Source organism: Prinia subflava, chromosome 3 (assembly GCF_021018805.1).
Source record: "Prinia subflava isolate CZ2003 ecotype Zambia chromosome 3, Cam_Psub_1.2, whole genome shotgun sequence".
NCBI lineage: Eukaryota > Metazoa > Chordata > Aves > Passeriformes > Cisticolidae > Prinia > Prinia subflava.
In genome coordinates, this window is record NC_086249.1 from 21,336,634 (window position 1) to 21,468,552 (window position 131,919).

The following is a 131,919-nucleotide window of genomic DNA, read 5'->3' on the forward strand; positions in this document are numbered from 1 at the left end:
GGCTGTGACTCAGAACCATATCACTACTTCACTCTCCACTTTCAGCACCTTTTCCCTTCCCAGGCTCCTTTTTGCTCTCCTCCTTCAGAGATGCTGCTGCCTTGTGATGCAGCAGGCTACTGTGGCACTCCCTGAATTCCCTCAGCAACTGTGTAATTGAAGTTTTAACCTTTGCTTCATCCTACCCTTTGGACCAACTCTGTCTCTTTCCCACCTCTCACTGTAGACTCTGTTCTGGCAGCAAGTTTCTGTCCAGCTCCCATCTGTATTGCAGTTTTGTTGCTGTTGGCCATCCCCTGTCAAAGCTGGCAGCTGCTTCTCCAAGATCCCACCTTTGCCACCGTGAGACGTCATTTGCAACAAACTGTGAAATCCTACAGCATTCATATGCTCCACCCAGCTGGACTTATGACCCCAAAATACATTTACAGGCTCTATTGCAGCTAAGTAAGAAGCTATTAAAAAATCTTACCATTTTATGGGGGATAGGTGAGCAGATAATCAGTTCACCTTTATCAATTTTAACACTGAAGATGTGGTCTTTCACCAGACAAATGGACTAAGCTCTTAATTGGGAGTGGGCTTTGAACAAATATTATTCTTGGAAAGTGGTCAGAAGAAATTTTTTGCTGTGAGCCAAGAAGGGTGGGTTCTAAGAAAGGAAGCACCTCCTACAGACCATTGCAATCCTTTCGTGCACAGCACTCTGCTGCAAACGTGCCCTACTTACACCAAGCCGCAGCATTTTGAGACAGATAGATCAGTATACACTAACAGAGATCTCAGCTGAGAAAAGCCACACTTCTGTACACCTCACAATCCTGACCAGGCAACATTCTCACCACTCTTTCAAAACCAACCCCCTGTAAAGGGGCATCAAGTTGGCAACAAAACACTGCAGCAACTCCAGCTGCTTTGCAAAAGAGTGGCTTTTGTGCCGATGTGGTGTCTACCCACCAAACCTCTTCTCAAGCCTCAGCCAGATCGTTTAAGTCAAGTAAGTGTCTCCATGGAAACCTCCTTTCTCAAGGAGCCTCCTTGGCTGGAGAAATCCCTGCACCCCTTTTATTTAAAAGGGGAAGGCAGTTTGGTAGAAGCATAATGCCTGCCCTAAAGAAGTGCCTGTAGCAACAAACCAGTCAGATTTATGCTCTTTAAAAACACATCCATTCAGTGAAGACATTTCAGGGATGGCTAAAGGTGTGCTACTGCAATCAGCCACTTCTGCTGTGCCCTCCATTCCTGTCCTGGCTTTTCACTCTCAGCCTCGTAGAATCACAGAATATCCTGAGTTGGAAGGGATCTGAAAGGATCATTGAGTCCAACTCCTGGCCCTGAACAGGACAACACCAAGAAGCACACCATGTGCCTGACAGTGTTGTCCAAATAACCTGGCTTCTTCCCACATGGTCTCCATACCCCTCTCACACACAAACTCTTGGACCCAAGTCAAATTGTTTGTTTAAAAAACCTCTAAACCCTAAAAAACCCTAATAGCTAAAGTAATACAAATCAACGCCCTCTCTTGAAACATAGGAAAAGTCTTATTGAAGATACCAGTTGATACTTAAATATGACAATCTCTGCGTTTAAGAAAAGAATAGGTGTTTTAGCCTCTCCCTCCACCAAGCCCTTTGTAAACTGTAGGATATGAAATTATTTCTGGTATAAGATTGCTTGACATCTCTCAAAAAGGAAATCAATTTTCTGAAAAGACAGTCAAAACAATTGAATATTTAATGTTCTAATATGCGAGACAGAACTTTAATATTAGCAGGCAAATTAATAATTAAGGGCTGTGATTAAAAATGGTTTCAACTCAGGCAAATCAGTTCATAAGAGAAAGCTAGGGGGGAAAAAGGCACAAAAGAAACTGTCCTGTTGGAGTCACTTTCAAGTAACAGCAGGGACAAGATGTTCTAAGAAAAATAAGCCCTGGAGATTATTTCTTCAGTCAAAAAGTTGCTATTTAAGAGCCCTCTGTTGACAGGAGTGTGCTGTAGACAGGAAGGGTTCTTCAAAAGCTGACAGAGGTGCTGGTGCTGGGCGGCTCACACACAAAAGGAGAGGGGAGAAAAGGATGCATTTCAGAACAACTAGAACAAAATAAACCCATTATCCTAAGGTTAGGCTAATCACATTTTTTAAAAAAGATTTTCTGGGAACATAAAAACATGATGTACCTGGTAACTAGAAACTAGGTCCAGGCACACTGCAGCAATCAGCTCCTTTTCCCACCTACCCATCACAAGTGGGGACCAAACAGCCTGGGACAAGATGACACACAAGCTTGGGCACAGTCTTGCAGCTTTTCCCGGCAGAAAGAAAGGCTTTTGGCAACACCCCTCTCCAGCAGCCAACAGAAACCAGGCAGGACCGAGTCCACGGGGAAGTCCACGAGACAGAAGCACATTGTAAGAGGAGGGATACACAGTCACTGTTGATCCCTTTCCATTGCGCAATAGACGATCCAGAAGAGCAACTTAAAACACATAAAAATAACCTTTTCCATCTTGTTTGGGGAAGTTTAGCAGAAATCTTGCTGCAGAAAAATAAACTCCTGTACAAGCTCACAGATAGAACGCATCTACATTAAGGTTCTCATCTCAATGAGATGCAGAGAAGGGAGTGGGGAAAGGAATCAAAGAGAAGTCAGGGACATTAAACACATTGTGGATCAAATTGAACCCTGCGCTGTCTGAAAAATACTCAATTGCCAAATCTGTCAGTCAAATGAGATTTTACATCAAGAGAGATCTAGCCACTAATTCTATTCCTCCCACATATGCCATCCTGAGTCTTCCAGAGGGAATAAAAAGTCCTTTTCAGAGGGAATTATTCAAGCATAGTGGCCTTCCATTCCACAATCTCCATCTAAGCTCCAAGCAGATGAGCTCTTCAATAGATCATATCCCTTTCCGGGCTGGCAGCTGGAACGTTTTGCCCAAGGAATTCATCCTTGGATACAAGCTTTGTGAGAGGAAACTTAACAATACTGGGGAATGAAATACACATACACAGAGGGGGAGACACTGAGAATTTGGGCAATAGACTTCACCCCTCAGCCTTGTGTCAAACAGTGACCGCCCTGCAGCACAAAGGATGGGTGAAGGCCCCTCAGAAGCAAAAGAACTCACAAGATACCTACACCCAGTAACGTTGGTGTAATAGCTGTCATGGACTGTGGAGCCAATCAGAAAAATATATTTAATTAAAGTCCAGGTCCAGGGAGGAAAGGGCTGAGCCAGCAGTGGGTCTCAGCAGGAAGGAATGAATTTCTGTCCAGCAGAAAGAGAGAGGTTACTCCAGAATAGGTTTAAACTCACCCCATATGTGACCAAAGCAGTACAGAGAAAGGAGCTCCCACAGTTACAATACACATTTTTTTGTATCAATTTTCTCTATGGGTAGTTATGCCCTTGGGAGTCACTCACTATCCCAAAGGACTGCAGAAGAAGGGAAAAGAAACAAGGTTAAATTACTTCATCCAACACACTGAAGAAGCTGCTGACCATATGAGCAATGACAGACTTGCCTGGTGACAGTGAATTCTCCAGTTCTTCTCTAGCCCAAAGTTAAGAAATGCAGCAGACACTTTATTTAAAATCAGTATACAGTTATACATAAGCCCAGTGTTTACAACCAGTCCCTCTTCTAGTAGTTCCAGGTTTCCTGTTGTTTTACAGACTATTGGCAACCCAAAGAATCAGTAGCATAAAGAAACCATTGTTTCAAAAAACTTGTGTCCCCACATCTCCATGGAGAAAGCAGCATCTATTATCAGTTTGTTTTCCATTGGACTTCCACTAAGAAACATGAGTTGTCAAAATATTTTGCAGGCAAATCTTGTCTTTACGATAGCAATTGCTCTGCTTGTTAATCACACAGGGCAGCATCTCTAAAAAGCCTCACAGCGCTGATAAAATAACCCTAAAAGAGCTCTCTGTCATTTTCTTTCCTGTGACTTATTTCCTAGAACAACAAAAAAAAAAAATTTGAGATTTGTTTAACTAGTAAGAGTTGCCACTAAAGGGGGAAGGGGGGAGTAGGAGGCAGTTCACACAATTTGGTGAAGAGATCATCCATGAATGAAGTTCTTCAGCGGCTGCAGGAAGCACACAGAGGTGTTGTCCATGCTTCCTCAAAGCATCCAGCAGTGCTGCAGCAGGGATGCACCTTCACTCCCTCGTTCCCCTCTCAGCTGAGAGCTGTTCACAATGCTGCTGCCTGCTTCCTTCCCTCCTCGAGTCATCCAAAGCACAGAGCAGCCTCCGTGGTGCAATAGCAGCTTGGCAGAAGCAGGCAAAGTGCAGCCAGCAGAAGATTTAATTTATTAAGATGAACATGGTATAAGGCTCCACATTATTTTAAAAAATAAACACCATAAGAAATATGAGAACAAACTGGCTTCGCTACTTGTAGGTCAGGTTCAGACGCTCTCAGAAAGATCTCCTCACCCATACAAAATGTTCTTCCCCTCTCATCCCCATCAGGAGGATGGAAGGACAATTCACCATGTAAGATCGGCCACACCCCTTTGTGTGCCCTTCCACACACAGTGGACAATGCCTCCACCACCCTTCAGGGCAAGTCAAAGTTTTAAGTACACCCCTGTGAAGAAGGAGCACAAGGGGAGAAGGGCGAGTAATTCAGTCTCTGAAATGAACAGCTGAAAGTCTTGACATGATGGCTGTGTTGACTTCACCACTTTAATGGTTGTTCTTGGCTGCCTCCTTAGCTGCAATAATCAGAGGAGTGAGACTGGATAGAGGCTTTGCAATTTTCAAGAACTGGTGCTAGGACAAAACAAAAGGAAAAATGGTTAGGTTTTTCAGAACATGCCCAGAAGTGGCTAATCCAAGCATTCTCAATTAAATCCATATGAAAATGTAAGAACCTACTTTAGTCTCTGAACACATGAAACCAGAAGATCTGTTACTACCACAAAATTTTGGGGATTGCCTGAAGTGATGAAGAGATTTGCACCCAACACATGCTAAATTATCCAATGTTTACACATGTTCAAGATCAAGGTGTACTAAAATCAACCTGTGTGATTCAGACACAAGGCACGATTCCATGCAGGAATCACCTCTCATTTCCCTGTTCCCCGTTGTCCCAAGTCTGGAGAAAGCATTGCCTTGGTCTTCTACCAGATATCATAAATTTGCAAAGCAGCTGAAATTTAGGAGAGCAGCACAGATCTTGCAACACAGCACCATTCAGTCTCCTATAAAGGTGCTCTTCTTTAAATAAAACAATATTGATTATCAAAACAGCTCTCAGGTGAGAGTGAAGGGCAAGTCCACAAGCTGTTCTGAGAACAAAAAGCATCAATCATCTGCAAGAGTTCTGATCATCAAAAGGGATCAATCACCCAAGGCAACATGCTTCAGAGATGGAAAAAGATAAAAAGTAAGAATTCAGAAGCCACAAGGTAGTTAAGAACAGGCTGAACTATTACAATCGGAATGCTCTCCTGCTCCAAGGAACACGACATAACTTCTTTCCGATATTTCAGGAATGAAAAGTCCAGAAGAAAAAATGATCTTTCAGCTAACTAGCATACAAACATACTTTCAGCTACTGTCAGACATTTATGTTTCATTATAGTTCCAGAAGGCAGCAACACTTCCAAGTCTGAGCCCACTACACAAATTAGTAGAGAGAAAGGAAAACAAAAAATGGAAACTGTCTGATACATAAGGTCTGGGTATTCCTAATCACAGATCTATTTTACAAAGACTTACATATTCCACCCTCATGGAAAACTTGACAGAAAGAACACACAAACCACTCCTTTCATCCATGTTGATAAAAATCCTGGCAGCTTGGTCCTCAACTTTCGCTGTGAGTTCAGAGTAAGACACCAGGTTTTTAGGGAAATATCCAATTACAGGGTGGTGAGGCTGCCCAAAGAATCTGTGGATGCCCCATCCCTGGGACATTGGATGGGGCTTTGGGCAGCCTGGTCTAGTGCAAGGTGTTCCTGCCCATGGCAGGGGAAGTGGAACCAGAGGATCTTTAAGGTCCCTTCCAGTCCAAACCATTCTATAATTAAAATATCTCACAAGCTTTGTTCCACCATCTCTGTAAGGAGTAGTATCAGGCAAAATGTGGTAAAAGTGAAATGCTCCAGTTAATTGAAGCTATGAACATTTCAAAGAGCTTTGTAATCCCTCCTCCCAAAAGGAATATCTGATAACCAGATATATCTGATCGCTAGAAGCCTTCCTGCTGTCCAGATTGGAACAAGCATGACAAGACTGTGACAACACACACAGATGTCATGGCCAGCCATGTGAAGAAACCACAAGAATCGAGGAGCTCAGCATCTGGCAGGCCTGGGACACAGCTATTATTTGAGGCTGGACACAGAACACGCTGCACAGCTGCTGCCAGTAGCCAGTACTGGAAAGGGAGCAGTCTGTTATCACTTTATTATAGATTATGTTTGAAGGCTGTGGTTTTCAGTTGCCTTTTTCCCCTGAGAGGTTACCTTAGCTGTGCTTGTGCTTTCAGCTGATGCAGTATTTAAGACCTTAAACAAGAGCTTGCCCCTAAGCCTGGCCTCACTCAGGATTGTATGATTACCTTGTTGCATCTTGTTCCCCATCACCTACCTGTAGCAGCTCCTTTGCAGAACCTCTCTTTTCCACGTCCATTTCAAGACAGCGATTCAAGAAGTCTCGGAATATGGGTGAAAGTTTCTCTGGATTCTGCAGTTCTGGAGTCCCATTGGTAGCAATGAGATACAGGGCCTGAGACAAAAACAAGCACCCAGGAAACAGGAGGTTATGAAGATTAGAGTCCATCTCTGGATTAGACACACCCAGTTCTCCTCTCCCTCCCCACATTTCAATGGGGAGGAAAAAACCCCACCTTATCAGGATCACTAACCAATGCCTACATTTCAGCAAACAGAATAGCTGCCAGCCCTATTTTTTTGTGGATGAGATCCAATCCTTTATTGTTTTACCCTCGTAATCTGGGTTTGGATCCTGCAGCTCTCTCAAGGGACTACAAGGACAAAAACAACATTCCAGACCCTGTTTACATAGGGAAGTTAACTGGCACGACTCTACCATTACTCCTGTAATGATTAGATCCTCATGGGAAGGTAGCCCTGACTAAATAGATTATTTTTCTGTTGGTACTCTGCCTGAGTGCACAAGGCCTAAAACAGTAAAACGTTAAAGATGCAGCTGACTCCTTAAAAAAGATGTCCAGCAGACCCTTGGGCATCTTTTAACATCCTGCAGGGAAAAAAAAGCAGTTTTGCTGCTGCTTGGGAATAAAGCATTCACACACATCCTTCTCTGAGAAATAAGAGACTCAAAATTTGCCCATTTCAGGATTTCATGTGAGAAACTTCCTGGATGAATTTTCAAAAGAAACAGAAATCTGTCAGAGGCTTGTTAATATGCAGGCCTTTTGAGCACATCACTCAGCACGTCCCCATGGGAGCAGTCTGATAGCCTGGGATTGGCATAAATTGAGTTAAATGAGGCCAAAGCATTGTTTCTTTAACTCAACACTATTTTCTTCCTTATAATCTTCTTGGCTGCTGCACTTCTGTCCCCAAAATCACTTCCATTGCAAGAGATGGAAAAAAAAGTTAAACAGAATTTTTCTAGATCCCTCCAACTCATGTAATTGGGAAAAAAGCCATAAACCTAGCTTATATTAAGAGCAGTCATGTCCCTACATGCTGACAGCATATCTCCTTTTGTTAATAATTAAAGAAAGGAAAGACATCAGGAGGCTTAAGCCCTGTCTAAAGGCTTATTACACTTCTAATTTTACTTGGAGCGTGCACAATTTCCCCGTAGGGAAAAGCTCCTACTAGAATAGAATCACAGAAACATAGAATGCTTTGGGTTGAAAGGGACCTGAAAGATCACCTGTTCCAATACCCCTGCCATGGGCAGGGAACCTTCCACTACACCAGGTTGCTCAGAGGAGAATTCTCTCATTCACAGGGTAGAAAGTTTCAAGACATGACTGCTTTGCTGCCTTCTGCTTCTATTAGCATCCCAGAAAGTGGGAAATTATGAGTGTACATGATCTAACTCACAGAAGAACCCACACCTCTGCTACCCAGAGTGACCCATGGCTTTTAACTAAGACTATCTCAGTCTTCTCACTATGACATCTAAGGAGACCACAGAATCGTTTGAAGTAGATGGGGCTGGAGGTGATAGAACCACACCGGAGGATTCACATGAGCTCAGCTTGACCAGCAGCTTAGAGAAGACCTGAGGAGAAAAGCACTCTCTTACTCTCAGAGGGTTCTCATTGAGGTAGGGGGGCTCTCCTTCGATCATCTCGATGGCCATGATCCCCAAAGACCAGATATCCACTTTGGGCCCGTACGCTTTCCGTGTCACCACTTCAGGTGCCATCCAGTATGGCGTGCCCACCATGGTGCTGCGTTTGCTCTGCTCAGGAGTGATCTGGGCACAGAAGCCAAAGTCAGCTGGAAAATAAAAACAGGGTGGAGGGAAAAGACATAGGAATCAGCAAGTTTCTCCGAAAAAACACTTACTGACACCACAGCTACAGTACACTTTACCCTGCTGCACTGTCTGGTGGGCTGCTGCTGCAACTGTGACAGCAGGAGCGGTTTTGTGGCTAACACAGAGGATGGTGTTCAGAGCTAAGTTTCTAAACCTGGCTCTCTGAGGCCATGAGGATTCTAGAGCTGCTGACTTGTCTGTGTGAATGACGGGGATCAGGAAATAACCACACACAGAAGTTAAGACACTCAGCTGTGTTGCAGCATTACACAGATGCTACACACTATGTAATGCATGGTCTAAAGACCATTCCTGGGTATGTGAAAACAGGAACTAATGCAAGTCTGATCCAGATACACACCCCAAACCACATATTGTACTGTCTGGTGATATTTCCTGTCCAAGGGGTATTACTTCCCCTGTAGACATATCATGCCTCAAACAGCATTTATTTTATAGGGCAAAAAGTATTCAGAATAAATGTAAAGTACCTAGATTTACGTTGATTATATTCTTTGAACAGAGAGCAAGATGGAGAGCCTTCACACAAAGATTGCTGTGCCCTATGTCTTATTTGTATTTGGCTCACCAAAAGAAAACTAAATCTGTTCTTGTGAGCCCAGCAGAATCAACACAGCAAGATGCACCGCCCATCCTGACCCTCTATGGCATTACAGGTCTAATTTTAGGCAGAATGATGAAAATTAAACTGATTCCTAGCTGAGTTTTCATCAAGGGTAAATACCAGGAAAGGACATATGGTTCATAAACAGGGCAAATTTCCAGCAGAGCCAACAAGCAGCCAAAAAGATTCAGAAGGTTACTGCATCATATCCAGAGGGATTTCTCTAACTTTACACTATAGCCTGGTACCAGCACACCATGCTCAAAGAAGTTACCCTGTACGAACAGAGCACTTTGGCCCCCATGAGTTATTCATTGCTAACACTCCTGGGATCTGGCTCTACCAAACTGCAGATTTAGTTTAAAAAGAAATTACGTGCAAAAAAAACCCCACCTTCTGACTCAGCATATCTGTACTCTGAATTTTGAGTCATATCTGCTGTTGCTGCTGACAAAAATAGATTTATTTATGCCTGTTGGGTGCTAGCCAACAGAACTGAGAGGAAGAAAAAGGGAGCACCATTCTGTTAAAGCTATAGGTGGAAGATAATAATTCACTGGTTTCCAGGCTTATCTCTGCATGGACAATGACAAGCACAGCAGTAACCTTAGCACCCAAGGGGCAGAACAGTCTCAAGATTTTCATTACTAGTGATAGTAATGAAAGGAGGAAACAACATTTAGGGTCCAGTCTGGATTGGCATTGTAAGATTAAATGATTTCTACTTACAAAGTTTCCAATTCTTCCTCCATTTCCCCTGCCCCTTGAGTACCTGCAGTGTTTTCCAGACTGAAGAGGTTGTTCATAAAAATAAAGACTTCTAGCCTTACACCTTCCAACCCAGCTTTCTAGACTGGAGTAGCATTAAAATATTGTTATTTTAGTTCACATAAGCAGATGGCCCAAAGCTAAATGAAGCCCAAGCCTCACTTCAAGTCTGGTATCAGTTCTCAGGGATTTCTGTTTGCCAATCTCCATTAAAACAAATGCCACAGAAATATCTACAGTAGCATATCTACAGCCTGTTCATCATGACAGCATCAAGCACCTCAAACACTCATCTCCCAAAAAATGTCTGGCCCAGAGCAGATAACTGGCAAGGGTTGATAAGTCAAAGCAGTAATGTTCCCTGCATACTTAGTTTGACAGAGCCATCCATTCCCAGCAGGATGTTGTCACTCTTGATGTCTCTGTGAATAACTTGGTTTGAATGGAGGAATTCCAGGGCTTGGAGACACTGAAAAATAATTGAGATATTCTTACTGTGCATGAAATTATTCACCAGTCACAATTAGCCAATTAAAGGGCTCAAACAGACTGTGCATTTTTGGTAGTAAGGGCATGGTGTGTTAGGACCCTCCCATATATTCAGTATGTGCAGGAGAGATGTCACACTGGGATCAGAAGGTCCTAGGAGGACAAGTTAGCTCCAAAAGCCTTGAAGAACAGACAAAACCAAGAGGATCCCACCCCCATTTTCCACTCCAGTTCCTCTTTCAGGGGTGAAACATGAGGCTTGCATTAGAATTGTGTGCTGCAACCTCACAGGTGAAATCCATCCTCTAAAAGAATGACTGTAACACGCACACACACACAAAAAAAAAAAAAAAAAAAAAAAAAAAAAGGTGGAAATATTTCCATGGAGTCAGAGACAGGCTATGGACAGCCCGTGTCCCACTCCCAGCAGGAGCTCCCTCCGAGCATGAGCACTGTAGCACTGTTACCTCCCGGCACACGGCGGCGATCTGTCCCTCGTCCATGCAGGTCTCCGTCACGACATCGGTTAGGGAGCCTCCCGCCAGGTACTCCATCACCACCCAGAGCTCTTCTCCTACAAGGTAACTGAGGAGCCCAAGCCAGGTTTTAAAGTCAGAATGCACAGGGTTTTACAGCTCTCTTACAAGTGCAATAAAAACACGAGCTGCATTTAACAGTGCTGGGGAACCGCGTACTGCCAGCACTGTCTGTGCATGGGAGCATCCGATCACAACCTGAAGGACCAAAGGGAAGGGTGAGTGCAGAAAGTTGAGGACAGATGTAGTGGGAGAGCTGCCTACAAATTTCCTGTTCATAAAAGCAAGGCTGAATTTTTCTGCCATGGAAAGGATGCAGACTTAGATGGAGACCTGACCTTACAACTGCTCCTGCTGCAGGGAGAGAAGGCAAAGAGCTACTACTCAAGGAGCATGCAATCCAGATATTTGACACACAGCAATGGCTTCTGAGGGCTCTTGCACTGGAAGAGGTGGCTGGGGGGACAGTTCTGGGTGACACAAAAGATGGCTACCTACAATCAAACATGTAAGAGCACTTCTTTTTTAAGCATCATGGATTTGAAAATCACCTCAATCGTTTCGATGTTATCAAACTACTCCGTGATTTGGTCTGAGAATTTCAGAACCACTCATAAAGCCAAAGGAGTACACCTTACTGGATGAAACAGTGGTTCTAAAGACTTAAAATAAAAAAGGAAACCTCCAAAAGGCAGGTCTTTTCTAAAAAAGGCCCACAGGAGGATGGGGAGGAGACAGGTGAGATGACAGTGGCTTTTCTCAGCCATTTGGGATATTCCTCTCTGATGAGTGTGTGTGTACCCATGCCTAAAAGTAGAGGACAGGAGATGAAAACTTCAGCAATAACTCATTAAAAATAAACAAAAAAGAATTTAAAAAACCCAAGCAAACAAAACCCCCAAAACAAAACCACCAACCACTTCTGCCCCTTTTTGGACCCATCAACACAAACCTCCATGACAGATACATCAGTATGACACATTCCTGAAGGAAGGAATAATCAGTTTGAAAAATAACTTTTTCAGCCTGTCCTCTCATTTTTCAAGTGACTGGACAGATGAGTCAAAAGTGAGAGGGCAGAGAATCTAATTAAAAGCTTCATCTGGCATTAGAGTTCATCAAGGATACATTTACTTTGCTATGAAACTGACCCCACTGAGGAATGAATTTGCCAGGAGCTAAGTGCAAAAGCTGGGATATGTACTAGGGACCAATTAAGTAGAAAAAAATAGTAAAGGAGAAAGAAGCCATTAAACTTGGCATGGAAAGTAGACAGAGACGAGTGAGACATCACAGGAATGAGCAAGGTGCGGTATTTACCCCCTAAGGACACTGAGAACACTAAGCTGATGAAAAAAATCCCCCTAAGTAGTAGTAATGTTCTGAGCTACACCTGGATGACAGCAGTGTTACAGTTAGGGACAGCTTTTAATTCCAGAGACAAAGTGGCTGTCTTGGTTTGCTGATGCTGAAGTCTGTGTAGGGAGGTGCCATCTGCGGATTCTTCCAGGATACAAAGCCCAAGGGCCCAGGGCTGTGCTCCTGCAGCAGAGAGGTCTCAAACTCCACTATGGAACAGAAGCTGGTGCACTGGCATTTTGTTTTCCCAGCATTACAGACGCCATCAACAGCAGTACCACCTGCAGAGCAGCCCCTCTGAGAGAGAGGAGCAGCAAAACTGCTTTCAGAAGCACTCCTGCTAACTCTGCGGGTCATTTACCTTCTGTTGGGCTCTGAAAACACAACTCCATCCACACTCTTCCTTCCTGCCCCTATGCCATAGCTACTTCTTCACTTCTGCCAAATCAGGCCCTCTGCAGATTTTATCAGCACCCTCTCCACAAATCACCCACCACGGACATTGCAAGGATTCCCTTCATTGCCAGTAGCACTCTCTGCAGCCCAAATGCACTTGACTATAAGAATGAGGGCAGAATGGGCTCTTTGCATGACAATCTCAGGTTCCACATGCTGGAAACAAGCTGGTATCTCTCTGCAGCCAAAACAGATGGAGTGAGCCAAGAACCACACTGTGAAACCAAAGCCAAGCCCTGAGCAGCCACAAACATGTGCCAAGACCCTGGCAACTCAAGAGCTGACAGATTTGACATAACACACAGAGAGGTGAAATTAACAGGGGCTCCCTGCCAGCTGCCACCAAAGGAATGTCATTTCAGGGTGGTACTGTCTTGGGGATCTTTCCACTCTTCTGCCAGTTTTAGTCTCTGAGCTGCCCACTGAAGGCAGGACTCAAACCCACCCTCTCAGCAGTTCTAGAGACACCACCAGGATGTCCATATACCTACACACTGCTCTGATGTGACATCAGGCACAGCGTGGTGTCACATACTGTCACCCACAGCCACCTTCCAAAACAAGCTGGCAGTAAGAAAAACCTGATGAAAATCTTTGAGGAAGAAGGAGATGGTCTACAGCTTTCTCTTCATCCATCTGCAAGAGCAGGTAAAGTCTGATCCCGCAAGGTGTTCCTCAACCTCCACTTAGATACTTTAGGGAGTTGTTCACCAAACCCTCTCTATCACAAATACACATTCTTTATTGATAAAATTGATGGAATTTGGAGTTTCCCAGAAGTGCAGGTCCATCACTACAGAATTTTGCACCAGTAACATGCCTTGTACATGCAAACATGAATGTAGCCTGGAAACAAACTAGTGTGTTGTTGTAGCATGACTGTCTTACATCTTCAGCTTTATTCACTGACCACCCCAGTCTGGGGTTTGGGTAACAGAGGCTACCTCTTTGGGGGGTTTATTAAGTCACGGAGTTCTTCAGAACAAAACTAAAGGGCAGGAGTTTGCTTTGCCTAGTGCTGGGCACCTGATGCCTGTGTTTAGATGGCTGAGTTTAGAAGCTGGGCTCTGAGGGCCTCCTTCATGCAGCAGAAAGGAACTGGCACCTCCAGCAGGTAACTCAGCACAAGTGGCTGTTTGTCTGTACAGAAGACTAATGTCACTGTCTTCAGAGCCAGATGCTTCTAAATCCAGCTCCCAAGTACAGCTGAATTAGGCCATGTCACCATCTTAAATATCACAGCACACCTTTGTGCAACGCTGGCCACTACGACTGCAGCAGAAAAGCTGCTTAACCACAAGCAAGCAGGCCATGCAGTTAACAGAGGACAAAGCACAGGAAACCCTTGCACAAGGGCAGGAGCTGAGAGAGCTGGGTCATGCCAATGACTACCTTGCAGCCCCCATTACAGACTCAGAATGGGAGACACTGTAACAGAACCACAAAGCAGAAACCAGGCCCTGCAGGGATCAGCACACCCTTCCTCCACCTCCTTCAGCAGGAGGCAGAAGCCAGCAAGTGGCATCCAAACACCAGCTTAACTCAGCATTTGGGAAGCACAGGCACATGAGGCCGGGCAGGAGGGACACAGCTCCCCAGCAACAGGATCCTGCAGTGGCAGAGCTGAAGTGGCATAACAGGCACAAGAACCCCCATGTTCATCCCAGCTGCTGTTCTGTCCATGTGCAGCACTAAAACAAAAGCTAATCCCTCTGAAAAAGATTAGTGAAAGCGGAGGACAAAAGCAGCAGCTTTGTTGCTGAAGTTTGAACAAGACAGGAGGACATGGAGCTATCCTGCAGCTGAAATGCACTGGCTAGCCAAGGCAAGTGCTCTCATGGCAACACTTGTACACAGCAATGCTCTCTAAAGGGAAGAGCCTGTCTCTCAAACAGTTTTGTCAAAACAAAGCCTCTAATGAGCCAAAGGAAAATAGCAGTTCTATCCCAGATGCAATTCTTAACCCCTTGTTTCATTTTACACCGGTAACATTCTTCTCCTCTCTCTAGGAAGAGGGAGTGTGCCCAGCATCAGTTTCCTGCACACACATCTCTGTCATAAAAATTTCATGAGCAGACTTTCTGTCTCCACAACAAAGTAGCTCTTTACAGCCACACATGGGACACAGCACCACAAAAATTCAGCAAAACAACTGTTGCAGTTTATAAGTACCACCTTCTTTGGCTAAGACATTAAAAGCCTGCATAAAAAACCTATTAAAGAAAAAGCTGATTAGATTTTGACATATACGCAGAGCAAAAAAGTGTGCAAATCCTCTCTCAAATTTCCAGATATTCTAGGCCACATTTTGTTATTGTATCTTCCAAAAAACCCAAGCTGCCAAGATTAAAGTCTGCAACTCACCTTATCCAAGCAGTTTTTACCTTCAGGATAAGGCAAACCTGTGGTTCATCAGAACTGCTACTGAAAATCTTGCTGCAGCTCAAATGGAACTAGTGATAGTTTTAACAAGTGAGTGACCAGCTTGACACAGTGCAGCACTGTGATGTTGATGGTGAATTCAAGACACCATGAAATGCCTTTGCCTGCTGGGCTTTCAGCATCATGGAGTGATGGAATGCTTTGGGTTCAAAGGGACCTTAAGGACCATCCAGTTCCAAACCCTTGCCGTGGGCAGGGACACCTTCCACTGCACCAGGCTGCTCAAAGTCCCACCCAACCTGGCCTTGAACACTGCCAGGGCAGCTACATCGTCTCTGGGCAGCTTGTGCCAGTGCCTCACCAGCCCTCACAGTAAAGAATTTCTTCATTTTACCTAACCTAAATCTACCCTCTCTTATATGGAAACTATTCCCTCTTGTTCTACCATGATCTGCCTTAAAAGTCACTCTCTCTCTTTTTACAAGTCCCCTTAAAGTACTGCAAGGCTGCATTGAGGTCTCCCCAGATGTCATGTTGTGTGACACATGTCACCCTCATTGGTGTTATGCTACTGTGCAAAAACCTTAGTGGACAGCCACAGGGACAAGACTACATCTAACCCTGGAAGCAGTCTGCTCCTCTGGCAGCGGAACACCAGCACTGCTCAGTGGAAAAGAAAAGATGAGGAAAGCAAACAGAAATAACACATTTCAAACTGTTTCTATTTCTCCTTTAGTAACAGGAAGGAAATAAGCAAGAATGTTTGTTGTGTCAAGTTTGGCAAAGGAGAGAGATGAAAAATGAAGTCCTGACAGGACCTTAGTTGCCAGCACCTCTGAAGAGAGCCTAGACATCCCATTAACACTGGTTCAGACACTCGTTTCTTGTTTTGGAGAGAGACTGCCAGGCCACCACATCCCCATAATGGCATCTGCATTAAGCAATGCAAGGTTGTCCTACACTTGCATAAAGCTGAGCCAGAAACCCTTAATTCACTAACAAGGAAGTGTTTTCCAGTGTCCCTTTGTGAGCCCTTCAAACACTGACATACCTGTCCAAGTAGTTGACAATGTTGGAGTTTTTGTTTTCCCTCATCACAAGGATCTCATTAATAATCAGTTCTTTTTTGGGCTGCTGCTGCAAATTCATCTGTTTGATTGCAACCTGCAGTGAAAAGAAGTCAAGCAAAGCATTATTGCAGGAGTCCCCCAGAAACCTGCCAGTACCAGTTAATTTATTCCCACATCCACACGAGGGAGGAAAACGACACCTTTTCATCACAAGGTCAATTTTCTATCATTAGCTACTGAATTACCATTCCATAACTGCAAGTTCCTGCAGCCAGTCCATTTCCACACATGCTGGATGATGCTTAATGACAAAAAGAATGAGGGGAATTGCCATTTTCATACTTGACCTTCATGTCACAGTTGGATAGCCATCTCCGTCTACAGTTTCTTGGTAACAAAGAGATCCCCTTACTCTGGTATGGACTGGTATGTCAAAAACTTTTTGTTTCTGAAAGGATTCTTATTAATTTTATTTTTAATGGATGTTTCTGAAAATTTTTTGGTGTTTTTTTCCCTGCTCCCATGCAAATTTTGGCTTCTAGAAATCTAAAGTAGGGTGGGTAAATAACACAACCACACTTAGTACTTCAAGATAGTAACTCTGTTTCTTTTGTCACAACAAGACCTGGGGGGACAGAAGCACCAATGTTTAGATAAAAGGCTGAAAATAAATGGAGTCAGCTTTATGTCCAGTCATGCCTGAAGGGCAACAGGGACAGATTTGTCAGCTGCAGCCCTTTGGTTTAGCAGCTTTCTTCCTGTTTTAGGATACCTGCTCTGCATGTATGTGTGCAAAGAGCAGGAAGGTTACAACACGTTTTAAACTTTTGTATTCAAGTTTCCACACTACCAGTACTTCATGAGAACACCTGACCCTCAGAGGAGCCTTCAAATCAGTAAACCCACTCAGCACAGCTGGGGGCAGAGATAACTCAGAGGTTACAACTCAACTGTCTTTGGTACAATATTTAGGCATAGGGAATGAAGTGAAACTACACCTTTACAAAACTGCTACGTGCACAGAAAGGAGCCTGGGTGAATGGCTGGGAGCCAGCAACTACAGTAACTCACTGTTACTGTAGTTACAAAAGCAAGGATTTGAAAAAACAAGTCACAGAGTGCCAATATAGATGGATACAATTAGCATTTTGATAGTATAGCAGGGCAGACTATACAAAAAATCCAACACAAGAGAAGGCAAGAGCAGACAGACATGCTGGTTTTCCACAGTCCTCACGAGGGCTGCCAAACAGTACTCAAAGAAGACAAAAACAAAAACCCCATGCTGCTCTTTGTACAAGACCAGAGAGAAGAATGAAAGATGAAGAGAGGGAAGGCATTTTATGCAGATAAAGAAATTTCCAGTGCTCCCCTGCACTGAGCTCCTGAATTCAGTGCATTTCACAGAAAGGAATGAGCAACAGCCCAGCAAAGTTACAGCCATCCCAAATGCAGATTTAAAAGTGATCAGGGCCTGAACACACTAGTGCAATAGGAACGATTTAAAAGTCTGTTGTAATACAAGAGTTCAAATTTGCACATGGGAATCACCTCAAGGGGTCCAGAAAGGAAGCAGAAAGCCATCAAAGGACTTCCCCTCCTATAAAATTTCTCATTGCTTCAAAATAGATATAAGAACCCCTCCTTAAAGGCTGCAATTGAACTGTATTAATTCTTCATGAGCTGAAAAAGGAGGTGAAGGAATTTCAGCAAAAAGCACAATTATGAAATTTACTGGTGAATAACTCTTACACTGCACAAATGCAAAATAGACACACATTGTTGTCCATGAATATATCTGGAATAACACAAACTTTCATCTTTAAAAAAAAATCCACCACAAAGAAATAAAGGTTTGCACACATGCTGCATATACACCACTACTAGTTTATTATGCAGGCAATAAGCATGGCTCTTTTTAATATTTGTGAGGGGAAAAAAGAAAAGGCAGGCATTCCTTGTCTCACAAGTCAAGGGCAGAAGTGGACAAAGGGTGGGACAGGAACTATTTCTATGCAAGTTAAGTAGTATAAGTGTAGGAAGCAAAGGAGCAGAGAGCAAATAAAAAGAGTTTGTATGGAGACAGGCAGCACTCTTGGGGAAGAAGAGAGAAACTTTTACTGAGGAACAGCCTAGTCCAAACATTTGCTACTAGCCTTTTCAATCACAGAAAGAATCTTTATAAATATGAAATGATTCAGGAATCAAAACTTGGGAAGTAATTTTTTCCAGTTCTCAGCTCAGACCACTCAACCATGTCTCATTAGTAAGTAAACAAAGACCTCATTAAAAATAAGATGTCATGAATCCCTGAAAGACAGTCTTTATTTTGTAGCATCAGCTTGAATTTTCGGGACACAATCCAAAATCCACTGCTGTGGTACTCTGGCAGCACTTACCTCCTGTCCTGTAGCTACATCTATTGCTGTGTAAACTGTACCTGAGGCTCTAAAAAAAAAACAGAGAAAAGAAAAAAAAATCATTATTAGTGTCTCAAAGTAAAAGTGAGAGTTTAACACATGCCCCTTCCCACTTGTCTCTCTGGAGTGCTCTGAATCCCATTCCTCTACATGCAATAATTCAGATGCGGTAAACATCGTCTGAAATATTTCTGAGACAGAAATATTCTGTTGGGGCAGAAGCCAGAAGATTTATAGGGAGAAAAGCTCCTAATAAGGGACACTATGGTCATCCAAACCCTTGCTGCCAAACCAGCAAACTGTAGGACTGTGAGTTTATTCCATTTCAAGTGGCATGACCACACTACCCTGGCTTGCAGAATGCCCAATATGATAACACAGCAACAGTGCAAAAACAAATGGGGCATTTGTAGTGAGGAAAACAGGAATTTGGGTCTCAGCACATGGACCTGACTGCAGATCTGTGTTTTGCCTCAGTACAGTCTCTTCTAAAACCTGTACTTCCCCTCCCTACCTTGCTTAGAGGGGCACAGCACATGCCTTGGGGAGAGCTGATTCAGAAGCAAATCTGTAAACTGAAGATGGTCTTGCAGTTCTTTCCCTGCTTGTAGCTGTATTTGTCAACCTGATCATCTAATGGCATAATTTCACATATTACAACACAAAAGCCCACTCCCTGTGTCTTTGCTGGGAACAAGAGAAGATTTGGGGGGATGTGGGACCCAGCAAATCAACCAAAAACAAAACAAACAACCAACCAAACAAAATGAACTGTCTAAGTACCCCCAACAACATTTCTAGCAAGCTAACTTAGCCTGGTTTTGGTGAATTCTTCTTAGCATAAGGAAATGAAAGGTTTGGGACAGAGAAGAAGCACATACTAACCCCTGTCCAATCTTCTCAAAATTCGTGTACTTCTTTTTTGGGTCGCCGACACTCACGATACTTCCTACAAAAAACAAAATAGGATTTTTTTCAAGTCCTTTTTCATACAGCTACAAGAACCAGCTGTAAGAACAGCTCCATTGACCACAGCAGGTTCTGTCTCATGAACCACTCATCAGAAATCCAGAGGCACACAGACACCAAGGAAGTCCTTGGTTATTTATGCACATACAGCAGCAGCATTCCCCTGGATCAGGAACTTCCCTTCAGAAATGACAGGACACAGACATAAAGAGCATTTAACCTTCACTGGCAGTCATTACTAGGTGCAGGATGGAGATACACAGGCCTAACACATGGAAAAACAATTATTTGTTGGAAACCTGCTATTTAAAGTCAATCCCAGCTTCAACATCCTGGGTGATCTAAGATGCCCCTGTACTGCAATGTCTCAGAATTTGGAGGCTGGGCTCTCAATCATCTTAGAGGCAACAGTCTGTTATAAAACCAGTCAAAGATTTCCTTACACCATGACAATTTGTAGCAGAAAAAGAAGAAGTATTTATGATGTTTTTGTACCAGCACAACCACAACCATTTACTGTCCCAGTGACTGGGCTGCAAGACTCAGGAGAGAAGGCAGAGAGACCCTTCAGAGCCAAACCTCCCTTGGCCTGTCCTGGGCAATGCTCAGCTGCTCTTCCACGAACCTGACAGTCAGCACAGGTTTTAGCAGCAGTTACCAGCATCCCTCCAGTTTTGGAAAGCAACCTGAGACCACCTCAACTCATCCTCCCAAAACCAAAAGAAAGTGTCAGTGCCTTGCTCAAAGGGAAATTCACTTTGCCTGGTGTTCCACAGCACGGGGCTGCAAACTTTAACTGATATTGAGAACTCCCCTATGGCAGGCAAGAATTGCACCCTTTTTAGGGTGAAGGAACCAGAGCCAGCCATTTCTAGAGCTCAGCTGGGAGCCAGTCTCCTCTCTAACAGCACCAGGGGGGCTGACAGGATCCAGGGGTGCAGAGCTGCATCCGAGCTGGTGTCTGCAGTCACCAAGACTGCCGACACATGGTGCTGCTCTCACAGGGTCTGGGGCTGAGCCTCAGCAGATGTATGTTGGCAAAGAAACTGCTCATGGCCATTAAGCCAAGAAACCCAGTAGCAAGCAGAGCAAGATCAGGCTATTTTCAGACACCACTGGAGAGCAGCCAAACCCAGAGGGTTTAGGACAGACAGAGGTAGAAGTAGGGAACATCGCCCATGTTTGGAGAGGAGGGCAGGAAGAGAAATCTGGCTTTACAAAATCCTCTCTGCAATTACAGAAGCAATGCTGTCTGCCCTGAGGATTGGTATTTCTGGACAAATATTCAGAAGTTTTCCCTCCAAGCCTAACACAGGCTACAAGCTCAGATTGCAAATGTTTCCCCAAGGCAAAGACTGGACAGAATGCTGTGGTGACAAGTGGCAATTGCCAGTTTTGCCCTGTTTAATGCTGTTAACTCTAAAATGGGGGGGGGGGTGTTTCCTAACTTCCAAAGAGTTAGGTCAAGATTCATTAATGTTAGCACCAATGCTGTGTTTCTGCTGAGATGCAGAGATTGAGCAGCCTCCTTTTAACCTTTGCATGCATTTAGCACATCTGTAGTACATGTAAATATATTTTTGTTTTACAGTTTTAATCATTTCAGTTACATGTCAAACTAAAATGTCAAAAGGCTGCTTGTCTGCACAAGTAGAGCTCTGTTGCCCTCAGTGGAAAGATGTTTTTACTTAGATTAAGACTAAAGATTAGAACTTCATAACATTTTTCTGACTAGCCCACGTATAGAAGCTGACACCTGGAGCAAGCAAGGTGTCAGGAGGTACATCTGCTTCCCAACACTCCCCAAAGTAGAACTTGCACTTCTCTGCATGACTGAAGTGGGTGTATTTTTATTAGAATAACACTTTTTTTCCTGCCACAGTTGCTGCCCTCGCAAATTGCCTCGTGCCCTACCTGGTCACAAAAATGTCTTGAATCCTTAATGGTACAAAAATCCTGCTGTGTTCGAGAAGCTGGTGTTTGAAACAATGGGTGCAAGTTTTCCAATAGCAAGCAGTCCCAGTTAACGAGTCATCAAGTCAATTTAGGCTTTATTTAGAGAAATTAATTACTCAGATACTATTTTAATATTTAATGGTTTTTTAAAGTTACATCCTCACATTAAGTCTTCATCTAACAACTAGACTCTTATTCCCAAAATACAGACATATACCCTCAAACCAAAGGCCAGCCTTTACCATAGAGGTGCCAACACAATTTAAGTCAACTGAGAAGCAAGGCATGGACATAACTAATACAGGATTAGTAGTTCAAAGAATCAGAAATGCTCTACTCTAATAAAACCTGGCCCAGGCTGAGGATAGCAATCAATTCCATGAAAGAGCTGGTTCAGCTGTTGGATATGCCACAGCATAACCCAAAACCACCAGACAGCAGAGGAGCACTTGCACTGAAGGTAGGAACTGTTAAAGACATGAGGACACAACTGAGAGACTTGATGAATTTTTCTCAGAAAAAACCCACCAATTTGGCTACCCACAAAATGTTAAAGCACTTAAAAATAACCAAGTCACTTTACACCATGATACTGTGGAAGGCAAACTTGGGGACGCATTAATTTTCTCTCCATCTTTTAGACACCTTATGTCTAACATTGCAATATAATCATTCATACTTCAGAGCTACCGAATAAGATGTGGAACAACCTCAGACTTCATAGTTAAATAGATGGTTTTTATTCAGGGCTTGTTTTGCAGAGCCTGAGGATCTATAACTCCCTGGGGACTTCAGCCAGTGTCACAGGTGCTCAGCTTGAATTCAAGCTCACCCCTTACATCTGCCCCCAGTTGTGTCGTGAGTTTGTGCCCATGTCCTCGGTAAGGGATCGCAAAATGAGGAAACATTTCAGCTTCTTAACATTCTGAGAAACCAACGCAGCAGGACCTGGAATTTAATTATTTTAAAGAAGAAGGACATACTTAATTTTTCCAGTATCTCTTCATCTGACATTTTTGGCTTTTTCTTTTGCTTCTCCGTGTTCCTGACCAGCATGTCGGGCGCTGTTGTGCTGTTTTCCGACGGAGAAGAAATAGGAGAGGTGGCCACATCTCTGGTAGGCGGAGGAAGAGGGTCTATCACCGAGCGGGTGTATATCTAAATTTTGTTGAGAAAAATACACGAGTCAGGTGAAGATTTAAACACTTCTATTCATCTTATTGTTGTTGTCAGGGATGCATTTCTATAGCTGCTTTGTTAGAGGTCAACATCACTAATCAAGGACTCCACAGCTAGGCAGGTGACAACACTAAGGTACTCTGCCAGAAGGAATGGCTCCCTCTGCCTCCCTCCTGCCCCCAAGAAGGGTTCAGCATATCAAGCCATGCACAGGGACAAAGTCAGTCAAGGCCTGACTGTGATTGCAGCAGTGCAGGCTGAATTTTTGCTCACAGATTTGGTGTGTTCAGGTCGCGGAGCTATCACAGGGGGTGGAGCTGCATCATCTTCATCGTCCTCATCTTCAGACACTGAGGGCACTGCAGGGGTCTCAGAGACAGCCTTCACATTCTGCATGGAGTTGCACAAATGGCAAAAATCAAAACCCAATCACATGTTATAAACAAAATCACAAACACTGGATTAAGCTCCTAAAACAGATTGCACTGAAGCAAGGGAAGAAAAACAATAATCAGAACAGGTTGGTGGGTTACAGTGTCTGAAAAATTCAACCCCAAGGTTCCTAGGCCTTCATGGGAAATGGATGTGCAGTCCAGCCCTGCCTGACACAACCATTCAGACAGAGCTCCTCATCTGCCTGAGTGACAGCAATCCTCTTCTCAAGGACCTGAGGAGACCTGGGCTCTCTCACTGCTTTCCCAACACCCACACAGCTGACCAGCAAGTTTTGGGATACCTAAGTTTAGAAATATCTGTCCTTATTTATGCTGTCTGTTAGGGTTTTTTGCTTGCTTCAAACCCTGACCATTCAGTATTAAGATTTCAGACTTTAAATGCTAGAATTTGCATCAAATTCCTAATGTTTTCTCCAGAAGTCAGGAGGTCAAGTTAACATCACCTCTGGTATTGTGATTGGGAATTAATTAATGTGAGATTTTAGAAGCAGAATCTGGCAAAATTTTTTCATATATCTTTTAAAATTACTTCCTCACATTAAAATATTACAGAAAAATAGGAACAATTGTTTTGTTTTAAAACAGTTTTATAAGTGGTTAAAAAATTATCTGTAATTTTCTGCAGTACTGTGATTAGGAATGAAAGTAGCTTTTAAACTTAGATGTTTGCAACTGGATTTGAAGTTCATTACATTCTTTACACTATAAATATTCCAGAATAAACTTGGTGAGGTCTTCAACCCACTATACCAGTTCTGTTTGTGCATCATCACTTCCCTAAGAGCAGCAGGGGAAAAGTATTAAAGTCCTCAGAAAGAGGGGGATAGCAACACAGTATTTCACTGAGCCTAAAATATTTGAAGTCACCATCATCCTGACAAATAATTGTCAAAATGCACTTGACATAACACAAAAGCCTAGCTTGTTAAAAGCATCAAGGAAAACCTGTGTACGGGGAGTGTCCTGAATATCCCCAAAATTAAAGGTTACCCAATGCCCTCCCTCAGGCTATCTCAGAAGAACCTACTGCTTTTATCAGGATTTACTTAAAAATCCAACCTCAGATACTGAAACTTCCGAGGACTGACGTACAGTGACATGTAATAATGAACAATGGCAGAAACATTTTCCTTTTCTTTTTACAGAGAGTCCTAAATGATCAGATCTGAATAAGGTGCCTTTGGAAAGGAGCATAATAAGCATAATAGGTAATGACATAGCCATGAGAAAACAAGAGATGAGGGAATTATGGGGTTTTAAGAACCTTCTCAAACTGAGAGGTTTTCTTCTTCCATCTCACAGGCACACAGAGAAATGTATCATGTCTCCTAACAAAGCAAATAGGAGTGGTGCCTGCCCTGGCAAGGACTGAGTAAAGGTCAACCAGAGAGGAGGAGAACCTTTTATTTCCTGTTCTGCTAAAGATTAGTCTGGTTAATCAACATTGGCTTTGATAAATCAAACCTTGCAGATTAGCAAATAAACTTTGTTATGTCACAGATGTTTATAGAAGCATAAAACCTGACAGCAGTGTGGTTATTAAACTGTAGGTATAGGAAAAGACCAACTTCTATGAAAACAGAGCTATTTCTACTATTTAATCACTAATTTCCATTTATTAATTCACTCTTCACTAAAAATCCTACTTATGTCTGCTTTATTCCCCACCAGTTGGAAAAAAGTGAAAGGAGCATGCCTGTTTTTATAAACATGTACTCACTATAGAAATATATATAGTTTAGATTTTAAAACGCTAAGCAAACCACAAGTTTACATGTAATTAACTAGTTTTTGCAACTTTTTTAACCCCCAAATTCGAGACAGGCTTACCAATGTATTAGATGAATTGTAATCCTCTGCTGATTTATCTGAAAGACAGATATTAATGACATTATAAATGAGTTATAAATGCAGCAGCAGTGGGGAAAGGAGCAAGGAACAAGCTCTCCTTAGAAAAGGCAGGAAAAAAGGCTGCTCCCAAACTTAGCTCCCTAATTCCAGCTTTCCAGAACCAGCTGAACCCTGGAAGATACAGGAACAGAGGGTAAATAAATGCAGACAAATGCAGGGGTCACAAATCCCTGCAGCAGGAGGGTGGAATTGCCCAGAGGAAAATCTGAATGAATATTGTCCTCCCTCCATGTACACAAAATATTACCAATAAACTAAGTCCTCAGGAGAGGCACTGCAGCTGACTCCTGACTGTAAAATGTTCAGTCTCAGCCACCTAAACTTCCTGGAATGGCACAGAGGACCCCACAAGCCAACTGATGGGCTTCTCATTTGACTATCCAGGCACATATGGGGAATCTTTGTGTTTTTATCCCTGCTTGGAGCCTTCCTAATTAGTACCAGATCTGGTGACATGGTTCTATCCCCCTAAAAGAACCAAAGTAGTGGTTAATACTTAGAAAGGGAAGGAGTTGCAGTGGAAAGGAAAAGGAGTGGCAGTTGCAGATGTCCTTCAGAGGGCAGATAACCCAGAGAAAGAGGCACAAAACCCTGTCAGTTTTTAGAGGAAACCAGCCAGCAATTTTCAAGCACCCAGGCAGCTGAGGTGTATTCCTCAACCATGGCACATGGGAGCAGAGAGACTCTCACCCCAAGTACACAAAAAGCAACATCCACACCCACCCTGCAGACTGAAACTGGTGCAAAATGTGGCTGCCTGTTTTCTCCAGGGACTTTCATCAGGGGGAACCCAGACCCAGCAGTCTGGGATCTGCCTTCCAGATGCTGGCTGTGAGCATCAGAAAAAGTATGTGTTTGTAAGGCTCAGCCAGTTGACTGACCTCCTCTTTTGCAGCTATGCTGGGCATCCAGGTTAACAGAACAGCATTTTACAGGAAGAAGGGTGCTTGAGCAGCCAGAGAATCTCATTCACACTTTCCTTGAAAAGAGAGACCTACTTGTTGATTAAACCAAAAAAACCCCACATGCCCTGACCATGGAGAGCTGGACAAAGCAGCTGCATGAGACCATCACCATGTACCTGTGAAACTCATGTACTTCTGGCTGTTGGAGATCTTCTTGGAGTTGTAAAACTCCAACACATCCAGCACTGCCTGGGGGTTCTTCTTCTGCTCCGACTTGGTGATGTTGGAAGTCTGCAGCAGACGCGCCCATTGCTCCGGCATTCCCTGGGGAAGAGGCCCCTTGTTAACACACAGCTGGCCTAGTAAGCACAAAACATCAGCCCACAGCAGCAGCTCTGCCCCAGCTTTTGGAGTTACACAGTACTGTGAGGGAAACAGGGAGAAAAGAGGGCAGAACAGGAAACAAAAGAGGTGGTAAATGTTTGCCTCCCTAGCCACTGCCTGTGTGGCAAATCACACTTGGGCATGTAAATGTCACTCTGCTCTTGGGTCTCTGGTGACTCCCAGGTCCTTTGCAGACCAAAATTCAAAAACCAGAAAACACGCAATTGCTGCAGTTCAGGAAAAGTCTCAAGAAAAATAAAACAAAACAAAATCCTTTATGCACAGGTATTCACATACTTATATATACCAAAGAAAGACTACAGAGTGACATGCACTGCACAGCCTCCAGCACAATGCACACGCAACACTCATTTGGGTCTTCTGGTAGCACTAGAGTTCTTTGGTACCAGCAGTGTGGTGCCATTGTAACCAGAGCTGGGAAAGCAGAGACATTAACTTCGCATCTGAAGCTCAGAATTTCATTACAGGGACATCATTTCAGCTAGAAAATAAACACACCTGGAGAGCAGCCAGATTTGTGCCTTTCCTCACCAGCAGGGATAACCCTTTGTATGGACAAAGTGGCAGAGACTGGGATTCATGAGCAATGAAATTTTCCTGCCTGTTGAAAAGGATGGCTGGATACACCCCTCAGGTAGTGCCCCACTAGTACCTGTGGGGTAACCTGGGCAAGTTCTAGAGGCTGCCATGCAAAACACACACCATGTACACATGGTTCAGGATAGGGGAGTAAGGTCCCTGAAAAAGCAGCATATTACAGACAGGGAGAAATAACTTGTTCATCAACAACTTCTGCTGGTAGGAAATACCGTCTCAAAATCAAAATAAGAATGAAAATACGATGATGATGATGATGAAATACAACTCTGTCTTTACAGTATTTTGCATATCAATAAATGAAAAAAAGCCACCACACATAAAAGCATCTGACATTTAGCCTTAGGGCAGCACATACATGTTCTGTCCTAAGTAGTTGTACACAGCTGTGTGCCTCCCAAAGGAAAATTCTCAGAGCCTCACTTGGGAGACACAGACTATGCTACAGACTTCTTTCAGCTCTAGAGGAGGAAGGGAGGGGAAGAGAAGGGAAGGAAGGAGAGATATACCATGTTTAGCTGACCACAACAGCCAGAAAACCAAGAAAGGAAAAGCTTGCTGGCACTCTGAGCTCCTGGGATGTGCCAAGTTTGACAGTCTCTCAGCATGAATTAGTGGGTAACCTCTGCAGATGTGTTTCAAATGAGATCAAACTAGACGATGGTAATAGCCCTTCCAGCACTAATATATAAAAGATTAATGGCCCCTGGCTCCTCCTAGCAATAAGCCAAACCACACAGTTCTCTCTTCCTCCAGATTCACTTACTGTGAATTCTCCTGTGACTGCATCAAACCCCACATGAATCGTGTGTTCAAAGTCTGAAGGGAGGGAGATCTCCGGCCTCTCTTTCTCTTTCTTCTTGTTGGCTGTAAGAGATAAAAACAACAATAATAAAATCATCCATATATGCATCAAGGATTAAAATCTCCCCAATAGTTTCTAATTCACCTACAAAATTACCCCCCAGCTTTTGCTAGTCATGGGATCATTTTGTCATTTTGGGATGATGTCATGGGATCATGCTAGTCATTTTGATCTGAAGCAGACAAACAGCAAGTTTAAGAACTTTCTTTCCACACTTAAGAGCAGCCACAGTGAGTGGGCAACAGAAATAGAAGTCCTGCAACACAGGACAAGCATAAAAGAAGGAAACTGATATTTTCAGTATGTAAGATATCAACTAGTATATCTAGACTCAACAGCATGAGAGCTATTTACCTAAAATATCCACTCAAACAGATCAGAGTCAAAAATTCTACAGGGGCAGCATGTGGAAGCCAGTCAGTTTTGAACACATTTTTTTATTTGTAGTTTTAAGCAACATTTAAAAAAAAGGTGCTTTTAAATATACATTTGCCTGTCATACAAAGCCAGAGACAAAATTAACTACAAATACTGCTTAGAAATTGCTTCCTTCATCCTATTTCCTCAAAGGTTTATGAAGAAACCTAAATATAATGTGGGATTCTGCTATAAAATCTTATGAGCAAAAGCACTTTATTTTTTTCCTCATAAAATGAACTAAAGATGGTTTTAATAACCAGCTTTGAAGACATGAGCAAGATGATAGATCTGGCAGGTGAGGAGCAGAAGTCATAAAGAAAAAGGGAAGGAAATAAATCAAAGCAGATGCACCCTGCAAATTTTAAACTGAGGTCTTCAAACAAGATTATCATTATGCATTGGATTAAGTTCATCCATATTCATTATGTATTAATGATTCCACCTTCCTTTTAGTATTTATTGTATTCAAGAAATTGAGATTAGTTTAAGGAAGAACCACATTCTAGTAGGCTTTGCCGCTGCTTGCAGTTATAAAATCAGCACATCCAGGAGAAGGTGAGCAAACCATTTACATTTCCCAGCTGCTCCCTTTTTTTATCCAAGGCCAAACAGAATTTGTTTGTGGCTGACATTCCCCAGTGCACTCTTGGCAACACGAATGCCTAACCCCAGGTATTTGAGAAGCCTGCAAGGGTAACACTCGGTGTAGCAATTCTTCAAGACACTGCTGTGGTTGGTAGTGTAGAGAGGCTCAGGGCTGGCCCCAAAGGACCGAATCCCATTTCCTTCAGTGCCAGCTCTGGCACTGTTCTCTGTATCATTACAGAGCTACAGTTTTATAGAGCAATTTTGGAGAAAGAAAAGGATCAGATGCTCCATTTGGGACACGAAGACGGAACAGATTGGTTTTGATCCCTCTTTCAAACAAAGGGAATGGGAGAAGCTGAGTCACAGAGGAGCAGCAGAGTTGCCAAGGGGAAAAGAGCCATTCTGGAGGAGCCATCCCCGAGAAGGGAGCAGGGAGGAGACAGGAGCAGCTGCTGGTTAGCAGATGGTGAGCATCTGCAGCACAGGGGCTGCTGCTCGCGCTAGCGCTGGATGGAAAGAGAGAGGCAAAGAGGGGCAGGGAGTGCCATCAGAGCCACCACGTTCCACAGGCCTGCCTACAGGATCAGGCCACTCTTCCAAACCACAGACTGAGGTGCCATCTCAGCCTGCAAGCCCATTGCTCAGGTGAGGAGGAAAATGACACCTCCACCAGAGGTGCAAGAGTTCTGCGTGGACAATGAACACCCGCACACAGTCCAGAGGGGATACCACAGAACAATTGAACATATTCCTAAAAAAGCCTCAGGGCATTAGGTTGTTATCCAGAAATCTTAGGTGTTTTTTTATTCCTACATTCAGGTAGATCTGACAGATCTAGAAGCCTAAACATTATTAAACCATTAATAATACAATTGCCTTTGTAAGCAAATATTTATGTCATAGCTGGTGGTATAAGAGAAAAAGAACTCAAGAGGAAGGCACTCCCAGTCTTGCTGAACAATTCATGTCCCTTTAAAGTGATTGCATTATCCTTGCAATGATCTAAAAAGGCTTGAAGAATCTTAATTAAAATAAAATACAAAAGAGAAACAATATAATATATTTAAGACAACCTACCTACCACCATCCAAGGCTTTAGTCCCACAAACACCTCATCACCTTCTCATTCACAATCTGTCACGTTCAATGCTGCTACAAGAGCCTCCCATAAATTTCCCTTACAATGTTCTGGCAACTTGAGCTGCATCTGTGAACCACTATGTCTGACCACGCAGTGAGGCCATTCTGAAGCCCACTGAGATGAGAAAGGTCTTCACCACTGCTAACATGGAGTAAAGTGCTCCCAGTCACCATGGAAAGGGCTCCTGGTTGCTGCACACTGTCCCCTCGTGGGTAAAACCTTGCCTCTGTTTGAGGCTGCAGCTGAGCTCAACAAAGGTCAAAGGAGATAAATGTGCCCCATTCAAGTCAGACTGATGCCCTGTTAGGCACTGATGAGTCCCCCGAGCCCAGGAAAATTCAATATAGTCACAAGTCCTGCTGGGAGCAACAGGTCTGACAAGTTCTGCATCCCATTGGGCCAACAGGTTTTTTAAATATCAGCTGGGTGGTTTAGGCTTGGACAGAGGAAATCAGGACTACAAATTACATCCTAAATTTTGCAGGCAGAGCATGACACCTCCAGAGCTGCCTGGCAAGGGGTATAGCTCAATGCAAGTGGGCAAACATGCATGAGGCCCTGAATTTATGCCCCATGTGTCCTTTACACAACACCTCTGCTCATGTGCAGGAGTAGCACATATTTGCCCAAAATTATTTTCCTCTAACTGAATGGAAACCAACTTTCCTTTTAGTTCAGCAAACTAGCAAATAACATCCAAACTATTTCAGGCACAAACCAAAGAGAAGTGTCTGAACACTGAAAATTTTTTCCCTACATTTAAGCAGCATGACACACTAGGAATTTAGCTGCCATCATGAGACTAGAAGAAGTTTTCCTAAGATAGAGATCAACCAATTTGAAGTGAAAGTGACAGTGTTAAAGGAATTTTTTGCTCGACAGGAATTAGAGGACAGAAGCAATCATTCTCATTTGGGCAGGTGTATTGCAACAGAAGGCTCTGCTGGGCTTGGCTAAACAAAAATCTCTTATATCTTGAAGCATCTGCCACGTTGGCCAATCTTCAGTAAACACAGGCAGCTTCATATCAGTCGCAGTCTGTCTGCTAAATTTCCCCAAACCTTCGTTTTTCCCCTTGTTCGTGGTTCTCCTTCATAACAAACTTCAAACCAGCATTTCAGGTTCTACCTCTTTTACCCTTTTACATGTTTCAGGTGATTTCTTTGATCTCTGAAACAGTTGATTCTAGAGATTTAAAAACTCCTCTCCCTTAAGTAAGTCAACACAAAAATCCTGCAGCTTTTTTAGGATTCATACTCATAATGGCAAGTTCTAACTCAGACCTGGCAGACTTAACATTGAGTTCACAGGTTCCTGGATTGCAGGTTCAAAACCCCATATCTGTAAAACAATCCAAAGCTTCCAAAGTTATCAGAGAAGAAGAAGAATAATGAATGCCACATTCATTTTGTAGAAAATGACCCACCACCTTGCTTATTTAAGTTAGTGAAGCTATCATTTCAATTAGTCTTTCCACTAATAAAAATTAGGAGGCAGCCTCCCTCTTGAAGCCCAGGGAGTTGAAGATATTTAGTCTTGACTTTAGTTACCCAGTGCTTAGAAACCATTGCAATACAGAAAAAGCTGATGTATTATGAAGAACAACTCCAAAAAATAGGTCAGATATAAAAAGAAATCAGCACATATTAGGGAATGGAGATCTTTTTTTGCATCACTTCAAAAGATTCGTAAGAGAGGGGTTTTTTTAAATATCCTCATCCTAAAAATTAGAATTTCATGTACAGTTCACAGTTCCTATCTCTTTTTCCATCTGTTACAGTCCCTTGAACACGAAAAACTCCTTCAGTTCACAAGAAATATGCAAGAATTTTCAGTAACAGATTGTTCTTAAAAGCAAGTAGCCAATGCCTGACCCAGACATTAGAACAGAGTAAATGGCCATGAGGCAAAATACAACAGGTCTAGTAGGATACTGCATGTTAGTCTTGTATACCTCAAATTATTAGCTGTTTAAAACAACAAAACAAGCAAAAGGCCTCCCTCTGCTCTCCACCAATTGCCAATGCCAGCTTTATTGGCCAGCTTGTAATTGGCACAAAAACTTATGATTTTCAGGGCCATTATGAACAAGTCAGGCTGGGAAGTAACAGAGCTAGTCACAGAGTTAGCCCCAGTTTTCAGGGACACTGTTCTCATAATTTATCAGAAAGGTAAAATAAATTTAAAAAAAAACCTACAAGAAAGGGGGTCTAAAAGAGACCTGCAGAGGGATTTTGATGAGGGCATGGAGTGATAACACAAGAGTGATTGAATTAAAAACTGACAGGGGCCAGGTTTAGATTAGAAGATTGGAAGGAATTCCTCCATGTGAGAGTGGTGAGACAGTGGCACAGGTTGCCCATAGATGCTGTGGGTGCTCCATCCTTGGATATATTCAAGGCCAGCCTGGATGGGGCTCTGAGGAACCTGTTCTGATGGAAGATATCCTTGCCTATGACAGGAGAGCTGGAACAAGATGACCCTTAAGATCCAACACCTTTCAACACAAGTAATTCTAGTACTCTATGATCTTATGAAAAAAAGTGAGATGGATTAAATGTTACAGGATTAATCATTAGAAAAAACATATCTACAGACTGTATCTTAGGTACCCCGAAATGACCAAAACAGATGTGCAGGAAACACACAACAAACCTAAAACCTCAACCACCACTAAGCATCAAGTGCCTGCCTATGTTCAAGCAGAGCAACGTTCAGATAGAAGGTTTATTAAAAGAGATAAAATACTGTACTTTTATCTCCCGGCAAAATAGATCGGTAAAATCGATCCTTCCTCTTCTTTTCTTCTGGGTTGGGAGGCAGAGGTTTTGAGCCATGGTTTAAAGTCCCAGGGTCTTTGCTTCCCGATCCAATCATAGTGCTGGTATTTCTCATTGGAGGAGCAGGTGGTTTGTCTTCTGTTTCAACTCCATTGTTAGACATCTTCAGCTGGGGAGGCCGTTACTGGGAATTGGAAAAGAAAACAAGTTACAAGCTGTAATTATTTATTTATTGTGGACTAGAACCACAAACCGTCAAGTAAATCACATGCAGATATTTGCAGATGGACCTGCAACCTCAGTCCAGTCATTAACCATAAGCCCAAGTACCATCCACAGGGTTTTTGAACGCTTCCAGGGATAGTGATAGCAACACAAACCCAGCATAAAGATTTGTGTCAGCACAAAAAATTCTACTCAGGATCCAAATTGTTTTTGAGCATTTGAGCTATTGATCACTGAGAAAAGCCTGTTTTAGGATACAACCAGTTCTCAAACAAACCATGGAGCAGAAGTGCAGAGTGGGAACGTAAATATGAGGTAGCAAACAGTAAGGATGCCTGAGAGGAGCCAGCAAGTTGCTGAGTTTGTAATACCTCTCAGATGCATGCTAGTTCTCCTAAAAACTATGTCAAAAGGTTTGCATCAGTCTCCAGCACAGCACAATACAGAGACTGAAGTTTATATTCAGAGTTTTGATGCAGCTGCTCAGGCTCCTTTGCTAAAAAGCTGCTGAGCGTGTTCAGAGGCAGAGGTGGCTGGGAAGCCCTGAGCTGTACCCACGTCACCTCAGATGCAGTGCCACTGGCCTCAATCGTGCCAAGCCAGCCCTGGCCTTTCTGCAGGAACAGCAAACTTCAGGAGCAACTCCAATTGCCAGGAAGTCAACTGCATTTTTCTCTGTTGGGAGGGTCAAACAAAACTAGATCCCCAACACACACTTAAATCCATAAGTAAATAATCCCTGCTGTGCAGATTTAAGGACGGAAGCTTGGGAACAGGGTAATAGATTATTCAGCAACAACTAACTTGTTCCACCCAAATGAGATCAGCATTACTCCGGGCACAGCCTGGCTGCTGCAAGAGCCTTCTGGAAACTGGAATGCATCTGCAGTATGTTTTCTTTCAAAAGTAAGTTGGGAGTTAACTGCTGAATGAAGACCAAAGTGGGAACAGTTTCTGTTTGGGTGGAAAAAGCAATTCAACAGCTTTACCAATTTCATAGGCAGTAAGGGAAGATGTTTCATTCAAGGAGAATTACAGGGTGGCAGGAAGTCAGAAGGTGTTTGCTCTCTGCAAGTAAGAAGTCTGGTTACAAAGCTGTGATCACTGCTGACTGCCAGGGAGCTGCTTTCCACAGGCTGGCCTCGGTGTGACACTGAGTCACACTCCAAACAGATCCCACAGTCCTATGGCCACACAGCACCCAGCCAGCCTTCAAAGTCTTCTTCAGCCAAGCTACTGATCCTCAGTGTGACTGGCAAGATTTGGACCCAGAGCACACTGCTCTCGCTGCTGTGGGGAACTAAGACAAGAAACACTGCCCACAGAAGTCACCCAGCAGCAATGTGCCAGATTTTGCCAACAGCAGAGTTTCCCCATGCCCTGCCCAAGCCATGGCTGGCCTGCAGCTCCACCTTCGTTTCCACTTGATTGATTCCCAGTTTCCTCACAGTCACTCTTAAATGGGAGGGTTGGCAGGGTTGTACAGCCTGTAAGGCTTCAGGCAAGTCTTCACACACAGGAAATTTTGTAAAAGGTCTGACCCTAGCCCCATTTTCCTTCCAATACAGCTGTGCAATGGAATATTAAAGGACAGACTAGCATTTGGGGATTGATTTTAATGGTGGGACAGCTTTGGCATTTGGGAGGGGTAGGGGGGAATTATCTGTGCAGTTGTCTGGGCGTGTCCTCACATGTGCCCCGTGCACGTCCCACCATTCACGCTTCAGCCTCATGCCATTCTCGGGTATGGAACAGAACTAAGTGACAGCTGGAGTGCCAGCCATGAAGTGGTTGGTGTGAATGAGTACTCTCCCTGCCTAAGCAGTGGAAAAAAGCTAAAACCCAACTGATAATTTTGGCAGGCACTGCTGCACGTGTGTCTTGTGAAACATGAAGATACTGAGGCCTTCCTGGTGGGCCTTGTACATCACAGTGTCAGTGGCTGGAACTGAACTGGCACAACTAAACCATTTGAAACCACATGAGCAGCAGTGTCCCACAAGAGATGCATTCTCTGCTTTGATCTTATTTAACTACGAAAAAGCAAATTGCCAGGAAGCTGCTAGGAATATACTGCAAACAGGGAAGCAGAAGGAAAAGGAACGTTAGCAGCCCTGTGCCTGCCAAACAGACCTCCCCAGGAGCGGCACCACATTTGCTGCTCTAACACCCTGGTTTACCCCCATGGGGGGTTTGAATAAAGATGCATCCAAAGATTCCCCCATCAGCCAGACTTCCTGGAGCTGCAGGCACAGCTGGGATAGAGACTGACTCACTCCTGGATCCCTCTCCAGCTGAACAGGGAGGTCAGTATACGGGCTGTCAGAGGCACAAGACTAAGCAGGGGACAGAGTAAAGTTTACTGAGTTGGGGAATGGATGCAACATCAGACCAAAAGAGAGAAGTACGTGGCTCCAGGCTGGAGAAAAAGAAGTGAGAAGAAGAATTATAAAACCAACATTACAGGCAAAGGCTGGCCTAGTGTTAGGGGAAAGAAAAAGAACATAAGGAAAAACCTCAAAAAAAAGAGTATAGGAAATCTCTGGATGTCAAGCATCCTCCCTCTCAGTTCCACCAGTGCAAAACCCCAGGGACATCTGCTCTCAGTTTCTTCAGTACAAGAAAGATTTTCAAAATCCCTCATTCATAAAATGATCGTGCACAAGTGAATTACTGTTTTACTGCAGGGATAGAAACTGGCAGTACAAGCTCTTGTTTATCTTACATTATTCCCTGACAGAGCAAGTAAGTGCTGAGAAGTTACATGGTTTTACAAACAATATTGTTTCACCCCTATTTGATAACTGCACATTTGCTGCAGGCAAAGCCTATAGTACACCCTCTCATTTTCCCTCCATCACTCAAGCTCATAGTGCTTTCTCTTCACCAAAGTCTTATGTTTGGAGTTACATGAGCTGTTTGGAGATGGAGGGGTGAGGGAAATCCCTTGATCCACAGAACTAAGAGACTGATTCCAAAGAAGTTATCCCCTGTGTAATAGCAGTACTAGAGGGTTCCCAAAAGCCTTGTGCCACTATATATTTAAGGGGAAAACCAAAAAACCTGCTTAAGTGAATCCTGCCACTGCAATACAGAGGTCAAATACAACATCATTATACTTTCAACTTCTATTGGCACCAAAGTGGGCAGGTGAAACCTATACCCCCAAGTCAGAGCTGAGAGCCCAGAGCCATGCCAAGTGGTTACAGAGGTAGCCACCACCCTCACAGCAGCCCAGCTGGCTGTGCAAATCCTGCTCTTCCTAAAATAACCTCCTGCCAATTCACATGCAAGCAGGCTTCAAACAAACCCCCTCGTGTAGGCGCTGCTCAGATTCAGAGCACCAGGCAATCGCTTCCCCAGCTGGCAGAACATCAGTGCCAGGCCACTGAAATGAGTCACTGTGCTCGGCACAATCCATTCCTACAGCAATGCAAAGCATCGCTGCCCTGAGTTATTTCCCTCTTCATACCAGCACGACTCTGCCTTGAGAAATCCATCTTAGGTTTCCACGGTGTGATTAAGTGAACAGTGGAAGCAATGAAACAGCACATGAACTTTTCAACCAGAGTCAGATGAGGGAATACATTTTAGCTGCAGACACCATTATTCTCAACTATTATGTATATTAAAACACCAGCACTCAAACCAAACTCCGTAGACACCACGAGGAAGGCATAGCTGTAATGTAGGACTATTGTTTCTGCAGACATTTGGGAGTACTGAAAGTTTGAGTTGCTTCAGCACACAGTAACCATGAAAAGTTTTATTGCATACTGCAAACTGTGACTGCTGTAGTCAAGTTATGGTTTCCTTCAATGCACTCCTGTCCCTTCCCATCAACTTTTGCAGCCCATTAGCTACATATCATTGCCCCTGACTCAACAGAATCCAACAGCAAACCTGGCAAACTCTCCTTTTATACCTACAAAACACTTCTGCAGACAAGAAAGAGACAGACAGAAGACAGAACAAGCAGTACTGAACAGAAAACAGCACCCACAGGTGCATGCCAAGAGCGGCATCCAAGAGCTCAGAGTACATTCACACAGGCAAAGATCCATGCGGGTCTGCTGATCTTTGTTAAGAATATATAACACAAAAGTGTCACAGAATCATTAAGGCTGAAAAAGACATCTAAGATCATAAAGTCCAAGCATTAACTCAGCACCATTGTGTTAACCACTAAATCACACTCAAGTGCTACATCTACATGCCTTGAAAATCATGAAGTTTATGTCCAAACTACAGGCATAAATTGTAGTACAGGCACAGCCTCCTGAGACATTCACCTTGCAGAGTGGGACCCAGGGGTAGGTGGGACATTCTGACCCTACTGTAGCACACACACAAGCAGAAAAAAGAGAGAACAAAGACCCTCTATCTATGTCATTTTTCCTTCCACTTAAGTTAAGCACATCATTTCAAACCTGCTGCTCCACGCTGAACTCAAAGTTTCTATCAAGCTGCTTGTGCTCTCTTTGCATTCCTTAGCAAGACAGACAGATGACTGATTGCTAAAACAGAAAGCAATTAAAAAGTCAGAAAGGCTGAAACCTACGCTACAGTAGATGCCATACAGATAACTACGTCCAATGCATACTAATTGCAGGAGTCAACATGAAAACTCATAAAAGAGCCATCTATAATTCATGCAGTCTGGCAAGAGAGTAGCTGTAAGTTACTCACTACAACTTACAGATGAATAAACTATATTAAACAGGACGGGGAGGAGGAAGATGCTCAGCAACTGCTCTTTCCTCTCTGCCTACTACCAGAAGGAAATCTCACATTTTTCTAAGACATTAGTATTCTGTTGAGGTGAGGGTGAGGAAAGGGTGTCTTGCCCACAAAAAAAGAGAGAGAGAGACAGTCTTAACCTTTAATCGAGTTGATCCTGATCAGAACAAGTGTTTTACCTCTGCACCAGTATCCCTGCATCCTTCCACCCCATGGCTAGAAATTGCTTGTGCACACACACAGTTAAAATCTCCTCCTTCCCCCTCACACTGCCCTGGTGAGGAAGAGCACAGGCTGTGCCCTGCTCTGTTCAAACACATTGCAAGCAGCAGATTCCCTCCCTGTGTGTCACGCTTCCATGCAAATCTCAGCAGAAAAAGTAACATCAGAGTTTACCAGCTGGGTTTCCTCACAGGATGAAAAGACAGTCGTTGGTTTTTTATTACTTTACGTGGGACTAAGTCTCAAACACCAGTCTCACACTGAAGGAAAGGCACCCCACGCGTTCCACCTGAAAAAGAGGCAAGAGATGTCCTGTTCCTCCACCCAACAGCAGATGGGACCTGGAACACATGCTGTCACAAAAAAGGCAGCTGCAACACACACACCCCGAGGGAGGACAGACCGATCACCGCATTTAGAGGTGATTAAAAAAACCCTCAGAAACTGTAGCATGGAGTGTCTCCACAGCCAGTTACTGCACATCTGAGCTCTGTGCAAATGTGCCAATTAAACCCAAAAAGCCAAGGACCAGCAAAGCACCAGCCCAGACCCGGCATTTACATGTAAACTGCAAAAAAAAAACCAAAACAAGAACAAGCAAACAACAAAACCCCCCAACAAACTAAACAACAGGTTTGCAAAAAGTTCAAATAAATAATTATGAAACAGCTGATGTCTTTTTAGAGCTTACCTGTTAGACCCCTACAGGTGCAGCCAACACCTCAAGATGCAGATGAGATTGCTCAATTAAATGAAAGAATAATCACTCAAGATCAGTATACACGCAGAAGAGAATGCATCCACTGCTACATCACGGGTGGGTGGGTGTGATAAGGGGGAAGGGAGACACTCTCATGGCAGATGGCCAACTACCAGTTGCAGTCTTGCTCCACTGCCAGCATTATTTCCATAGTGCCAGTCAAAGAATGACTGACCAGTTACAACTCAACAGGAAAAGCTGGACAATTCCATGGCTTAGAATTTTAAAAGCCAAAAGTCTGGATGGTCCTTTAGTTCAACCCCAACAGTTTGGGCTAAATGCAAGAACTGCCAGGTGGGATTCCCTAGCCCAGATTTTGCAGGAGGACGTGGCCATCACTGCAGTGGGCAGAAGAGCTGCAAAATCTCTCCCTGGGCAGATATTCACGCTAACCCATCCTACCGCACAGATTTGCTTCTAAAGAAGAACAGACTAATTATAACCACTCGATTCCTAGCAACAGAGTTCTCCTCTCATTCAAGTTAAGGAAGCTTCTTTCTGTTTTGCTTGAAAGAGTCAAGGCCCAATGCTCACCAGCTTCCAAGTGTGGGCCCACACACGACCACTGTGACAGTAACCCAGGCACACTGAGGGTTTCAGAAGTGCTGAGGCAGGTCAAGCCCTTTTCACCACATTAGGCTTGAATCCAAAACCACAGAGAGGCAATGCCAGCCTAAATTGCTGTGTTTAGACTTGGCTTCAGCTGTTGCACAAATAAATGGCCGTGTCAAACAATAACCATTTCACAATCAATGCCAGCTACGCCCAAGTACCTGAAGCACATCATGAATTGCCCTTACTTGTGCTCCACTACTCAAGCTTGGAGAACTGCAGAGACCAGCTCTGGCTGATCCCATCCCTGGGCATTTTGATCAAGCATTTACCCACTTCTAACAGCACCTTTAAACAGCCCAAGAGAAATTAATTGCATCCATTTCCAAGGAGGAAAAAGAAATCCAAGTTGCGACAGAAAGAATGAAGAGTATCATTTTAAAAGCTCTCAGCCCACAAATCATCCTCCTTGTTTCCTCATCTCCAGAAGTGCTGCCTCCCCTCCTCCAGCTACATGCCTGAACAAGCAAGTTGGCTGTTGCAGATGTCAGGACAGGCTCCCTTTTCCAGCACAGCACAGCACAGAGCAGCCTTGGCTCTGGTTCCACTGGTGCTCACAGGAGGGCAGGGCTTCAACCACACAAGTCAAAGCAGTCGCTGGAGTTGGAGCTTTCTGAGCAGGGTGGGAAAAATAAAGGCCTCTTATGTTAAAGCATATCCAAAGCCCATATAAGCAGGCTTCCTGGAGGAAATCTGTGCTCCAGAGGAAATGACTAGATCCAGCATAAAAAGAATATATTAATGCACACAGTTAAAGCCACCCCCACTACTCTTGCCTAAGTTACTTGGCTCAGAGTCCTGACTACACATTAGCGGCAACAGCAACTGAGAGCAGGCGAGTCATTAATCATTCTTCCATTCAGAAGTTTCCAGTGCGGAAGATGGACATAGAGCACAGGGCTCAGAATTAAGCCCTGCTTTTTCCTAATGTGGAATAATTCCCAGTACAATGTATTCACATTTTAAAGACATATTAGCATTTGCAAAAACCGCACCTTTTAAAATGCAGAGATCTGTCATTTAGCAATAGGGGTGGGGGTAAGAAATATGTAAGAAAATGAGAACATTGTCAGATCAAGTCAACTACATCCCACAGGCACAGAAGATGCAATGCAGTGGTTAGCAAAAAGCCATAGTACGTAAATAGATGAAAGCTGTAAAAGCTGAGTTTTTTCTGAGGTGAAGAAACACTAATACACAGAGAGCTGCAAGGGGGAAACCAATGTTCTTAAGAGCAAAACTCTTTCAACTCCTTTGCTGCTGGGAAAGTAAAAAGCAAGAAGATAACCCAATTACAGTTAGTGAATGAAACCATCCAAGACCCTCAATTAGACTGAGGGGAAAGTGCCACAACAGTTTAGTGCTAATTGGAAATGCAAACATTTATCATCAGAGTAGTGCTTGCTCCTGTGTATAGCTCCATTGTGTTCACTGCAGCTAAAGACAGTAGGAAGCCCAGTGCTCCACAGCATTTATGTAATGACTGGCAAAGCTGTCACATTCCCTTAATTGCTACCCAGGATTCTCATACTGACAGTAGTTTTCAATTAAATAAAATCACAAAGATTGGTTCAGTTTCATGTTGCTTTGTTAAAAGTCTTGGTTCTTCAGAGCTGGAGAAAGAGGAAGAATGAATGGTTCTCTAAAGACAGGATAAGCTCTGCATCAAATATGAGGTTTTTGTACATAAACTGAATTTAGAGACAAGCATCATCAAATACTCAGTGCTGCAAGAGCTAATTTAATATCAGTAAAGACAAGCATTTTGAGAACTGCACATAAATCTGCTTCAGGTTTGCAATGATTACTCCTTCAAGTGTGATACATGAAATTCTCTATGAGCAGTTCACTTACAAGGCAAAATGAAAAAGCCTAAGGTGGTTTATGGTTTCTCCCCTAATTAAACTGTCACAGTAGTCTTCTTTGCAGCAAGAACATCACCTCTGTGTTGATAATTATGTGCTATCTAGCAAAACTCCCTATTCTACCTGCATTATGATTCCAGAATATACAGGAGGAGCCACAGTGCCAGAGTCTCACATCCCTAGACTTCCTTACTTGTACCAAATGCACTGCAGAGCACTAGCTAGTCCATTAAGAATCATCATCGTTTAATTTAACGAGCAGCAGTTTGTTTTTAGGAAGCACCATCAAGCCTTTTATCACATCATTCACTCAGATTCCAATCATACTTACTGTATGTCAGTAGAGAAAAGAGAGCTCTATAGGACTGGCACAAAGGAATTGCTGTTTCTGCAACATATTACAACCAAGGCTGCATTAGTGCTCAGTTAAATAAAGCCCATGAGCCAAGTGAACTATTTTTACTCCACTGAACAAAAGGAAATATAACAACATCATTTATTACGGTGGCAGGCCCATTTTAAGGCACTATGTAATTAGGAGTAGGAGTTAATTGCAAGGCTAGATATAGCAGGCGAGGTTTTCCTCAACATCTTTGAGCAAGTTCTTCTGGGGCACAGATCTTCTCACCCTCCCTTCTTGCTACAACGACCTAAGCAGCTCTCCGTAGGATGCACAGATCTTCACTGCTACCTACTTAAAACTCATTCTTAGGAAGCAGCAACACTGCAGCCATAAAACCCAACCCAGAGGAGACTGACTGAGCTCCCATTCACAGCCCTGTCAGCATCTGAAGCAAGTGACTTGCTTATTTCCATCCAATTCCCAGTGGGCAAGCATCTACATCATACAATTAGCGACAATGTGAACTGCAGATTCAGCAGAATTGGGATTTCACTGATGGATGGATTGCCAGTATGCATGATTTATTCATCTCAAGACTGCTTTGTCAGGTTTGTTTGTCCTCTGTGTACTTCAAATGCTAAAAATCCTTTAATGGTCATCACCGGGCAGACAAGAAGCTCTGTAGACAGTGTTGTACCTTTGCTAAGTGGTAGCTAAAACTCAACAGATTTCCAAAACAAAGACAACAACCAAAGACATAAGCTCCAGAAAGGTGTGTTAGTTAAGGTATTTTGTTCAGTATGATGTTCCCTCCCATTGCTTTAAGTCACTTTGCTCAAGTCCTGCAACTACTTCCTCCTGAGGCCACCAGCATTAGAATTAGGAGAGCACAGCATGCAGCAAGTCCAGGTGCAGTGTTCTCATCATCCTCCCCTAATTTCAGCAATTAAGAGTCAAGAGTGTTCACAGCACACTATCACAGAGATATGGTACCTACCCACAACCCAAAGCTTTCTCTGTGGTTTGGACACACAAACCCAGCACCCACCTCAGCTTACCTGACCACACTCCCTCTCTCCTATCCAAGGCAAGAGAGTATAAAATGGATACTTTAAATTCTGTAACTAGCACACCATTTCACCTCTCACCTTTACAGTAACAGTTCTGTTTGCTAAAAAACCCTCGATAGGAACAGGGCAGTCAGTTTTGGAAACAGCCATTGCACAGCTCTCAAGCACACCCTGAGCACAACCAGGAGCAATGCATGGGAATGCACTGCCCAAACCAATTTCCTCCCCTCACTTTACGCTATTTAAACTTGTCTCAGGTAAGTGCTGCCTTCCTCTTTATTAATGAGTCATACTCATATTGTGGCACAACCTGCACTAACTCTAACTTTCCTGTTCTTACACTCACTGCAGAGGGATTCAGTGAAGTAAAATCCACTTGCTGTGGGAAAGGAGATCCTTCAAATTGATCCACAACAGAGCATGACCACAACAGAGCTTAAGGGAACTGTCCCCTTTGCAAGTATGAGGTTGCTTCTTCCACTCTTCCCAGATGTTCCTTTTGGCCCAAGTTTTCACAGCATCATAGAAAAGGCTTGGGTTGGAAGGGACCTTGTAAATCAACTAAGTCCAGCCCCTCTGCCATGTGCAGCAATTCCTCCCAGCAGATCAGGTTGCTCAGGGCCCCATCCAACTTTTTGTTCCTTTCCTGGCTATTCTTGTACTGCTGGTATTTGCAGGTGCTGATTCACACCCTCCCAACATACACACGTTTGGCTGCTTTTATTTTTAAGGAAAATCTCTTGAGGCTGGAAATAACTCTTGTTCTCTTCAATGTACATCTAGTTTTATCTGAGGAGCTTAAATGTTCTACGTTGACAAAAGTTTTGTCAGTCTCTGCTACTCTATTAAAATGACATCTAAACCTGAGGCCTGCTGCTTTGTAAGGTTCCTTCTTGCTTTAAGAATAGAAGTTGGGTTTGAACCTTATATATATTCTTTAAACTTACAGCATGGTTTGAATTTAATCCTCCCCAGGTGAAATATCCCCAGAGGGTTTCAATGTGTAAAGATAATTAAAAATCTGCAAAAAGATAATGCTTTCTTTCTGACAAAATTTAACCAAGATTAATAAGATTAAACAGAAGTAGTCAAATCCCAAACCATGACTTTTCAAAATGGGCTCTCAAAAATCAGTCCTAAGCAAATAAGCCCATAATTCCCTCATTTTAGTATCTTGTGTTGCCAGCAGACAGCTTCCATCTTAGAACTGAGATGATGTATTGTCTCCAACCCCTGGTCCACTGGCTCCTAACCTTTTCTTCCCCATGGAGCATCTGTCCTCTGGGTATTTCCCTGGAGATTCATTAACTGCTTCTTCTCAAAGACTGAGATTATTGGCATTTTTCTAAGACTACATTTCTAACCATTAGAAAAACCTGTCAGGACACAGAAATAAATACATACAAAAATATAACAATTCATCAATCTCTCTGTCAAGACACCACAGTAAAAGGAAGACCTAACTTTTGGCTAATGACATTAAAGACAATTTTCTATCTTGCATGCCTGTAAATCATTTGCATAGCATTCCACACCCTCTTTTAATTCCAGTATCCCAAGGGAGAACAAGGATTAGAATATTAATATCTTTAATTTACAAGGCAATTAGACTAACAACAACAAACCAGAGCTGTATGTATGCTCAAAACAATCTAGTTAGAATTCTATTTTAATTAAAAATCAGTAAAATAATCCCATTATGCCGAGAATTGCTTTAGGCATGGTTCCAATCCAGCACATCTCTTTATTTAGTATTTTAGTTCCACACAGAAAAAGTGATTGAAATAACACTGTAGACTACCAAAATGGTCCTTTCTGTACAGCAAATTCCTCTTCCAGTTAGAGAGCTTGGGAAGATACAGAAATAAATGTTCCAATGTCAGTCAGCCACTTGGTAAGCCACTTAATAAAAGAAACACTAAGAAACCTGCTGAAATAAAAGCAGCCTGCATCTCAGGCCACTGTGACCAGCAGGTAGAAGAAGGGGATTCTCCACTTCTGCTGCACTCTGGTGAGACCCACCTGGAGTGCTGCATCCAGCTCTGGGGACCTCAGTGTAAGAGGGATGTGGACCTGCTGGAGCAAAACTGTAAGAGAACAGAAAGATGCACAGAGGGCCAGAGCACATCTGCTATGCAGACAGGCTAAGAGAGCTGGGATTGTTCAGCCTGGAGAACGGAAGGCTCCAAAGAGATTTTAGAGCACCTTCCAGTACCCAAAGGAGCTGGAGAGGGACTTTTGAGCAGGGCATGGAGTTACAGGACAAGGGGGAATGGATTACAGGGCAGGATTACATTAGATACTAGGAAGAAATTCTTTGCTGTGAGGATGATGAGGCACTGAAACAGGCTGCCCAAGAAGCTGTGGATATCACATCCTTGGAAGTCTTCTAGGCCAGGTTGGATGGGGCTTTGAGCAATTTGGCACAGTGGAAGGCAGTCCCCATGGCACAGGGTTGAAACTGAATGATCATCAGGGTCCCTCACAACACAAACCATTCTAGGAGTCTGCAAAATCCAGTTTTCTCAGTCTTCATCCCACTACCTCCAAGCCTCACCTCAAAGGGCACCTAATTCCTCGTATTTCACCCTTTTGCCTCTTTCGTGAAAAGTAACGTGCACCTCTGCTACAGCTGCACAATTTGCATTGTTTTGTTTTTAAAAACAAGGCAAAGAAATATTTCCTGTATCATCTTTCCTTTCTGTATTTGCTCTTACATGGTCTGTGGGGCCCTGCTGCATAACAAGCATTTTATCCACAGCAAAGACCAGCAGCACAGCTGCCAGAGCCAGGAACCTGCCTGCATCACTGACCTGGGGAAGGGGACAGAAGGAGCAGGGCACTGGTGTGTCTTACAGAAGTGAGCGTGGACATAAATAAATATATGTGTCCACATACACACACATTTATGTGTGCATGTAACTTGCACCACCCAAGTTCACTCACTTATTTTGTTTACTCCCAGACAGTGAGTATGCATCATGTGATATGACCATTTATCCTCAAGTGACAAAACACTAAAAAGAAACAGTTGTGGAAAGTCATAAAGTACCACAAAGAGCTCTAAATTAATATCATTTGGTATTGCACATTGCCCAATTACTTCTGTAAGCATTCACACATCGGATCTTGTTTCTATTAACTGGAATCTATATTAAATTATAAAATAAATAAACCTATTCCCCAGAGGCATGTAAACAAGGCTGTTGCCCAGATCCACGTTGCCCTAATGCACATCAACCACCACTACCCACAATATGGAAATATACTTGGGAATTAAATGAGAAAAAACACAAAGACACTTCTTGAGGCCATTTCCTCTTCCACGACACTTGTGGGAGGGAAGGCCCAGCAGCTTAGCAAAGGTTAACCTCACCAATTCCCTCCAGCTTGTGCTCAAGAAAGAAGAGATTCAAGGTTTGCAATTCCAGAAATAGAAATCCTCCTTTTCAGACATTTTATTCTACCAGATCAACACACAGAAGACAGTGGTGGATCCCAGACATCATCTTTGCCACTCCTTATCCTGCTGAGCCTTCCAGTCTGCCAAATTCAACTTTCCAATGCCTCTCGCTTTTTGGGAAGTAGAGATGTTGTCAATAGACATAAGTAATAAAGTTCCTGAGCCACCTGGACTATTGTCACATTATTTTCAGCATTTGAGTGTAGAAGTCCAAGGAACTGATGGGTAGAACCAGGTTTTGCTTATCTTGCTGTTTTGTACTAAAACTGAACTTCATTGTGAAGCCCTCTTCCCTCTCCAAATATCACTGGGAAATAAGACAGGATGGTTTCGGGGTGTGTACATGATTATGAAGAACTGGGAAGGTTTTCCTCATTATAGGCTTTCCACAGCCTTAAACTTTGAGAAAGTCTACCTGAAAAGACAAAATCCCACTTTTTGCTGCCAGGACAGGTGGGTAGACCCAGAGTAGTCTCTGTGAATGTGTTACAGTGGTGGGCAAATGACCCTTACACTCCAAAATGAAACTGTGACAGAGCAGCGAGGTCTTAGTCAGACCTGAGAAATTCTTACAGGACACAGTCAGGAAGGCAGAGGAGCTTGGCTTTGCATTCCTGCAGGATTAAGCACAGCCATCCAACACCATGCCAAGGTCCTGCAGGATCAGGATCACCACTGGGCTGCAGCCTGGTGGTCACTAGAGCCAAAGCCCATGCCACCTACACACACAAACCCAGCGCGGAACATCGCGTCACGAGTCCCCGGGACCATATGGCAAGAGCACCTCTGAAGGCAGAATCAGGCAGCCATGAGAGCAGCAAGCTGACAGAAGAGGTAATATTTGTTCTAAACCTTTTCTGTGTCATTAGTGCTTGCACTAATTACAATGACCAGAGGCAGCAGTCACTCTGATGGGAGGGCTGAACAGAAGTGACACAGCTGTCAACTCCATTCAGAGAACTAAAGCCTTAAAAGTTCGTCGTTTTGGGGGCAGAACAGAATCCATATAGCAAGATGCACAGGATTGCAGCTTTTTTAGGGCAGAGAGCTTCAGAGAGCAAGTACAGCTGACACAGACGTTAAAAAACCAAGCGAGTTTGCCTGTTTCTCAGGGGGATTTAAACAGCAGGTGAGTGGGGCTGGTCTGTAGGACATGACCCTTTTTTATTTCAGCTATTTAGATGCAAATTGTTCCCCCTCCCTCCCCCTCTCAACACCATCTGTTAGCCCAGAGGTTTAGACTGTGCCTAGGATGTAGCTTTTGGGGGAGGGGGATGTAGATAAAGCATTGAGAGAATTTTAGTTGATGCCTCCATTTCCTCTAGGGCAGTTTTGGGGAGAAAAAGAAAAATCACTTTGCAATACTATAAAATAACAATAGGATTTTTCCCTTATTCTACAGCACTTTTTTTTACTGATCTCATGGATTTCCTGCCCTAGAAAGCATTCCTTGTCCAGCTTTTGGCCAACAAGCCACATAATATAGTGACATTTATAGCAAGTTGCTATGGTGTTAGCAAAGGGCATGAGCTAGTATTGCATGAAGTATCAGAGATTCAAGGAATTAAAGTACTAAATAATAATAATGAAGTCCTTTATTACAAGGCACAGTATTTAATGTTCTGTTAGTGCTAGTGAAGATGCCTCACCCCTGTCTGACTTTCCCAAGTGAACAGCAATGTACTTTCAAGAACTGTTGAGAGATTTGATTCATTAAACACTTCACCCAGGGCTCTAAATTCTTTATAAAGGAAAGATTATGGGTGACAGCAGAGAGTCCACTCTCAGGAAGTTTGAAGATGATACAGCATTGGAAGTGGTGCCTAACAGACCAGGTAGGTGTGCTGCCACTCAGAGGGAGGTGGAGAGCCTGCAGAAATGGGCCAACACCAACCCTTGCAGTTCAACAAAGGAAAATGCCAAGCCCTGCTGCTCAGGAGCACAGACTGGGAGCCAACAAGCAGAAAGGAGGCAGAAACAGCAGAGGAAGGCCTGAGATTCCTGGTGGACATTCAAGTTGACCATGAGCCTCCCAACCACCTTTGTAGCAAACAAGGTCAACAGCATGTGGGCTGCATTAAGGAAAAACAACTTCCAGCAGGTCAAGGGAGGGGATCCTTCCCCTCTGCTCTGGGCTGGTGAGACAAATCTGGAGTGCTGGGACAAGTGCTTCCCTCCCCAGTATAACAGAGACATGGACATACTGCAGGGAGTCTAGCAAAGGTCCACAAAGATGATTAAGGGACTGGAGTATCTGGCATATAAGGAGAGGCTGAAGGAGCTAGGACTCTTCAGCCTACAGAAGAAAAAGTTCAGAGGGGTCTTATCAATGTGCATAAATACCTGATGGAGGTGTAAAGAAGATGGAACCAGGCTCCTCTTGGTGGTATCCAGCAACAGGACAAGAGTCAATGGGCACAAACTGAAATACAGGAAATCCCATTTAAATGTAAGAACAAACCCCACAGGAAGACCACACTTTTTTTCTGGGTGGGGATGAGGGGAGATTGACACAAAACCACAGAATCCAGGAAACCACAGATTGCTCAGGAAAACAATGGAAATTTCTGTCCTTGAGCATGTTCAAAACCCCACTGGACATGCCACTGAGCAGACTGTTTCAGCTGCCACCACATTAGGTGGGGAACTGGACTAGACTATCCACACAGAGGTTCCTGCCAACCTGCAATTCTGCAATTAGAACCCACACAAACTGACAGGGAAGCTTTAAAGGAGAGAGATACACAACATCATTCAAACTACTTGTCTCAAGCACATTTTTACTCCTCAGTATCCAAGGCTCCAGTTTAGTGATGAAGACAAAAGTGGTTGTGACAACCCTGAGCAGAAAATCAGCAGAAGAGTTTGGATCAGTACCATAACACCCTCATTATGAATTTTAGTGTGTGGAGCACAGTCCCAGTACTTGGGAGATGCCAGCTCTTATCCCAGTTCTCGCAGACCTTATTTGTGATCTTGGAGGCACAAGAGGGGAAAAGCCAAAGTACTTCCTATCTGCTCAGCTCTTCTATCAGTCAATCACCTCTCTAAAGGAAAGGAAATTCAGGTAGTTAAGAGGGCACACAGCATGAGAAGAATCCCTTCCAGGTGCTTCTGCAACCTCACTAAGCACATGAAACATGTTCTCTGAAGGAAAAAAAAAGAAAAGGAAAAGAGAGCTGTGTACGCAATCCTGATGGGAACTCAGAGGTAAAGGGGAGCATGGAAGGATTTGAAAACCCTTCTTCCCCCTTGGAGTCCCAGTGATAGGAAAGAAGAGCTCTCCTGAGCTTGAAATATGAATAGGCAGTGACCATCTAAAGGGAAATGGACAGGAAAAACAATACCATGTGGGCTTCAGAACCTCAGCTGCAACTGAGAAAGTTCTTGGGGTGTCCCTGCATAGCATTTGAGGCCAACACCAAGTTGGCTTCAGTCAGACTTTGATGGTCATGCTCCACTGAGGTGCAGGAAAGAAACTCTTCAGCTGGGAAGAGCTTCTGCCAGAGAAGGTTTGCACAGCAACATTTTCTGAAGGGATTTGGGCCTTTTTCTTTTCTTGCTGTTGAGATATTGTTTGATTTTCTTAAGTGTTGCCAACACAAACACAACATCTTCCCTCTTTCTTGCACAGAGACGAAGCCAGAGCAATGCATGATCTCAATTACATGGTGAGTCAGGAACTTCACGTACCTACTTTCAGACTATTGACTTCTAGAATATATTTAGTTCAATTTTGCTGGAAAGCAATACACTGACAAAAGTTGCAGGCATTTCATAGAAACATTCTCCTAAAAAAAGAAATCACCTACCTGAGCAAACAATTTCAGTAAACTTGTGCTGGTGTTTTGAAAGAATTTCAGTTTTTCAATTTAAAATAAATGGAGAATATATAACCCCATGTATGTAGAGTTTTCAGAACATCAGTGTTTCTCCTACAGAATGAGTGTCTTCTTCATGCACTGCTCTAAATCACCAACCAATTTCTGTTTCCAGATCTCTGGCATTTCACCAGCACTACTGAGAATCTAAAGAACAGTTACTGGAAATGTTTTTGGTAAACCAACTTCTTGTTCACAAATCTCAGCACATGTACAAACTTTAAGGGCTGCAATCCTGCAGTTTGATCTCTAGTACAAGACAGAGGCATCAAGTCTCAGTCTCCTCAACTTTTAAAGCACGGAAAGGTCATTTGTAATAGCTGAGGGGTGTTGGCCTTAATGCCAGCAAGCCACCCACTGAAAACAGTGGGAGGTTAGCCCAAATTAGGATTTCAGGATTTATCCCTGTAACACTTCCCACACAGTACTACCTGACAGCTTCTGAAAAATGGCAAAATGTAAGGGACATGCCAACACCATCCCAGATGAGGTTTCCAAGGGTGTGTTTTGTAACAATTGAATTCAACCAACACCAGTCCGCATATGCACATATTCTCACAACTCCAAGGGGGTTTAGCATGCTGATTTTCAAAGCACAGTGGCTAAGAACACCTCTCTGATAGCTACTCAGTGCCAAACAAACCACACTTTTAAAGGAGGAGAAAAACCCAACCACAAACCACAAAGCATTTGCATCCAGGATATCATTTAACTTGTGCAATAATACCCCCACCTTCAGAAGTTTTTTAGAACTTTTTTCCAGCACCCAAATCCCCATCTTTTCCCACCCAATACCTCTAGAACTGCCCTAAAATACCTGGGACAAGGTGGATGGGTTTACCACCAGGAGGCACCAAGGTCTGAGGCCAGTTTCTGCCCACAGAGTACCTTTGAACCCAAATCCAATAGTACTGATGCTCAGGAAACCAGTTTACCCCTGGCTGATGAACTTTCCCATCCCTGTCCCACTCTTCACTACGAAAATATTGACCAGGTAAGTATGTGCCAGAGCTGAGTGTTTCTCCTGAAGGAAACATGTCTGTGAGCCCTGTTCAACCCAATCTGGCCTTGATCCTGTGGGGAGCTGAGCAACAATGACCTCAAGTATTCCAGGGGCCAAAGACTCTGCAGCATTGCTGCTCTGAATGGGGGACCTGGCTCCTGCTCCAACTGAAGCCTCTGGTTTTACAGACAACAGCATAGGGTCTGTAGCATCTAATTCTTTAAAAGATCCTTTATTTGGATCCCTGGAGGCAGCAGGGGTTTGCACAAGACAGGGTCAATACCTATGGTAAAAGTCAGGTCGTATCCTTGTAAATAACCAGTGCAGCAACTGGGATACAGTAGGCAAGAGGAACAGCCTCTTTAGCTATCACAGCATCTCCCTGACAGCAACCAACAGAAAATAACCCAAACAAATGATATAAAAAAAATAGTTTAAAAGACAGTCAAGGACAGTGGGGCTTTCAGAGGCTGAAACATGACTCATTTTGGAGCAAGAGCACAGCTTAGTAGACACACCACTGAAGAAACAAGACAGGTTCCACTCTAAAAGCAGCAATTAGCTAGCAAATGACAGAAGACTTCCACAAGTTATTTGGTAAGCTTGCATTTTTCTCTGAAACTAGTCATTTTTAAGAGGATCCAAATGCAGAAGAAGAAAAGAAGCCTGACTCAATAAAAAAAAAAAAAAAACCAAACCACCCAACCAAATCATAAAAAAAAAAAAATCCCATCATTGTCATGCTTATGACTTACATTTTCTAGACAGGAAATCTTTGGAGCAGCAAAAGCCTCTCTGCCCTTCACTTCACAAACCCTTGATATCATAATCACATTTTTAAAATATTGCCTTCTTGAATGATGCAGATTAAAAGGCAGAGGTTATTCTCTGACATACTATTGAAAACCACACACACAAGGCCATTAAACTATTACTTAATAGTGCAATAAATTGTGTCCACACAGATACCACTGTCACAGCTGAGCACAGAACGGAGGAAATTCCTCATCCCTGGCCCCTGGGGTTTGAGTGAGAGAAGCTGAACTGCTCCTGCTTGGAGCAGGGTTTTGTCCTGCAGAAACACTGCAGTATCTCAGCTAGCACACCAACTGTCCTGTAATTATCATGCACACTTTATAGTCGGTGAAACAAAAGGGACCTTTCACTTCAAAAGTAGTTTTAAAGGCAAAAACAGAGGGAAGCTTTTCAAACAATGACTGTGAACAGACAAGGAGAGAAGATTGTGCATTTTTATGGGTCAGTAAAACACTGCAGAAACAACTATGGCAGGGGATGGTCATGGGAGAACAGGGTTCATTTGCCACACCAAAAGTGGGTTTATTTTCACAGAGTTAGTGCACTTGTCAACCACTCAGACACAGCCCCAAAAAGGCAGCAGCCTGACAAGACAGAACAAGCCACCCAGCTGGCTCCACAGTCTAGACGAAAACTTGCTTCTTTGAAGCTTTTATGTTTTCCCTTCCTCTTCCAGAGTTAAAATTGGAATGGTATCAGTTCCCTTCCCAAATGGAAAGCCCTCTGAGAGCAAACCAGATTTTGAAGCTTTCTAGCAGCTACACAGATCAGGCTGCCAGAGCTTGTTGCTTACGTGTCTGAGTTCAGGGCATCTGCAGGGTAGTCTTGGGATGAGAGCAGAGCTATAGTTGGAGGCTCTCCAGAGGTATTTTAGGAGAACAGAATCAAATTGCCACACAAACGTAATTGCCAAGTTTCCGTCTACTGTTTCAGTAATTTGCTTGACACGTTTAATTTCAGAGGACAGAGTGGTAGAGTAATATGTTGTTTTTATTAATATGTCCAAATTCTCCAATACAGCGTTCATACCTTTGGTATGGTGCAGGATTCTTTCAAGTTCTGCTTTTGATAACAGAAATCATTACAAATTCTTCATGTCGCCTGGAAAAGATATTTGCCCTAACTGAGTTTAGGGCAGTCATTGAGAAAGGTGCAAAGCAATATCCTCAAATTACCTGTTTAAAATACCTATCATAATCTGCAAATCTGGACAGAGAATTTTGGTCCTCTGCTTTCTCTTCACAAGTCTGTTTGGAAAGCAAACCTTCACGACTCCTGTTGAGCACCTGGTCAATTCTTTACCTGATGCTTTCAATTCCTGTGGCCCATACAGAGCTAACTCATCTGAGAAAAAAAAAAATTCCTTGCCTTCTACCCCCCAAAATTTAGGAGAGTTCCAATTCTGATCCCTTTTGAAAAGGCTGTCCGAGAGCAGCATGTTTCCATGCTCCCATCATCAACTCATTGTCCAGCTCTTGCCCATTGCACCTCTCCATTTCCAAGCTTACTGACATCTCACAGCATCCCAGAGAATACACTGAGATCATCTGAATGAATCAATATGCATTTGGAACATCTGATAAGGCATCCACTGTCAGAAGATACATAAAGAGTGGAGAGTTAGTGTGTATGACTTCCTCTTCACCATTTCTTTTTAAAAATATTTCAGTCCCAATTCCCACAGAACCAGAATGTCACCTAAAGAGGACTTTTGCCTTCAGAACTACACGAGAATTCAGGTTTTCAAGCAAAGCTGAGCTATCAAAAAACTAAGTTGCTTATACATCTAGTTTCCTTTATAGAGAAGTAGTACAATATTGTTTGTTAGACTCTGCACATGTGAACTGTTCCTCTTCAACATTTCAAAGCAAAGAAGTAAGTAAAGTCTCTAGCGGGTGAGAAGAGATTACAGGCCTCTAAAAAAATTACAAAAGCCATGACATTCTGTAAAACTGTTCACAAGAAATGTGCTGTATCTTCAGGAGCCTGTCATTTGGATTATTAATTTTTTAAACGTGGAAGGGCTGTATCCCAACACTGACTCAACCCTTAGAGCATTTTGGTCTGAAGATGATTTGCCATAGCAAAAAAAAAACCAAAAAAACCAACCAAGCTAAAGAGTGCAGCAAGTGGCTTTGGAGCTTTTTGGCAGGTATATGATTTCAAGCACCAGTCTGATATTAGGCTGAACATCCAAAGGCAGGAAGCACCAACACTAAGCCAGAGATGGGGCAAGTCCCAGCTTATAGTCATATAGAGGCAACAAAAATCCATTTGTTTCTCTCCAGCTCTTTGGAGTTCTCTCCTTTCCTGAATCCTTGGAGAAGGGCATTTTTCCTCCTCTATTCCACTTTACATGGGATTCCATGTAAGTAGAAATTCCACCTTTCACGTTACTTTTTGGCACAATCTCCCCACAGGAAGATAGATTTTAAAGAGAGCTAGAGCTTGTAAAAACTGCACCTTTCTCCTCTACAAGTAAGACAAAGTGCTCCAAAATCATACTCTGTGTAGTAGGAGAAATTAAGATTTTACCAGTTTCCTCAGAGCTCTGCAGAGCCTATGAAAAATCATTTAAGTTTTCAAGTCACAAGCACCACTGGCCTTATCAGCCTCACGAATGGTTTTACAAAGAGTGGGTCACACTTCAGCAGGCAATCTCCAAGCCCTGGGCAAGAACAATGCTGGCCAGAGCTGTGACAATGCTAAAGTGACAGGCAGCACTTGAGCACAATCTGGCCAGCAGTTACTGCTTACAGAGCCCATGAGAGCTCCACTAGAGATATGAGAGGAAATATTTTTGTAGAAATCCACTCGCAGGTGCAAAGGTGGAGAAAGAAACGGCACAAAGCCTTCAAGCACAACTTTGCTTGCTCTTGTACTAATGAGAGAAACCCACAGCAGCACAGACTTCAGCATAAGCATGAGCCACTCATGAATACTGTGGTCTTTCAGTGCCCAAATATTGTCTACAAGAAGTCTGGAGGGGAGCAGTGTACAAGGGCAAGTAGTGATAAGACAAGAGGAAAAGGTTTCAAAGTGACAGAAGGCAGGTTTAGATTTGGTATGAAGAAGAAATTCTCTACGGTGAGAGTGGTGAGGCACTGGCACAGGTTGCCCAGAGAAGCTGTGGATGCCCCATCCCTGGGAGTGTTCAAGGCCAGGTTGAATGGGGCTTTGAACAGCCTGGTCTAGTGAAAGGTTTCCCTGACCATGGCACGGGGTTGGAATGAGATGATCTCTGAGGTCCCATCCCACCCAAACCATTCTATGAGAGATACCATGGCTCAGGCAGCTTTGACCTGGTTAAGCCATGACACTGCCCATGCCCCAAATGCACTCCAATGGCAGTGAAAAGTGAGCTACAAAGACAAGCACAAAGCCAGGTGACAAAGATCTCAACGTAATAACACAGTTTCAACAGACATTCAAGCACTGCTCCAGTTTCCTCTAAAAATGAAAGGCTTCAGTGGGATAACTCAAGCAATTAAACCTACACAAAGCCTTGAGTCACTTGCTGGGCCAAGATCCAGCTGATTCCAAGAATCTGTATGCAGGCTACTTACTCAGAAATTAACCTACTGCCTCAGAAAGCATTGCTTAATTTAGAAGAGTGATTACTTACAGCACCTGCTGCTAGCCTCGCAGCCCCATACGCCACCTTCTCCAAAATTAATGCTAAGTCTTCTAAAATTATTTACATAAGTCATTAAGGAAAGAACTAAAAAAACTGTGCTAAATGTAAAACATAACAATCAGCCAGGTTATCAGCAGCAATTGAAACTGTAATTTCCAAAGTAAATAGTGTGAGTTAAGGCAGGCTGAGCTGAAGCTGCACAGCCAGTCCTTGCAGCAAGACTCCCTTCCTCAGCCAGGAATAAACAGCAAACACTGCACAGGAGACACACACCAAGCTCTGTGTGTACATGACACACCGCCTCAGAAGCAGCCCCACACAGCACGAGAACCTTTGCAAAAGAGTTCCACATTCCCTGTGGGCTTTAAATCTAAAGCCAAACCTACAATAGCCTTGTCATGCAAGCAAAGAGCCTCTAGCAGTAGCTGAGGACTGAGGTCAGCAGGTAATGGAGAGAGGGAAGGAAGAGGAGACGAGAGGATCAAAGAGCAGCTTGATTCCCAATCCTTAGCCCTTCTCTAGAAGTTTCTGTTCACATCTACAGAGACTCAAAATAAGTACCCAGGCCATAACAGGATGCATCCAGGAAGGCCGAGGGAGCTGGCAGATGACATTGGGAGACCAGGCTCAGTAATTTTTGATCAATCATGGTAACTGGCAGAAGGACCCACGGACTAGAGGAAAGCAAATGTCAATCCTGATGTTCCGAAAGACCCAGGGAACCACAGGTGGACCTACAGGAACCTCATGAAGTTCAATAAGGAGAAACACAAAGTTCTGCACTGAGGGAGGAACAACCACAGGCACCTACATGTGCTGGGGGTCACCCAGATGGAAAATATTCTGGCAGAACAGGACCTGGAGGTCCTGGTGGTCACCACGCTGAGCATGAGCCAGCAGTGGGTCCTTGCAGCCAACAAGGCTGAAGGTATCCTGGGCTGCATTAGGCCAAGTATTACCAGCAGGTTCGAGGCAGATGATCTTTCCCCTCTCCTCAGCACTGGTGAAGGCACACTTGGAGTGCTGGGGCCTGTGTGAGAGGCACATAGACCAGAGAGAGCCCAGCAAAGAGCTGCAAAGATGCTTGAGGGCAGCATCTCTTCAGTGGTGAAAGGCTGGCAGAGCTGGGAGTGTTCAGCTGAGAGAAGAGCAGGCTCAGGGGGATCTCATCAATGTCTGTAAATGCCTGCAGGGAGGATGCAAAGCAGACGGAGCCAGGCTCTTGTCAGTGATGCCCAGTGCCAGAGGCCACGGGCACAAACTGAAACACAGAGGGCCCCTATGAACGTCAGGAAACACTTTTTCACTGTGAAGGTGCCCAGGCACTGACACAGGCCAGCCAGAAAGGTGGTGGAGTCTCCATCCTTGGAGATACTCAAATGCTGTCTGGGCACAGTCCTGGGCAAGTGTCTGTGGGTGGCCTTGCTTGATTGCAGCAGGGTGGGCTAGATGACCTCTGAAGTTCCCCTCCCACTTCACCTGGTCTGTGATTCTGTGAAGACATGTACCTACAGGTGTACAGGCATCAAGAAGAGCCCTCCCAAGAGGCAATGCAAACTTTCACCTCAATTTTAACTACTGAATGCATATTTTTATTCTGCTTGGAAAACATGACGTTCCAGTAATGGCAGCTGAGATGTTGCATGCTTCCTTCCAGGAGAAGGGGTTCAGAATTAAAGATGTAACCCTTTACCACACAGGTCTGTCTCAGAGAAGTCACCCCACTCGCTTGTGTGCACACAGACTGGAAGCAATCTGCATTTGGGGGCTTATTTCTTTCCCTAATCAAGACAGAAGTTATTCGCAAAAATTCAGCTGGGATCTTAAAACCCACTTCATGGACTCAGAAGGACTTTTTCAGCAGCTTGAAACCATCCAACAATCTATGCCTGCTTCCTCCCCTGACCCATATATATCAAACTCTAAAAGCCACAAGCGGCCTATACAGAAAAGTTTGCCTTTTAGGAGACGGAACAAAGAACATAACATTCCTGTCTGAGTGCAACAAAAACAGTTTGAACAAGATTTCAAAAGGTCACAGTCATTACAGCCTCCCAGAACTAGAGGCACCCAGTTGCAATTCAAGCTACACAGCTCATCTCTTTCAAGCCCAAAAGCTTGGCTAAGTCTGCAGGTCTTCTGGGGACACTAAGCAAAGTACCGGAGTGCCTCAGCTCCAGACACCGGCTGTCTCAGAAGCCAAAGCAAGCAAAGTAAAACTCAAAGTACTGAGGCTTAGGAGAGCTGTGTGGGCAAAATTTGACTTCACTCATTGCTTTGCAGCTGTGTAGCAGGCTCAGAAAGCATCACACTTCATATTATTCCTTAGGGTGTTCTTATTTCCTTGCTTATGGCTTACATATTGAAGGATCTTCTAATCTGTACAGCTTTCCAAAAGAACCCTCTATCTGCAGTTTCACTGTGTGATGAATTAATGAAGGTTTGATATAAATAAATAGGCTGAAATTATTTTGGAAGAGAAAATGCACAAGAGTTTCTCCAGAAAAGCATACAACTCCTCCTTCCCCCACCTCCTTGGCCAGCTCTGCCTATACAAGAGGCTCATAAAATTTCAGGACCTTCTTCTAAATTTTAAGCACTGCACAGAAAACCATTCATGCATAAAACACTACTCAGTCATAAAATGTTACTAATGTGGGTGAAAGAACAATTTCTGCCAGGTAACACAGAATACCTGAAAGTGCACAGTAGCTCCACAACCCTTCTATAAAATGAGGACTGAAGTGAGCTGAGAAAGGTTGCACACATTTAAAGCAGAGGCGAAACATCTTCCAGACTTCTGTCTTGTTCTGGTTCTGCACCTGCAACCCTCCAACTCTCTGCTAATTTTGCAAGCGACTCTGGAGCAAGGCATGGAGCAGGGATCTGCTGCTCGAACAGGCTGCCAGGAAGAAGCTGCTGGGGCTGGTACCACACTCAGAATGGAAACAGCTCAGAGAGCAGGAGGAACTGGCAGCACTCTGCCATCCTTATCCATCTTCTGTGCAACTTTCCCAATCAGACATTGGCACTGCTCACTCTTTTGCCTTTCCACCTGAATGAGCCTCACAGATTTGTTCCTGGTTTAAACTACCAAGCGATTACAACACTTGATCCTACTCCTTATAGGGCACAAGTTGCATAAAGCAGAGATTTGGATCACTGCTCCTGGAACAGCTTATGGTGTTTTTGTTCCAACTACCTATGCCAGGAATGGAATTTTCACGGCACAGAATCATAATCATTAAGGTTGGAAAAAACCTTTAAAATCACCAAGTCCAACTATCAACCCAGCACCACAACCACAGTTACCATTACACCATGTCCTCAAGTGCCATATTCACACATTTTCTAAACACTTCCAGGGATGGTGACTCCACCACTTCCTTAAGCAGTCTATTCCAATGATTTACAACATTATTGTGAAAAAAAAATCCTAATATCTAAATTAAACCTCCCCGGCATATCTTGAGGCCATTTCCTCATGTTCTGTTAAGATGAAGGAAATAGTCAGGCCTCCTTCACTGGAAAAACATTTCACCATCAGACATTTCTCTACAGCTTCTGCACTCTCAGGTGATTAAAGCCCTCAGGACATCCCCTCAGACTGACACTGACCTTGTTCCCCACTTCCCCCACCTCACACCAGGCTCAATCTGTTGACCTCCACTCAAAGCACATGTTCCAATCTATGAACTAACCCCAAAGTAAAGCACATCCAAGCTATGACACTACCATCACATTCCTTTCTCTCAAAAGTGCACTCAATTATGTTGCTCTGCTGGACAGCTGAAGGACATCTATTCTCACAGGTTTATCTTTGCCCCACCTTCTCGCTCATCTGTTTCCTCCTTTCCCAGGAGATTGGTGGCTGGTGCCCACCTGGGGCTGCAAAGCCCCAGCATCACCAGTTAATTCCCATCAACTTTAACTAAACACTTTTCAGATCAATGGCAAGGACTGCCACTTCAGTGAAACATTAAGAGCTGAGCATCAAAACCCTCCTTTGAGTCATGTAAGATTCTGATAAGAGAAGCCAAATTTCTAGATACTCTCTAGAGGCAGCTCTTGGGCCAGAGGCAGAAAGAACAAAACCAACATTGTCCTCATGCAGTGGCATCATGCCAAACCTCTCTAGGCTTTTGGCATCAGAAAAAATTGCCAGCTACCACCAGATCCAGCAGGAATCAAGCTGAAGGTCTCAGCTGTGCAGTCTATCAGTAGTTCAGCTTCTTCAACCACACCGAGGTTCTGATAACAGGATAGTAAAACTATCTTCAGTATGAGACTTTCTGAAAGGGATGCTTGCTTCAGTCACCACAAACGAGCAGCAGGTGCTAACACATGCCAGGTTTGACTCATAAACTTCATTAGCCTCTTTACAGAGTTTGTGGTTTTTCATATTTCTCTTTGTGCATAGTGAAAGAGATCCTCTTTTATTTGTATGCCCCAGTTCCAGTAGAGTTCCAGCAACAGCTGAGTTTTAACACCTTTATCACTTCTTTTTTTCTTGATAGGAAAACAATAAACAAAAGGCCACGCACACACCCTGGATTTTCCCTCCTTAAAGATACAGAAACATTTTACTCATCTGCTCCCTGTCCCTTTCAAGTTTTACAACTCGGAACAAATTTTAGCCAACAGAATTTGTTTGTGACTTCCAGCACCGTTTGTTTTCCTTCTCAAAGATTCAGCAAATTGTCTTGACCCAATCTCATTAGTCCTGCTATCAAATTAGCAACTCAGCTGGCTGATGGGAATCTCATTTTGATCATAACAGGCATCCCTGTTCCAAGGAGATGGGTAAACCAAGTGTTGCAATACAATACCCTGGCAACAGGCACAGTGGCAGAAGTTGTCGGAGCCAGCAACAGGTCATGGCTGAAAGGGCTTGGAAGCAGATTCACACCCCATTTGGCCACTCCTACTACAGGGACAACAACCTCAGGAAGAGCTGCAACAGCCACCCCAGTATCTGCTCAGAACCACAAATTAGTGGCCCAAAATAAAGCTGTGAGGAGGCAGTGCCTCTGCATTGGTTCAATTCCTCTGGCTGTCAACCAGCTTGGAGCAAGTCTCAGGTACAGAAAACCTAAGAGATTGGAATCAGGCCTCCCATCGGTGAGGCAACCCGATTCCACTGGCCTTTTCATCAATCCCTCAGGGCTGTTTTCACTCTCTCATGAGAATCTGGGATATAGTTATGTAAAACAGATTCCTCACCCTTAATTAAAATAAAGTTCACATGCACACCCTGCTGAAGGCAGCATTAAAAAAAATTACTTCTCTAAGGAATAAGTCACTTCTTATTAAAAAAAAAAAACCTCATTGTGCACACAAGGGAGAGTCGAACGCTTGCCAGCCACCTGGATAATTGCTTCCTATGAAAAAGAGGAGAGCCCTGGGGAAAGGAAGGAAGGGTCATGCAGAGATTCTTGCAAAAGCAAGAGTCTTGCAAAGTGCAAGTGGGATTTGCCCTGCACAGGTGAGTGCCTGAAAGCCTGTCACCGAATTCTACCTATTCTGAGGCTACAGTCAGCAATTCTCCACTGCACTAATATGGTCTTCCACCTATTTTAAACTCAAAGCCCATCAAGTTTAATCAAAAATTCCCTGGCTGTAAAAGCATGAGAACTGATGGTTCATATTAGCTTCACCTGCTGACTTTGTGATTTAAACCTGTATTCCTCCCCTTCTTCCCGCATGGAATAGTCCCAACTATTTTAGCTTCTTGGAAGGCAGCCCATTTCTTTGCCCTTTCTGCAATGCCACTGTGCTCTGCAAGCAATGTGGAGACCAGAACTGCACATCACCCACAAGATATGGGTGCACTGAGCATTTATACCAAAGCCAAACATGTTGTTCATCACTTTCCCAGTGAGGACGGTGGCCTTTTTGGTTGCTGCTGCAATGATGTTTCCCTCTCCACCATAAGATGCAAAACTGTCCCAAATTTTTTACTCCCTACTACCCATGTGGCTTTCAAACCATAAAAAAGCCTTTCCTCCAAACTTACAGGACCTTAAGGTGTTGACAGAAGTTTTGTGAAAATCCAAACAGCTTATATCCACTTTAACCCTTCCTTATTGGCACCCCACAGAACTTCATGGGATTGGGCAGCAGGATTTTAATTTTCAGAAGCCACACTGACTTTCCCAACAGTTAACAGTTCTCTAAATATTCAGAGATCCTTTCCATTCCTGGTAGCATGACTCTTTGTTGTGTTGTTCCCAGGATCCCCTCTAGAGCCCTTTTTATAGCTGGGAATCACACTGGCAGCTCCCCAGTCCTCTGGCACAGCGGCTGTCTGTAGTGATAAATTATACAGCTTGGCCAGCAGTTCTGCAGTTTCACATTCAAGCTCTTCAGGACTCTTGAATGCCATCCAGCTCTGGTGACTTATTAACATTTATCTGCTTGGACTATTTTTTTCCTTTAGTAATTATCTTGAATTAGTTTATCAATCTATTGGCTACAAAAAGTGCACTTGACACAGGAACATCCCAAACACCTCCAGCAGTTAAGACTTGATATTCTCTGCTAATGCTTTATCATTTTCAAGTAGCTTTTTACACTTTTGACATCAAGCACTCCCCAAGATACCCAAATCTTATTGGATTATATGCTCAAACATATAGTATTTATGTCCTAGTGGATATAATAAGTGATGTCCTAGCATGTCAGAAGAGCAGTCCCAAGACAGATTGTTTTACTCCCCTGATGTCCCCCTCCTACCAACCTGTGCCCTGGAGCAGCTGCCACCCTGCTTTTCCCTCCTGGTGAAAGTTTCAGATGCCACAAGAGATCAGTGAGATTAAACTGTGTCACCATGGCAGCCAGCTGTAAGGCAGGGTGGAGATCCAAGCACTAACAATCCAAGTTTGGGACAGGAGCTGTCGAGGCCTAAAGCAGAGTTTACTAAAGCTCCTCATTTTTGGGAAGGGTGGCACAAATGGAAAGCAGCTTTTGTGTGATGTGATGACATTTATAGATGCCAGCCAATGTGAGGTGTAAACAATTGCAGATTTTAGTGGTTTACCCTAAAGCAGGTATCTTCCTTGCTGCCACACAAAGTGTTTCTGTTCCTCACCAGCACGTCCCTGAAACACTCACAAGGCTCTGTGAAAATCCTCCTTTTGGATGAGGCTGTGTGTGAAGCTACCTGCCTGCACAAGCACTTGCAGAGCAGAGACTCAGTTTCCTTCTTCCACACCCTCCATTCCTTGGCATTTGTACCCTTCAGAAGCCCATAGCAGTCCTACCCTCCTACTTATTTTATAAAAACTACACAAGTATATAGCTTTTATCTTCCTCTTGCGTCAATCCCTCCAACCCCAAAGTCACTTCTGTTGCTTTCCTTCAACTTCCTTCAGTTTATCTACCAGAAAGTAACAAAGATCAAAGGCACCATTACATCACAATAAAAAAATCCCCCCACCCTTCACACTGATTAGCAACATCAGACCCAATTTTCAGAAAGATATTTAAGAGTTTTTTTAAAATACTTTTCCAGCTTAGGTGCCAAATCCCAACAGTTTCCGAGGGAATCAAGCGCCCACGCGCTTTCTGGATTCCCACTAGATGCCTACCCACATCTTTTAGTACGTAACCACATGAAACACTACTTTTGTTCTCAAGGTTAGCAGCACTTGAGAGCCTAAGACAGTCCCTGCATGTTCCCACTGAAACACACAGGCTACTGAGAGAGTTATGCCTCCTGGTTAGGGAGAGGAAAAAGGAAAATAGGGAAAAGAAAAAGAAGAGGTGGGGGGAAAGATGAGAAAAAGGAAAAAAAGAAAAAACCCTCCACAACTTTTGGGTTTTGTTCTTTCATGCCAGGTAGATCTTACCCAATACCTGCTGCACAGTTCCTGCCAGATGAAAGCTTTGTTTTCACCTTGGCTGTGAATTCTGAGGCACAGATGTTGCTGAAGTCTTTCATATTGCAGGGTATTCAGAGATGAAATGACATTAGTGTTTTCCTGCTCCTCCTGTGCCTGCTGCTCCTCTGTTTGCCCTTTACACCTATATGACAGAACTAAGCATATTATTTCTTCAGCACAGTTGTGTTTTATGCTCACTGTGAGCCTTTACTGGCAGTGTTTAGGTGGAAGGTGACAAGGAATCACAGCACCTCCATGAAAAAGCCATCAAACATTTATACAACTCCTACACTATAGCACTTTGGCTATGAAGTGGAGGACTGCAAGGTAGAAGGGAAACAGCAAAACAGTAGGATTATTTGTTTTTGTGAGACTGGCTACAGCATTAGCAACTTAGTTCTGTCTTGGAGTAAAAAATATAGTTGAAACTGAACACCAGAAGAAGTTTGGGCCCAGCTTATAAACATTCTTTCAATTCTGAAAAACCTCTCAAGAACACATAACACTTACACAACACAAGACATTATCCAGATAGGTGATGGGAAAATCCCAAAAGTGCTCTGCTACACTAACAAATGAACCCAACTAGGCAAAGCACAGAAGTCCCTACAGCATGGCAGGGATTACAAGAATTATTCCTCCATATGGAATCAAAGCAGGTTTCACTGCAACAGAACAATGGGATGGGGAGAAATACATGACCCAGTTGTGATTTTTTTGTCAAGGTCTTTCTCACAAAGACATTTATTAAAGACAGAGAGCCAGCTACGGAAGAGTCAAAATCAAAAAGCTGAGAAAGTTGGGGTTGTTCAGCCTGGAGAAGTGAAGGCTCCAGGGACACCTTAAAGGCCCTTCAGTACCTAAAGGGGGCTACAGGAAGGTTAGAGAGGAACCTTTGACAAGGGCATGGTGTGATAGGGCAAGGGTAAGGGCATTGGTTGGTCTTAAGCTGAAGGAGGGTAGGTTTAGGTCTGACATTAAGAATAAATTCTGTACTATAAAAGTGGTGAAGCACTGGCACAGGTTTCTCAGAGAAGCTGTGGATGCCCCATCCCTGGAAGTGTTCAAGACCAGGCTGGATGGGGTTTTGAGTAACCCGCTCTAGTAGAAGGTTCCTTGCCCACGGCAGGCAGGTTGAAACAAGGTGACCTTTAAGGTCATTCCAACTCAAGTGATCCCATGATTCTATAAAATCCATTCTGCACTAAGGACTTCCAGATCTGCAGCACAAGCAGGTCCCGCAGGAGCTGACTGGGCAGGTGCTAGAGGTTCAGAGAGCTGGGGGACAGAGGGATAGAGGAACAAAATAAAAAGCTGTATACAGCAGGTACCACAACGACAGAGCAAAAAGGCACTTGAGCGTCAGTTCTGAGGAGCCACCAGATCTCACCATGTGTCTTACAGACCTTAGTTCCAGCTCACAGACCTGCAGGCAGCTCTGTGATCTTTAATACTACACCACAGCTACAGTCACTCACAGTGCTTTGCAAAGTTTCCTGCCAGGTCAGCTCACAGCCAAGTGCTGAAAGGGAGAAGCACCCTTGGCTTCGGATGGCCGTGTGCCACAATGAGCTCAGCCATGTCAAGCTTCATCCTCCCATCTCAGCTCCTAAGAAACTCCAGCAAAGAGCACACTCCCAGCAGGTGGAGAGAGATCCCTCCTGTCCTTTCATCATGCACTCAGTCTCCAAGAAAATGCAAGTTCAGAATTATGCTTTCAATGTTAATTTTGAGTTGACCACATCAAAAGGGAAACAGCTGCCAACGGCCACATCCTTGCTTTATAGGTGAGAAGGAGGGGAGCACAAGCTGGTTTCGAGAAAAAAAGCACAACACAAGCTTCTCATAAGCTAGTCAAGAAGAATCTTAAGTCAACCACAGTCTCCTCCAAAATTAGTAGTTAATTCATTAGAAATTTAGAGCCTTCACAGAGAGAGTTTTTATGCTGAAACTAGCACAGGTTATGCTTTGTAGAGAACCCTTTCCCCGCTCACCCCATTCACACTCTGGAGAAAAGAAAAACAACGCTCACTAGAGCCCCTCCACACAAGGGAAGCACATGAATTCATGAGGAAGGAGATTCAGAGCACAGAGATCAGGCATGCTCATTGTCTTGGATTTCACATGATTTACCTACAGCTACAGGAAAGTGCAGATAGAGCAAGATCTCAAGCCTTCAAAAACAAACACAGCTACACCACACATTGGTTGAGATCACCTTGTTGAAGTCACTGCTCCTCAATCCTGAGCCAAAATAACAGGGTGGGATTCAAAAACCAACATCATCAGAAACACAAAGCATCCACTGTGAAACTAAATTTAAAGCAGGTATGATGTAAAAAGCAGAAAGCCACTTGCTGCTCAGGTGAGGTTCTTTTCATCTTCATGACTATTACATCCTAAACTGCACATTTACACATTTAATACTTTCATATGTCATCATGTGATGAAATGTTTTTGAAAGAAACAAGAAAAGCCCACACAAACACTGTTGGTGGCATTTGGACTAGGTCCCAGGATGAGTAAGTATTGGATCAGAAGGCAGGAAGGGCTCCTGCAGGATGTACCTAGTGTTAGAAGGAATTGGCTCTTAGAAAACACAAAGGTCACCTAGAACAAAATTGATTATATGAATTAAACAAAGAAAAAAAAATGATCCTGATTATCACCTAATGAATTGCAGGAGATAAAGGAAATCAAGCTGACAGCATTTCAACATTAGCATTTTTCTAAAGTAGCAAATGACTTTAAAAGAAGCTTTTGCCTACAGGAAAAGACATTTTTGGTTGGACAAAGTAAATGACTAAATTCTTACAATTTTTTACAGCTCATCACTTCTGGATGTTTTTCTTTTGCAACTCAAGGACTTGTTTCAGAGACACACAAAACAAAAGAAAAGCTGGCATTCTGCAGTCTACAGGGTAGTGAGATTTCTGATCTGCCCTTGGAGCCTTCTCCTGCCCTGACACCCCCAAATCCCCTCTTCACCATGAGTAAATTGGAAAGAGGCTTGGGAGGGGGGACTGTTAATATGAGCTGGCAGGACACTGTTCCAGCAAGTGTAACTTTGATGTGAAAGCCAGAAGCCCTACCATGACAGTGCAGTGAGTCACCTGATGACAAGTCACTGAGGCATTTAGAGATGGATTTTGAATTCTAACAAGTGACACTGTTTTGCCTTCCTCTAGGGAAGGATGTGCCTTTATTGAACCTGGAATCCAAACACTGCCTGTGACCGTCTGCCTCCATTTAAAGGCAGCCCACACAGAGGAACACACTGTTGCATATTTTCTGTCTTGCAGGAGAGCCCTGAAGGAATCTTGAGTTGTTTGCTTCCTCTTCTTGAATCAAGTCCTGCTTTTGTCATTCCCGGCCTACCCTTACCTCCTCAGCCTTTCTAATGAAATCTATAGATTTAAATATTTCCAGATATCCCATCACCAAAACTACCTGCTTGACAGAGGAAGATAAGGGGTTTCTTCCCCTATCCAGTCCTCATCCTCCTCCCAAGCCCCAAAGATGCTTCTTACTGAGGTGAAGAACAAAATATTTTGCCTCCCTGCTGCTCATCTGTGCTTGCCCAGTATCTTGAGGATCACAGAAGTATGAGGAATCTGCTTCTCATCTGTCTTAGGAGTGGCCAGGGAAAGTAAAAATAGGCAGGAGATGAACACGGTTTCTGTAGCAAGGCAAAAGGAAAAGCAACAAACCAACAAACAATGCTTTAAGAGATATGATCAAGGAATGGAAGCAGAGAAAATAAACCAAACAGGAAGAATACAAAAGCTACTTCCCCCATACACACTGCAGGTTGAGTTCAGTACTGTTGTCAGGGATCCCAGAAATGGCAAGAGACAAGTCTGACACTGGAGGTTACAGCTCCAGATAAAATGTCGGGTTTATTTTATTCACACTCTTTAAAATCTGGTTTGGGAATATATGCAAAGGAATTGAAGCAGGCCTGGAAAAGTATTTCTAGTCTCACTTCTTCAGAGTCTTTTGGCAGTGGCCAGGTAGTGCATGAGACTCCTGCTGATTGCTGTGAATATGGTACAGCCTTTTTACTCATTCTCTCTGCTACCAAGGGAGTCAAAATTGCACAGAAGATTTTATAGCACACACAAATGTAAGAGAATGCAATTTTTCCCAGACACCTTATTACCAAGACACATAGGCTGATGCAACAATAAGAAATTTGATGAGCCAGAAACTAAAATGCAGATTTTTATATTAGATCAAGGTAAATGTGAGATAATACTTGTTGCTGGCGCTGCAGTTTCCTCTCCTTCCTTCCCTCACAACTTCTCTGGCTTTCTGTACGGCTACTGAGTGAAGACTTGAGTGATTTTGGAGAATTAAGTTATAATGCTAGTAACTCACTGTTAAGAGGTAGTACATACTGTCACTTCCTCACCCAAAATTAGGAACTGGAGGCTCAAACCAAAGCTTCTTTGTGCTTAAATCTCTTTAAGTCTTCAAGGCACATTTGGATCAAATTCTGTCATTTCTCTCTACAGATAGGAGTGGGAGAAATCTCTCTTATATGACACATGTTTTTGCATAGCTTTTACATCTCCAGAATCTTGGAGCTTAACAGAAACCACCAAACACCTTAACACACACCCACAACTGCATACATTTTACCACAGAACCTTACCAATGACTTTGATTATCAGAAAGGGGATGGTTTTGATGAAGGACTATGTGGTGTTATCACCATTTCATTTCTGGGTTTCTTCTTTGAGTTCAGCTCCCAAAGCTTTTTGGTTATCACCTGTGATCATGAGACCAGAGAAGCAGCACTGAAAGTGAACACACCTCTTATTCCAAAGTGGGACTGAAGATGAGCACAACAGCAGGGTAACACAGGGATGGGAACTATAAGCTTATGGTTAATATTCTGTGGTTAAACAGGAAAATTAGCTCTCCTGGGCAATGTGGCAAAAAAAAAAAAAAAATTCAATCAAACTTCTGTAGAAAAAAGATGTAGCAGAGACCACATCCATGAAATGTGACATCCACTTAGCAATCATCTCAGGATCTTAGTTCTATGACTTTATCTTCCTCCAGCCTCTTTCTTGCATAGAAACTGAGTATTCCCAGAGCAGTTTCTCATTTCAGCAAGAACTACCATGAATCAGGTGGCTCAAACCCTCTCAAGCAAAGCCTTTATTAAAGATATTATTTAAAAACAAACAAACAAAAATACCAAACAAACAAAGAAACCACCACAGTACTTAGTAAAGCACAGAAATTTACATTGGAAATCCAGATCTAAATCATTTAAGGTTCCATGAGGCAATTAGATTTGTAGCTTTAAAAAACTGCATTTGTCTACTATTGAAGACCATATACATATTTCTGAAGATTTGGGAAAAAACGGACTCTTTTCCCTTTTAGGAACAACATGCCCTTTCACATAATTGTTGCTTGAGTTCCTGAGCTTGAATCAAAGGGTTTCCCCTCTGTGTGCTGTATTTTGAAACAGATTCATCTGATTTGGTAAAATTGGCCAGTATGTTAATATCTGCTATTTAATTTTTGACCTTACCTAAAACATTAGCCCAATAATAGACTAATTTAGATCACTCTCAATAAAATAAAATTTTTAGTATTACGCCTACATCTTCCAGTCCATTAAAAACATTGCCCTACTAAAACAAATATTTTACTAAATAAAACACTAACGAAGTTAGGCTTTTAACAAAGTTAAAAGTTAACACGTTCTATGGTTTGCAGAGGAAAATGATATCAAAATTTGTCTTGCATGAGGTATTCCTGAAATAATAAGGACACATAAACTGTTCTATTTCCAGAAGAACTGCAAAATGTAATGGGACTTCTATAATTGAACATCTTATTAATTTTAATGAGCTAATCAATATTGCATTTTGAATCCTGATGTGTCCGTTTGCTGATAATCCCTCTTTGTGCTCTGCACTCCCTGATCTTTGCAGCTGTTACCTGACAAATCCACCTTCTACTGTGAAGGGACATGGGAGTTCAGGCTCAGGTGACCACTTTAATGAGCAAGAAAAGCAGAGGATACATTGTGAGCCTGGCCTCGGTTTTTTTCCTCCTCTACCTTGACACATGCTGGCATTAGAGAGCTCCATAACAGCCTCACACAGGTGAGCACAGGGCCTTGAGCTGAATGAATCCAACAGCTTCAGTAGCATGCAGAAAAAGGGGGAAAAGAGGGGTTGGAATATCCCTCCCTCTGCTGCTGAAGGAGATCAGCTTTTGCTTCACCCCAAACAAGTCTGGACTCTGGAAGCGCACGAATTCCACATTCAGCTGTGACTTCTAGCCCCTCAAAGCATGATTGAAACAAGACATTCTTGAAATACCTACTAAAGGCAAATTGTAGAATCATCCTGGCACAAAGCCTTCCAGTTGAACAAAACTGCATAATGTTTACTCACAGACAACTGGGGAAATTAAATACAAGTTTTACAAAAGGAATCACTTCTCTACTCTTTCCACAGAAGAGACTGGGTTAAGAGGCCAAGCTACTCTTATTTTAGGATCAGTAGAGAATGTGCATTTAGAAATATGTACGTACAAATGATAATCTATCTCATAATTTCTTTATGCTAAATAAGTGTCACAGTATTTTGCATTACACTATATGCAAAAGAGGAAAAACCACAGGGTGCAAGCCACTGGTTCAAATAAAAATATTTCTCACTCCAGCTCTTACTTCATGAATAGAACATCAGCCCTGAGAAGCGGGCTTTGCCTTGTAAGGGAAACATCATCTAAAATACTGGTGTACCACTGCAGTGATTAAGAAAGGTAATAATGCAAAGCCCTACTGATGCTTAGAGAAAGTAACTCAAAGCAGTGCTGTGACCTTAGCGAACCAGGCTGTCAAAATGTGGCCTAACCTTTTGTATTTGATTCTCCTTCTCTCTGCTGCCATCTGGAAAGTCATCAAATGCCATCAGCAGTAAACCATGGACAGCCACTGGAACCACACGCAGCAAGCTCACAAGGGCAGGAAACAGAGCCTTAAGGTAAAATTGGAAGATTTCTCCATTCCCAAAACACTCCCAAACTTGAATAGCAATTATTTTCCTCTCCCGTTTTCCTTTCAGATTACAGGTGGACAGATTTTATGGGAAAAGAAGGAGGAAAAAAAAAAGGCATAACACAAGTCTTTATGCCCCACCTGCCTGCAACACATACTCCTCATTTGACCTCCTCACAGTCCCACAGCTAAAGGCCCACCAAGATCAAGGAACTGTTAGCAGCTAAATGTCCTATGCTTCAAGGCAGTCACAATATATTTTGTGCACTGTCTCTCACACAGTAGTTGGGATCACTTTGGTAGAAATTATTTCTTTCCAGAAAGTACATTTGCTTACTTCTTCTGCAGTCTTCTGATTTGGCTCAACTTTCACAAATTAGGACTTCTATTTTTCCACACCAGTCACCTTTTTCTCTTCCTTTCTTTAAATCTAAGATGATACAAGGTTGCCTCATTCAGCATCACTTCTGACAGGAAGTAAGAAATTAGAATGGCTTAAAGGCGGTTATACCAGCTTAAGAGCAAAACAAACTAGCTATATGGCAGGTCCAGAGAGTACAGATTGCCAGAAGGAAAGGAACTATGGAGAGGAAGTTATTGTTTAACCTGCATCTCAGACTACACACAAGAGATTGATGGTGTACGAGTGGAAGCGGGGACACTTGGGTTGCTGGCCTGAAGTGTGCTAGTACCCAAACCAGAACTAAATACTTGGACATTTTCTTCAAATTCCCCTGGAAATTCACTTCTCAGATGGCTCTTTTCTGTTTCCTCTTCCCCCACCCCAACAAAGAAATGCTAAAATGAAGAGAAAGGGTGAAAGCCATGCTACAACAGTGTTTTTGCTGATGGATTTGCTAGCAATGCTGCCTGCATCCCCACAGTAAGAGGAGCAGGTAAAACTCCTTTCGGCTGCTCCAATGTACAACACAACACGTGGGAGACAGGAGATCAGGGAGACTACAAGAGGAATCAGTGTTTTTAGAGTGCAACTCTCTGACCTATTTTAAAAATACCTACAGGAGGTGACACAAGGCACATCCTAAAAGAGCCTTTTTCTCTCTGCAGCTCATACTGGGAGCCTGGGGAGACATGTTCAGCTCAGAGCAACCATGCTTTGAGCTTGGAGCATCCATGTTTTCATCAAATGGATCCCATGAAGGGCCCTGAAATTGTGACATGCACCCCAGTGTCATGTGCCAAAAAGAAGACAGACCATGGAAGGACCCAAAGACATCCACAGCTCTGAGGATGTGCCTGAGGTGGGATGGGACAAAAGCCAGCTCCCTTTCCTGCACAAACCAGGAGCAGCCCTCACCACTGGAGCACTGTTACCCCTCACAGCCACAACATCCACACCTGCGCATGCTCTGCACAGCTGCACCCAAGTGCAGGAATTTCAAACTTGAACTTCAGTTTGTGTAAAAACCTGATTAGTACGAGCAGCATCAGGTACTTTTAACCTATTCATTCCCAAAGAGCATCATGTGCCTTCCCTCAGATGGGAAGAAGTGATCACTGACTTCTGTGCTGCACCAGTGAGCACTGGCTGACAGTCCCAGTTCTGCTGCCACCAAGGGGAGCGGCCCCAGCCATTCCCATCTCTGGGAACAGAACTGCAAAGCAGCTCCTCCCAGCTGAGAGCTGTGCAAGTGCATAACAAGAGTCACACACTGGACTATTTTCTCCATAAGAGCAAGCCCTCAGCATCAAGCAGAACACGCTGACATTGTCCCCAGTTCCTATACAAGCCAAGACATCAGGCTGAGAAAATTAGTTCAGCTCATTGCCAAGTATAGAAAAACACTCTGACATAATACAGCTCTGGCACAGAGGTAAAAAGCCAACAGTAGGCATTCTTGTACCTGTCAGAGGGCTAATGGATGACTATGCTTTTAAGAAATATAGCTGATTTTCAGTTGTCCGGTTTCAGTCTGTGTCTTGCACATCCTCACCAAGACAGGTCAGTTCCTTTACAAAGTCTATTTGTTTCTCTTATCTGCTGTTGACAGGATGAACTGTAAAACCAGAACACTTTGAGGGTGGAGCTCTGGATCATTTCTGTATTTTTCAACAGAGAAAAGTTTATTTCAGCTCTAGGTTGTTCTGTACACTCTTGAGCATATAAGGAAATTGGACCATAGCAACAAGCTTTTGAAATTACAAAACTTCCCACACCAAGGAAGTGAGACAGGTGCACAAAAGGGAAAAAGAAGGAAAGAAGCCATACTGCAGCTCACATTTATAAAAAGACAAAACACTAGTCAGCAAACTGGCAAAATTCATGCATTGGAATCGAAGCTGAGAGAAAAGGTCTCCCTTCAGAGACCTGGAAAAGGATAATAAAACATTCTTTGACCTCTCAAGCAAAGAGAGCTAGCATCAGTTTTCAATCCAGTGCAAGCAAGGCAGTCAGAAACACAATAAATAAGCAATATATTTTCACTTGTGGCAGTTATATTGGACTTGTCACATATTTCTTCCAATATCCCCACGATACACAGAAAAGCGTGAACTAAAAGTCTCCCTTTTCCCTATTCATTTTTTTTTCTGAGCAACATCTAGAGCACATAGTATTCCTCAAAAACCAGTAAAAGCATTCTTGCTGTCATGTTACAAGAGCGCTTTCCTCTTCAAGTTTGTTTTTGGCTTTCATCTCCAAATCAAAGAATGGTAGTTATATCATCCTGTTTAAAGATGCAGCTCCTCCCCCCACAAGGATTGAAAAAAGGCTAAAAAATCACCTGGCAGTCTATTGTCCAGTCTTAGAGTCCAGCTTTGCTACACAGTACAGCTGAGAACAAATTCTGTTCTGTGGCACAAGACAGGCAACCCAGAGTTAAACAGAACCGGTATTCAGACATATTCAAATTCCCACCATACCTTCTGTTCTCTGTGCAGAGATGAGCTTCACTTCTCTGACTTACCCACAAAAAATGCACAGGGAAGAGCAGTCTCCAAGCACCCAGTGGACACACACGCAAACTGTTCCACAAGGAGGAGTTTTTCCAGCCTTACCCTGTAAAGCTGAGGGCAAGATCAGCACACCCACACTTAAGAGATATTGGAGCAGCAGACAGGAAGATGCTCCCTGCTCGGCCAGGTAACGTGCGCAGCACCAGGAAACTCCAGGTATGGAGAAGGGGGAGGTGGTTCAGCGAAAGGCATCCATGAGCCGCTGGGCAAAGAGTAATTGCAAGCAAAGAAAACAAACATCCTTCGGTCTGTGCCCGACACAGCCGTTCCACCCAGCTACAATACCTGCTTTCACTTTGAAAATGAAAAGCTTGGCTAACTGAGCAGCTTTTATGTTTGTTCTTACACACGTACACATAAACACATCTCATACATAATTACCGCATAAAGTACACGCCTTACAGCCAGTCCCAAGCAAGAGCCAGGCTTTGACACCTATTTCTGAATCTTGCTCCTGAAGAAAAAACTCCTGGAAGCAATGTCGGAATAAGAATCAAGTAATGCTCAGCAGGAGCAGATGCACCGTGACACACATACGGATGGAGCCAGCTACTCTCAACAATCGTGAATTTTAAGCCCTCTGGACAACAAAAGCAGCAAGACCAGGGATTGCAGGCACGGGAGAGCTCTGAATTGGGGCATTTCAATGCACAGAAGAAGACAGAAGCGCTACTGCCTCTGAAGTCTCGTCCTGCTGGTGCTGGCTCCTCCTCCGAGCTCCCAGGTGCGTTCAAGAGCACCCAAAGGTGCCACCCATCTCCAATGTCCCTCCACTGCTACCCACTCCCCAAGCAGAAGCCCCTGCTTTGAAGAGGGTGGATTAGAGACCACCTGACGTTCCCTCCAAGCTGAATTATATGCCATGATCCGAAAGTTCAGCTTTGCTTTTAAGTACTTTACTTGCAAAAAGCCACGGTTCCGTACACACACGCGGCCGGAGGGGTTAAACGACAAGCTCCCACCTCTTCATCCCTCCTTCACCAGCCACACAAAGCCCGAGGCTTCATCACCCCATCGCCCAGCACGGGTCCAGCTCCTCAATTCTTTGTGTTTGCCCAGAGCGCCCGCCCCTGCTGCCGGAGCCAGGACGGGGTGCTTGGCAAACGCTGCGGGCTGAGCCCCGATTCCAGCCCCGCTCTGCGCCGGGAGCCCGAGCGTGCGGCCCCGAGGTGCTCCCGCTGCAAAGCCCGGGGGCTGAGAACAACTCCCTTTGTTAAATGAATGAGCCGGGGAGGCAGGAGCGGGGAGACAGGAGGGGGAAGTCGGGAGGGAGAAGGCAGGCTCAGTACTCTTCTAAAAGAAAATTTCAAAAGAAGGGAGGAAGAGAAGGGCTGAAGAAGAACGCACCCGTCCGCTCAACCCCTGCGCAAACTTCCCGGTTACAAAACAAGCGAGGAAATCCCCTTCCCCGGCGCGGCGGCACTCACCTTCCGCCCGCCGCAAGGTGCTGCCCAGCTCTCGCCCGGCTCCCCGCCCAGCCCCGCTGCCCACACCGCCCCTATTGTGGGCCCGGCGCCGCCCCCCGCCCCCCGCCCGCCTCGCCGCGGCCATTGGCTCCGGGGATCCCGCCCCGCAGCCCCCCTGCCGCCAAGGTGGGCAGCCGGGCCCGCCGGGGCGGGGAGGGGGCGAGGGGCGGGGGGCAGGGGGCAGGTCCTTCCCGCCTCGCTCGGCGGCGGCCGGGGCGCGGCGTGGCAGCCCAGCGACCCGCGGTGGAAAGTTTTTGTGGGAGGGGGCTGGTACCTTCCCGGCGCGGCAGATCGGGAGCCCGGAGCGCCTCGGGGAGCCGCGGGCTGCGCTGCGGCTGCGGGCGGCCCCGAGCCCCGCGGCTCCGCAGGCAGAGGGCGGGAGCGGCGCTGGCCTGCCCGGGACGGAGGAGTCTCGGGCGGTCACGCCATCAGCGGAGCTGCCGCGGGGAGAGAGAGGATCGCCGGCAATCGCAGCCCGGCGAGCGGCGCTGCGATGACTTTATTCCCGCTGCTCCTATCGCGCTGCGCTATCGCCGAGCCGGCTCCATTGTGCTGGGGACTGTGTGCGTGCAGATCCAAAAAAGGCAAGAATAAAACCGGCTCTGCCCCGCTGCTGTGTTGCACAAGCCGAGGCGTCTATACCTTATATTGCCGGGATCCGGGTGTTCCCGCTCGCCGTGATCCAAAGCTCGCTGGAAACTTGTCACCCTAGTTAAGAGGAGTTTTCGGCTCAGCGCTTGTGCCGTGCCTGGAGAGGAAAAGAGGAGGGGTTTGAGCGCACCTACAGCGCAGGGCTCTCGAGGAGAGGGCTCGGGCATGCTGCGGTGCTCTTGGGACGCGCTCTCTGGAGGAACGAAGGTGGAATGGTGAAGGGAAGCGGGGAGATACGGGCAAAAGGGAGACGAGCTTTACACCGAGACAGCGTGCCCCTACACACCACAGATTAAGGCAGCGCTGCCACGTCTCGCCCTTCCCCCTTGTACCAACATTTATCAGTTCCCGTGATAAGTTTGTTTGGGAGCTAAACCAGCAGAAAATTAACATCGCAAAAGTAAACAAATGGAGGAAGCGAGAATTCAAGTCTGGGACTGATAGGGAGAGTGGGAATGCCACAGAGCTGATTTCAGCTGAACCTGCTGTGGAATTGCACACTTGGAAGCACTTCCCTCTGTCGGATCCGTTTAACATTGGATTCCAATGCACTCACAGGCAGACTGCATGAGCTCCCTCAAGCACCGTCTGGCCGGAGTCTGGTTGCAACATAAAGGGTTTTATGTAGTTCAGGGTAATATGTATCAGTCACATCACTTCAAAGACAGGATCAGACTCTGTCAAGAATCCCAGAGATACATGGGAGCTTACAGGATTGCTGCTGGGGCGGAAGGGGAACTGAGGCAAAAACCTACAGATCAGCTTAAATGCTGGATCCATAAAGGAGGCTTCACTAAAGCTGGAGTTAAATCCCAAGAGTTACGCTTTGGCCCTGAACTAAGAGTTGAAGAGTGACTTCCTTTTGTAGCATGCTTGAAATCCCAACACCTTTTTAGAAATGTGGATGCACCCTGACTATTTTAAAAAATCAATTTTGAAGCCAGGCAAGAGCACAGTCCAAAATACTCCATAAACATGCCTGTAAGACAAGATGTTTTACCAAATACATTCATTCAACCACAGGGAGAATGGATAAATCAGGTAATTGCAGTGTTTGACTGAAGGCCTGGTCCGTGTACACCTGGTGCACTGCACTCTGCTGAGCCCTGGTGAGGGCTGCCTGTCCTGGCACCTGTGCCCGGCTCCTCAGTCCAAGAGAGACTTGGGGCTCCTGGAGTGGGTTTTATGACTCCAGTGTTTGCCCAAAGTCCAGAGAGCCACAAATATTATGGGAGGTCAGGAGCATCTCTCTTATGAGGAAAGGCTGAGGGAGCTGGGCATGTTCAGCCCTGAGAAGAGACAACTGAACTGAGAGAGGACAATCAATACACAGGTTAACTCAGTTCAGAAATTCTTTCAATTAAACCTTTGTATATTTGCTGCCAAGGGATCTCACCAAAACTTTAAGAATCCTTACATTTTGCTATATTCCTACTCTGCAGTAATGTGGAATCCAAATGAGACATCCAGGAATTACAATACTTAGGAGTTTACCCAAATTTACCCAAAGTTCAAGACTCCTTTGTCTGAAACTATTGCTGGATATTTCAGAGGGAGTTCCTAAACCAAAGGAGGAAGATGTCCATAAACAGCATAAGAATAGGATAGTAAGCTACCACTGCAAACCAGAATTCAGTACTTGAGAAAGGAATGAGGGAAATGTAAATCATTTTATTTGCATTTCCAAGCACTCAGAGCTAAGTGTTCAGGGGTTTTCAGGGAAAGGATCCATCCTGCCTTGCACTCAGGTTAAAGTCAGATGGCCCTTTTCCAATATGGAGGACAAAGTGGATTTCTTACACCTCTGTGTTCTGTGGGAAGAAGCCTGGCACCAAACCCTAGCCTCAAAGACCAACTCTGTTGAACAATCGATTTTGCAGTGATCACATAAGAACTGCATTTTCCTCCCCTTCAGACACATAGCAGAGCAAGCAGTACAGTTGCCATAGGGCACTGCCTGATGATTTCTTCTCTGTCAGCAGCACCAGTATCAACAGTTCCTACTTTGCTGTGCATCTCTGTTCCTGAGCTAGTCCCTGCACCGTGCCAACACAGCTATTTGTGCAGCTATGTAATGGAAGGGATCAAAGAACTGGTCCACCTAGGAGTTTTCCTAGCTGTTTTTAGCCAGATGAAATCCCCTAATATCTTGGCTGACACGATGCAGGAGGAACACAAGAGCATGTGAAATCACAGGAGCTGAAGCTTAGCTGAGGGACAGTAACTTGTTAGGATGTGCCCACTTAGTCACCTGCATTAACCTGTGCACTCATTTAATCTGCTCAAGCAAACAGAGACAAATTGGACTCAGCCCACATGGAAGAAACCAGAGTTCATGAATGACTTGATAACTAATTACAGGCCTCTAGGCCTCAGTAGCGGGGAAGACAAAAAGACAAAAAGAAAAATGGAGTCCTATGGTTATACAACACACAATTACAAAGTTCCTCAGCTGAATATCTTACTGTGAAGATGCAGAAACAGCAAGCACCAGCAAGCAAAACTGAAGGTGATGGTGGGTCAGCACACTGCTGCCTGGAGGTTTCTTACCCAGTAAATCAGAAATCAATCCAGCAAAGTAATGTTGATATAGTGGTGTGAAGTGAAGAAGAAGACAGACTATGATTCATCACTGCCCTATATGTCATATAAGTTTGTACAGCTCTGCAAAATGTATGTAAAACACTTTCAAATCACAACTATTTCCTTTTCATTTTGTCCAGATAATGCAGTACACTAAAGCAGTGAGGAATGCGTTTCTGGACACAAATCTATGATGCACAAATATTTTTGCTAAACAAACACACAAAAGCACGACAGCAACAATCTTTCATTTCCTCAGTAAGTTTTAGGGAGGTTTAGTGCCAGAAAAGCAAAGTGAAAAATAAAAAAAGGGCCAGAACACCTGACTAGCACAGAGTAGCATCTGGTTCCTATCTTATATATCCTGATGTTAGATGGTATGTATTACCCATCACAACAGAAGGTAAAATCACTTCCAAATTGTATACAAATAGCACATTATCTCTGCTGCATATTGAACATGGACATGCACCTCCTACCATCCTGGAGAAAGGTTTGCTAGGATTTCTCTGCCTAGAATGAGTTCACACACAGGAGTAAAAACTAGGGTCACCATCTTAGCAAAGCTGGCTTTTGATCTTAGCACAGAAGTCGAAAATCCAGCATATGCAAAAACATTTCTCAGTGTTGGACTATATGCAGTTGTTTCACTCTGGATTAGTGGTTAAGGCATCACACTGTACACGTTCCCACTTGCCACTTAGTCCTCCATTTCTGTACTGAGAAGCTCACAGTAAAGGGTCAGGGTCTGTCTGGTACAATTATAACAGTAATTACAACTTGGTGCATTTATCTTTTTTTTATGCTTAAATCCCAAATAATTCTGGTTCTTCTTATGGGTTACTTACTTGTTGGTTAAGTTACCCCATAGTTGGTTGAAAACTCAGAGGAACCTTCATGCCATTCCAATTTTAAATAATCTCTTACCGCTTCATTGAAGTCCTGGAATCTTGCAAAACCTCTGTTGGTGAATACACTTTTACATTCCAGATCTGCTTTAGCCAGGAAATTGCACAGAGACAGCTAAGAGCACTCAGTGCTTTGGTGAGCAGTCAGCAAGTCGGGGAATACTAGGGAAGCCACAAATGACTGATTCTGGAAGCCTTGTGTATCTCTGGAAGTCATAAAATACAGATGGGCAATGGCTTCACAGTGAGGTCAGTCTTTGATTCATTAGCTAACATCTGTATTTAAGCACATATATCTGAGTTTTGAGGCATGCTGCTAATTCAAGCTTAAAAGCAAAGGGGGAGTTTTAGCCTGTGCTGTTTCTTCGGGAGCTGTGCAGAGTCCTGGCTCTGGCTTAGGTTTTGTATGTTCTCTCAATGATCCAAATAGTTTGGTTTTTGGAAAAATATTACTAGGCACTGGTAATCATGGGTAAAAAACATATTTAAATGCTGTAAGCTCTTTCTTGTGGGTGGAGGTATAAACTTCAAACACATTGGGTCAGTCATGAAGCCATAAGAATTCACACCACAGGCTGACCATTTGCATGTAAATCCTACATTGTGCAAGAATCTGCAGAGATGAATGCCACAACAGAAGAGCCTGTTTTCAGATATTAAAAACAGTACTGATGTGCTCCAAAGCCAGGAATTTGATTCAGAATTTTGTCTTTCAGTCTCCCAACTCCAGTCGTAGGTATGGTTCCCTACATCAAAGCTCCCTCTGCCTGCAGTCTAAAAAACCCATATCCCTGCCTGCCCCTATTCTTCTCCAGCTGTATTGAGAAATATCTACCCATTGCTACTTCCTCTTCTTTCCCCTTCCTTCCACTCCTAGCCTTATTTAATCATTCACCTCACTTTGAAAGTCTCATTCCTCCCTGATCCCACCAGCCATCCTAAGGCAAAGATGTGAATACGGTCTAGACACTCTTAGGGATCCATGTCCCATCTTGAGAGGACATTATCCTAGAATGGTTAGGGTGGGGAGGGACCTCAAACACCATTTTGTCCCAACTCCCCTGCCATGAGCAGGGACACCTTCCACTAGACCAGGCTGCTCAGAGCCCCATCCAGCCTGGCCTCAAACACCTTCAAGGTATGGGGCAGCCACTGCTTCTCCGGGCAGCCTGTGCCAGGGTCTTTTGTAGTGAAGAATCATGGCAGCAGACATGCTTTACAAAGACTCTGCTTTACAAAACACAGGCAGCAGCAAAGAACGAGGCACCCAGGGAGAGCAAGAGGGGCACTGCTGAGAGGGAGGGGAGGGAAGGGGGAGATGGTAAATACTGCTCATTCACTTGGGGCTTTGGAGCATGAAGGAATTGCTGCCAGAGAAGGAAGTGTGGAAAATAGCATAGTACTGGCAGACAGGCAAACATCTCAAGCACATGACAGCCTGTCTCCAAAGTGACAAAATACCTGCAGAAATCACAGAACAAGCTGTGGTTGCTGGCTTTTGTTCAGGCATTAGTACGAGGTCTGGACTGCGATATTGCGCGGCACAGCCTTCTTAGAAATGTTTGGGTGACTGTCCTGGCCCCAGGTGTCTGCTGGTTCTCTGCACTGTCCCAGAACCATAACTCTGATTTTCTCTCCTCAATATAAAGAAATCAGAAAAAAATAATACTGCCCAAAATGTAAATTTGCTACCTAGAACAGGTTTCCCAACAGACAAGTCTATGACAGGTTTTCCTTCCAGGATTCAGCTTACAGAGTTGCAATGGTTTTATAACAGACACTCAGAATCACTTTTCCATTCATTTAATTGTTGTTTACTGTAGACCTATGATGAGAAAAATCATCCTCTATGAGAGTTTGGAAGAACATGGTAGAAATAGATTTTTGCGTTTCTTGGGCTCAACAACTCCTGCTGAATCGGTAAGAAAACCAGAATAACACTACTGAAAGTGAAAGCAATCCAAATTATTCCAAACTATGCTATTTTTGTTTTCATTTTCTTTTACCTATAAGTGGGGAGAGATAAAAAAGCATAACATCAAAGGGACACAACTCCGGAAGTGTGGGAAAAGAGCGCACTAAACTCACCTTCCATTAGGGACTCCCCAAGTTTAATGGGCTACCATACAAAGAAAATAATAATAAAAATAATTTAAAAATCAATTAGCTTTTCCTCTCTTTATTGACTTTTTAGAGAATGCCTCTGGAGAGTTTTCACTTCCAGTATCAGGGCTTAAAGACATAGCTAGGTAGTGCAGGAGACAGTCTGAATGAGACATCAGACAGAGACTACTAATCCAGGGCTATTTATTACTCAAAACCTAACAAAGGCAGCTCATTTTTCTGTGCAGAAAGTCGTAGTTGCATAGAATGAGACTGTAAACAGAGGAGGGTGAGGCTGAGAGAGATTGTAACAGCATGATGTTACAAAAAATCACAAAAGTGGATTTTTTTTCTGGTTTTGCTGATCTTATTCAAACTGAATGACTCTGAAGACCTGATCCTGTTTTAACTAAAGCCAGTGAAAGATTTGCCACACGTTTCAGAATACAAAACCAGCCCTTCAGTCATAACACCTCTGCCAGATTTTGTTTCACACCCTGCCAAAATGTCATAGCTTGAATCCCTTCAGTAGCTTGAGCCATTTAAAACTGGACTGAATAAAACCCTAGGGAATAAACTGCAGAGAGAAATCTTCCCCTGTTCTTTCCCTTATCTCTGCTCTTCTGCCTCACTGGGTTACATGAATAGCAACCACAAACTGCAGAGCACTGACAGACACGGTGTCTCTGGGCATTTTGGATGTTTCACAAGCCAGCTTTGAAAACGTGAAACCTTCACTTCTACCTATTTGCATTGTGCCCAAGAGGGCTCAAGTGGATCACAACAGAAAGATCATTCAGTAGCTGATTTCAAATGTTTTGGGAAAATTGCATTGAATTTGAGAGATTTCATGGCAGCTTCAAACATCAGTGCAGTAAAATTTAATTAAAGTGCAAAGTAAAGGTCTTCAGCAACATAATCTGAACTGACCTGGAGCAGACAAAATATCATAGAAACAGCAAGATAATTCAAATTATTAACTCATCAAAAAGCTGGAGAGATGGAACACCCATTTTGCAGGGTAGAGATAGGCTTTGATTGTTAACCCAATAGAGGGAGATAGACAAACTCAGGGGCAATTTGGCTGAGGACAGTGACACTGATAATTTAATTATACTGGTTGGTCACACTATAACCAGAGTTACACCAGAGATATAGATCACAACAAGCCTGCCAAGAGAGCTGGCCCTGCAGAATTCCTTTGATATGATGTACATCTCAGTGCTGTCCAAATTGCTGATGAGTCACAGATTGTTCTGCAGGACACAGGAAATCTTAATAAATTCTTTTATTGCATAATCCTTTCCTATTGATCCCTTGTGTATACCTGCAGGAACTGCTAAATAACAACATACAACCCCCTAAGCTCTTTCACTGGCTGCCTCAGCATACCACATGGGTCTTGCAAAACTGTCAGGATAAAACTGAGGTTTCGGGAACATACCAACCTCTAACTTTACATTCTTGTCAAGTTGCCTCTGCAATCAGAGGAATGCCAAATTGCACTGGCTGTAATTGGCCATAATATCTCTGATGAGGTTTCTATCCTGAATCTCACCATCTTGTCTCAGTTTGTTAATTAACAGTTTCAAGGATGGCTATTTTGCCTTTCTTTTTGCCACACTTTCTGGGATATGCAGAGATTCTTATCAAATTATTACATACTTACCAAGTAATTAACTTCATCAGCATAAATTAATCACCAAACCATTGTAGGAGCTGTATCACAGATGGGGAAAATGAGGTAAGAGCTCAATCTGTAGCCTCAGGCTCTGCAGTAAAACTACTGCAATAGTGCTTTTTGAATTCAGACATTCCTACTTCCCATTTCTGTTCTCAGACTAAATCACTCCTTTAAGCTGCCTCTGAAAGCTTCCAATTGCAGCAAATATAACCCTTGTGGAAGGGACCTGGGCCTGCAGTCATACAGAGAACTAATCTTCAGCAGGCAGGTGAACTGGAGGGCAGAAACATTTAATATTGCCATTTGCAATTGGCAGCCTCTGTCCACAGGCTTTGTGTTCGCAGAGAGCAGCCCTGCAGGAAACTGTGATACTGAAACTGATTCTCTGGTGACAGTGGCCTTTCTCACACACAGAGATGAAGGTGCAAATGGCTGTCTAGAGAAAAAGGGCCTAGAGGTCCAAGGTAAATGATTTTCAAAAAATAGTTGACTCACAGAAAGTGAGTCAACTGCTGATGTATGCGGACTGTGTTTGAAACAGGAGGGCAAAGCCGCTTGCTGAAGGGAAACCAGGCTTGAGAACATTTAATCTTCAGGATGGACAATGCTCTGTTGTGAAATATGTGTATTGAGGATTTCTTATTTTGCCCGTATGGCTAGATTCCTGGGAAGAGCGCTTTTCATAAAACCATCTTCAGGAAGCCCATGTTGAAGTAATTCTTTTTCCCCTTTAGTTTATAAGCGGTTACAAAACAATGAAGCTCTCAGTTCTTTACACTTCGCAGGGGAGAATGTACAAAGAGCTGCTTAATCTCTTCAGTTCAGCTCTTCAATTCTCATGGGTATCCAGTTGCAAGGTATCTGTATCCATCTCTGAGGTCTCTCAGCTGTGCATCAAACTGTTGGCTCTTGTTTTAACACGCTGCTTCAGAGCAGACCAGGTTTCAGCACGAGCATGTGAGGGCTGCTGTGCCCAAATCCGTTTGACGTTGGCAGAGGAGTGGCAGCACAAATCCATCCGTGCTGGCTCTGGTGATGAAATGCCAAGTAAGCGCTTCCACGGTGCCAGGCTAATCTTAACGCTGATGTTTGCCATCCAGAAGGAAGCAAGCTGTGCAACTAAAGGAGGCATGTCACCAAGGAAGATTTGAATGCTTCCTGATTGGTTTCCCAAATAATTATGTCATTTGCTTCTAACTGGGGCTGGCTTACAATTCAAGTATTACATGGTTTTCTCAAGTGCGAACTGCAATTAAGGAATCGGAAGGCAAGATGCAAACCATACCACAGGATCAGCTAAGAAAAAAATGGTGAAACCAGACAAATTAATTTTCAGTTTATTTCCTCTCATTATTGCCAGACAACCCCAAATGCAAAGCTAATTTAAAAAAAAAAAAGAACCTAAACATATTTATAGCTAATGTAATAAATTAACACCTGTATGCTAGATTAATGTGTGAAAATTGCTAAATTAAAACGCTAAACTAAAATACTATATTTGGCTCAGTCACTTAGCAACAGCTGCATCAGTTTAAGAGGTTTCATTCTGCAGCTGTTAGCTGGTACCTCAGGCTGGAGCTCCCATAGAAGCATTGAATGGTTTGAGTTGGAAGTGACCCTAAAGCTCATCTCGTTCCAGCCCCCCTACCAGGGACAGGGACACCTTCTACTAGACCAAGTTGCTCAAAGCCCCATCCAGCCTGGCTTTGAACACCTTCAGGGATGGGGCAGCTTCCTGGGCAATGTGTGATGGTGCCTCACCACCCTCACAGGGAAGAATTTCTTCCTGGTAGGTATCTAATCTAAATGTACCCTCTTTCAGTTTAAAGCCATTTTCTCTTGTACTCTGACTTCATGCCCTTGTCAAAAATCCCTCTCCAGCTCTCTTGTAGCCCCTTTAGGCACTGGAAGGTGCCCCTCCAGGAGACTGGAAGGTCTTCCTGGAGGCTTCTCTCCTCCAGGCTGAACAACCCCAACTCTCTCAGCCTGTCTCCACGGCAGAGGTGCTCCAGCTCCTGGTAATTTTTGCAGCACAAGTCAGATCCATGTCCTCTCCATGCTGAGGACCCCAGAGCTGGATTCAATACTCCAGGTGGGGTTTCACAAGAGCAGAGAGGCAGAATCCCCTCCCTCACCCTGCTGCCTGCACTGCTTTGGATACAGCCCAGGGCACGGTTGGGCTGTGAGTGCACACTGCCAGGTCATGTCCAACCTCTCATCCACCAGCACTCCCAAGTCTTTTTCTCAGGGCTGCAATCAGTCCATTCATTCTCCAGTCTATATTGATACCAGGAGTTGCCCCAACTCACATGAAGCATCTTGCACTTGGCCTTTTTTAACCTCATGAAGCTCTCACAGACCCACTTCTCAAGCTTGTCCAGGTCCCTCTGGATGCCATCCCATCCTCCAGGTGCATCAGCTGCACCACACATCTTTGTGTCATCTGCAGACTTGCTGAGGGTGCACTCATCCCTCCACCAAAGTCAGCAGAAGGAAATGTGTGCCTGTATCTTGCCTGCACCTCTCCAAAACCAAGTGTCTTAATTCAGACACATCTTCACCAACTCTCTACGAGTTTGGTTTTGTTGTCAGGTAGAAGCCTCAGCACCTGTTCATTCTGACAGCTCTGAGGTGAAGCAGTACCCCACACCAGAGGGGCAGGACAAGCAACCACAACTTAAACTGCCACAGCAATACTCACCAGAGTGTACCCAGCAGTGCCTGAAGCGAAGATGAAAGTAGAATTGTGAAAAGGCATGAAAGTGCCCAAGGAAATAATCACAAAAAAAATTGCTACAGGAATTTTGTCACAGTGCAACAAACTATTTAGAAATTACTATGCCAAAAGAAGGAGCATAAGGGTTAGAAGACATCCCACAGAAAAGGGATATCTAGTCTTGGTCCAAGGTATCTTGACTACTTAACTGCAATGCTGTGGTTATTTATTTATTGTTTCGTGGTGTGACTGTGAGTGCTGTGATGTGTGTTCAGGTCAGTGCTGTCCCCTGTGAGGCAGGTGTGCCTGGGGCACAGCTTCCAGATCACAGCCCTCAGTGGATGTAGACAAAGGAATGCCTACTCTGAGGATCGTGGGTAGAATTAAGTGCAACACAGGAGCTGAAATGCTTGCCAAGAAAAATTCAGAAAGCAAGAAACTTTGCCAGCCAGAAAGAAATCGCTTGGGCTGGTGATTTTGAAGGGCAATGCTTTTGAACCTGTACACGTAAATTCCAATAGAATAATGCTTCAAAATTAATATTTTGATCCTTAGGTATTTCTGCTGGAGACCACCACCAGAATAAACAAATTCACTAGGTTACATTCACAGAAAGATCATATCTGTGGCGTGGTGCTTTTCTTGTTCATTTTCTTGTTCAAATGGATCAAAGGAGTTTCTCTCTAGGAGCTGCAGCATCTCCAGCTTCACTGAATGCCCTTGGTTAGGGAATAATGGTGTATCTGGAGCAAGGGGTACCAGGTATCACCAGGTATCATCTGCTATACATCAGGGTGGAACTCCCTCAAGCACAGGGATGCTTTCTCCCATGCTTTCCTTTGGCAAGAAGAACTACACAAAATCCATAAGAATAGCACTGCAGCCTCCATAATAAAATTTAAGATATGGTTGGTGCCATCACGCTCAGCCGCAAAGAAGCAATTGGTAATCTGGAAATGCTGCTTGCTTTATTAATCATCCTAATTTTTCATTGTGTTTTCTTTCCTCATGAACAGAAAAGGACAGGAAACAACTATCTGCTCTTAGCCTGTGTATAATCTGCACAGTCACCAGGGATGCCACAATCTTTGGCTGATGCATTTCAGTTTTAAGAACTAAGCAGACAAAACATGTACCCAGCCTAGGCCATACAGTCATTAAAATCCCATTAAATGCCCATACATGAAAATCGTACCTGGACCACATCTTATACACACCAAGACCAAGGCCTCCACCTGATGCTTTTATCAGTACCCACAAATGGCTCATAGGCACCACCATAACACTAATTATGAGTAATAGTTTCCAACCTAAATAATCTGGTAATAATTTGCCAAGCTGAACTCACAGCTCCAGCATGACACACACACACATCCAAACCACCCACTGGTACTGCAAAAGGCAGGAGTTGCTGTGCTTATTTATTTATTTCCACTGGGAGCAGCACATCCAATTGTAGAAATGGAGGAAAACCATCCAACATTGCAGATACATGACTAATCTCTGTAACAAACAGGCACTGAAAATATACCCAGGAAAACAACCTCATAAGCTGAGTAGGCCAAATCCTCCTCTGCTCAGTATCCTTGATAGTCATTTATGTTATGCCAGGGAGTAGGATAACAAGAGTTCATCAACTCTTCTGCACCATGTACATGTTCTGCACATTTACAAATTACAGCTATCAAAAAAAAAAATCTTCCCCTTATATTCTACTATATTCAAACCACTAGTAAGTGCACTTAAGCTTTTGTTAGTCTAGGTAGGAATTGCATGTGGTTCCTTCCCACTACAGAAGCTGAATTTCCTCCAGCAGATAGTCCTCATTTACTTAATAAGTAAATGTAGAACTGAAGATTTGTGTCGAAACATGAAAAATAAGTAAGCAAGTTGCTTGTATTAAACAAATTCCAATCAGAGATTGTCAGTGCCTATATCTTTTCCTAGTCTTCTTTTCCAAACCCTGGAAGGTAATGTGATGACTGAGAAGATCACAAAAACAGCAGGTTACAAGGCTCACTTAGTTAGTGAAAAGAAACTAAAATGCATTACCTTAAGTGCTTTTTTAAAATAAATCAGCTTAGCAAGCAACCCAAATCCTCAAAACCTATACAGGAAGTTCTCTACTTCCAAAGTGTTCCTCTCCTCAACCTTCTAGGTCTGTTTTGTTTGTTTGTTTTTTAACAGCACAATTATTTGAAGTTACTCAGAGTGAGCAGAAAGGCAGCTGAAATGATTGCTTTGCATGGCATGAGGAATGAGAGATTTCCCTTTTAACTCCACTCTGCAAACTACTTCCAAAACCAGTTAATTAAGTCTTTGTCTACTTCATAAAATACTAGAAAAAAGATCTCATGAAGGCTTACAGACAGTATACAGAGCAGAATTTGCACTTGCCCAGGACTTACCAGCAGACCACGTCAAGCAGACAGTCCTAGACAATTTTGCATATCCAAATAAGCCAAAAACCCCCTGCACAGCCTACACACATGCAGTGACAACACTTGACAGCTGCTAGTTGTCAACCCAGACAGAGCTTGGCAAAGCCAGAGTGGGGATCACCCCTTTTGCTGTTTACCTGCATATTTTCCAAGAGCCTTTCCCTCATGACCTGTTAGTTTAACATAAGCAATATGGCACAAAACAACCAGGACTTGCAGGATCCAATCACACAAAACCCCAAATAAACAGGGAACTTTGACCTCACCTGTTTATGTCACCCTTCTTGCCCTAATCCTCACTTTCACCTGTTTAGCTCAGTTTTCTTTGTGGCAACACACCAACTACTTCACTGAAGTCCCAAGAGATCCCATTTTCCTTGTCAAAAATCAGTTAATTCACAAAATAAACATACTCCTGTTGTGATACTATCTATTTCGGTTAACTCCTTTTACTTCTTACCTGATCTCCATTTGTTTCGAAATTCTCCAGATTTGTTGTAAAGCCTCTGCTTCCCTCAAGGCCAGATTAGTTCTTCTGAGAGGTTTATGGGCTAAGCTGCAGTTTGCTTGTTGCGCTGCAGGATGGCCAATGAAGAAATAGCACGCTTGAGACCCCTGCTCCACAGAGATCTGGATTTTCTTTAAAGTAATTTGCCTTTTTGCTTGCAATGCAATTCCAAAGAAAGCATTATATAGCAATGAAGTCATAATGCCAAAGTGTTATTTACACTTTGATTGCAAGGGAACTGTTTTGTTAGCTATGCCCACTATTTTTGTTTGCTGTGGTGTCACCTTCTGTGGCAGAGAGGGGCGTCATTAGGAACATCTACACCAGCACTTCTCCCTCGTCTAACAAAGTAATCATTTAAAGTGTGAGGGCTGGTACTTACTGCAGATCAAAAGAAGGCAGCTGATGAAACTGAAGTTTGTCTGTGTGAGATGACTTTTCTTGTTATTCCAATTAGAATGGAAAGTTTTGATCCTGCAGTTCATCCACATGCCTGCAATCTGAGCCAAATTCTCCTGTCAGTCACAAGTTTGCCACACACATTACACCAGAGTCCTTCCAGGTGTAAGTCTACAGACTTCCATGCAATCAAATCACGACATATTTAGCTTACTGTTATTTCTTTTTTATTTTCACAAAATCTTTTATCCTTGCCTCTAGGATGCTGCAGAAACCAAAGTGTATCACACAACCCCCCTGTATTAAACATACCAAATAAGTTTAAAGAAGGGAGAGAGACAGCTGCCAAAGAATGCACCGACTTCCAAGATCTGCACCAGGAGACCTGAAGAAAGCTGGAGCAGAACGACGGCTGCCATCCACAGGGACTGAGCTCCTCAGACAAGTTCTCTGACCTGAGAAAGCCTGATTCCCACAGCCCAGTCCGAGGGGACTGCTGGATGAAGGACAAGACAGACAGGCTGTCCCTGACTGCCTGCCTGCGTGCCTGGGGCAAGGAGTGACACTTACTGAAGCATTTTCAGGGAAAACAATTCTTCCTGGTTCACGTGTTACAAAACCAAGCAGCTTATCTACTACTGTAGGAAATGCATAGAAGCCAGAAACTTTCACAGTCACTACTGCATGCCCAAGTCACTTAGAGCTCTGTGGGAAGGAGAACAAGAATGGATGTCTTCAAAACCACAAGCATTTACAACAAAGCAAAATTACAACCTCTATTGTTTGTTAAGAGCACTCAGCCTGCAGCATCCAGCTGGGGAGCTCTGACATGCAGCAGCGAGGCTTAAGGATTTTAAAAGGTTTTATATCACAAATTCTTACTAACCATCTTTACCAGCACAGAATCTAGAGTTTTGAGGTGGTAACGAAGGACAGCAGAGACTGTGCAAAGAGAACATGCCTCCAGTTCAAAAATGCACCAAGTCTAAGTAGACAAACCAGGGACTACACACCGCTATTCATGCTCCCAGCCAAAGCTCATACATCTCAATTTTTCAAATGTAGTCCAAGTCAGTAGTAACTGAAAAATCTAGGCTTCTGACAGCTATTCTGTGTTGTGACTGCAAAGCCTTAGAATCCTTCCTAGGGCTTCCAGGCTCTACTCTATACAAACAATACATAGTGTTAATTAAACACATAAAAAGGAGGCTGAAAGAACACTAATGAAATTTGCAAATCTAAGCATTTGAAGGGTGCAAAATGCCAACGTGAACGTCAGCTGCACCACCTTAATTATTGCCCTTTGCATATATTCCTTAGATGGATTTTAATTACCTGAGTTGGTGCTGTTTTTCCACGGGTCCCAGCTTCCTCATTTGGTTCACAAAAAGAACACTCACTCAAGAGCAGATTGATGTATTTGTCTTTATGCCCCAAGTTTATGCAATCTGAGTCTGAAGTAAGCTGAGTCTCCTCTGGAAATACAGAGCTTACCACAATGAACTTACAAAACCGTAATTTAGGTATCTCATAGATATGTCAGTAATCCACCTTTTAAAGCAACAGCAGCTCAATTCCTTTTTTTCCCTGATTTCTTGCATGTTCCAAAGTCATATCCACTGTAAGCTGGCCAAACCTGAAGAGGGAAATATATTACTTTATTCTATTATTATTTTCATCTCGATAGAACCTCAGCATTTCTTTCTAATTTTTATAATATCCTAGAAGATGGAGGAGCTAATCTCTCCAGTCCTATAGGGAGCATCTCTTGCTCAGTCTCATTTTCTCACTTCCCATACATCCTGTCATTTCTGTTTTGTTTGTCCAATAGATTTGTCCCCACGCACATCAAACTGTTTAGGTAAATCTTTCTCTACTCCCCCACAGCCAATTCAACACCTTCATAAGGCCAGTCCTGGTTTCCTGTTTATGTCCCTTCTCTCTCATCATCTCATCCAGCCTCTGTCATTCTCCCACCCACTGTTTTATTTTACTGTTGAAGTTCAGCACAACTCCTCAGAACATGAGAAGTGAGATTCTTTTTTTAAAGGCTCCTGACTTGGCCAAATTTAGGTCAATTTTCACAGGCACAAGAAGTGTAGACCTGACATATAGCCCATCATCTTGCCAACCAAAAAAACCCAACCCAAAATCAAACAAATAACAACAACAACAAAAACCATCACAAAAGCATCTGGGCTTCTAAGACATTTTAACACTGAAAAACAACTTATTCTTCTCTTTTCATACTAGGAAATGACTAAACATCTCTGGCTGAAATTTCAGGGGGAGGTAGGGATGAGTCAGCCCAAAACAGAGACCCCTGGCTGCAAAGCATCAGAGTTAATTAAAACTAAATATGGAGTCTCAAACAGAGGCCCCATTACAAGTCAATAAAGGAATTTTTTTTTTTTTTTGCAAGTTATGCTTTTTTGTGGTCTCCATATGAGCTGTGATTACCCTGGCAAGATATCAGTCACATTTCTGAAGAAGCTTGCGAAGTTATGGTCTACTGACTCTTAACATCAGTTCATTAGATTTATCTCAGATTGTAAACACTGAGGGAATTAGGTTTTTACACATTCTTATTAAATACTTCACCCAGTGGGATCCACACAGCTAATTATTACATTTTGAATATGTTTTAAGTATGTTTTAAATGCATTGCATCCTTTAGTGTACAAAAGGCTACTTTTTTATTTTCTCCAAACTCCGTTTTCATTAGAACCAGTAGGATTCAATTTCCATGTAGTATCACCAAGTCTAGTTCCCTGGTTCATTATATGTCTGTGTCTTGAAATCTTAAGGATTTATTATGCTTGTTATTGGTGGTTTACCAGTTGGAGATTATGGAATTGGTCTGAAGTGAGCAGGTCTGCAAACGCTGATGCAGAATCCTACATAACCAAGATTTCTTTTAAGCCCTAGCTCATTTAAAAAGGCTCAGGCTCTGTCTTTTTAAGGTATGTTGACTTCTGAAAGTAAACATATATCTCTCTCACTTTCCTGACCTTCAGTTTCAGTTTTGCTCTTACATGCAAGTTTTCCCTTGTCCAATTTGGGTCCAATTTCACTTTTCAGATATTGGGCTGAAGATTCTGCTGAGAATCTGGGAGAGACATTGCATTACTGAAATCCTCTGTTTGATTCTCAGCTTGATTAAAACCCCTCTTGCTGTTTATATTTATTGTTTAGACAAACGATGCTGGGTCAGTGGTGCTCTGGCACAGCCTAATTAACCCTGATGTCATTGGTGCAAAAACCTGACTTAGACTTTTCTTTAAGATTACTTCCCAGGTTTCTTGGAGGTTGTTGTATTTTAGCAAGGACAAGTATTACTGACAGTAAATGAGCCCTCACATATTTCAGCTGTGATTGTTGGAACATAACTGATAACATGACTGGAAAGGAATCCTTGAATCATGAATTTGTGTTCTCTACTACTAGAAGCATGGGAATCAAAGCTGAAAATAAGTGTGTTCGGTTTCTGGTTTAGCAATGATCACCTACTCCACATTTCACACGTCTTTCCATTTGTTCTTGTGTCAATATTGCTTTTTACATTGAACAGGACACCTTTCTGTGGAGCTTTAGCTTCTTCCATGTATTCTGAAACAGCAACAAGAGACATTTCAAGATTTCATATGCCTTCTTCTAAGCACATCTTACAGCTGGTCCACAGTACACTGGCAGCTGGCAACTGAATCCAGATGTTTTACCTCTACTCTTTCTACAAATCTCTCTTCTCTCTGATTTCTTTTCTTAGTCCCCAGAACATGACCATACGACTTGTATAACTCCAGTCCTCAAGGTCATGTAGGCTTCCTCTATGATGTTCCAGTTCTTCTTTGTTCTCATTTTGTCTTCCAATTTTATGTCATTGTTCAATTTAATTGGCAAGTCTCCTCTTGCCAGAAGTTAGCCCTGAAAATATTGTTAATTTATTGCTTTTATAGGTTTTTGTTTGTATTGTATCACTGTTCTGTTGACACACCTACAAGCACAGTTCCCCTTATCAGATCTAAGTGGTTATCTAAGCAGTTAACACAGTTGTTACTTTTTCTATAAACTTTTAAAGTGTCATTTTTCATGATAATTTGGCTCCTAGATGGACTGGGAAATTGTGATGGCACTTCAGTCCAATTCCTCAATAATGTGGTAACTAAAATGAAACTATTTCATTTGTTAAGTTCAGAAATATTACCCACTGAGAAGAAAGGCATCTTTTTATGTTTCTCAGGACTGTTTTTCCAAAAGTATTCTGAAAACTCATTTCAGTCACACACTGAACTGTTTTTTGAAATCCTGCGGGCTAGAAATCAAAGAAGGTGGGAGAAAATGTGTGTTTATAACAAAAGCTTCAACTCTGGGAAACCAGTGGCATTACAGAAAATTAGCAGTGGTCAGTGGTTATGCCCTGGCTGAATCTGACCCTAAACAATCTTTTTTCAAAGGTGACATGGAAGTTCAGGCTTGAGAGACTTCAATGTGGCACCCTTCAACAGGTCAAAACTCATAGAAAGGTGGAGTAACTGAGAAGCAGCAGGCTTGACACAGTACTTGTTTCTAAGATCTGGTGTCTCAATGTTATCCTTCAAGTTACCTCTTATTATCTGTCTTGAAGCAGGATGTCTGACATCTTACTGAGGAAAAAGAGTCTCTTGATACTCAGTGCCCTCATCTCACCCTCATGAAAACTTTCTAAGCTCCATTTGATTCAGATTTGGCCCAGCGTGTTCACAGCAAATAGCAAACCCATTGCTCATTTTTTAGGCCCAGAACACCTGAGCAGGAGCAGCTGAAGATAAAGAAAACCCAACAAAGTCATAACCAGTCCCCTGAGCACAGACTGTGTGCTCTACACACAGGAACTCTGTTACACTTCCAGGTGTCACAGTTCTTGAAGTGGCTGGAGGGAGTATTTGTCAAGGGTGCCAATACTTGGATTTTGTGATCAAGGTTAAAACCTGGGAGTCAAGAGGCTCCACATAATCCACAGTGTTCCTGTCATCTCAGACAAGGCATCTAACAGTCTGTTGATTCACTGCCCAATAAAATGAGCAATGTTTTACTGCATCTTGCAATGTGCAATGCACACACTGTGCTGTGAAACACGCTTGTTAATGCCCATGTAATATTCCAATCCCATTGTTATTTCTAATTGATTGTGTTACAAGAGGGTTAGAGATCCCATCTGAGATGTGACTGCGAGCCACTCGGCAATGATGATCCATAGAGCCAAGTGTTGACACTGACAGCTGACAAGGAGAAGGCTGCAGACAGGCTGAGCTGGATTCAGAACAAGTCCACAACACATGGTTATACAATGAGGATTAGACTGCACCTCTCTTGACTAGCTTGCATGCTTTGCTACCACATTACCTCATCTCTCAAAATGAATTATGAAAAAATTAATTATGATTTCAATGATGATTCTTACGCTGCAAAAAAATACATGGATTGTGATATAAAATATAAGCAAACAAAATAATTCCCCATAGAAAAAAACCTGTATCTGCTTGAGTGAATTGAAAGAAACCCAGTTGTGTTAATTAATAAAGCTTTAATCTTATCAAACTTTCAAAGCAATTATGTGAATGCAATGATAAACAGGCATGAGATGTCTCCTAGTACTAGGAGGAGCAACTTCACTAACATAAATTTCTGCCACAGAGAGTCACTCACTAGAAATTATATTCCTGTCTGACACTGAAGTTCTCCTTTGCTTCAGCTTCATGGCATCAGGAACAGACAATGAACAAGTGCACCTTATCAACAGGAATTCCAGCAAAGACAAGCTTACAAAATGCTCTCTCTGAAGGAGACCACAATGAACATGGTCATGGGACAGCTCAGGGTGAAGGTGCAAACATAAAAACTGGCATAAATCAGAGTCATGCTCCTTTTCCACAGTTCCACAATCTTTCCTTTCATGGCACCAGAGGCAGACAACATCAGAGCCAACAAAAAGTTGTGATTGTTCCCTTTATATCTGGTTTTCCACTCACCTTGCTGCTGCAGCTGTCTGATTCAAATCCTTCCAAGATGGGCTGCCTCCTTCTCTCAAAATCTTTCATCACCTGTTCATAAAGAAAAGCAGAGCTCCCTTTCACTTTCTGAACTACTGCTATTGTACTTTCGAGGCTGTAAGCAATACATGAGTCATTATCAGTAACAATTGAGAGAGGGAGAACAAAAGAACTCACTTCTTTCCCACAGAGAAGTTTCTGGCACGCTTGCTAACACCTCTTTTTTGATAAATGCTTTCATACATGTCGAGGGAATGTGATGTCTGATTACTGGTTCAGAAGGACACTTGGCAGGTGTGCACCAACATCATACAGAGAGATGATTTACACTTGATTACACAGTTTACCTACAATCAAACTCGAATTAAAGGACTGCTTTGCCTGGGCCAAAACCAAACTGCTTTGGTAACAAGTGCAAAAGGGAGCACTGCTAGCACAAGCCCTCCTGCTCATGCAGAAGAGTGAATGCCACTCACAACGCAGATACATGAAGGAGAAAGCTGAGTGTGGACCAGGTTGAAAAGTTTCCAAAGAGTGTAAAAACAGTGTGCTAAAAAGACTGCCAGATTCCAAGTCTTTAACCCAGCCTTGCAAAACTCAACGATATACTAAATATATTATAGTGCTACATGAGACAATGCAGTCCCTAAAACCTGGAGCTATTCATGGGAGCTACTCTAAATCACAGTAGTAATTTCTTTGTTGGGTTTGTTCCATGGTACTTCATAGAGAGAAAGCTAAGTGTTAATGAGAATTCAAGCAGAATTCAGTTATGTATCTTTCTTTACAAATTCAGCAGAATAATGTGTTTTGTACTTACACATTTCTTTTTCCTGAAAACAATCACAGGTAAAAAGAAAACAAAGCAATGATAAATTTTGTTGATCTATGGCATTGTGCATGTTAAACAGAAGCAGAGATTTCAGTTGATTCTTTTGAAGATTGTAGTCCTAAACATACCTGAAAATGAGTCATTTCAGCTCAAGGCCTTCCACTGTTGGCATTTACAGTTCTTAGAATATGGTTCTATGTTACCTCATATAATCAAGCAAAGTATGTTCATAAACAACTTATAAATAATTTTGAAAGTTAGGGGTAGCAAACATATTGAGACAACAAGCATTCACTTCATGGACTCTGTTCAATACAAGACCATGTTTTAAGGCAAGCAGTTTGATTCTGGAACAAGCTTCAAACAGATGGAAAGCAACACTATGGGAAGAAAAGATGAAGGACTGCACACTGTGCAATTTTTGTTAGCAAGTGTCACTTTACTATTGTGAATGGGCTATGGCAGCTAACAGCAACACTTAAGAAAGGCAAAGCTAAGGATGATTTTGCATTACATAACCCAGAAGGGGGAGGGGGCAGAGGGGAACAAACAAAAAATGAGAAATGGCCTTAAAACAAGAGCCTCTAAAAAATGTGAAACTTCTTCTCTGCCTTTAGCTTTTTAAACTTTTATAATTTTGATTACAGTGGATTTAGTAGATCCTTGCAAACCTCATGAAGTTCAGCAAAGCGGAGTTCAAGGTCCTGCATATGAGTCAGGGTATTCCCAAGTAGCGATTTTATCTATATTATTTTGTGTGTGTCTTGTTACCTCAGAGATTATTAACATCAGGTGGTTTAGAGATTTCCTTCATTCACCTCATAAAATTACACTGCTTGTTACACTTAAAAGAAAAAATAGTCCTTCCCATCAAAGCCAACAGCATGATCAGAAAACAAAAATCAGTGGTCTGACTCAGTGCTAGATGTGCAAGGTGGACAGTCGTGACTGAAGAACAAATAAACCTTCTGGCCCTTTTGTATGAGGCAGTAACCTTTGGAGGCGGAGTAGGGGAATAAATGGAAGCAACCTCCCTTCAGTTCCTGGTGTCTAAACCAAACAGGGTTTGCAAAAACAGACTTTCAGCCCAGTGGCCAGGCCTAGTCACTGTGATTACACTCACATTAGTAAATTAAACAAGTCTGGGACCAGTCTTTGCCCCTGAGGCCAGCTGGCACAGGGCATCCAATATCCAGTCTATGAAAGCCTCAAAAAGTCCATGAAAGCACAGTCTGCCTATTTGTAGCAGCAGGATGTATCCCCTAACCCACACCCTGGAATATTTTGGGATACTGCTCATAGGCCCAGGCTAAAACCATGTAAGGATTATGAGAAGCAGTAGAAACAGCCAAGTTTGGTGCTCAGGAACATCCCTGACGCTGTTTAATTCGGTGGTATCAGCAGAGCTTTAAAGAGTCTGTACAGTTTCCACACTTTGATCTGTGCCAATGCCCTCACCAGGTCCTGGTGGCAAGAGCCCTCACAGGCAGTGGCATTTCTTGCCCTGAAATCAAAGGCTCCCTGGTGTGATGTCTAAGAGCTCAGGCTCCTGTGTACTGAGCAATTCCCCTGCTGGTGCAATCCCTGGCTCTTCCCTACTGCCCATGCACCGGGATCTCTCTCTGCATACCAGAGCTTCCAGCTGCCTCTGGTGCAAATCCAGGCTCTGGCTTCCAACTGCAGTGAAATGTAGCCAGAAAGGGGAAATGTCCCAAATCTCCACAGCCGCCTGCTAAGAAAAGCTGTGCTGAAGCTGTGCCCGAGCTCACCAGGGCCTGCTCAACAAAGATTTTCTGTTTGGAGGTACTAAGACTACTTTTACTTTCTGTATTTCCAATGCAGCTTTAAATGTCAGTGGAAATCAACTAACTTTGGGGGAAACCAACTGAACCACAACAGAGAAAACAGGGCACACGGATTCCCTGGTATATTGTTACCTGAACTACAGATTGAGCTCCTGTGCAATTAGTCGTTAACACTAATGTGGATGGAAGGGTTCACCAGCATTTTCCAGCATGATAATGCCCGATTTCACCCCTGCAAAACCCATCCAAGAATTCTTGGCATGTTGATACCCTGTGAATGACTCAGCCTGCCATAGAAAAAGGAAGTAGATGAGGGAATTTTCAGAAAGTAGCTGAAACCACACACACAGCTAAGAACAGTTAACTGCCTACAGAAAAATCAGGAAATACACGGGCTTGGGCAAAGAGGGAAAGTAGGAATACACACAAATAGGAAGGAAAATACAAAGACTGATTTGCATGGAAGGGAACATGGGAGAAAAGGATGTAGAGAGACTCTGCAATGAGGAGAAAAGAAAATGGGACAAATTAGACAAAAGGGAAAGTATACATATCCTGGTATAGAGCAGGCAGGAGCATGAGGGAATCTTCTTCAGACAGGAGAGAGCAAACACAAAGACAACCTAGAATGAGACATAACCACCAATGCCAACAAGAAGAAAAAACAGATGAGCCTAAGTAATTCAGTACCAAAAAACTGAATACGTTGTAAAGTGAATTTTAAGAGACATTTCAGGCTTGAACACTCGTTTTTACAAATTACAAAATTAAGGGCTTGAAATCGAACCTAGGAGATCTCCTCACCTCCTTGTGGCAAAACACAAAACAAAGCTCCTACAGGAGCACACCAAAAGCCATTGTTTGGAATGGCAGTACCCTCTGGTGGTCAAAAAATACAATTATATGTATTTGTATCTACAATTTACACCGGGAAGTAAAATAGTCACAGCTGGTCGTACAGATAACTAAAAGATGCAATCAGGTCCCACAATCCAGTAATCCACCTCGAGACCATGCTGTTAAATCAAACATTTACCTTATTAGTCTATTTTAAAATGACAAATTCATGACTGGTCATACACACAAGTAACAAGGCTCTGAAAGAGACCAGGATTTTTTCTTCCCCATTACATCTACAGAACACCATTGCTGGGAAAAGCAGCTGTTTCAATGCATAGTTTTCATGAAAGTGTTTTGAGACTTATGTAATGACTTAACACAGACTTGACTCAGGTTTTTTGACATCTAATCTTGTACAAACAGCAAAAGCCAAATATTAACTGCTCTGTCATTTTCTCCTTTCCTCTCTTTATATCATCACTTTCAACTGTTGTTTTCCCCCTCTCCTGTTAAAAACAACCCTATTTCACAAAGCCAAATGCTCCTTCCAAATACTCTTTTATCCCCAGGCTTCTTAAGCCCAGAGGTCTCAATGGTCCTACATTTCTGAAAATGAGTTAGAGCTTGTCATATCACTCCTTTCTAGAGAAACAAGTCTGTATGTTTCAACTTTGATCTTTATGGTAGGTTGTTCTTCAACTAAAAGCTGGCTGTTGTTCCTTGGAAGTAATATATCAGTGTATTGCCACCTTGCAAGAAACACTGTGCGGACCTTGATGGGGCAGAAGTCATTCCTTCGAGGCCTGATAAACTCTCATTGATGCCACCTTGTGGCAAAACTACTGGATGCTGGAATTCTGGAAAAACATTCAGCATTTGCCCCTCCTTGCAGGTGCATTGAACTGCAGCACTGTGGTTACTGCTGCTTGCAGCACTTCAGGTTTAGAGCTCATAGTATCAGTGTTTGGACACTCCTAAAGACACATCGCCAGTCAGTGGCAGAGAGGAGGAAAAGTAGGAAGAAGCACCACAAAACACATTTGTTTTTGTTTTATTAGGGGGTAAACTAAATCAGCACACCCAATGACACATGGAACAACCATTCATGTGCTGAGAGCTTCGGCATTTTCTCTCTTTTTCCACCAGGAAAACACTCTGGCAAGAGGTACAACCCATTCCAAATACTGCAAAATAGCACTGCAGGGAGAGACTGAAGGAAAACTCAGCCTAACAGGACAGGGAGCATTTCCCAATTACTTCATGCTGGGCTCACCCTTCTCGGTTACCAGGCCCAAAGAATCATCCTAAAGGAGCCCATGCCTATTTTCCCAGGACAGTTCTGATGTCATTTGGGCCCTGCTATGAATGCCAACATTACCACATTCAGCAAAATGAGGCTGATGCCTATTTTTAGCCTTGCTTCCACTGGAGAAGCCCGAGACTCACCACCTGCTTCCTCCGGGCGCTCTGTCAAACGCCCTTCTCCCAGCAGGCGAGTGGGAGGAAGAGGCTGAATCAATCTGCGCACCTGCCCTTTGCACCACCAGGTTCCCAAAAACACAGGGAAGAAACCCCTCTCGTTACAAAATGCGGTAAATGTGGAAATTTTCTTAAGAAAGGATGTTCTCTAATGTTTGATCTTTCTATATTTCAAGCCTGATTGACAAGAATGGATGGATAAAACCAGGAAACAGAGCAGCCAACAAGCTCTACGTGATGTCCGGGTGTTAGAAACACAAATTAATTGTCAGTAGAATTGCCTTGTAAAGGTTTCAATAAGCTCAACATATTTCCACGACCTCAGACCTAGGGGGAGCTTGGGAAGAAGGATATGATGCTGATAGTGGACACAACACAGAATTTACAGGCCACAAGGACATTTGGCAGAACTCACAAGATAAAGGAAGAAACTAATATAGACAACTCGGTAACTATGCTGAATCAGCTCCAGCTGGGTAAAAGGTAATTCTGGCAGGCTGAGATCCCGACCACCAAACCACGCACCCCTGACCCAAGAAATCCACCGACTCAAAATGATAAACACTGAGCACGCAGACTAATCAGCATGAGAAGTGAATCATTAACCAACAGAAGACAGAGTACTAATTAATAAGAGAAATATGTAACTTGTAGTCGGTGAACAAATCTTATGAGGAGGGGCTCAAGGTGCTGAAGGCGCTCATTCTGGAGGAGGTTCAGGGGGGATTTTATCTCTCTGCAACTCCCTGGAAAAAGGCTGTAGCCAGGTGGGGGTCGATCTCTTTTTCCAGGTAATAAGTGAGAGGATAAGAAGGATGTGTCAAGGGAGCTTTAAGGTGGACATTACCAAGAATTTCTTCACAGAAGGGGTAATTAGACACTGGAATGAGCTGCTCAGGGAGGCGATGGAGTCACCATTCCTGGAGGTGACTATTGACGTGGTGGTGTTCGGTCACAGGTTGGACTCCATGTCATGTTAGAGGTCTTTTCTAACCCAATTGTTTCTGAGATTCTTTAATGCCCGTGTGTGCTGCAATAAATAAATATTTAAAAAAAAAAAAAAAAAGTTCTGGTAGTCGGCGTGCTTCTTTTGCTGAACACCACCGAGCACGCAGGCTTGCGCCACTCTAAATAACCAGTGTCTCTCTCTCGAGCTGGTTGCCAGCAGTGGGGCGAGGGCTGTGCCCTGCGCGGCCGCCGGGGCCGTGTGGGGCGGCGGTGCCTGTGCCAGTGTCGGTGTCGGTGCCGTGGCCGTGTGGGGCGGCGGTGCCTGTGCCAGTGTCGGTGTCGTGGCCGTGTGGGGCGGCGGTGCCTGTGCCAGTGTCAGTGTCGGTGTCGGTGTTGGTGCCGTGGCCGTGTGGGGCGGCAGTGCCGGTGCCGGTGCCGGCCCGGGCGGGCCCGCCGCGCTCCCGCGGCGCGCCCCCGCCGCTGCCCGCGCGCCCCGCCCGCATGCGCGGTGCCGCAGCGCCCGCCGGAGGGGCCGGGCCCGTGCCGGGCTCCGCGCCGGGGCTGGAGCCGCTCCCGCAGCCGCGGACACCCCGCAACGCCGATCCCGCCGGGGAAGTCGGCTCCCCTCCCGTTCCCCCGCGGCCGGGGAGCCGAGGCCCTCCCTTCCTTCCCTGTCCTCCGGCAGGCTGAGGGGACGGGGGAGCCCGGTCCGTCCCGCGGCGGAGGGGCTGAGGGGGCAGCCGAGCCCCCTCGGCCCCGCTCCCTCTCCCGTGCTTTTCCACCGCGGGGAGAGAGCTTCCATGTCGTAACCCGTGCCCGGGCAGGAAGCGGGATCCCCCAGCCCTCACCCCTGCCCTTTGCTCCGCCGAGCGGAGGGTGAGTCAGGCTCCCGGCAGGTGGGAGCAGAACCCGGTTCCTGCCTCCAGGGGAAGCGGGGGCATTTTCCCTCCCTCTCCCGCTTCTTTCTCCCCGCAGGTGGTGGGGCTGGACCTTCCGCGAGCCCTCGGGCCTGTGAAGCTCCGGGCATGGCTGTCGGAGGGCTCTGGAGCTCCCTGCTGCTGATGTCCGGCGTCGTGGTGAGCGTGGGGCTGTGCCGGAGGCTGGCCCGGCGCCGGCTGCGCTCCCGCCCGCTCCTCTTCGCTTTCCTGGTGGAGATGTTCAGCACCTTCCAGGTTTGCGCCTGCACGAACGAGCTCAGCCTGCTCGGCAACGTGGAGCCGAAGCCGCACACCGCCCTCACCCTCACCTACGGCTTCACCGTCCTGCACGGCCTGAGCCTGGCCGGCAGCGCCTGCAACCCCTGCGGGGTCCTGCAGCCCGTGTGGGGCGGCGGGACATCGCTCCGCATGGGCGGACTCAAGATCGCCGCGGAGTTCGTGGCTGCGGTGCTCGCCAGAGCGTTCATGCACTTTATCTGGAGTCTGGAGATGACAGAGCCCCATCGTGGAGCGCTCTCGCAGAGCTGCAGCAGCCCCATGCAGACTACAGAGATACAGGCGTTCTGCATAGAACTACTCTTCTCTGTCGTTTTCCAGCTGGCCGTCCTGCGAGCCGAAAGTGTTAATCCCAAATACAGGGTCCATGTGATTGCTCTACTTGTCACCATGCTCGTGTATGCAGGTTAGTCTTTTTATTTTTTTTTTCTCCTCTTCCTGCAATAAAGCTGTAAGGAAGGGGTTCTTACTGTTTTCTTAGAAGTGTTAAGATGCACAATGCTTTTTCTTAAATTACACTTTCCTTGATGATTTCTTTTTGTATCGTCCGACGTATGCAAACTTCACTTGGTGTTTATATAAAGTTTGCCTGGTTGCATTCCAGGCAGGTATGGGGTTAAGAACGAAATGAGTTATGCAGTTGAAGTGATGTCAGGTCTGCAAGTACATACGGTTAAGTGTTAAAATATCTCAGTGAAGGATTGTTTCATAATCCAACTATTTATACAGCGTGAGAGATTTCATACTATGTGCTCTGATTACCAAGTGACATTGGGAGAGCACCGCTGGCTACATCAGGAGAAAGTGCTGATTGTGCAACAGCAGGGTACAAAGTGGTAATATGGAAGCTCTGCATTTAAATAATGCATAATTCATATCAGTGCAGTTTATTTAACTACTTCCTTAAATCAGAAGCGGGAATGGTTATTTGTGGAATGCACACAGAAATAACACCTCATGAGAGCAAATGTAAAAAAAGGGGAAAAGAATAGGTGCCTGTTGTATTAGAGCCTCCCTTGTCTGTAATGTCATGAGTGTCCATATCCCTGCCTTTTGCTACCTGATTGTCACCTCATGCTTGCCAGAGCTGGGACGCTGTCACCTGTGCATCCTCTCTGGAGCAATGGGAAGGGAGAGGTGAGGGGAGTGAGTCCGAACTTTCTTGTGACTGTTGATGTTTCCTCTTGTCCCCACCGAGGTGACAAGAGCTGTCAGGTCACTCGAGGACTGCCCTGCCGGGGAGTCCTACTGGCAAAGAGATTGTGTAGCTTGGAGAGGTGAAAGAGATTACAGAACTCTTGCTTGCTGCTACTGCCCTCACCACAGAAAAAGTCATCTAGGGAATTACCAAATCCCTTTGAGAGAGGGAGACCACTTCTCTTACCTGCAAACATCCAGGATGTCATTGATGCCTTGTCCTAAATGTTTAACTGTATTAATGCTATTTAACATAACAGCATCTAGAACAGTGTACTGTCAAATTTTCAGATATAGTAATGTAAAAATCTTTACCCATTATCTTTAGCTGAAATTAGCTAATACCTAAAAGATAAAAGTCGATGGGGAATTCTGAGAATTAATTTAGCAACTTGAACTGCTTTCTAAAAGCAGGAGCAAGGTGTCAGTGCATTTGAGGACATGAAATATATTTCTGAGTTGCTTGGTGGAAATATAGCCAAATATCCTCCTCCCTCTTCTACAAGCATAGAAATCTGCATTCCTGATTCCTAACATTCTTCTCCTGCTTAGCAGAGTCACATAAAATAATACGTGTCACATTGCCTTTCTTTTAGCCAGTTCCTACCAAGAATTCCCTCCAGTGTCATTGGCCAGGTTCCTGTCTCTTCTAGCAGGACAAGGCTGAGTGTGCTACGTGAGGGCTGAGTGCTACAAGTGCCCTTCCGTGCCATGAGCTTGGCCTTGTTGGACTCTGGTGCAATCGATCTGCACCAGTACTTCTAGGAAACCTCAGGCCTCTTCTGCATCGTGTGCACAACACCCTGTGCTGCCTGGACCTTTTTCTTTGCATTTCTTTAAAACGACAATCTACTTGTCTGCCATAAAAATACAGAGCTATTCAGGTCCTGTTACAGCTGAGGCAGTAATGAGGAGCCTGGTAAGCGGCCGTGGACGGTGTCTGCTGTGCATATCCCGTATATCCTGTGGATCCCATGGCACAGCCTTAACCATGCCTGCCCCACCTCTGCCTCGTACATCAAGTAGGGAGAGTCACCGACAATCGGGTGTCACAAGCAGTGGCCTCCAGCAGGGTGAGTTCTCACCTGCAGGCTGTGAAGACAGATGCAGAATTTAGCTGGGCTGGATCATTCTCAGGAAATCTTCTGCACCTCTTTGTTTACTGTTTATAGGTCTGCCATGCACCTTACTCCAACAAATAACATCAGGTTATACAGTATTATCAAAATTACAAGCTTTTCTTATACTTTCTCACAATTAAAAAGATTTGATTTTTTTTACCTTTAGTCCTACTCAAACCAAATTTTTATAGAACACACTGTACACAAAAGGTCCAATACTTCACTTTCTTTTTTCTGCTAAATAAAGGGGAGAAAAAAAGAACATTATGTCTTTACATATTAAAGGAATTACTCATTATCTAAGGATGCAGACCATTCTTTACCAGATGGTAAAGAATATTTTTGTATAATTCCTTTGGCAAAGTACTTATTTAGGGGTTAAAAAAAACACCTTTTGAGGGCTTTTTAATTTACTGGCAGCATTACAGTTAAGTCAGAATCATACAAAATTGATTCAGTTTTTCTAAGCCTAACATAACAAGGTACAAATTACATACATATTTTTAATTCTGAGTTTCCTCCTAATTTTGGCCTTTAATAAAGGCAAAAAGGTACATTTACTTTCTTATGCACTGTGTGGCATTACTTCCCCTTTTAAAGTTTTATGCATACCCCATCAAAGAGATTACACTGCTTCTGCCAGAAAATAATTTGTCTTTTCTGATACACAGACTGAGGTGTTAAATAAATAATTTTAAGCAAAATTAGAGTGGTGCCCCTGACCTATGGTTGATATTCCTGTAGTTATTAGTAATGAATATTGAAGAAATACAGCAGTTAGAACTCTGTATAATGCTTAATGTTCATCAACTGCATCCTGAGAATGACATTCTGCTTTCAACTGTATGTGGATATAAAAGCAGAACCAGTGGAGTCATAAATAGATTACAGCAAAGTGAATTATTGTAGCTGAGCTTCCTGGCAACCGTGGACATTGCTAATATGTCAGCGTGCAGAAAAACAGACTGCACAGCAAATCTGACTTGTTCTTGAGAACAAGTGTAAAACCACAGTAAACTGAGTAGGCAAACAAAGATTAAAATTTTCCTGAACTGTAATAATAGCAAAAAAAATAATAAGGAGAATATAGAAATACAGAAGAAGAGAATGACCAAGACCTTACTAAAACTTTGGATAAATGATTGCACAGTCATAGCAAATGAGGATTACAGCAGGAGGGTATTTGTACAAAGGGGAGGTTCAAAGCTCATACAAGCTTGTTTTGGGAGAAGTCAAGAATAAGCTGTAAGGAATAATACAGATGCAATTATGGAATATTGTATGGTGACAGGTTAATAGATAAAACAGGTATGGGGTGGAAATTAACCAACAGTACAGGAATACAGGTAATTTAGCTATGAGTAATGCTTTTTCTGCAGAATTGCAATGAGAGGAACAACATATGTCAGAATTAAACACACTTAGCTCCAGGTTCATCTGCAGTGTAATTACAGTTTAGTCCCCAGTGTAATGTGTTTGGATCTCATTATTTGGAAAATGTTTGGGCAACCTCACTTACATCTGAACTCAGAGGCAAGGAAAGATGCTTGGCTTCCTTCTACAGGACAGTGGAGTGGCACTCGCTTTTGTTTTCTTTGAACAACATAGAGAGTTTTCCCACAGTTGTTATACCATGTGAAAATCTTAACATTCTGTACAGTGATATAATAATATTAGTGTTCTTATAAGAAAGTATAGAGGTCAGCTTAGCAAGAACACTGCTTGACAGTTTTTCCTTTTATCTTGCATATGTGTTCCATATGACACCAGGCTGAAATGTAATGGCTTAAGTAACTTCTGTCTCCTCTAAAATCATGATATAGAAATAGCTTCTAGCCTTATCAATAGAAACATTCAGCATTAGCCAGACCTATCTCTTTAAAGAATATTTGCTAGAAAGAGATAAAGGAAGTTATAGCTTACCCTTCACATGTTGTAAAGCCTTTGAGAAAACAGTTAAACTGTTTACTGCATCATCAGGTGAATAATTTCAGAAGAGTTTTACTTGTTCAAACTGTTTCTGCTAATTCATTTTATTGCAGGGTATAGATTTCTTGTAGTATGGTGTATGTGCATTTGAATTTAAAGTAAATATTAAGACAGATGGTTTGATTTCATGCTGTTTACATCTTATTGCAGGTGGAAATCTCACAGGAGCAATATTTAACCCAGTACTGGCTTTTTCATTACATGCAGATTGTTTCTATGACAAATTTTTGAGTTACTCACTAGTATATTGGATAGCACCATGCTTAGGTAAGTTCTTAATACTTCATATGTTTGAGAAAGTGTTATTTAGTACATGGTTCATAAATCAAGAAATAAGTGTTCTCTATTTGACAGTGCTTGATTTTTGCACTAAATAAATCCAGAAAATAGTAAATTATATGTTTATGTTAAATGTATGTGTTGAAGTCATTCAGAATCATGGTTTCATTTTGCAAATACAGGCTGTGTATTTTAAACTTTTTTAATGCTCTATGTAAAGTGCCTGCAGAACTGTTTTGTGAACTGGACAGTTATTTGGATTGGGAAGGACTTTTAAAGATCATGTGGTCCTTACCTGAAAGTAAATATCAGCCTGATTAACTTCAAAAATGGAAACATACTGGTTACAACACGGTGTCTGTCTTGTTTCGTGACAGTTTACAAAAACATGGGGATTATAAATTTAAAAAAAACAACCCTACCCACAGATATTGGGACAATATGTTTTCTCAATTAAATATGAGTTCTCAATTACCACTTCTATGATTTTTATCCGCATAGTGTCTAAACTTTGCAGTTTCCATTGTGTTTTGCCCCTAGTCAGTGTTGGACATGGTCTGCTTTTAGTTTAAGAATAAAAAGTGTTAGCAACTAGGTTTTGTCTAATTTAAAATATGGTTTTAATTTGGAAGCTTTTGATTTTGACTTCTAGCTGTGTGCAGATGAAAATGCACCATGTGATGCTTCATGCTGTTGTTTGTTTACAGTTGGTCCCTACAAATCTTGAGCTTTTTGCTTAGGGTATATAAAGAAGCAGTCTGCTAATCCCGAGTTCTTTCATGACTGTTAATCCTATTAGAAGGTACAACAGTGATGAAGGCACAACAGGATGAAAAATACACATGGGAAACACTGGAAAGGACTCCTGTTATGACCAAAAACTTCCTTTTCTCGAGTTCACATACAAGCAGGTTCTACTTGCCTTGACTCGCAGTCAGCCAAAAACAAAGACAGAAGTAAGACTTGGAAACCTAAGACTTGAAACCTAAGTAAAATTCACTTCAATATAATCTAGCTAAACATCTCTAAACAGGATGAGTGAACAATAGAGTAAGCTTGATAACTGCTCAGTGAGTAATTAATGAAATGTCATAGGCAGAGCTGATCAGCATTGCTCGGGCCCTGACAGACCACATAATATTTCTCACAATTCAGCTTTAGCTTTCATGAACTGATTTCAACCTCATAACCATTTAAAGATTTTCCAGGTTGTAAGTATGTGGGATTTAGTCTTTTGGCAAGTGATTTAAAGAAATGGGAGGCATTCTGAAACCCCGTGTTCTGCTTACATAAGATGTGTCCTGCAGAACATCTTTGCAGAAAACCTCCAGGTGACGTAAGAAAATCAAGAGTTGTTAACTGAAATGGACCCATGACTTGAGGAACTTGGAATGTGAATAGGGAGCAATGTTACATTTCAATGCAAATTCATAAGCAGTGGTTTGTCATTAGTTAACATCTGGAATATACATACAGAACACATACTGTCTCTTGGTCCATGGGGAAAGGAACTCCTCCAGACTGAGCAGTTGTAAAGATGGGAATGCTCGGGATACATCACTTCTTGCACAGTGTCACTACTGTAGCTAACATTTAGTGACAGATCTCAGGTCTGTGGATCACCTGCAGGACTGAATAATCTATTGGTGATAAAAATATCTCATTACAGAACAAGGATGTTTCATGTTTATAAGAGACCTTATAAATCAAGAGTTCTAAACAAATACAGTGTCTGAGGTAGAAGTATAGAGAAGATTGCTGTATTTGAAAACCGAATTGATGACTACAGGAGTGCAGATCTACAAATCTTAACATGAAGTGATTTTTTTTCTGACACTTTTTGAAAATAAGAAAATAATAGGAATAAATTTTTTTCTTTCACAATTGGAGAAAAATGATGAGGCATCTAGGAAAATTGTTATGATGATAAATTCTTGTGGAAAGAACCTCTAAGGAGAATCATGAAAGTACATGATGAGGGAAGGGATATTTTTAAATAAAATTGTAAGAATTACTTCCAGAGTCCACGTGTCAGCAGAAATCTGTTTCAGACTTCCTAGAAACTGGCAGAGTCACAATGATATGCTAATCTGATGTCTTACTTCTTCCAGCATCAGCCTCTTAGATGGTTAAATTACTTTGTTCTTTGGGAAATTCTTTCAGAAGGGTTTTTTTGTTTTGCTTTAATAACTACTTCATAGTAGAACCATGGACTAACATATCATGAAACTTAAAATTGCCAGTGCAAAGTGCAATATATTCTCATTTATGGCTGCAGTAGAAATCCATGAGGGCAAGGAGATGGAGAGTGTTCAGTATGTAACTGAATCCTGATCTGGCTGTAAGCACATTGTAAACAAAGTTCTTAGAAAGGACACTTGGAAGAAGAGCAAGATTGATTATCACTTTCACAAGACAATGATGAAATGGAAGTTTTCTTTTAGGATGAACAAATCTACTGGTGGTTTATGGTTTTTCAGGAATTTAATCTTGAAACGGTAATTACTTATTAATTGTTAATTTTTCAAAATGGCTTCACTGATGTTCTGGTGAAGGTGATTCTCCAGCAGCATTAAACTCTGGATTCCTGCAATGAACATAGGTGCCAGCAAATGTTTCTAACTTAGCACAGGCAGGCCTAAGTTCTGCACTGTGAACACAGACTCAGTAAGAAGCAGTGGAACAAAGATGGTTTCTGTTTCACTGCCAAAGGAATTCATTTTAGTTGTCCAGGCATGATTGTAACATCAGTAATGATGGGGACTGAGCTAAGGCTGCTCTTTCAGTACCAGGGAGATGGCAGCTACGAATGAAGAGTTGGTGACAAGATAGTCATGAGGTCAATAAAATGAAATGCTCCTTCCTGGACAGGTGCCAGCTTAGCATATCATAGAATTGTATTGTAGAGTGAGGGATATTAAACATCATCCAGTTCCAACCCCCTGCTAGGGACACCTTCCACTAGACCAAGATGCTCAAAGCCATCCAGCTTGGCCTAGCCTCCTGCTATGTTTCTAACACTATAAAACCAGAATCAAGTCTCCCTTCTTTAGATCAGTTTTATTAGAAAAACAAATACTATTCCTTAGAAATTAAGTGCCACAACAGTCAGCAGTAGATGTAAATGGAGGACGTAAGCAAGGGAGAAGGCAACAGGTGAGACTTTGACCTTTCTGCTCCAGAGGAGAGGCTGTTCTGAGGCTGCCAGCAAGTTCAGAACACTTAAGCAAAGAAACAAGAATTCTATGTGCAGTGAAGTGTTCAGTATCTCAGGGACTTGGAAGCCAAGGAGGTTTTCAGCAAACAACTGGAAAACAAACTACTCCTACTCTCCAGACCCTGGCCCTCATGGGGTTTTCAGCTCCACAGACATCATCTGACAGAGCAAAACCTCTTATGCAATGAGTGGATGCGATCCATGATGTTTCTAGAAACTGTCAGTAATTATGTCTAATTCAAGTACTAAGGGCCAGTGAGTGGTAATGCTGAACTTGACCTGCCTACAGAGAAGAATGGGTCCTGCATGTGGCCACGTGGGTTGTAGTCCTCACAAGAGTTCAGGGTGCAGAGGAAGACTGGTTAGGTAAATAGCAAAGCTGTCCGGACTTTGGGCTTCAAAACAAAATTCTGCTTATTTAGGGAGTTGCTAAGTCAGTAGTAATTCCCTTGGAAGCTGCTATAAATGGGAAAAGGTGATTCTTAGAAAAAGCTCATGAGATGTTAGTAATAGATTTAGATGTGCAGAAGGAATCTGTCACATAGTGTTAGACTGGGAATTTGGACAAAAAGCCCTGCTGGCTAGACAAAGAGCTTCCCTACAAATGAGAACATGTAAGAAGTCGAAACTGGGACAGGCAGCAAAGGGGGAGTGTAAGAGCTTTGCACAGGCACTTGGAAACAAAGTCAGGAAGGTTAGAGCTCAGCTGGAACTAAGAGCAGGGACATGCAGAGTTACAAATATACTAATCACCAAGAAAGTCCAGAGAAATGCAAGTCCATCGGTGGATGGGGGAGACAACCTAGTGATAGATGTCATGGAAAAGGCTAAGGTACCACTCAGTCTTCCCAAGCAAGATTTTCTCCTAAACCTCTGTGTAAATCAGTAAGGTTTTGGAAAGGAAGCAATAAATAGGGAACAATAAATAGGAACAACATATGTGATTGTGAATCCATTGACTCTAGTGAGATTGACCTAGAAATGAAGCTCAAGTTGGCCAGTGTTGGAATTGTCTTTCATTTATGAGAAGTTACAGCAGTTGGAGGAGGTTCCTGCCAATGGGAAATGTGCTAATACTATGCCTCTTTGGAGGAGGAGGAGAGAGAAGCCAGGGAACTATAAGCTAGTTGGTCTCATTTGGAAGATGGTGGAGTATCTAGTCTTGGAATCCATTTCCAACCATGTAAACAAAAAACCACACATAAACTGAGGAACAGTCAGCACAGACTTAGTGAGGGTAGTCCATGCTTGACCAGCTTGGTTGCCTTCTGTGATGAATGCGTGTGGGAATGAGGGAGGGGGCAGGGATGTAGCATACCTTCACTTCAGTAAGGCTTTTGATACCACCTCCCACAGTGTTTTGGTTCAGTGGGGTCACACAAAAAGACTGTTAGATGGAATAAAGATTGGCTAAACCACTGACCTCAAACTGTCACAATCAATGGGTTGACACCTGGCTGGTGGCCAAGACCATGCAGAGTATGCTGGTGTCAGGACTGGGAGTTGATACTCCCCAGTATGGTTAACAGTGACCTGAATTGAAGTTTGTTCACAACAAAGACACAGCACATGATCCAGCAGTTTGGGATCAGCACTTCTACAGAGAGCTCTCCACAGGCTGCAGAGGTGGGCTGAGACCAACAACATGAGATTCAATAAGACCAAGTATTGGGTCCTACACTTTGGCCACAACAACCCCATGCAGGGCTCCAGGCTGCAGTCAGAGTGGTTGGAAAGTGGCCCAGCAGAAAGGGAGCTGGGGGTGCTGGTTAACAGCAGCTGAACGTGAGCCAGGGTGTGCCCAGGTGGCCAAGAAGGTCAATGGCACCTGCCCTGCATCAACAATAGTGTGGCCAGCAGGAGCAGGGAGGTCATTCTTCCCCTGTACCCCGCACTGGTGAGGCCACACCTGGAGTGCTGTGTCCAGTTCTGGCCTCGCAGTTCAGGAAGGACACTGAGGTGCTGGAGTGGGTACAGAGAAGGGCAACAGAGCTGGTGAAGGGTCTGGAGCACAAGCCTTATGAGAAGTGGCTGAGGGAGCTGGGGTTGTTTAACCTGGAGACGAAGAGGCTCGGGAAGGACTCTATCACTCTCCACAAACACCTGCAAGGAGGGTGCAGCTGGGGTAGGGGAGGGGTCAATCTCTTCTCCCAGGCAACCAGTGATGGGATGAGAAGACACAGGCATAAGCTGTGCCAGGGGAGGTTTAGATTGGACATTAGGAAGAATTTCTGCACTGAAAGCTTGATTAGATATTGGAAAGAGCTGTCCAGGGAGGTGTTTAAGGCACCCAGTTCCATGATCTATTGCCATGGTGGTGGTTGGTCATTGGTTGGACTCCATGATCTCACAGGGTTTTTCCACACGAATTGATTCTGTGATTATTGCCTCCTTCTACTCAATGCTTGTGAGGTAGAATCTGGAACATGGGTGGCTTGGAGTCCCTGAGTTCAAAGAGCAATGTGTCAAAAAACAGAATCCAGGCAGTGGAGGACCACAAAGATGATGAAGGGCCTAGAGTACCTGATCTGAGAGGGAAGGATGAGGAACTGGATTTGTTTAGGCTGCAAAACTAAGGTGAAAGTGTGCTTTAAGCACAGTCAGGCATTATTTCTGGAGTAGTTACAAGGATAATAGAGATTAACCATTCTTTTTGGCAACAGCAAGGCCACAAATTAGGGCATGGGAAGGTCAGCTTAGACTCAGGAAAACATTCAGGAGGGGAAGGGTGCAGCATGACTGAAATTAGTTTCCTGGAGAAATGCTACAGTCTCCAGTGTGGAGGTTTCTGGGAGTCAGCCAGGGAAAGTCTCACTGACCCATCCAGCATAGGCAAAGTCCTGCACTGAGTGGCAGACTGGACTAAACAGAATCCCTTTCAAGAAGCTTTTTGTTGTGATCTAAGAAGTTTTGTAAATCCAAGCTTATGTGCGGGCAACACCCACAGGATCATCCTTGGGCACAAGCAGGATCCTCTTTGTCTCTGAAAGAATAAACTGATTCTTTTTCCTGCAGTAAAAAAAAGATCATAATAAACTGTATTTGGATGCCCTTTGGATTTATGGGTCCCTTCCAACTTGAAATAGAAGTTTCTTTATGAGAATCATACACTATCTCTAATGTTACCATTTTTTCAGCTTCAGAATAAACCCTAAATGAGAATAATCTTCAAAAAAACACCTACCATCCTATACTCACTTGGCAGCACCTAAAATTGATGTGGTTATCAAAACAGCTAACAAACTCAGGTGAGGGATGGAGGTTAAGTTGCTGGTTCAGTCACTTATACATCCAGCTACAAAGAAAGGAGCCCTGATCAGGAACAGGAAGAGGAAGGAACAGTGTTAGATTCACCCAGCCAAACTCTCTGCCTCTGGATTGGCTTACACAGATCAAAGCATTAACCATACTAGGAAAACAAGATTATTAACTCACAGGGAGCACTTGCATGGCCTGTTGAAGCTTCCTTTGCCAAAAGTACTGATGCAGTCCCTGCTGTATTGTGTTAACAAATACTTCAACATAATGTTCATTTTCCATACCTGTACTGTGTCCTTCTCAAATGCATTTAAATAAAGGTTCTTTCTGTAACTTCTCGTTTCAGGTACAATACTTGTGGCTTTTATATGGGATGAAATCTTTCCTCGGATATCTTGAGACATCAAATCCTGAAATTTGGGAGCAGCACTACATTAAAAAGTATTTTCAACATCTGCAGACATAAACCTTTCAGAGAACTGTTGACAGACTTTGTGCCATCTTTATGTTCTATTTTCAGACTTCATGTTTGAAATATTTGACTTACCACTTTGTATTCAAATAATAATTTTGTAAATGCATATTGGGATTTTGGGAATATCTGCCACCATTTTCAATTAAGCCATATGAATGTGAAAGACTGTTAAAACACAAACTTTGTCACTTTAGCCATAAGTGCCATTTGCTGACCTTTATTAGCATGCAAAACTAATTTTAGAGAAATACCCCATCCTTTCAAAGTTTGATTTTATTGGATTTCTTCCCATTGGAGGCACCTGCAAAAAGGGAGCTGAAGATTTCTCATACTGACATCATTATATTCCTACTTGCCCTGTACCTACCTCTGAGAGGAAGAAAGGCTCCAGCACTCCCTAGAAGAGCCTCCACAGCTCTGTTCTAGAGGCACCCTACACCAAAATTAAAAGTCTGTACGAACAACATTGTTTTAATAATATCTGAGTGCAGGTAAGTAACCCCTCCCTTCCTTCCAGGAAGGCTCTGTCCCATCCTGTCCCATTGAGACTGTTGAATGTTTACCTTGGAAAACATTCTTTACCTTGGTTGGAAAAAGCAGTAATAAAATACCATAAAATTCTGTAGACACACACAACAAATGGCATTTTAGGCATAACCCTCTATTTTTTATCAGCAATTACTGCTGCCACTTCAGAGACAGAGTATATAGGGATGAATCATGCAGTACTCAATTGGTCCTTGATTTTATGTAGCTCTTCTTTAAAAAACAAATGTATCTGCAATGCAAGAGAAATTATAACAGAGGTAAAAACTATAGGAAAGCTACATACACAAGCCTGTCCTTTATAGCCTCAGCTGAAGGCCAACACCTTCAGAGTACCACCCTCTGAAGCTCACTTTCTAGCATGAGGTTTCTTCTTCTGGATACAGCTTAATTTTTGAACATGCCCAAATGTATTTCTCAAGTTTAAGAGTAAATGCAGTTTTTCTTTTTATGGTTACTTGGTTTGAAAGGAGAGATGGTTAACAAATTCTACAAAGATCTCAGTGTCACGTCCCTCGCCTCATCATCCAAGTCACCTTACAAACCATATTTTGAGGGAAAGCCAATCAGATGGGGGTTTTTCACAGTAAACTGTGAAGTCTTTAACAGCTACTATTGTCAGCTATCTTTTTTGCAAGAGTTTGGGAAGTAAATATTTCCATGTAATTTCTTCCTTGTTGCAATAAAATCTTTTCTTGTTTTATTTTTCCAAGGTACCTATAACGTTATATTGCAAAATTAAATTAACTGTATGAAAATGCTTTACATACAAGAGTCCTATCCATGACCCTGTATTCAGTTACTAATAATAAAAAAAAATTAGCCTACTAATATGCTGAAGAGAACTAGAACTGCTGGGTTATCATTCAGCAGCTCTTTGACCGTAGTGGGAGTAGATCTACTAAAGGAAACTTGTCCTTAAAACTCTCCATGGCAAGGACCACACACCAGCACACTGAGCCTGAAAAGATGTGATCCTCTGAAAAAATACGTATTTTTATACCTTGTTCTGCTTCTAAAACAGATCCTTTTGGAGGTTTCTAACTCCTTTTTCTTGCTTTACTGCTTTTTATCTCGTTTACCTATTTTTAAAGTGATCCATACCTCATCATTTTCCCCCCTTTTTTCACCTTATTTCTTATGGAAACAAATCTTTTAAAATCTGCATGATTTGATGTCTCCTCTGAGCCCATGGAGCCCACAGGATAAAGGTCTCAAAATTAAACTTTGAAGAGCATAAAAATAGTCAAAGAAAGGAGAAAGCAGATATACAAACCTACAGGCAGCCCAAATTTGTTAGATTAGAGGTCCTACTTCTACATCATTTTTGATGGCCTGCAAAAGCAAAGTCCATAAAGCGAAGAGGTCAGATCAGATCTGACTTCTCCATGTCTGCCTTGTTTATTTTGGCACAACATACAGTTTAAAAGAAATTGGTACAAATCTGGGTGATTAACAAGTAGTTGCAGTATTTATAGGCACCAGAATGTAAATTTTTTTAAAAAATCAATAGGAATTAGACAAACCTTAAACTGACTGAGTAAATGCAAAACAAAAGAAAAACAACAAAAGTAGCAAAAATGGTGAAAAATAAACCTAAGCTAGGAACTGAAGAATTTAACTGGTTTTGGTAGTGCAGGCAAAAAGGGGTATTTTACATTTGTGGTAACGAATGCTTATGAAGTCCAGAACACTTACAGCCTAAATTCAAAGTTTTAATAAAAATAAAACTTGTCAATCCACACAAGATGGACGCTGCCTTCAGTGTTCATCCAGGTTTGTTTCCACCTCACCTCAGTTACTCTTGCTCCATTGATTTGACTGGAAGCATTACAAGATGTCTGCTCCTTGAGCTCCACATTAGCACAACACAAATTATCCTGGATGTAGTGAGGGTGCCAAGGGCTGTGAACAGTCCAGCTGCCCTGGAGTTCATTTTGCCCAGCTGCCAGGGTATGCAAAGGTCTGCAGTTTAACGTGGAAAACAGAAACACCACATTCCAACTCAGATTTACATACACTAAGAAAACCCCACCAGTCTGCTTCAACACTGAATGGTGACTTAGAATTCAATGAGCTTTTTGCCTCAATTGTGGTGCCAGTAAGACTTTTACCTGTCCCAACATCTCACCACGTCAAGATTCTGCAAACACTGGTGCAAAAATCAACTCTGTATCCTCCTTTGTAACTCTGAATCCATAACAAAAACATGTACACCCTCACATGAATTCCTTTGTATGTATACAAAGGGGCTGGTAAAGACATTGCTGTAGAATGCCTTGTTGCATAACACGCTGAATACCTCATTTATTCGGCTGCGTCAGTGGTTCCCAGCACTGTTCAGACCCTAATTTGACTGGCATTCCTAACGAATATTCAACAAAGAGTGGCTGTAATTATCACGTACCTTGGAACCAAATCACATCCTAAAGATGTGTACGCAGAGTTTACAGCCAGTGAACTGTTCATGAACCAACACAGCACACCTCACCCTTGGCCCCCCATAAAAAAATCACAGGTCAGCTTCAAAAGAAAATGCAGGAAGTTTGGTCCAGCCTTTCATTTCAGTACTGGGGGAAGAGAGGAACAACCTGAATTTGCTGATATTTCCCAATAGCAAAATCCCCACCCCGCAGAGATGAAACAGGGAAAGCTCCAGCAGGACCAACATCTTGGCAATCTAAAGCTGGGTTCCTAAGTCTGGGATGTATCTGACTAACTCTGTCACAGGCATATCTGCAAATGTTCTGGCCTTTTATCCTCAATTCCAGGTAAATGATAAAAATGGCCTTGGCTTCACTGAAGATTTTTTTGTTACAGAAGAGAGTTTGACACTCAAGAGCTCAAGCTGCTTGCTAAAGTAAAGGAGGGAGAACTGCAACAGTGAGCTGGTTGTAAGATACAAAAATCTTAGTTTATTTAACAATGTTAACATTTAATACAAAGACACAAAACAGTTCTCTTTGTCCGGACCTTACAGACTTTACTCTGTCTCCTCTACTACCCAAGCTCAGCTTTCAGAGAAATGAAAGGGATAGCACTGAAATGATAAAGCTATTACTTGAGGGGGTTTAAATTCAGCTTTTCCTTCAGTCCTTGGCCAAACCTATTTCCTTTTAGTCGTAACACTTCTGTTCCCATTTCTACTCCACAGAGTCAATGATAGGTAAAAAAATATGGAAAATTCTAGGACAATCTAAAATTCTGTTCTACTTACAGTTTTATTTCTGAAGTCCTAGAATTCCTACAAAGGCTTCTTTAAAAGGCCAGAGAGTTTGGTCAAAGAGACTGTGGCTGCCCCATCCCTGGAAGTGTTCACAGCCAGGTTAGGATGGGGTCCTGAGCAACCTGATCTACTCAATGGCATCCATGCCCATGGCAGGTGGGGTTGGAACCAGAGGATCTTTAAGGTCTGTTCCAACACAAATCATTCTGTGATTCTATGAAATGACCCCTGATTAGCCCCATTCAAGTGTTAGATGCAAGAGGTTTTATTGTTTTTGTTTATTTTGTCTTTTTTTAAATAACCCAATAGTGGTCACAAATGTCGAGCCCTGTTTTAAACATCTCTACAAGCATTTACAGACCCAGCTGTCTAAACGTGGGTCATTAAAAGAAAGGTTAACTCCCGATAGTCACTGCAACGCCTTCGGTTTTACAGCTTGTTCTGGAAGTGCCACAAGAGGAATCTGAAAGACACAAGACACACAAGTTTACATACTTGGCACTAAAATAAAAGGTTATTAAGCATCACAGAGCAGTAGCTATCTGTTGGTTGCAGTCAGAGGACAGCACTCTGCTAGAAGCCCATGAATTTCCAGAAGGGCTGAGCACCTTTGCCTTTGGCAGCAGCTCTAACTCAGGTCAGCTAAGGACAGCGTGTGCTCACAGCAGGCACCAGGGCGCCCTGGCAGACCCCGCTGCAGCCATTCACAGACACACCATTGCCTCAGAACAATTGCTGCAGCCTCGTGATGCCACAGACAAAACACCAGTTATTGCAGGAATACTGGAAATGTCCTGCACCCACTGCCAGCAGTCTTCCAGGAGCTTCAGCAGGAGACTGTCACATCTCATTTGGGTGGCATGCAACGTGAGCATCACACAAGGGCATTGTTTGGGAGGCAGGGCAGCACACTGCTCCCTAAGGAATCACCAGCAAGATGTTCCTGTAGATCATTTAGCAGTTCAGGAGGCTAAAAGGGCCGAGCTGCTTCATGGAGTACCCACAAGATCACAGCATGCTCCCTCTCCACCCCTACATACAGAGCGTAGAGCCAAACCCCCCTCTGAGCAGGGCAATTAGCACAGAGCTCCAAAAGCTGTCCTTGTCACCTTCTACCTTCAGTTCCTTCTCGCTGCCTTAGATCCTAGGTTCCTAAACCTCCTTAAATTACATTCACACACTCGGGCTGGTGGGTACTCCAAAAGGGCCATCCCAAACTGCTACCTGGAGTGCTGTCACCGCAGCACAGTGTCACTGCTGACACTGCACAGGCAGGTCACTTGATCTGCTCTGACAGGGATCTGCCCCTCAGCTGTGACCAGCACAAGGAGAAGCACAGGAGGAAATCCTCTCCAGTCCCCTCTCACAGCATTCATCTCCCACAGCCACATACTGTACCATGGAAGGCAGAGTAATCATTCCACTAACCAACACCACTTCTTACTGGGTGTATTTTGTCCTTTTCTAGAACAGTCTACTTCCACCAGCACTTCAGGCTTCTTGGAGGTCTGCTATCAGCTACTAACCCTCCTTAATGCAGTTAAATTTTAACCAGGGTAATACACAAAGCAGTCAAATTTGAAGTTTTCAACAGCATGATTATTTTTTTTATAAACCATTGACCAAAGTAATCTTGGAGATGGAGTCATCAGAGCCTAAATTTCCATTCATGTACTAAGACACACCTGATCTACAGCTAAAGGCTTTTCTTTGATTTTCAAATGTGTCCTTTACCAAACTGGAGGACTATCCAATGGCACGACAACCAGTACCTAGATTATTTTTTAAGAACTCCTCTCTGTTCTGCAAAGTCCTTTACAGAATAGAAATGCAACTACAGAAGTTTGAGCTCTTACACCAGACAATAAATCCAATTCAGGAGCAGTAGCAGTCGTGGATGTCAGGAAGAGAACACAAGGCTACTCTGAGACTTTTGTAATTGCAGCAGCAAAGAAAAATAAGCAACAGAGGAGGAATGCAGGTATGCAGCACCCCTCCACAGCAGCCTTCCTCAGGGACTGCAGGGACTTTGTAACTTTGTAATCTCTACTCAACTTCTTTCCCACTTTTCTTTCAGTGTGCCACACTCCTGTTTGTGTCCCTTTCCTCCTTCCTCCCCTGAGCTTTTGGCTGTCTGCTCCACAGCTGCTCTCTCCGGCATTTCAAGCAGGACAGTCGGACACTCACTGCAAGGTGAGGGCTGTCAGTCCCTTCTGAGACAGGCAGAAGAACTGGAACTACACAGCACCCTGGAGCAGCACGGACAGACTGGGCACTGCCGAAGCAGGGGTGGCATCACAACCCCACTGTGCATCTCTACAGACAGTCCCAGAAAAAGCTGCTCTTCCTCTCCCTCCCAGCACCAGCAAGGAACCACTGGCACATCTTACAATGCTGCTAAGAGGAGAAAAGCAACACAGGGGATCACACAGGCACAACCACCTGAGCAGGATGTTATCTCTAAGCTGTTCCCTCCTGAGAGCAATCCCATCCAGATAGCTCAGTAACTTTACCAGGAACTGTTCCTGCTCTGCTTATAATGAAGGAAGAGCTGGACTTGCAAAGCTGTGAAGTGGCTTGCCCCCTTGAACAACCTGGGAAATCCTACACATTACATGAAAAACAAGACACTAAAGACAGTAACTTCCCAGGGATGCCTCCAGTGTTCATTTATCAACATCTAAGAGGCTTTGAGATCAGCCAATTCTTAAATCAGCTGAAAGGCTGACCTGTCTTCCAGACAGGCACATCCATGCAGGTTGCCTCTGCAGGGTAATGGTTTATGCCAGTGGGCATTTTGGCACAGATCATTAAACATCTTTCTATATTTGTGATAATACAGCTCCCTTTTCCTTCTTTTATATAACCATCATCGTGGTATCATGAGACCCTTCCTGTAGGATCACATACATTACACAAAGAACAGAGAGGGAAGGCTCTGCAGGACTGAAAACATTGATGTGAGGAGTCAGAAAAACTTACAGCAGCACCTGTCCTCCTCAGTGATCGACTTCGGCATCTTCAAACTGCCCAGCGACTACGGGTGCTATGTCCACCTCCATCCCATCTGAAAGAAACAGCCGGCGCTCCGTAAACAGGCGGGCGAGGGATGACGAGTTCAGGGGAAAGAGAGCGGGTGCCCTCTGCCGACAGGAGGTGGCCAGGACAGAAAAACCCTTCACTGAACTTCTGAAAGCAGCCTAAGGAAACACTGACGAGCTCACAAGTTTCTGGGTTTGCTCCAGCACTGTTGGTCAGTCATTTACAGATGTCACTGCTTCCTACAACCTCATCTCACCCTGTCTTAAAAAAGGACTTGAACGCTGGATTTTAACTATTTCATGTATTAAATGAAGTTTTGGTGTAACAAATGTCAGGATTCCTTTGAATAATTGTATTCTAGCAGAAAGAGGCTGTATCCTGTTCTGAAACAATCACTGAAAAGAAAAACTGCCCTATGCTACAATGTCAAAAAATAAAGTAACTCTGAAACTGAGCAGCCCTGGGGATATTTATAATTGCAGCAAGCCAAGCAGCAGTACTGTAGCAAATAAGATTAGGAAAATAAACAAAACTGACTAAGATGACTCTGAGCCATGTAACATACTTGCTGTTCAATTTATATTCGTTTCTGAAGTTCAGGGATTCAGGAACCTGACAAAATTTTCAAATGAAGGGTGCTGCTGAAACAGGAGCCTATCACCTATGGTTGTCTTTACATAAATTTATTCAAAATTGCAGAATGAAGAAAGCCTGAGAACAACTGACAAAAGAAATAAGATTAAAAATCTCTCCCTGAGGATGAGAACAAATTAGTTATTATTTTCAAGAAACCCACAGCTGCTGCATAATTTTACATCTCTCAAAAACATGAGGGCATATAAAAAGCACTGCCATTTAAATAGAAAACAGAAGCAATGCTACTAAACTACTTCCCTGTCTTCTCCCAGATAATATACTGCTCTAGTGAAAACAGCACACAGGAAAGACAGTATGAGAAATCAGGTGTTCTTCCCCCCAAAAAAAAGGAATTTTACTCCTTAAATACACATTTGAAAGATCAATAGAATCAGAATTAAGAGACATCATCCTTCAGAAAAAAAATCTTTTTTAATAAATCTGTTTTAGTGTGTTTGAATGATTCAGAATTCACCCTGAACTCTGTTAAGATAACTGTTATAATTTAGGGTATCATAAAAAAAACCAAAATCAAAAACCAAATAAAAACTACAACTAATTTAGAGCAGAAACTGCTTCCTAACCGTGGTGTAGACTGGTAAGTTTAATTTTTTTTTTTAATCCTAAATGAACTTCACTTTACCAGGAAATCATTCTTGTTCCAGCAAATCATACAGGAAGAATCAAGTGTTCTTAACACTGAAGGACTCACTTTTTAACAGAGCAGCCCTCCACCAACAGCAGGCAACACGGTGCCCACAGGGCCACAGGCATGGGGGTGATCCCTCCTGGCATTGCACTTGCTCAGTCCTGGTTTATGGATTAGCCAGACTGGAGAACCACCTCTTCCACATCATAGAACCAGAGTGGTTTGGGTTGGAAGGGACCTTGCAGCCACGGGCAGGGACACCTCCCACTGGATCCGTTTGCCCAAAGCCCCATCCAGCCTAGTCTTGAACACTTCCGGGGATGGGGCATCCACAGCTTCTCTGGGCAAGTGGCTCACCACCCCCATGGTGAAAAATCTCTCATTTTTTCACGTGAGTTTCACTTCCTTTGGTTTGAAGCCACTCCCCCTGGTCCTACAGCAAATGGCCTTACAAAAAAGTCTGTCCCCATCTTCAAGTACTGAAAGGCCTCAGTAAGGTTTCCCCAGAGCCCTCTCTTCTCCAGGCTGAACAACCCCAACCTTCTCAGCTTGTTTCCATAGCAGAGGTGCTCTAGACTCCTGATCATGTTCATGACCTCCTCTAGACCCACTCCAGTAGGTCCATATGCTATTGTGCTGAGGACCCAAGAGCTGGATGCAGCACACCAGGCAGGGTCTCACCAGAGTGCAGCAGAAGGGCAGATTCCCCTCTCTCACCCTGCTGGCCACGCTGCTTTGGGTACAGCCTAGGACACGACTGGTGTTCTGGGCTGCAAGTATGCATTGCCAACTTATGTCCAATTGTTCATACACCAGCACCCCCAAGTCCTTTTTGGCAGGGCTGCTCTTCATCCCTTCATCCCTCAGTCTGTGTTGATACTGGGAGTTGCCCAGTAGGTGCAAGGTGCTGCACTGCAAGGTGCAGCACCTTGCACTTGGCATTGTTGAACCTCATGAGGTTCTCATGGACCCACTCCTCAGGTTTGTCCAGGACCCTCTGGATGCCATCCCATCCTTCCAGAGTGTCAGCTGCACCCCTCAGCTTGGTGTCATTTGCAAACTTGCTGAGGGTGCCCTTGATCCCACTGGCTGTGTCACTGATGAAGACATATTATTTAGTAAAACAAGAGCGTGTCTTACCTTCAAACTCCCTTATGGAGTCCTCTGTTCTCACTCCAGCCATGTTGTACTGGGTGCTGATAGACTGGGCCAGCATGCCTTCTAACCTCTCCAGCGTGGCCTGGCCTTCTGCAGTTAGATGTGACAATCCCTCTTCGTATGTGTAAAAGCTCGGGATGTCACCTTGTTCTAGCTCTGCAAAAACAAGTTTATGTTTAGCAGACCTAAGTTTAGGAGCCAGAAACATGCAGAGGTGGAGGAATAGGGGAGCAGCTGGGCAAGATACGCTCAGATTAACTGACTGAGCAGTTAAAAAGCTGCTTCCATCAGGTACAGAATACACACAGCAGTGTGAACTGACCACACTGCAGCACAGCACTGAACCTGGGCTAGCACAGCCACTGGGAACAGGAAAGGCTGCTCCTTGTGCCTGTGGGCTCTGGAGAGCCAGAACAATTCCTGTCATTTGAAACAGCTAAATGACAGGTTTTCTGCAGATTTATGAATTTCTGTACCGTGCCTGTGACAAAAGGGATGTTTAGGCAAGATGAGTAACAAACAGTTATGACAGACAGCAGGTATCCAAGTGCTTTAAAAAGCAGGTATTTAAAGGTATTTAAAAAGCAGCAACTGTTACCAACCGCGGGCCTCCACGTCGTACTCGTCCCCTTCGTAATCGTTGTCCGAGTCCTCATCGTCCGGGTCCGGGTGCAGGGCCTGGCACTCACACATGGCTGAGAACATGGTGTCCACTGCAGGAACACAAGGCAGCACAAACCTCCACCAACAGCCCAAAGCAACAGGCAAGAAACCCCGCTCTGGGTGATCAGAGGGAGACAGAACACCCCTTTAGCAGAACCACAGCTGAATTTGTACTTGAAAACATCATCCAACAGGCCAGAAGCCATGTAAGAAACAAATCAGGTTTCAGACATCCAGCCTGGTGCTAGAGCCTCTTAACAGCACTTCTGCATTATTTCACTGATGATAAAGGTTTATTTCTGGACAATTCTGTCTGTGGTTACCTACTGCAGGAATCCTTGCAGCATCTCATCCATCAGATTCCTAACAGCTGAATCCAACTGTAAACTCCACATGGGACGGGTGATGACAGCTTTCCAGTGGTAATAAGGGCATTAGCATGTTTCTAATGAAATTGGCACTGACTCAAATATCACTGAATTTGTAATTTAAAAGATATTCCCATACATATGCTCTGCAAATGCATATAAGTGAGATTATCCACGTTGTGTATTTATACTCAACAGTTTCTATTTTAAAGAATTGGGATTTTCCTCGTAAAGCAGCTGCTTGAAAGAACGCATTTTCAAGCCAGATAAAACAATTTGCTTTGTTCTTTCCAGCGCACAGGAATCAAGTCACTAGACAAGGACACTGAAGGATTTGCATCTCTGCACCCAAGTGTCCTCCACATATAACCAGGACTTCAAAGTAAAGCACAATTCCCATTTGCACTTACAGGCTGATTTGTCACCAGGTACGAATCTGAATTCCGCAATCGGTTCAATGTCATCATCGCTGTCGTCCTCCTCCCCTTCACTCATGGGAGCCTCTTTCGTCTCCTCTTTAAGAAATTGAGAGATTTAGAAGAAAAAAAAGTCACATTTCTTTATTCTTTCAGGAACACACAAAATCAAACCAGAAACAATCTAGGAGAGGCACAAAGCCTCCACTCTGTTCTCCAAAAAACCCCATGAGACTCCCAGACCCACATGGAGGTATGAGACTCTCTCATAGGACCTCAACAACACTTGCAACTCACATGAAAACTTCTCGGTTTATAACTTCAGGAGTAAAGATTTCTGTACTGGTCACACAATGTACTCAAGTATTTCAGAAAAACTGACTGATTCTTATAAAAACAACAGTGCTCAAAACCCTCACAATTCACAATTGTTATCATTTTTCAAATCACATGGATTTTTTAATGGATCCTTAACATTACTGTCACGAAATCAGCTGGCTTCCATTGTGGCCCCTCACTGGGGACTCTGACAAGCATCTCTGCTCCATTTCCAACATTCCTGGCCAGCCAGCAAGATGCCAGAAGCACAAAGTGCACTCAGGACCAGTGACAGCAGCGGTGCTTACGGACTTCTGTACGCCATGTACAAGAATAAATAAGCATCAGTGTGGTGTTTTATTTTCTGTGAATAGAAACACCACAAGAACGGCTGCAGTTCCTCACTGCGGGGCTGGGAACACTGCACTGGCAGCCTCAAAAGTGCACAATTATTTTCTACAGGAGAAGAGGCTGTTCCACTGAGAGTGGTTTTTATCACACACAAAACTGGCACCATCAAGAATACAAAGATGCCAAGAAGCTGCCAGCCAGCTGCCCCAAAAATGAAGTGTGCAAGGAAGCTCCCCAGTTCTTTTCCAACTGACACCCGCAGGCACAGCTTGTTTCTGCTGAGTCCAGCTCTTTGTTTTCAGTGCAGCCAACCTCTGAGTGCCTTTTGCTAAAAAAGGGGCGAGGACAAGGCACAAACACGCAGAGAGCACATGCAAAACTTTCAGAGGAAGAACACAAAGTACCCGGCACAACTGAGAACGAAGACTCCTGGAGCCAACTAAGAGGAAAGGTTTAACACTATTCAGTGGTTAAAACTGCAGGCCAGGGCTAGACTTTGAAAAGTAAAACCTACCTGCTGTGGAAGACTTACTGTAGGCAGAGTTAATATACTAAAAAATACACCCACAAAAAATCCCCTCTAAAAAGATCTGTCTATTAAGGATTTCTAGACAAAGGCTATCATAAGATATCCATATTTTCAAATGCCATAATCAGAATTAATTAAAAGCCACAAACAGTATCTTTCTTCAGATGAGGCTCTTTTGGCCTCAGAATAACCACGGCTAAAGGAAAATGAAGAAGAACCAGGAGGCGTATGCAAATGTCCTCTTATTATTTGTAGTGATAGACTGTCAAAGAACATCAGTAACATAAGAGAAGGAAATAATGAAGAACCACTAACAGCTTAAAAACAACTCCACCTCCTCAGAGCCTTGTCATTACTTTCTGGATACATGAAAAAAAAAAAAAAAAGGTTAAATTCTGAATTTTAACCTTTAGCTGTGATGACCAGTAGGCTGTGATGTAGGGAAAAAGGAGACCTGCTCAAGACCTAACACTCATTTAATCTTCAATTGCAATGGCAGTTTTTGACACACTTAAAATATTAACAGGTCTGCCAGAAGAAAAATATTACTATATATATAAAAATACAATCTTCCTACAAACAATGAAACAGAAAGCTTGCTTTCTCTACACCAAAGTAAGAATGGCCAAAAAGGTGGGTTTTGTGGGCCACCTACAAAGATTCATTAAAGCCTGGTGACATAATCTATTGCCTTTTCTTGTTTGTATTTGACCAAGCTGCGGGAGAAAATGAATGAGAAGTTCCCTGGCTGTGAAACAGCAGGAATTCATCAAGCCTGGAGAGGGCAGCAGCATTAACATAAATTCAATAAAGAAAAAAATGTACTCAAGATGGAATCACAGGGAGACTGGCAGAGGAACTAAATTGTTTAAAATGGTGTAAGAGGGCAGAGAACAGCAGGGCTCAGCAGCTTCAGTGTACACAGCCACTAGCTGAGAGCAGAACTGTAAAGAAGAGACTCTAAAAAAATGCTAAGCTGTGCTTCTACAATAACTGTCCTTCAGGAAAATCAAAAAGAAAATGCAAGCAACTACTTAAAATCAGCACCTCCTCCTTCTGAGGAGGAAATGCTGTCCCTCAGCAGCAGGCAGCACCCCTTACCTTCGAACTTGGCGTTCACCATGACGTACAAGTGCTCCCTCGGGAAGGCGCTCAGGTCCTTGGAGACGGCATGTAAACTTATGGTGGGGTAATCCAAGGAGAAGCCAAGTCCCGAGTTTTCCAGCCAAGACAGGCGACTGACAAGGGAGGCAAAAAAGAGAGACAAGTTAGAAACTAGCAGAGGAACCCACAGTACCTGATTCGTGCCTGCAGAAAAGCAAACCATCCCCAAAAAGTGAGTAATTGTGGACAAGGCACTTAGCTCACTCTGCAGGCATACACGGTCCTGGACCTGCCTGAACAGGACACAGCAACAGCATTAACTGACAGCTGAGGTAAAGACACCTTTGCCTAAAGAATGTAAAGCTAAGAACCCTAAAAGCATCACAACTTTATCACATTTGCACTAAATGATGCATTTCCCTCTCTGCCTCTCCATTTTCTCTTCCCTGCAGATATCTATCATTCCAAACACAACTACAGAGGTTCCAGAGTGTGGTTTGTAACTCAAGCTATTAAATGTTGTTTTCCAAGACAAAGAGGACTCTGAAAGGCAAGTCAGTGTCATAATTGCTGGAGGATTCCAGATCTGATGTGGGTATAGCCTGTATGTAGAAAAACAGCCAGTTCTGTGATCAGCAGAGCCAGGTTATGGATATTCCTCCACTCACAACTCAAGTGCTGTAGACTCTGCTTTCCCCACTTTCACTGTTATCCCTAACCACAACAAGGGACAGCACAGGTTGTCATCACCAGGATGCTGCCTCCTTCGTATCAGAACAATCAACAGCTTTCTAGACACTGAGAAATCAAACTCAAACTAGATTTGGGTGCCTGTAATCAGTGATGTCACACAGTGAACAGAAGTACTCAGGGCCAGAAAGCAAGACCTTCATCACGTGCAGAATTCAGCATTCACAACCTTTCGTGGTAGGACAAAACCAATGGAAAGGTCACAGGAGACTCCTTGCCTTGGAAAATTAGGCTGAAAGCACGAGCTAGTGCAGTGGGAGCAAGCAAGGAATTTATTTCCTAGCCTCAACTGCCCAGTTCTCAGTGTTTACAGCTGCTGGTGCAGAGTCAGTACATGGATCAAGAGCCACACTGTGCTCCTGGATGCCCTGCTCTCCCACAGCACTCCTGAAAACACTGGTGTTTTCTCTTCATCCCAACAAGTGACTCTGGTGAAAGCTCTGTGATGCACTTGAAACACATGAAAAGGAAGCTGGCAGACCTGTAGGTGCCTCACAGAAAAGTCTACTGAAAGCAGCTTACAAGGAAACTCAACATTAGATACCCCACGAACACAAGTCCTGATAGTTGTAACCAAACTAAATACAACAGTGAACAAAATTCCAGAGAGATTCCTCTCCAACACACCACTAACAAGCTCAGGTGGAGCAAAAGCTCCTCTGACAATGTTGGCCATTTCACAGAAGTTTCCTAGTCTGAGGTTTTTAAAAGACAATTCTCTCCTCAGTGCACATTTTAAATAGTGCTTTTCTTCCAACAATTCTCTTCAGTTGCAGAATACATTATGAGTACTTTTCCATGGTTAAAGAAAATTACATTGTTCTAATCATCAATCTGTCTCCCTGAGCTATAACAATGCAGGCAGAATTAAAAGGAGACCATAAAGAGCTCAGATAACATCTTCCAGAACAGCCGGACTGACTTCTGCCTAGTAAGAACAGTCTCCATGTGATTAATGCAACATGAAGGACTTCACAGAACCACAGTAGCTATTAACAGCAGAAACCAAACAGTCCCGTCTACTCCCCTGTCAAAAGAGGAGAGCTGCCATGGTTTTAATTACAGAATGGTTTGGGTTGGAGAAAACCTGAAAGATCATCTAGCTCCAGCTCACTGCCTTGGGCAGGGACACCTTCCACTAGACCAGGATGCTCAGAGCCCCATCCAGCCTGGCCTTGAACACTGCCAGGGATGGGACACCCCCTGCTTCTCTGGAAAACCTGTGCCAGGGTCTCACCCTGGTCACAGTACAGAATTTCTCCTAATGACCAATCTAATGTTCTTTTTCAGTTTGAAGTAATTCCTCCTTGTCCTACCACTACAGTTCCTGTCAAAGAGCCCCTCTCTGGCTTCCCAGCATGTCCCTTCTGGAACTGAGAGCTTGCCATGAGGTCTCCACACAACTTTCTCTTCTCCACGCTGAACAACCCCAAGCTTCTCAGCCTGTCTTTTGCAGCAGAGGTGCTCCAGTCCCCTTATCAACTTTGTAGTGTCTGCTGGACTTGCTCCAAGATTCCCAGGTCCTTCTTATGCTGGGGATTCCAGAGCTGGATGCAGCACTCCAGGTGGAGTCTCTCAAAAGCAGTGGTGCAGAATTTCCTCTCTTGCCCATCTGGCCACATTTTGCTGTGGCCCGGGACACAACCGGCCTTATGGGATGCAAGTGCGCATTTCTCCACCTCGCTGAGTTTTACGGAATGGTTTGGTGGGAAGGAACCTTACAGCTTTCTCGTTCCAAGCGCCTGCCGTGGCCAGGGACACCTCCCACCACCCCAGACTGCTCCAAGTCCCATCCAGCCGGGCCCTGAATGCCCCAGCCAGGCGGGTCCCTGGCCGTGCCGCTCCCTCTTGCCTGGATTAAAACGAGCAGGAGCAGCGGGACGCCCCGCAGAGCCCCTGAGGGCTTCCCCGACATCGCGGCCCCTTCACCCGAACCCCCATCCCGGGCAGCCCCCGAGGGGTCCCAGCCCCCGTGTGCCCCGCACCTCTCGGCGATGTAGAGGGTGCCGGTGCCCAGGCTGCGCCCCGCCAGCAGCGCCTCCGTGTCCGGCTGCTGGTGGCGGACGCCGTCGGCCGGCGGCGCGAAGCGCTTGAGGAAGCTCATGGCGCCGCCGCCGCCTCCCTGCTCCACCATCGCGGCCGCCGGAAGCGGAACGCGCCGCTCTGTGATGCGATTCCGCCCGGGACGCGATGTCACCGCCCCGGGACGCGATGTCACCGCCCCGGGACGCGATGTCACCGCCTCGGGATGCGATGTCACCGCCCGGGGACGTGATGTCACCGCCTCGGGACACGGTGTCACCGCCCCGGGACGCGCTCCGGTTCCGCGGGGCCGGGCGTGGCCGCGGCTCCGCAGCGCTGCGGTGTGGGTGCCGCGAGGGGCTCCGGGCTAAGCCGTCTTTGTCTGGAAAAGAGGAGCAAAGGGGAGCGCTGAGGTGATCGCTGAGGGCTGGAGCACTTCTGCCGAGGGGACAGGCTGAGAGCTGTTCTCCGAAGAGAGGGCTGTGGGGGACCTTACAGCCCCTTCCAGTACCTAAAAGGGGATCCAAGAGAGCTGGAGAGGGACTTTGGACAAGGACATGAAAGGATAGGACAAGGGGAAAAGGCTTCAAGCTGAGAGAGGGCAGAGTGAGATTAGATATTGGTAAAGAATTCTTCCCTGTGAGGGTGGTGAGGCCCTGGCACAGGTTTCCCAGAGAAGCTGTGTCTATCCCATCTCTGGAAGTGTTCAAGGCCAGGTTGGATGTGGCTCTGAGCAACCTGGTCCAGTGGAAGATGTCCCTGTCCATGGCAGAGGGTTTGGAACAAGATGGTTGGAACATGTCTTTAATGTCCCTTCCAAGCATCAGATTCTGTAACTGACAGTACCAAGAGCAGTCACAGAACCATTGAATATCCTGAATTGGAAGGGACCCACAATTGATTGTCAAGTCCATCTCCCAGCCCACAAGAATCACACCTTGTGCTTGAGAGTTGTCCAAAGGCTTTTTGGTATCTGCTATACCTATTTTAGCCTGTAAGTCTTGTTGGAAAGGTGACAGAGGGAAAAACAAATACAGTGGGTTCTCAGTTACCATTACTGGATGCTGGAAGGGGAACTTCTAGTGGTTGACCAAGACTCATTGTCTCATAAATACAGAGAAGAAAATCACAAGTACCTGAATTGCTTAAAGAGTGTCCAGTTGATTTCCCCCAGCAGTGATGAAGGTGGTGTCAGGAGCCCGACACTACTGTAGTACCTGGCGAGCAGGGGGTGTCTCAGGAGAGCTCATTGCAGGGATGGGAAGGCTGTCACCCCCTCACAAGCACTGACCCTCCATCTTCCCCTGGATTTACACCATTTCTCTTGCTACAGCAGTGGGAAACAGGGATTACTGATGCATCAGTGAAGTACATCTCTGTCAGGGGATGCTTCTGTTAACACCATTAGTGAGACAGCATCACCGCAAACATCCCTTCTCCCTGACTTGTCAGGATGGCAAATGCTCCTGCCATAGCAACATATCAAAAGCCCATGCAAGTTACTTTGTCATGCATGTTAACCTTCCCTTTTATCAGTTTAAATTTACTTTTTAGGAGTCATTTACCTACCTGTGTGCAAACGCAGGCTCTTACAAACATGAATCAATTATTAACAAGGTTAGGTCTCCATCTTTCCTTTCTCTGGACTTTCCTAGCTACAGTCTTGGGTAGCAAAGAGCAGAACATAACATGGTTCTCTTAGTCTGAGCTATTGACAATGCTTTGGAAAGCTGCTCAACCTTGCCTACCCATTTTGGATTTTAATTACGCAAATAAGAATGCAAATAATCATTACTCATACAAATAATCACCTAGACTGAAATGAAAGCAAAATCGACAATGAAGTGATATTTAAACACCACTGGAATAGCTTGAAAAAAAACCACAGAGGTAACAGGAAATGAGGAAAGGGGAAACTCAACCATCTTCAAGTTTGCCACACCAAGTGGTCAACTGGAAACAAAAATTTGCATAACATCCAAGAACACAGAACAAACTATGGCAGCTGGTGGGAAGAGATCTAAGTACATGGAAATATCATTCACTTAGTGGTTATAAAGCAATGCTCCTGTTCACATCCACCCCCTCTTACCTACTGTGGCTGCCATATCAGCCACAGAGAGTTCTCACCACCTTTGTAGTTAACTCCAAATCAAACAACTTCAGATCATTATAAATTAAGATTTCTGAGTAGTTGGGGTTGAGTTACTGCTGGTTGAACCCGCTGCAGTGGAGTGGTACAGAGTTCATTTCTCTTCCTGAGAATCTTTCTTCTGTGGCATGCCACTCTTCCAAAAGAAAATGGGAAAGAGGGAAAAAAGATAGTTTAAGCCCAGGCAGGAAGTTGGTTCTGAGGATGAGGCAATAAAGGAGAAGAAGAAATCCACATCTTCCTTATTTACACAGTACAGACACTTCACACCAGAGTACTGAGTGCTGCACCTATGAGAAGCTTAGAGGGGCAAGGCAGACGTTTCCTCTAAGTTTGAATGGAACAGAAGGGCATTACCTGAAAACTTTTCTTCAGCTGTAAGATATTTAGGAAGAGAGCTAGGATCCAGCCCCATACTGATGTCTGAACACTGGATGTCTAACAGTGATTTAGTCAACCAGGGCTGAGTTCAGAGGCAGTGGAGAGCAGCAGGTACTTTCGCAGGGTTGTCACCTAAGCACAG

At 43.7% G+C, this 131,919-nt stretch overlaps 3 protein-coding genes across 11 annotated transcripts; 1 reads left to right on the top strand and 2 right to left on the bottom strand.

Moving 5' to 3' along the window:
• Nucleotides 1-287: 287 nt before the first annotated feature.
• PAK1 (p21 (RAC1) activated kinase 1) lies at nucleotides 288-78,749 on the bottom strand. Of its 9 annotated transcripts, none has more exons than XM_063394356.1 (16): nucleotides 75,433-78,541; nucleotides 48,439-48,517; nucleotides 32,769-32,979; nucleotides 27,768-27,868; nucleotides 26,176-26,323; nucleotides 25,014-25,051; nucleotides 23,002-23,118; nucleotides 22,533-22,707; nucleotides 19,510-19,573; nucleotides 18,604-18,652; nucleotides 16,186-16,298; nucleotides 10,869-10,986; nucleotides 10,282-10,381; nucleotides 8,283-8,479; nucleotides 6,624-6,761; nucleotides 288-4,796 (listed from the first exon to the last, which is right to left on the bottom strand). In XM_063394356.1, exons 3-16 carry the CDS (start codon nucleotides 32,956-32,958, stop codon nucleotides 4,710-4,712), a joined length of 1,635 nt encoding a protein of 544 aa, XP_063250426.1. In that variant the 5' UTR covers nucleotides 32,959-32,979; nucleotides 48,439-48,517; nucleotides 75,433-78,541; the 3' UTR covers nucleotides 288-4,709. The 9 variants fall into 9 exon arrangements, with proteins under 9 accessions (XP_063250426.1, XP_063250427.1, XP_063250424.1 ...); XM_063394357.1 differs by lacking the exon at nucleotides 75,433-78,541 and adding an exon at nucleotides 75,065-75,421; XM_063394354.1 differs by lacking the exon at nucleotides 75,433-78,541 and adding an exon at nucleotides 74,752-74,825.
• Nucleotides 78,750-101,234: 22,485 nt separating this feature from the next.
• AQP11 (aquaporin 11) lies at nucleotides 101,235-117,522 on the top strand. Its single transcript, XM_063394363.1, has 4 exons — nucleotides 101,235-101,592; nucleotides 101,692-102,336; nucleotides 106,388-106,504; nucleotides 113,338-117,522. The coding sequence occupies exons 2-4, from the start codon at nucleotides 101,742-101,744 to the stop codon at nucleotides 113,388-113,390; spliced, it is 765 nt and encodes a 254-aa protein (XP_063250433.1). The 5' UTR covers nucleotides 101,235-101,592; nucleotides 101,692-101,741; the 3' UTR covers nucleotides 113,391-117,522.
• On the bottom strand, nucleotides 116,902-129,399 carry CLNS1A (chloride nucleotide-sensitive channel 1A). Its single transcript, XM_063394365.1, has 7 exons — nucleotides 129,208-129,399; nucleotides 126,470-126,606; nucleotides 124,165-124,269; nucleotides 123,326-123,436; nucleotides 122,706-122,879; nucleotides 120,221-120,305; nucleotides 116,902-117,701 (listed from the first exon to the last, which is right to left on the bottom strand). The coding sequence occupies exons 1-6, from the start codon at nucleotides 129,354-129,356 to the stop codon at nucleotides 120,238-120,240; spliced, it is 744 nt and encodes a 247-aa protein (XP_063250435.1). The 5' UTR covers nucleotides 129,357-129,399; the 3' UTR covers nucleotides 116,902-117,701; nucleotides 120,221-120,237.
• Nucleotides 129,400-131,919: the final 2,520 nt, after the last annotated feature.

Bases quoted from the DNA above. Each gene is read 5' to 3' on its own strand.
- PAK1 (XM_063394359.1), bottom strand. From the start codon at position 32,958: ATGTCTAACAATGGAGTTGAAACAGAAGACAAACCACCTGCTCCTCCA. The intron at 26,324-27,767 runs GTAAGTGAATCT...CCTCTTCCCCAG, and splicing joins CAGTCACAGGAGAATTCACA to GGAATGCCGGAGCAATGGGC. The intron at 8,480-10,281 runs GTATGCAGGGAA...TTTATTTTCCAG, and splicing joins GGATGGCTCTGTCAAACTAA to CTGACTTTGGCTTCTGTGCC.
- AQP11 (XM_063394363.1), top strand. From the start codon at position 101,742: ATGGCTGTCGGAGGGCTCTGGAGCTCCCTGCTGCTGATGTCCGGCGTC. The intron at 102,337-106,387 runs GTTAGTCTTTTT...ATCTTATTGCAG, and splicing joins CACCATGCTCGTGTATGCAG to GTGGAAATCTCACAGGAGCA. The intron at 106,505-113,337 runs GTAAGTTCTTAA...TTCTCGTTTCAG, and splicing joins TTGGATAGCACCATGCTTAG to GTACAATACTTGTGGCTTTT.
- CLNS1A (XM_063394365.1), bottom strand. From the start codon at position 129,356: ATGGTGGAGCAGGGAGGCGGCGGCGGCGCCATGAGCTTCCTCAAGCGC. The intron at 124,270-126,469 runs GTAAGGGGTGCT...AATTTCTTAAAG, and splicing joins GGTGAACGCCAAGTTCGAAG to AGGAGACGAAAGAGGCTCCC. The intron at 123,437-124,164 runs GTAAGTGCAAAT...GTGTTCCTGCAG, and splicing joins ACCTGGTGACAAATCAGCCT to TGGACACCATGTTCTCAGCC.